General features: G+C 41.3%; 5 protein-coding genes, 2 long non-coding RNA genes and 1 pseudogene across 9 annotated transcripts; 4 read left to right on the forward strand and 4 right to left on the reverse strand.

Moving 5' to 3' along the window:
- The first annotated feature begins 19,356 nt into the window (after nucleotides 1–19,356).
- On the forward strand, nucleotides 19,357–33,276 carry glipr2 (GLI pathogenesis-related 2). The gene is made up of 21 exons (XM_085293063.1): nucleotides 19,357–19,419; nucleotides 19,606–19,632; nucleotides 20,057–20,266; nucleotides 20,519–20,596; nucleotides 20,733–20,888; nucleotides 21,108–21,143; nucleotides 21,330–21,356; nucleotides 26,400–26,609; nucleotides 26,862–26,939; nucleotides 27,076–27,231; nucleotides 27,451–27,486; nucleotides 27,673–27,699; nucleotides 29,158–29,367; nucleotides 29,620–29,697; nucleotides 29,834–29,989; nucleotides 30,209–30,244; nucleotides 30,431–30,457; nucleotides 31,916–32,125; nucleotides 32,378–32,455; nucleotides 32,592–32,747; nucleotides 33,005–33,276. The coding sequence occupies exons 2-21, from the start codon at nucleotides 19,626–19,628 to the stop codon at nucleotides 33,007–33,009; spliced, it is 1,977 nt and encodes a 658-aa protein (XP_085149189.1). The 5' UTR covers nucleotides 19,357–19,419; nucleotides 19,606–19,625; the 3' UTR covers nucleotides 33,010–33,276.
- On the reverse strand, nucleotides 23,028–24,936 carry LOC146561878 (uncharacterized; annotated as a pseudogene).
- A 3,839-nt stretch (nucleotides 33,277–37,115) lies between the features above and the next one.
- On the forward strand, nucleotides 37,116–38,956 carry LOC146561879 (uncharacterized). The gene is made up of 4 exons (XR_014894519.1): nucleotides 37,116–37,252; nucleotides 37,589–37,833; nucleotides 37,962–38,070; nucleotides 38,190–38,956. It is a non-coding gene; the product is annotated as an uncharacterized LOC146561879 (long non-coding RNA).
- Nucleotides 38,957–58,501: 19,545 nt separating this feature from the next.
- On the forward strand, nucleotides 58,502–61,182 carry LOC146561880 (tubulin beta-1 chain). Its single transcript, XM_085293292.1, has 4 exons — nucleotides 58,502–58,660; nucleotides 59,615–59,723; nucleotides 59,815–59,925; nucleotides 60,008–61,182. The coding sequence occupies exons 1-4, from the start codon at nucleotides 58,604–58,606 to the stop codon at nucleotides 61,066–61,068; spliced, it is 1,338 nt and encodes a 445-aa protein (XP_085149418.1). The 5' UTR covers nucleotides 58,502–58,603; the 3' UTR covers nucleotides 61,069–61,182.
- Nucleotides 61,183–63,679: 2,497 nt separating this feature from the next.
- bcl2l16 (BCL2 like 16) lies at nucleotides 63,680–64,385 on the reverse strand. Its single transcript, XM_085294757.1, is given in 2 exon segments — nucleotides 63,680–64,014; nucleotides 64,017–64,385. Coding segments are annotated over 2 exon segments (429 nt in total). The 5' UTR covers nucleotides 64,111–64,385.
- Nucleotides 64,386–101,029: 36,644 nt separating this feature from the next.
- lmo4lb (LIM domain only 4-like b) lies at nucleotides 101,030–104,770 on the reverse strand. 2 transcript variants are annotated; one of them, XM_085293294.1, is made up of 5 exons: nucleotides 104,423–104,770; nucleotides 103,540–103,829; nucleotides 103,343–103,439; nucleotides 102,915–103,073; nucleotides 101,030–102,221 (listed from the first exon to the last, which is right to left on the reverse strand). In XM_085293294.1, exons 2-5 carry the CDS (start codon nucleotides 103,752–103,754, stop codon nucleotides 102,213–102,215), a joined length of 480 nt encoding a protein of 159 aa, XP_085149420.1. In that variant the 5' UTR covers nucleotides 103,755–103,829; nucleotides 104,423–104,770; the 3' UTR covers nucleotides 101,030–102,212. The 2 variants fall into 2 exon arrangements, with proteins under 2 accessions (XP_085149420.1, XP_085149419.1); XM_085293293.1 differs by having other exon boundaries at nucleotides 103,540–103,777; nucleotides 104,423–104,769.
- Nucleotides 104,771–115,805: 11,035 nt separating this feature from the next.
- Nucleotides 115,806–119,550, reverse strand: ccn1l2 (cellular communication network factor 1, like 2). 2 transcript variants are annotated; one of them, XM_085293295.1, is made up of 5 exons: nucleotides 119,253–119,550; nucleotides 118,903–119,112; nucleotides 117,352–117,699; nucleotides 116,979–117,181; nucleotides 115,806–116,885 (listed from the first exon to the last, which is right to left on the reverse strand). In XM_085293295.1, exons 1-5 carry the CDS (start codon nucleotides 119,548–119,550, stop codon nucleotides 116,595–116,597), a joined length of 1,350 nt encoding a protein of 449 aa, XP_085149421.1. In that variant the 3' UTR covers nucleotides 115,806–116,594. The 2 variants fall into 2 exon arrangements, with proteins under 2 accessions (XP_085149421.1, XP_085149422.1); XM_085293296.1 differs by having other exon boundaries at nucleotides 118,903–119,116; nucleotides 119,253–119,470.
- A 2,721-nt stretch (nucleotides 119,551–122,271) lies between these two features.
- LOC146561884 (uncharacterized) lies at nucleotides 122,272–123,775 on the forward strand. Its single transcript, XR_014894738.1, has 3 exons — nucleotides 122,272–122,449; nucleotides 122,731–122,781; nucleotides 123,645–123,775. It is a non-coding gene; the product is annotated as an uncharacterized LOC146561884 (long non-coding RNA).
- The last annotated feature ends 8,970 nt before the right edge of the window (nucleotides 123,776–132,745 follow it).

Here is a 132,745-nt window from a genome sequence, read left to right on the forward strand (position 1 = left end):
TTTTTCCTCTTGTACTTTTCCCATTGTTGTGTAATTTTTTCGGTGTTACTCTCCTAACGCTGCCGATCTCCGACTGTATTCCCTTGTGTTGTCGTGTTGTTGTGTGTGTAAGTCGGGGGGGGGGGGGGGGGGGGGGGGGGGGTCCTATTCCTCTGTGGGGCAACCTGCATATGGCCAATAAAGCATTCATTCATTCATTCATTCATTCATTCATGCATGTTGTCTTACTCCAAGCTGTATAGGCTCGAAAGCCTACTACCAATTAAGCATATTAGGTGATGTGCATCTCTGTAATGAGAAGGGGTGTGGTCTAATGACATCAACACCCTATATCAGGTGTGCATAATTATTAGGCAACGTCCTTTCCTTTGGCAAAATGGGTCAAAAGAAGGACTTGACAGGCTCAGAAAAGTCAAAAATAGTGAGATATCTTGCAGAGGGATGCAGCAGTCTCAAAATTGCAAAGCTTCTGAAGCGTGATCATCGAACAATCAAGCGTTTCATTCAAAATAGTCAACAGGGTCGCAAGAAGCGTGTGGAAAAACCAAGGCGCAAAATAACTGCCCATGAACTGAGAAAAGTCAAGCGTGCAGCTGCCAAGATGCCACTTGCCACCAGTTTGGCCATATTTCAGAGCTGCAACATCACTGGAGTGCCCAAAAGCACAAGGTGTGCAATACTCAGAGACATGGCCAAGGTAAGAAAGGCTGAAAGACGACCACCACTGAAGAAGACACACAAGCTGAAACGTCAAGACTGGGCCAAGAAATATCTCAAGACTGGTTTTTCTAAGGTTTTATGGACTGATGAAATGAGAGTGAGTCTTGATGGGCCAGATGGATGGGCCCGTGGCTGGATTGGTAAAGGGCAGAGAGCTCCAGTCCGACTCAGACGCCAGCAAGGTGGAGGTGGAGTACTGGTTTGGGCTGGTATCATCAAAGATGAGCTTGTGGGGCCTTTTCGGGTTGAGGATGGAGTCAAGCTCAACTCCCAGTCCTACTGCCAGTTTCTGGAAGACACCTTCTTCAAGCAGTGGTACAGGAAGAAGTCTGCATCCTTCAAGAAAAACATGATTTTCATGCAGGACAATGCTCCATCACACGCGTCCAAGTACTCCACAGCGTGGCTGGCAAGAAAGGGTATAAAAGAAGAAAAACTAATGACATGGCCACCTTGTTCACCTGATCTGAACCCCATTGAGAACCTGTGGTCCATCATCAAATGTGAGATTTACAAGGAGGGAAAACAGTACACCTCTCTGAACAGTGTCTGGGAGGCTGTGGTTGCTGCTGCACGCAATGTTGATGGTGAACAGATCAAAACACTGACAGAATCATGGATGGCAGGCTTTTGAGTGTCCTTGCAAAGAAAGGTGGCTATATTGGTCGCTGATTTGTTTTTTTTTTGTTTTTGAATGTCAGAAATGTATATTTGTGAATGTGGAGATGTTATATTGGTGTCACTGGTAAAAATAAATAATTGAAATGGGTATATATTTGTTTTTTGTTAAGTTGCCTAATAATTATGCACAGTAATAGTCACCTGCACACAGATATCCCCCTAAAATAGCTCAAACTAAAAACTAATTCCAAAAACATTCAGCTTTGATATTAATGAGTTTTTTGGGTTCACTGAGAACATGGTTGTTGTTCAATAATGAAATTATTCCTCAAAAATACAACTTGCCTAATAATTCTGCACTCCCTGTAGAATCGATTCTCATTTTAAAATATCGATATTTTAGTAATTTTGGGTACATTTGTAGTTTATCATTAACAGGAACACAGTGGAAAGAAACTATATATTTTGGATTGTCTACATTACTATTTCCTCTTCCGCCTTTCCTAGTCATATAATAATGGATTGGATTTATATAGCACTTTTCAAGGCACCCAAAGCGCTTTACAATGCTACTATTCATTCACTCTCACATTCACACACTGGTGGAGGCAGCTACAGTTGTAGCCACAGCTGCCCTGGGGCAGACTGACAGAAGCGAGGCTGCCATATTGTGCCAGAGGGTAAAGTGTCTTTACCCTCTGGCACAACGACCAGGACAGAGAGCCCGGGGATCGAACCGGCGACTTTCCAGTTACAGATGCGCTTCGCCACGCTTGGTTATGCGAAACACGGCTGTATAAATGTGTCGCAGCCCCTTGGCGTGTACACTCACAGCATAAATGGAGTCATGTGTGGACGTATTTTACCTCCACAAACAGCCAAGATGCAGTTTGCGATACATGTGGCAAGAAAGTGAGGTGTTGTGGCAACATTACTAACCTTGTCAAACACCTCAGAGTAAATCATATCGCAGAATATGACGAGCGTATGTTGAGGCGAACTGAAGAGGAGGACAGGGACAGGTGCTGCTAGGGCGAGACAGACGTCTCTCACGGAGTCTTTTAGTGCTGCAGGCAGGCAAGATGCTCAAATAGTGCACAACTTCAGTGTTTTTATTTCTATATGATAATTCTGCATTATTAAGTGATAAGAACAAGTAGTCTGATGTCCTGTAATCATTATGAAGCTATAATTTGAGATACAGTAAAAGATACAATAAATAAAATACGTTTTTGCACAAAGTATCGGATCAGTATCCTCGATACCATCCTGAATTTTACTTGGTATCAGATCGGAAAAGAAATCAGTGGTATCGCACATCACTAGGCGCTAGAGCCAGAGTAGGGGAGAGGCGAGCTGGAACAAACCATTTGGGGAGGGGGGTATTTAAACATTTGTCGTTAAACTATTGCATCTCAACCAAGTACTGTATGGTTTATATATTATTAGTAGTGTGTCACAAAAACAGCAAATATTGTCAAAAAATTAGGAAATCTTTGGGGGTTCTTTGATTAATTTTGGGGGGTGCTTCTAAAAACACCCCTGGTACAAAGCATTGTTATGATGCTCAGTATTAAAATTGAACTCCAGAAAGTGTTGCAATATTATCAAAATGACACTGGGAGGGACAGGGCAGAAGCTTCCTGTAGTTAATTATGCATCCACATTGTCAACAATTTTTTAACCTTAAGGCCGTGGCAGTGGAATGGAGTGGTTATCATTTGTGCTTACATTTTTGTATGCAAGTCACTGCATGTCATTGCTGTAGGGCAAATGTGGTAAGTGGGCTCTCTTTAGAAAATGAAATGCAACATAGGTTCGGCCCAGTAACAGGGCATCAGTCACACAAGCTGAAGTAGTGACTAAGTAGCTAAAGCGAAGCACAAGTGGTACACAAGTGTCAACATTTATCTTGAGACACCCCATTGTAAAAATTTAGACAAAACTTAGACAATAATTAGTTGAGTAGATTGTTAGTTTTAGCACAAACCTTCCTAGGGAAGCAAGGGTTAGCATAAGCAAAAACCAGGAGCTGTCAATGAGCCTATTGTCTGCTCCATTTTTCTGGCACACTTATTACTCTAGTAAAGAAGAATGCAAAACTCCCACACCAGTTCTTTAACCAGCTCAATTTCAATTCAGTTTCAGCTTTATTTGCCATATGCAAGTTAGCACAGGGTCAGCATTGCAATGAAATGTGTTTGACGAGCAGAACACAAGTCTCTCACCAGTATAAAAACAGTATAACAGACTATGTATAGCTTTTAAAAAATTAACTAATGAATCGCACAATTTTCTGTCATTAATCGCGATTAATCGCAATTACTTGATCAATAGCCTGGCTGCAATTACACTTTTTCAACTTTAAATTTAAGCTTGTAACAGACATTTATGCAATATAATGAAGTAAATGCATAAATTCAAAGAGAATTTAAATAGTTTTCTATCTTTCTATCTTTTAGCACAGGTTCTCTCCTGTGAAATACAACTTTAAAAAAAAAAAAAACCTATATACTAATGGGTAATAGGTATATACGGAAGAGGATTAGGGCCACTAGGAAAAAACAAAAGTGGGCACGTCTTTTTTTTTCTTCTTTTCCTGAATTCTGGGATTAAAGTCCGAATTCTGACTTTTTTCTCAGAATTCTGAGAAAATAATTTTGATGAAAAAGTCAGAATCCTTGACACCTTATGACTACAGAGAAAGACATCCTCATGTCCCTTGACAATGACTTGGTCATAGACAGAGTTGCAGAAAAAAGCGACCTGTGGAAGAAAATACTTATCCCCCAACATTGAGTAAGGTGAGTATTCAAGTTAACCTGCATACTAAAACCTCTTTACTTTGTGATTTATAATAACTCATACAGTACCATGTGTTGTGTGTTTCAGATAACTGTTTTGTATTGGTTCAGCCAGAAGGACAGAAGGGCACTTGGTGTAGCCCTCTGGCGGAGGGGAAGCAGGCCCAGCAGGTGTGGAAACCTCTGGTAGAGACAAGGCAAAAAGTGTTTGCGCCCTTCCTGATTTCCTATTTTTTTTGTATGTTTTTGTATGTTTCATATCATTAAACAAGTTTAAATATTGCACAAGTAAACACAACATGCAGTTTCTAAATGAAGGTGTTTATTAGTAAAAGGGGGGGGGGGGGGGGTCATCTACCTTGTAGTGGGGTTGTTTACACACAAAAGTACATGTATGAGGGAACCAGTTGGACCAGTTTATGGTCTGAGCGACCCAGTGGGGGGAGGGATGATGATGTGTATGCATCCTTAGTATTTGCATACAGTAGGTCCACTGTTTGTTTTGATTGGTAGAGAGCCTGCTCTGCAAATCTGTGTCACATCCACCCCAATGCCCTGAAAAAAAACTGTACATTTCTTTATATTAATTTCAGTTTTTGCTTTCTTTTTTTAACAATTTATCTCTTAAATCAATGAAATTTTAGAGTTTAGTCCCCTTTGTGTCACTTTTTTGTGTTTTTCCAATCTCCAGGGAGCCATCTCTTTTATTTTCTGTTCTATTCTATCTTGGAATGATCTCAATGCAGCTCAAGCTGCCACTTGACACGCAAACGTTATCATTATCGTTTTGGACTTCTTCAACAAATAACAGTCAGCTTCTTTCCAACAAAAAGGACACATTCAAATTGCAAGAAGTTTCGGTTCTTGTTGTTTGTCTTTGTGTGTCTGTTTTTCTCTCTTGTTTTCTATTGGTTAGGCAAGTGCAGGTATGTCTCCTGTCTGCTTTCATTTCTGGGGGTAGCACTTCTGTGGAAGGCACACAAAGGACTCAATGACTTTTCTAAAGAATCAGATGATTCTGAATGTTTAGTGAACATAGTTTTGTGTGACTGTAACCTGACACAAAACATTCCACGAGTCTAAAGTGCCAAACACACCAACTGACGACAGATATCGCTTACACTGAATTAAAGCATCATTTACAGATTTTCAAGCAGATAAGAAATTCTTTAAGTCACTTTTATTCAAAGTGGATTGAACAACAGAAAAACAGAAAAATGTAAAGTTTAATTCTACATTGAATAACATGTTATGGTGTAACATGTAACAGTGAGATTCTTGTGAAGTTTGCACACAAGAATCTCACTCACATGTGCTGCACCAGTGTAGCGTGAGAATAAAAGTGATGTGATTTGTGTGATGTGTGAGTGATCACACTTAAAGAGTATATAAATAAATAAATAAATATAGGTGGAAACAGTAGGCAAAGTTTTGCATTTTAATATCTGCTGGACTCTGAAATGAAAGCATCGTACAAATAAACAGTTGGAGTTTAAAAAAAAAAGAAAGAAAGAAAAAGAAATAATGGAGTCAATTTATAGACCAAAAGAAAAAGTAGCACCTGTGGCAGACACAACAGCTGAGCACACCTGTGGCATTCTTTCTACAACAGAAATCAAATATTCTCCCATATCTGTAGCAGAAGTTCCCATAAATGTGGACCTTGTAGCTGCTTTGCTTTCACTCTTCTGTCCAGTTCATCCCAAACCAGCTCGATGGGGTTTAGGTCTGTAGACTGTGCTGCACACTCCAGGTTTCCAAGCTCACCATCTTGTTCTTCTTTCCTGAGGTAGTTCTGACAGAGCTTGGACTTATGTTTGAGTCATTATCTTGCTGTAGGACAGCGGTCCCCAACCCCCGGGCCTCGGACCGGTACCGGTCCGTGAGTCGTTTGGTACCGGGCCGCGAGAGTTGAGGCTCAGGTGTGAAATGTATAGTTTTCAGGGTTTTTATCGGTTTTCAGCGTTATTTTGTTATCGTTTTTATCGTTTACTCGGTTTTCCTGGGTCTTTTCACGTGTGTTATGAATAAATCTTCTTTTTTTCGGTACCGGTACTAGTTTTATTTTGTTGTATTTATCGGCAACACCTTAAAGGCCGGTCCGTGAAAATATTGTCGGGCATAAACCGTCCGTGGCGCAAAAAAGGTTGGAGACCGCTGCTGTAGGATGAACCCCTGACCAACTGCATGCTGGAGGGTCCTGCATGGAGTGCTGTGGTAGCTGTTTTGGTTCAGGGAGCCTCTCACTCTGTACAAGTCACCGACCCTGGATCCAGCAAACAGCCCCAGACCATCACACTTCCTGCTCCATGTTTGGCAGTTGACGCTGACTTCCTGTCAGAGTTTGCACCAGTTTCTGAGCCTTTTGATGGTGAAGAAAACTGTACTCACAGATACCTTGACTTTCTTTGCAGGTTCTCTTTGCCAGGGATTTGATGAAGAGACGAAGCTGTAATGCCAAAAGACAGGCTGTGTGGTATGTAAACTACTTGATCAAAGATTTTTTTAAATAAAGCTTCTGGGACAGTTACTGAATTATTACTAAGTTGTTGTTCTTGTTTGACTAATAAAGGCTAATATAATTTTTTTTATTTTGATAGTTACATTTTATGCATATGTGTGGCCCTTGATCTTATTTTCATTTACCACTGTGGCCCTCATTAACTGACTTTGACACCTCTGGTCCATACTATTCAACTTCTTGTGACCGCATATCACACATTTGAACAGACCAATGCTTTAAAGGATAGCTGTAGCTTGGAGTGGAAAACTAGATGAGTTCAAATTCTCCAAATCCTAAAGAAAGTTTCTCTAAGAACTTGAACTCTGTAAGAGACGCTTTCAGTGGTCCATTTTCAGAACATTCTAGTTTTACTACAAAATATTTTCATAATTTCAAATTAGCCTACTCTTAGCCCAATCAGTCTCCAGGCAGTCCCACACATCCCATCATGAAAAACAATAAGAATAAGACATGTTCTATTGGGAATAAATAATAATTATTTTAATAAATAGACATAATCTGACACTACAATAATCCTACCAGGATTATGTCTCCAAGATGAGAATGTATTCTTTCATGGTATCATACAGACGATGAAGGTGAGCTGATCAATGTGCAAACATTCATAGTTCCTAGATTCTCTTACTTTTCTTCTTATTTCTTATCACCAGTATACAGAGAATACCACAAGTGTTGCCTTCATATATGAGAACTGACTTTTATTTAGTCAGTTTAATTTTAGAATTGACTTGACTGATAAAAATCAAATAAAGAAAAATAAAAAAACAGACCAATGAAGCTGTGTAAACACGCACACCATATTAATCTAAAACATGGCAATGTGTCGCCGTAGTATTGGGTGTTGCAGTGCTGCTGAGAGGAATACAAGTTTGAGAATTATTACTGTGAATACCTCCAGTTCTGTCACTGTGAACTTCATCAGGTGTTAATGTGTAAAAGGATTTTGTGTGTGAAACCAGGTTTCTTTATAGCAATATCTGTAATCCTCTTTCATTTTATTTGATTATTTTTGTTTTATTATCCACCCGCAAATGCAGAACTTAAATTGTTTGGTGCATTCAAATCCCCACACTCACAATTTATTTGTTGTCTTTACTCACAGTTTTCATACCTGGCCCAGCTACAAAGACTGTCTTACAGATGCATGATTGCAGTACTGAAACAGATATGATCATGCAGGCTGTTGGCTTTGTGATGTTATGTGTTTGCCAACCCAGTCATCTGCAGTTCCACTGAATTTTCAGTTTGTTTCTTACTAAACCTGATTGTTTAGAAACAGAATGTGGCTTCAACCAAAAGGATATTGCTTCACATACATCTACCAGTGTCCATTTGTGCAGATAGTTATATTTTAAACTAGGCACATTTAAACATGACTACAGAGGTGCATTTTGTGTATTTTGAGATTGTATATATAACTATCAGATGCTGCCAGCCTAATGTTCACCATCTAAGTTTTATCTGACACGTGTGCAAAATCAGCACGAAACAGAAGAAGGGCTGATGCAAATATTCTGATTATTAGATTACAAAAAGGAATTGTGCATTACAACTTCTTTATCACATGTCAACGACAGTATGCACTTTTTAATGTGACCTTTGCATCACTTTAATTTAGGCCGATCCAGTTTTTCTGAAGTCTCCTTAGCAGCTTAGCAGCTAACACATTATATTTAATACAGAACACATCAAAAAGGAAAGTTAATGTTAACTGCAAACAATTTCATGTGAGGTGGGACTGAGCAGCGTGTACAAAGAACACAAAGAGTGGCGTGTATATCTATCTGCCAGTAGACAAGTTCTGTTGTCAAAGAGCAATAGTAGTAAAGCATGTGGTGTTTGAATGTATACAGACTTACAGACTGTAGCCACAACACAGTTTGTTTCTTCCTGGCAAATCCCAAAGTGATGAAGCTGCACTGCAAAAACTTAAAATCTTACTTACCAAGTATATTTGTCTTATTTCTAGTCAAAAATATCTATTACACTTAAAATAAGACACATTCAGCTAAAGAGTATCATTTCAGTAAGATTTCTGAACTTGTTTTAGGACACTGAATCTTGAAACTAGACTATTTTCACTTGTTCCAAGCAAAAATATCTTATATTACATGAAACAAATCTGCCAATAGAGCAAGCAAAAATCTTCTAGTTTGAACTTTAGTTCAGTTTTAGGTAAGGAGCTATCTTAAGCTTGTGGAAAAAGTGGTTACAGTTAAGGCTTGATGACATGAATAAATTATACATTGTAAGTAAAGGAGAAAGAGAAAGCTGTGACAAACCAAAAGTGTTTGTTTTTTCAAATTATAGGCTGCAAGAGCTGGATTGTGCAGTGCTAGTCACTGCTATTATCACTGTGTGGAATGTGAAAATGATCTACAGCTAAAGCCTGCGTCATAGACATGACATTTAAAGTAACCATTTTACTAGATGAAGTAATATGTATATAATATATGCAAAACAGATCTTCAAACATTCAAATAAGTAAATCGGATGCCGCAGACCATTCAGATTCATGAGTACATATTCTGATCCTTATTGCATTTTGCATATTCCAAAAGCTGACAGTCACAGCAGTGATCATTTACCTCAGCAGTGGAATAAAGCGTAAAAGAGCATAACATAAATCCCAGTTCATTCCAAATACATTCTTGTCCCAGTGCATCAAATAATTCTATCAGACCGTGACAGGGACAGAGCTATATACAAGATGTCATTTTGTGTGTGTGACTTACACACTTGCACACACCAACGTTACTGGAAATAATGGCCCTCGAAGCTAAACAGGTTTTGTGCTTGGGGAGTGTGATCGTGTGTACAGCGTCTCTTTATGTCTGTCTCCACGTTGGTTGAGTGTGGAGTGAGTGCATATGAGAGCATGAGGGTGGGAATGGATGTTTGTGTCTGTGTGTGCCTGTATGTCTGTGTCTATATGTCAGGTTGGGTATCAGACGCCACCTCTCTGGGGACACCTCAGGCCCTCCAAGGTTTGGAGGCCTATCTCCGCCCACCACCACTTCCCCTGCCAGTGGCGGACTCCCTCAGACATCGGTGCGTTGGTGGTTCTTTGTGTCTGGGGGTGGGCGTCCAGGTACACACCGGCTCACTCCTTGGCGGCCGCTTATCGGGGCCTGGAGCCTGGGGCTCGCTCGGGCCACTTCGGAGGTGGGGTGCCCCCGGCCTCTCAGCCTGGGGCTCGGTCACTCAGGCACAGCTGGCTGCCGGCGGAGGTCACGGGCGCGTCACTGCAACTCCCCCTGGCTTCTGCTCCGCGGCTGCTGAGTGAGCCCTCATCTGGGACTCTCCTCAGCTCTTTCTGGGACAGTGGCACAGCTGCCCCTCTGTTGGTCTTCCATGGTCTCTTGTGTTCTGGGGACCTCTGGATGTCTGGAGTTTTGATCTCCTCCATACCTGCTTCACACCCTGGAGGACGGGGCTGTGGCCCCCCCACACTCCCTAGCAGATCGTTACATGGAGAAACCTTTGGAATACAAGCGCGCTGATCCACACAGGTATGCACACGGGTGTTCACTGCTCGTAGACCCAAATTACACCTTTCTTGGCTGCTACTTTGAAGCACATCTGTCCTGCGTGCTGCACAACAACATTGAATATTTAGTATTTACTGCTGTTTACACTTAGCTAGATTAATGCGATGGTGTTGTGTTTAGTATGTTGCTTTGTTGTTGTTTGTTTGTCTTTTTTGCTTGTTTTCTATTCTTCTCTCAACAGGTGATCCAGGAGATTTTTTATTTTTTTTCTCCCCCCCTTTCTCACTGTCCCTCTCCCCTTCTGTTTTTCCTTTCCTTCCTCTTTCTTTCTCCCTTTCCTATCCCTCACTCATGTCTGTCCCGTCTGTAACATCTGGAAATAAAATATAATAAATAATAAAAAGATCGACCAAATGGACCAATACGGCAATGCCACGATGATCCATTTGGCAAAGTAAATCCATTGGGTATCCTTGTTGGTCTTCAGACAACAATTCTGACGGCTAAAGAACCAAATGGGACAGGCAAAAAAGAAGAAAATAAATAAATAAATAAATAAACAGGTTTTGTGCACGTCCCTGTGCAGAACATCAGGGTTTGACTCTCTAGAAACGAGAACAGGCATTTCATAAGTCAAATAGCACTGTTAGGTAGTGTCAGCATATTTTGTATTTATGATTCCTTTTCCTGTTTTGTTTGTTTTTTTTTGCTGTTTAAGTTCAAGTTTTACAGTTAGTGTGGAATTTAGTCGTGTTTATGCTTCTAAGTTTAGTTATGGTTCGGTTCCATGTTTTCTTGCCGCTGTTCACTTCCTTGTTTCCTGTGTGAGTCTGTCATGTCCTCTGTGGATGTTCCTTAGCCATGTCCGTGTCTCCCTCAGGGTCTCCTCTCCTGTTCCCATGTCCCTCTCATGTTTCATCCCATGTCTCCCCTGTCTTTCCCGTGCTTCCACGTGCGTTCTTCCCAACCCATCATGTCTCTCGCCCTCTGTGTCTCCCTCTCGCTCCCTGTGTCCCTCACTCCGCGTCCCAGTCGTGTTGTTATTTCATCTCCTGTTTCTGTTTCTTCCCCAGTCCCAGTGTCGAGCCATGAGTCTGGTCATAGTTTGTTCCTGTTGTTTTTGACAGCCCCGCGTCCTGTGTTCAGCATGTTCAGTTTTGCTTCGTTCTGTGTAATTATGTCGATCCATCCTAGCTGTGTTCATCGTGTGTTTCCACTTCCCTCATCACCCTGCTGTGTATAAGGTTGATTTTCCTTTTGTTCATTGTCAGGTCATCTGTTCACTATGCATCATGTCTCTGGTATTCATGCTTCAGGTTTTTCCCCTTGTCCAGGGCCCTGTTTCAGGAAGCCGGTTTGGAAAACTCAGAGTGAAAAACGATACTCAGGGTTGAGTAACCCTGAACTGTCCAACTCGGAATATTCCGTTTCAGAAAGGCTGATAACAATTAGTTCAGTCAACGCGGAGTTGCTTTAACCCCAAGTGAAGCGCGCGGACGAGGATACATAAAGCCCTGATAAGCGGAGCACAGATTAAGCGAGTCACCATGGAGACGGAGGGAAAGAAGGCGCGGTCAATGTATCTTACAGCGCTTGAGGCCGAAATTCTGATGGCAGCATATGCCGATAACATGCAAATTTTGCGGAAAAAAGTAACACAGCCTCAGCTGCAAAAGCATGCATGGCAAAACATAGCCGACAGAGTCAATGCGTGAGTGTTAATTTAAACATTGATCTAGGGATTTCCACCCATTTAACACGTTATTTTATCATATGTTATTTTATTTGTTATTTTATACATTTTATTTTGTGATGTGATGTGAGCGCAGGTGCAACCCAACAGGCCCCAAACGTGCCTGGCAGCAAGTAAAAATGAAATATAAAAATATAGTCCAAACAGGTAAGGTGTAATTGTATTATGAGCCATAGTGCTTGGTCTGTTTGTCCCATGTAAATCAATTGCAGTTAGAGGCTACATTAATTTTCTTTCTGTAAGCACTTATTGAAATTATCTGAGCACATTACAAGTACATATTTGCTTACTCTGTATGCTCAAATGTGACCCGTTATAGCCAACAGAAAAAAAGCGGAGGCCCGAAAAACAGGTGGGGGTCCTCCACCACTCACAGAGGCTGAGCAGTTGGCCCTCAGCCAAAACAGTGGGCGCCCTGTGGCCGAAGGCATCTCTGCGGGGACATCCTCTGAGTCAATAACCCCGCAAGACACAAGTGCCTACATAGGGGGTAAATTCAAAATAATACATGATGTGCATACATCCTTTCTTCACAGTCACCTTTGCAGTGCGACACATTCATTTGATAAACTCTTCACCATAATGAATTATTTTGTAGTGAAGTTATTTTCCGACTGATTTTGCCTTCCCTCAGTCTTGGTTGTCTTTGAGAGCATAATGACAATGAAGTGTAAGGTGATTGGTATGTTTGTTAATTGCCATTTGGTCCCTTGTAAGTTATAAGTGACCTGTATAAACCTCATATTCTATCAGTTGATGGTGATGGTGTACTGCATCTGGTGCAGCCTCCTGTTGAGCCAGACCAACATGCAGTTGTGAGTAATACTCCACAGATTATATGAGTGTACAGTAGAACAGCAATGTTGTTTATTTCTTTACTACAGGAAAATAATGAAGAAACATTGACAGCTGTTACAGAGGAGGAAGCAACAGAGACACTTTATGAGGTGTACATCTTTTAATACTTTGTGTACAGGAAACACAGGTGACCAATAAAGCCAGTTGAACAAAAAATCTGTTTATTCTTCTTTCAACATGTTGAGGTGATGGGTCAAAAGAAATGATTGTGACATATGGTGTCTCTGACTGCGCTTCCATCTTGTATGTCCGTGGGAGGGTCAGGATGTTCATGGTTTGGATCACTGCTGATGTTTGGTTCAGAAGGACAGTGTTCTCCTCTAATTGTGGCAATGTTGTGAAGAATCACACATGCCACAATAATGTCACATGCCCTTTCTGGGGTGACCCTGAGTCTTTGCAGGCACTGGAACCGGGCCTTAAGCATTCCGATAGTCATTTCAATTCTGGCTCTTGTCCTGCAATTAGCCAGATTATATCGCTGCTGTGGGCCCGGTTCAGGGTCAGGGTAAGGGGTAAGCAAATAGGGTAAACATGGATACCCCCTATCACCAAGCAAGTAGCCAGTGAACTCTCCTAAGACAGAAGGGTACACTTCAGTTCAAATGTCCCTGAAGCAATTGGTCTTTATATATTTTAAAGTATTCTCAACTCACCATGTCCAAATTTTGTGCTCAGTGTACATTCACGGAATATTTGTGAGTCATGGACAGAGCCTGGCCACTTGGCTTCCACATTTGTGATAATGTTGGCAGCATCACATATGATCTTCACAGTGCAGAGAACACAAATTAGCATCCATTACTATAATGAAATAATTTGTTAGTTTGAAATGCTACAGGGAACTATGTACCTGTACATTAATGCTGTGGAAAGACTTCCTGTTCACATAGTCTCCTTCATTTACTGAAGGAGCAATGATTGGAATGTGAGTGCCATCTATACAGCCAATCACGCCTGGGAACCCTGAAAATAAATGTAAAATTTAAGTAGTAGTCCAAGTATCACCACATCATAAATTAAGTTTCGTTCATCCTGATACCTGCAATTTTGTGGCATCCCTCTTTGATAAATCTTGTGGGTCTATGACCGGGGAACACCACAGACGAGTACAGGAGACGTTTCAGTGCAACTGTAACATTCCTGACTGCCCGACAGACGGTAGCCTTGGAAACGTGCTCAGCGTCACCAATATTATACAGAAAGCTCCCGTTTGCAAGAAACCGAAGTGCGATACAAATAATATGTAATGAACTGAGAGGATGTCCGCGATGTGTCACATGAGCAATATTAGGCCTGAGGATGTTATTCAAATAAATTATAGATTGTGCTGAAAAACGGTAACGTTCGCACAGAAAATCATCAGGAAATGATAAAATGTCCAAACGCGCTCTGATCACTCTCTCCCGGCGGAGAGCTCTGCGGAGAATTTGGGCTTCACGATCTACTGGCTCTTCAAGGAAGTGGCACGCCATGTCCGACACTTCCTACTGTCAGGTTTCCGACAAAGGGGCGGAGACAGTCAGGGTTACTTGTAGTAAACCTGCTAGGGGGCAGGTTAGCTTCACGGAGTGTGTCGTCATAGTGACTCACTGAGGCTTCATCTGAACTCGCTTTGTGAAACCGAAAACCCAGAGTTTTCGTTAACTCAGGGTATACTTACTCAGTTTTTCCACTAAACCGGCTTCCTGAAACAGGGCCCAGGTCTCATGCTCTGTGTTTGGTGTTTAGTTTAATTTCCCCAGTTTATATTGCTTAGCTCTCTTCTGCCTTTCGTTTACTATGTTCATTTCATCTTCAATAAAACAGCTCGCTTTTTGATTAATTCGCGCTTCATTTTGTCTGCGTTTCTCAATTCAATTCAAATCAATTTTATTTACACAACGCCAAATCACAACAACAGTCGCCTCAAGGCGCTTTATATTGTAAGGTAGACCCTACAACAATACATACAGAGAAAAACCCCACAATCATATGACCCCCTATAAAAGAAGGAAAAACTCCTTTTTAACAGGAAGAAACCTTTGTTGGGGTGAGAGAAGGATGACAGGATGAAGACATGCTGTGGAAGAGAGACAGAGATTAATAGCAAGTATGATTCAGTGCAGAGAGGTCTATTAATACATAGAGAGTGAGAAAGGTGACTGGAAAGGAAAAACTCAATGCATCATGGGAATCCCCCGGCAGCCTACGTCTATTGCAGCATAACTAAGGGAGGATTCAGGGTCACCTGGTCCAGCCCTAACTATATGCTTTAGCAAAAAGGAAAGTTTGAAGCCTAATCTTGAAAGTAGAGATAGTGTCTGCACTCCATACTGTATATAAATGCCACTTGTTTTGCACATATTCAACTCTGTATATTTTATATATTTTATTATTATTATTATTATTATTTTATTTTTATTTTTTTACTATTTAATTTGTAAAAATGTGTATACACACACACACACACACACACACGTAGGAAAATATTTAGTATACACATCCAGAAATGCATACACTATTATATATTGTACATATATTTATTAGTTTCAGGTTGGCCATTCTTGTATTTTGCTCGTTTGTGTTGTTGTGTTTGCACATCTCTGTTGCTTGTGGGGCTCGCACACAAGAATTTCACTCGCATGTGCTGTGCCAGTGTGCCTGCACATGTGATGTGACAATAAAAGTGATTTGATTTGATTTGATTTGATTTGATTTGATTGTCTGTCTCCTGAATCCAAACTGGAAGCTGGTTCCACAGAAGAGGGGCCTGAAAACTGAAGGCTCTGCCTCCCATTCTACTTTTAAATACTCTAGGAACAACAAGTAGGCCTGCAGAGCGAGAGCGAAGTGCTCTAATAGGGTGATATGGTACTACAAGGTCATTAAGATAAGATGGGGCCTGATTATTTAAGACCTTGTATGTGAGGAGCAGGATTTTGAATTCTGGATTTAACAGGAAGCCAAAACAGGAGAAATCTGCTCTCTCTTTCTAGTCCCTGTCAGGACTCTTGCTGCAGCATTTTGGATCAGCTGAAGGCTTTTCAGGGAGTTTTTAGGACATCCTGATAATAATGAATTACAGTCGTCCAGCCTGGAAGTAATAAATGCTTGAACTAGTTTTTCAGTGTCACTCTGAGACAGGATATTTCTAACTTTAGAGATGTTGCACAAATGGAAGAAAGCAGTCTTACATATTTGTTTAATATGTGCATTGAAGGACATGTCCTGGTCAAAAATGACTCCAAGGTTCCTCACAGTGTTACTGGAGGCTAAGATTTTCATGGCTGAGTATAAGTATTATCTGAATTTAGGAATTTAAGGGAAGCATGCATACAGAATTGGTCCTAGCACTGAACCCTGTGGAACTCCATAATTAACCTCAGTGTGTGAAGAGGACTCTCCATTTACATGAACAAGTTGGAGTCCATTGGACGATACGATACAAACAACTGCAGCAGTACCTGTAACACCTACAGCGTGCTCTAATTGCTCTAATAGGATATTATGGTCGACAGTATCGAACACTGCACAGAGATGCGTTTGAGTCTGCAGTCACAAACTCTCACAGATAGTGTATGCAATGCTCATTTTTTTCCTTCAAGAAATCGCGTGGCTTCATTTTGTGCCGTTTGCACAAATACATACTGAATGCCACATGAACATGTTAATAAGGGTGCACAATGGTATGGATGATGTAAGCAACAGTGACTCTTAAATGCTCTGAGGCTTTTTAAAAACCTTGATTATAATTATGAAGTCCTGATTATGTTTCCAAGTGAATAACTGTGACACAAAGTCGTTCAAGAGGCAAGCTTTAAAAGCTCAGACTTGGCACATACTGGTTTCTGGTACAGTTCACCCCTTGTGTGATTCGTGTGACTGATATCTCTGTTTGAGGTGGTGCAAAGTAACTAGAACATTTTTTGTTTACACTTTGTCTACATTTACATTGACAGCTTTTTGTAAGTTTGCAGGCCGTGACTGCCCTACCTCTCAAGCCCAAGGTCCTCACTAAAGAATGGTTTCCCTCTTTCTGATGTGTTGCCAGATTGTTATTGCAGCTGTCTTCAGACAGGTTTAAGGAACCTTCGGTCCTTGGGCGAGACACTTCATCCGTTGCCTACTGGTGGTGGTCAAAGGGCCCAGTGGCCCCAGTGTCCAGCAGCCTCGCCTCTGTCAGTGCGCCCCAGGGCAGCTGTGGCTACAGTGTAGCTGCCATCACCAGTGTGTGAATGGGTGTGTGAATGACTGAATGTAGTGTAAAGCGCTTTGGGGTCCTTAGGGACTGAGTACAGCGCTATACAAATACAGGCCATTTACCATTTCCTGTTCTTTTTTAAATCTAACAGCTGACAAATACCACATATACTGTAATAATGAAAAAAAGCAGAACAAAACCTAAACATACCTAACAATAAAAACTAAACTGAAACAAACAAATCTAATCTATATTTTGTCTGACAGACATTCATGACTTTTTCTGTTGCCTTTTTTCCATTCATTATCTCTAACTCCTGTTAAAGAAAAACCATGAAAGAAAAATTAAGCTTTAGTGCCTAAAAAGCTTTTATTAAGCTCTTTATTTATTGAAGGACAAAGTATACCTGTGAACCAAAGCCATAAGAACATAGTGGGCCTTTCTCAATATGCGTACTTGTGCGTACTTGCGTTCTTGTGTACTCGTGATACGTCACCAGTCGGAGACCAAGTACTGTTCCAATTCGAAGTACGCATCAAGCCGAGAACGCGAAAAAGTCCCGGATGTGTTCTCGCTCCGCCCGTTTTATCGAGCATGCATCGGTGGTGACTTGTGTGGACTTGGTACAGCTAAATATCCCAGAATGCATTTCGTCCAAAACTCAAACGCGGCAATGGCGGACGAGCGGGGCTAAAACTTTTACATATTCCTCTTTCTGGGTCACAAAATAAACTTTTAAGTTATTTTCAAGCGAGAATGTAGCTGTGTGAACTTCAAATATCTGCTCGATTTATCAAGATATCATATATTTCCAAACGCGCTCCGATGTTTTCGGAGACGTCTGTGACCCGCCAGCTCCATAGCAGACCGCGAGGTCGAGGATCATTAGAGCCGGCGAGAACAGCGGACTCCCGGCACATCGTTTCCAACCCCCCCCCCCCCCCGCGGTCTTTTCGCTACTCAGGTTAAACAAACCCCAGTAGCTGTCTATTTTATTGAGTGTCCACTAAAATAAAAATAAAAGCGTTCTAACATCTCACCTGCTTGTTTTTATTAAGGTATGTACACGTATGTACATGTACACTATTTTTATTAATAGAGATTTCACTACTGAGGTTAAACATGATGTATAAGTCACTTAGATCACTTCTAAATATTAATGTTTGGTTTATTTCAGTGTTTTATTTGTTCCTGAGTAAACCGGTTTGGCTGTGATTAAAGTTAAGCTTCATAACATATTACTCACAGTTAAATTAAGAGGGGACGGCAGTAAAAACTCCCATCCGTACTCCCGTGCGTTCTCGCCGAGAACGCGAGTCCGTACTCCCCGAGAACGCGAGTCCGTACTCCCGTGCATTCTCGGCGAGTACTTGCCGAGAACGCACGGGAGTACGGACTCGTGTACTTGAGAAAGGGCCAATATCTTTATTTTGTAATCTGAAAAAACAAAGTCAGGCCATGGAGCAACCACCGTGTCCCTATAATTTGCTGGATTTGCAGTAAACATGGGCATCCAGTAAGTGCAGGAGTAAAATGTTTTACAGTGAACTAATGAGACCTTTGTGCTTTTGAAGTGTTCTCTTAGTCTGTGAGTAAATCGCCAATAACACCTGTGGCTACCAAACACGAGGAAAGACAAAAAAGACCTGTTTGACAACATCTGGGCATGCCCTCGCTCATCTGCACTCTGTTTCTGAGTGCTGTCTTTCATCTGGCAGCAATGTCATCTACCAATCAGAAGGTTGGTGGTTCAATTCCTGGGTCCTCCAACTCCTCAGGCAACATACTGAACCTGAGGTTCCCCTGATACATCAATGCATGTATGAATGTTAGATGAACATGGCTTTGGCATATAAAAAGTGCTGTATGCTTGAGTCCATGACATTTGTAGCAGGAAAACACTTGAAAGTTGGAATTGAGTACACAAGCACTATATCTGTTCCAGTCTGTTGGCACTTGTTAAAGCATAAACAAAGAAATAATAAAGAGAAGGGAAAACATCGACAGATTCTCAACTTGGTGATTAACCTCCACAACTTTGCTACACTTGTTCTTGTATAATGTATTTAAGCAGTTAGGGACTTGTTATAATGTTATAAATGTTATATGTTATATAAATGTTATAAAACAAGGTGGCACCTCAGGCAGAAGAGGTGGTGGGACACGCCCACACAGGCACCTTGAGGAGGAGGCCCTGCTAGGGCCGTAACAATTATACACAAAATGTAAACACAGAGTGTGGGATATCTTTAACGCCACTCTGCCACACCACTATGAGTCATGTAGAAAAAAAACAACCATCATAACCGGCAGACAAAAATACAGAAGCGAGTCTGGTGTTTGTCTCCTCCTCCAAACAGAAAAGAGGAAGGACGACATTGCACATAAAAACCAGCTACACATTAGTAAATTGAGCTGTGTGTTCACAGAACTTTCCTCCACACATCAGGAAGACTCTGAAGCAGGTGAGTGCTGAAGATGACTGTAGTTACAGGACAAGATTTGAGTTTACTCTCGTTATTTAGCCTTTTATTAAATTATTCTTTCATCATCACATAATATCTGAGCACGTGGATGATTCTTTTTCATGTTGTTTGCAATCATTTCATGGATTTTTGCTTATTATTTTCACTCTCCCTATTTTATTTCAGTTTGCAAAGCACCAAATACAATGGCAGGTAAGTGCATTTAAATATTTGTCAGAACAACTGATCACTTTTATAGTTTTTTGCAGAAAAAACAATCACTTTTAAAGACGTTTGCATAATTAGAGGGCATTCTTCTTCCTGTCTACACCTACAACCAATAAACATGCCCACCTCATGTTCTCTATCATATCCAGACTATCTCTCCACTCTGTTATATAATGCATATGTACAGGGTATGAACCCCCTTGGACGTGGCGTGTGGATACTTCTTTAAGACACTCTGGCTCCACAGCTTACGTATAAAACACCTGCGCAGACATGAAACCGGTGATTGTTTGATTGGAACTTGTCTCCAAGCGGCATGAAGGTGGAGAGATAGTCTCTCACTCAGAGGACCAGGGTTACAGTGTAACCGTACGTTTCCTCTAAGACTTAAAGCTTGTTTGGTTTGCAGATGAGAGCTTCAAAAAGGAGTTTCTTGATACCCACAATGCCTATAGGGCACAGCATGGTGCACCACCACTGACCTTTAATACTGAGCTGGATGACGCAGCTCAAAAATGGGCCAATCAAATGCTGGCAAAAAAGAAACTTGGCCACAGTGACACCGATGATGGAGAGAACGTCTTCTATGCATGGAGCTCTGAAACCAAGACGCTAACAGGTAAATGATTCTTTGCAGATAACTCCTTTGTCCACCTCTTCACCTGTCAGAAACAGGTCGCTTTGTTATCACAATGAATTAAAGTCTCACTAATATTTAAAAGAAACAGATTCCACTGTATCTCTTCTCATTTCAAGTAAACAATTAGAAATGTTCATCCTTATTTCATTTTAAAGTTTCTGAGCTATAAAACCCGTACTCCAACCACCAAATTAACTCTTTATGTTATTTTTCTCTGTCTCCATGTTTCAGGAAAAGAAGCTGTGGATTCATGGTACAGTGAGATCAAGGATTATGACTTCAAAAAGTCTGGACATCAACCCAAGACGGGTAAAACACAGCCCTCCTGAAAAGTTCTGCATATACCTGTACTGTATATACCTGCGTTGCTAAAGTATTTGTCATTACAAGATCAGGTCATCATCAGTAAGTAGTATGTTTTTACACATTTTCCTTTTTCCACTAGGTCATTTTACTCAGGTGGTGTGGAAAAGCAGCACTGAGCTGGGTGTGGGCATAGCCACTGATGGCAATACGGTCTTTGTGGTTGGGCAGTACCGCCCAGCTGGTAACATTACCAATGCAGGATACTATCAGAAAAATGTCCTCCCAAAAGGAACAGGTAACACTCACACACATTTTGATGTTCTACTTAAAGTGTTGTGTTTGTATCAGATTATTATTACAGATTAAGAAAGACGAATATATAAAGTACTAAATTTATACTTTGTCAAAAAAAAATCAAAAGTATGTGTTGATTTGTTAGTTGTTGAAGCCTACCTTGAAACATTAAAGTGAGTGATCACTTTTCACATTAGTAAATTGAACTGTGTGTTCACAGAACTTTCCTCCACAAATGAGGAAGACTCTGAAGCAGGTGAGTGCTGAAGATGACTGTAGTTACAGGACAAGATTTGAGTTTACTCTTGTTATTTAGCCCTTTATTACATTACTCTTTCATCATCACATAATATCTGAGCACGTGGATGATTCTTTTTCATGTTGTTTGCAATCATTTCGTGGATTGCTGCTTATTATTTTCACTCTCCCTATTTTATTTCAGGTTGCAAAGCAGCAAACCAGGTGACAGGTAAGTGCACTGACAGTGTTGGGAATGTTACTTTTAAAATGTATTCCACTGCAAAGAGAATACATGCACTAAATGTAGTTTGTAAAGTATTCTGTTAAGTTACTCAATGTGAGTAATGTATTCTGAATACTTTTGATTACTTGTGATGCTTTTTACAACTACATGGAGCTGTTTTGCAAAGAAGAATGGGCAAGGATTTCAGTCTGTAGATGTGCAAAGCTGGTAGAGACAGACCCTAAAAGTCTGGCAGCTGGAACTGCAGCAAAAGGTGGTTTTACAAAGTATTGACTCAGGGGGCTGAATAATTACGCACACCCCACTTTGCAGTCATTTATTTGTAAAAAATGTTTGGAATCATGAATGATTTTCGTTCCACTTCTCACGTGTGCACCACTTTGTGTTGGTCTTTCACGTGCAATTCCAATAACATTGATTCATGTTTGTGGCTGTAATGTGACAAAATTTGGGAAAGTTCAAGGGGGCCGAATACGTTTGCAAGCCACTGTATTACTATTACTGAAGGCTACTTGCCACCGAGCTAGCATTGCTAGCTGGCATTAGCTGAGGTTAGATTATAGACTGATTTCAGAACTGCACAGCTGGCAGGTTGTTAATACTAGCCATCAAGTCTAACAGTCTGCAGTCTATGAACTAACCTCAGGTAGCACCAGCTAAAAATGTTAGCTCAGTGGAGAGTAGCCTTCAGTAATAGTAATACATCACACAGCAGAAGTACATCGAAGATACTGAAGTGGCACATAACCGAGCTAACTACTCAACTAAAACAAGGTACTTGCAGTAGACTAACGATAGTTTTTAAAAAAGAACTTACTTCCAGATGTTTCTTTAGGTTGGAGTCTTTTGACGCTGACAGCAGCTTGGCTGCTAGCAAACAGAGTTTGCATTGCACGGTCAGATTTCATCCCTTTCTTCTTTAAATGTAAAACGGTGTCGGAATTTCCAAGTAAGAAATGCATTCCTGCTCGTGCACTGCTGGCTCTGTTGTGCAGGCTCCGGGTCCATTGTGTAACTGATGCCACCAACATTAACAGGACGCTTACATTAGAGCCTCTTATATCATATTTCGTCTGGGTTCCCAGCAATGCAAATTACCAAATTTTCACAGGGAATAGAGAGGGGATAGCCTAACATATGAAACAGGAACTGACCCCCATGTAATCCATTTATTCAACAAAGTAACTGCATTCTAATTATTGCCTATTTAGATGGTAACTGTAACGGAATACAGTTGATCATATTGTCACGGTCTCGCTGGCAGACCGTGGGGATGTGGGGAAAGGAGGACCCAAAATGCAGGACTCTACAGTGCAACAGTGTTTATTTACAGTGGTGACAATCCGAACAACAATAAATCCCCCCGTGCGATCCCAACTCCCGTTCCGTGTCTTCTCCTTTATCCCGTGCTCCGTGCTCTGTCTCCGTTCCCTGTGTACTCTCCGTGTGCTGCCTCCTGGTCGCCACAATTCCTCCTGAGGAAACACGCATACCAAAGGCAGCCGTGAGTACAAAACCTAACAGTAGACTTGCACTAACCTTGCACAATACACTTAAGACTGACGGGAAGTCACTCAACGATCCAGCGTCGAGGAGCTCTCAGGCACACTGTTTTGAAGCTCCTCTGACGAGGCTTGATCGGCGCCAGGTGTGTGTGGATTCCTGGGTGGGACCGGTCAGCTGGCAGGGCCACACCCACCAGGCCTAAAAGTGCCTGCCACGACCGCACCCTCACATACACAAGCACACACCCCTAAACACCTGACAGTACACCAACACGGAAAAACAGGACAGCAGACACAACCATAATAACAACAACCACAATAATGATAATAATAATAATAATAATAATAATAATAATAATAATAATAATAATAATAATAATAACTACAATAGTAGTCCACACTGCTCACGGACCCCGAATCCCTGGAACTGGGTCCGTGACAGTACCCCCCCTCTAAGGGTCGGCACCCGACGACCCAAAAACAAAAACAAAACAAAAACCACAGTACAACCAACCCCGGGCGGGCGGCGGGGGGTCCCGGACGGAGGGCCCCAAAACCCCAGTTCAAATGTCCAACCACTGCCATGGTGGGAACAACAGTTCTTGCGGCCGACCCAGTGGACCGCAAGCAGGCAAAACTCGCTACGGGTCAGGCAGTGGTGGGAAAACAGTTCGGGCGGCCTACCTCCAACCCCATGATGGAAGCGGAACGCTTCAGGCGGCCTGCCACGGATCCGGTGGCGGCGGCGCTGCTCCTCCGGCGGCCTGCCACGGGTCCGGTGGCGGCGGAACAGTTCTGGTGGCCTGCCACGGGTCCGGTGGCGGCGGCGCTGCTCTCCGGCGGCCTGCCACGGGTCCGGTGGCGGCGGAACGGTTCTGGTGGCCTGCCACGGGTCCGATGGCAACGTCGCTGCTCCGGTGAGCAACAGCGAGGCGTGGCACATGGTCTATGACGCGTCGGTCGCTGACGTGGACGCACTGGACGTGGAGGGCCCTCCGGTTCGCTGACCTCCGGCTGAGCGGGTCCCTCCTCGGCTGGCAGCGAGAGCCCCTCCGCGGCTGGCAGCGCCGGTTGTTCCTTCCGCTCGCCGAGCTCCTCTGCTGGTGGCTCGCCGAGCTCCTCTGCTGGTGGCTCGCCGAGCTCCTCTGCTGGTGGCTCGCCGAGCTCCTCCGGCTCGCTGAGCTCCTCCGGCTCGGGCATGCTGAGCTCCACAGCTGGCGACGCGGGCTCCTCCCGCTCGCTGAGCTCCCGCTCGGGCATGCTGAGCTCCTCCGGCTCGCTGAGCTGCTCCTGCTCGCTGAGCTGCTCCTGCTCGGGCATGCTGAGCTCCTCCGGCTCGCTGAGCTCCACAGCTGGCGACGCGGGCTCCTCCCGCTCGCTGAGCTCCTGCTCGGGCATGCTGAGCTCCTCCGGCTCGCTGAGCTGCTCCTGCTCGCTGAGCTCCTCCGGCTCGCTGAGCTCCACAGCTGGCGACGCGGGCTCCTCCCGCTCGCTGAGCCGCTCCTCCGGCTGCGACGCGGGTATAGATGGTCGTTGATCCGGAGGTGAAGATGGCGATGCGGAAGCTGCAGGTGGCGAAGATGACGGTCGAGCGGGTGATGTGGATGGTGAAGTCGAGAGTTCTGCGGTCGCTGCAGTCTGATGGGACGCTGGTGGAGAAGTAGCTGCAAAGGGCGGAGGTGATAATGGTGCGGCAGCTACTCGTGGTAGACTGGACAGCGATGTAGAAACAACAGGCGGGTGACATAATGGCAGGGTAGTTCCAGCAGGCATATCAGCCTCCAACTGAGGATGAAGACGAGAGGCTGACTGGACTGGCTGTGCTACGGCTACAGGCTGGGCAGCTGGCTGTGCTACGGCTACAGGCTGGGCAGCTGGCTGTGCTACGGCTACAGGCTGGGCAGCTGGCTGTGCTACGGCTACAGGCTGGGCAGCTGGCTGTGCTACGAGGTTAGCTTTCACACAGTCCCGTGAATAAACAGATGAGGTGAATGAAGATGAATTGTCCATATGACTCACCACAGCCGGCTGTTGGAAAGTTTTAGAGTCTGACTGCGGTGAGGCACGCCGGCGGCGCAAGCGTCGCTTCTTTAACGATGCCGGGGCCAGCGTATCAGGCTGAGGTTCCACCAGCTGGCCGGACAGGAGAGCAGCTGTGTGATTTTGAGCTGCCGGTCCTTGGTCTGCTGACTCAGCAGGTGCCGCAGAGGTGAGTGGAGATGTGGTGAGGTGCAGAGGGCGTGTGAAACGTTTCCCCCGCAATGGAGGGTCCAACAAGCGAGCTGCAAGCGACGGCGGGGAGGCTATCAGCCTATGAAAAAAGAAATAGGCAGCAAGGGCTCCCAGGGAGGTTGCCATATCCTCCACGCCCGGACAGCCCAAACCAAACAGCTCAAAACAGGAACTTTCCCTCAGCGTGGTTATAATCGAAATTAGTCTCTTAATGTCCAAAAAGCTCACAGATGAGGTGATTGATGATAAGAAGGAATCAAAAAATACGACCTGCATGTGTCTCTGATGTGGATCCGCCGCCTGGATAATGCTCCGACAGTATTTCCAGAGCTGGGCGAGCAATTCCTCCTGTGAGACGGTCCTTGAGTCCGCTGGGCCCATAATGGCTGGATCGTTCTGTCACGGTCTCGCTGGCAGACCGTGGGGATGTGGGGAAAGGAGGACCCAAAATGCAGGACTCTACAGTGCAACAGTGTTTATTTACAGTGGTGACAATCCGAACAACAATAAATCCCCCCGTGCGATCCCATCCCCCCGTGCGATCACAACTCCCGTTCCGTGTCTTCTCCTTTATCCCGTGCTCCGTGCTGTGTCTCCGTTCCCTGTGTACTGTCCGTGTGCTGCCTCCTGGTCGCCACAATTCCTCCTGAGGAAACACGCATACCAAAGGCAGCCGTGAGTACAAAACCTAACAGTAGACTTGCACTAACCTTGCACAATACACTTAAGACTGACGGGAAGTCACTCAACGATCCAGCATCGAGGAGCTCTCAGCCACACTGTTTTGAAGCTCCTCTGACGAGGCTTGATCGGCGCCAGGTGTGTGTGGATTCCTGGGTGGGACCGGTCAGCTGGCAGGGCCACACCCACCAGGCCTAAAAGTGCCTGCCACGACCGCACCCTCACATACACAAGCACACACCCCTAAACACCTGACAGTACACCAACACGGAAAAACAGGACAGCAGACACAACCATAATAACAACAACCACAATAATGATAATAATAATAATAATAATAATAATAACTACAATAGTAGTCCACACTGCTCACGGACCCCGAATCCCTGGAACTGGGTCCGTGACACATATTGTGTATTTTAAATACGTAATGTCGGTAAATGTATTCCGTGACTCATCAACACTGTGCATTGAATTATTTGTCAGAATAACCGATCACTTTTAAAGATGTTGCTTAACTAGAGAGCATTCTTCATCCTGTCTACACCTACAACCAATAAACATGCCACCTCATGTTTCCTCTAAGACTTAAAGCTTGTTTGGTTTGCAGATGAGAGCTTCAAAAAGGAGTTTCTTGATACCCACAATGCCTATAGGGCACAGCATGGTGCACCACCACTGACCTTTAATACTGAGCTGGATGACGCAGCTCAAAAATGGGCCAATCAAATGCTGGCAAAAAAGAAACTTGGTCACAGTGACACCGATGATGGAGAGAACGTCTTCTATGCATGGAGCTCTGAAACCAAGACACTAACAGGTAAATGATTCTTTGCAGATAACTCCTTTGTCCACCTCTTCACCTGTCAGAAACAGGTCGCTTTGTTATCACAATGAATTAAAGTCTCACTAATCTTTAAAAGAAACAGATTCCACTGTATCTCTTCTCATTTCAAGTAAACAATTAGAAATGTTCATCCTTATTTCATTTTAAAGTTTCTGAGCTATAAAACCCGTACTCCAACCACCAAATTAACTCTTTATGTTATTTTTCTCTGTCTCCATGTTTCAGGAAAAGAAGCTGTGGATTCATGGTACAGTGAGATCAAGGATTATGACTTCAAAAAGTCTGGACATCAACCCAAGACGGGTAAAACACAGCCCTCCTGAAAAGTTCTGCATATACCTGTACTGTATATACCTGCGTTGCTAAAGTATTTGTCATTACAAGATCAGGTCATCATCAGTAAGTAGTATGTTTTTACACATTTTCCTTTTTCCACTAGGTCATTTTACTCAGGTGGTGTGGAAAAGCAGCACTGAGCTGGGTGTGGGCATAGCCACTGATGGCAATACGGTCTTTGTGGTTGGGCAGTACCGCCCAGCTGGTAACATTACCAATGCAGGATACTATCAGAAAAATGTCCTCCCAAAAGGAACAGGTAACACTCACACACATTTTGATGTTCTACTTAAAGTGTTGTGTTTGTATCAGATTATTATTACAGATTAAGAAAGACGAATATATAAAGTACTAAATTTATACTTTGTCAAAAAAAAATCAAAAGTATGTGTTGATTTGTTAGTTGTTGAAGCCTACCTTGAAACATTAAAGTGAGTGATCACTTTTCACATTAGTAAATTGAACTGTGTGTTCACAGAACTTTCCTCCACAAATGAGGAAGACTCTGAAGCAGGTGAGTGCTGAAGATGACTGTAGTTACAGGACAAGATTTGAGTTTACTCTTGTTATTTAGCCCTTTATTACATTACTCTTTCATCATCACATAATATCTGAGCACGTGGATGATTCTTTTTCATGTTGTTTGCAATCATTTCGTGGATTGCTGCTTATTATTTTCACTCTCCCTATTTTATCTCAGGTTGCAAAGCAGCAAACCAGGTGACAGGTAAGTGCACTGACAGTGTTGGGAGTGTTACTTTTAAAATGTATTCCACTGCAAAGAGAATACATGCACTAAATGTAGTTTGTAAAGTATTTTGTTAAGTTACTCAATGTGAGTAATGTATTCTGAATACTTTTGATTACTTGTGATGCTTTTTACAACTACATGGAGCTGTTTTGCAAAGAAGAATGGGCAAGGATTTCAGTCTGTAGATGTGCAAAGCTGGTAGAGACAGACCCTAAAAGTCTGGCAGCTGGAACTGCAGCAAAAGGTGGTTCTACAAAGTATTGACTCAGGGGGCTGAATAATTACGCACACCCCACTTTGCAGTCATTTATTTGTAAAAAATGTTTGGAATCATGAATGATTTTCGTTCCACTTCTCACGTGTGCACCACTTTGTGTTGGTCTTTCACGTGCAATTCCAATAACATTGATTCATGTTTGTGGCTGTAATGTGGCAAAATGTGGGAAAGTTCAAGGGGGCCGAATACGTTTGCAAGCCACTGTATTACTATTACTGAAGGCTACTTGCCACCGAGCTAACATTGCTAGCTGGTATTAGCTGAGGTTAGATTATAGACTGATTTCAGAACTGCACAGCTGGCAGGTTGTTAATACTAGCCATCAAGTCTAGCAGTCTGCAGTCTATGAACTAACCTCAGGTAGCACCAGCTAAAAATGTTAGCTCAGTGGAGAGTAGCCTTCAGTAATAGTAATACATCACACAGCAGAAGTACATCGAAGATACTGAAGTGGCACATAACCGAGCTAACTACTCAACTAAAACAAGGTACTTGCAGTAGACTAACGATAGTTTTTAAAAAAGAACTTACTTCCAGATGTTTCTTTAGGTTGGAGTCTTTTGACGCTGACAGCAGCTTGGCTGCTAGCAAACAGAGTTTGCATTGCACGGTCAGATTTCATCCCTTTCTTCTTTAAATGTAAAACGGTGTCGGAATTTCCAAGTAAGAAATGCATTCCTGCTCGTGCACTGCTGGCTCTGTTGTGCAGGCTCCGGGTCCATTGTGTAACTGATGCCACCAACATTAACAGGACGCTTACATTAGAGCCTCTTATATCATATTTCGTCTGGGTTCCCAGCAATGCAAATTACCAAATTTTCACAGGGAATAGAGAGGGGATAGCCTAACATATGAAACAGGAACTGACCCCCATGTAATCCATTTATTCAACAAAGTAACTGCATTCTAATTATTGCCTATTTAGATGGTAACTGTAACGGAATACAGTTGATCATATTGTGTATTTTAAATACGTAATGTCGGTAAATGTATTCCGTGACTCATCAACACTGTGCATTGAATTATTTGTCAGAATAACCGATCACTTTTAAAGATGTTGCTTAACTAGAGAGCATTCTTCATCCTGTCTACACCTACAACCAATAAACATGCCACCTCATGTTTCCTCTAAGACTTAAAGCTTGTTTGGTTTGCAGATGAGAGCTTCAAAAAGGAGTTTCTTGATACCCACAATGCCTATAGGGCACAGCATGGTGCACCACCACTGACCTTTAATACTGAGCTGGATGACGCAGCTCAAAAATGGGCCAATCAAATGCTGGCAAAAAAGAAACTTGGTCACAGTGACACCGATGATGGAGAGAATGTCTTCTATGCATGGAGCTCTGAAACCAAGACACTAACAGGTAAATGATTCTTTGCAGATAACTCCTTTGTCCACCTCTTCACCTGTCAGAAACAGGTCGCTTTGTTATCACAATGAATTAAAGTCTCACTAATATTTAAAAGAAACAGATTCCACTGTATCTCTTCTCATTTCAAGTAAACAATTAGAAATGTTCATCCTTATTTCATTTTAAAGTTTCTGAGCTATAAAACCCGTACTCCAACCACCAAATTAACTCTTTATGTTATTTTTCTCTGTCTCCATGTTTCAGGAAAAGAAGCTGTGGATTCATGGTACAGTGAGATCAAGGATTATGACTTCAAAAAGTCTGGACATCAACCCAAGACGGGTAAAACACAGCCCTCCTGAAAAGTTCTGCATATACCTGTACTGTATATACCTGCGTTGCTAAAGTATTTGTCATTACAAGATCAGGTCATCATCAGTAAGTAGTATGTTTTTACACATTTTCCTTTTTCCACTAGGTCATTTTACTCAGGTGGTGTGGAAAAGCAGCACTGAGCTGGGTGTGGGCATAGCCACTGATGGCAATACGGTCTTTGTGGTTGGGCAGTACCGCCCAGCTGGTAACATTACCAATGCAGGATACTATCAGAAAAATGTCCTCCCAAAAGGAACAGGTAACACTCACACACATTTTGATGTTCTACTTAAAGTGTTGTGTTTGTATCAGATTATTATTACAGATTAAGAAAGACGAATATATAAAGTACTAAATTTATACTTTGTCAAAAAAAAATCAAAAGTATGTGTTGATTTGTTAGTTGTTGAAGCCTACCTTGAAACATTAAAGTGAGTGATCACTTTTCACATTAGTAAATTGAACTGTGTGTTCACAGAACTTTCCTCCACAAATGAGGAAGACTCTGAAGCAGGTGAGTGCTGAAGATGACTGTAGTTACAGGACAAGATTTGAGTTTACTCTTGTTATTTAGCCCTTTATTACATTACTCTTTCATCATCACATAATATCTGAGCACGTGGATGATTCTTTTTCATGTTGTTTGCAATCATTTCGTGGATTGCTGCTTATTATTTTCACTCTCCCTATTTTATTTCAGGTTGCAAAGCAGCAAACCAGGTGACAGGTAAGTGCACTGACAGTGTTGGGAATGTTACTTTTAAAATGTATTCCACTGCAAAGAGAATACATGCACTAAATGTAGTTTGTAAAGTATTCTGTTAAGTTACTCAATGTGAGTAATGTATTCTGAATACTTTTGATTACTTGTGATGCTTTTTACAACTACATGGAGCTGTTTTGCAAAGAAGAATGGGCAAGGATTTCAGTCTGTAGATGTGCAAAGCTGGTAGAGACAGACCCTAAAAGTCTGGCAGCTGGAACTGCAGCAAAAGGTGGTTCTACAAAGTATTGACTCAGGGGGCTGAATAATTACGCACACCCCACTTTGCAGTCATTTATTTGTAAAAAATGTTTGGAATCATGAATGATTTTCGTTCCACTTCTCACGTGTGCACCACTTTGTGTTGGTCTTTCACGTGCAATTCCAATAACATTGATTCATGTTTGTGGCTGTAATGTGGCAAAATGTGGGAAAGTTCAAGGGGGCCGAATACGTTTGCAAGCCACTGTATTACTATTACTGAAGGCTACTTGCCACCGAGCTAGCATTGCTAGCTGGCATTAGCTGAGGTTAGATTATAGACTGATTTCAGAACTGCACAGCTGGCAGGTTGTTAATACTAGCCATCAAGTCTAACAATCTGCAGTCTATGAACTAACCTCAGGTAGCACCAGCTAAAAATGTTAGCTCAGTGGAGAGTAGCCTTCAGTAATAGTAATACATCACACAGCAGAAGTACATCGAAGATACTGAAGTGGCACATAACCGAGCTAACTACTCAACTAAAACAAGGTACTTGCAGTAGACTAACGATAGTTTTTAAAAAAGAACTTACTTCCAGATGTTTCTTTAGGTTGGAGTCTTTTGACGCTGACAGCAGCTTGTCTGCTAGCAAACAGAGTTTGCATTGCACGGTCAGATTTCATCCCTTTCTTCTTTAAATGTAAAACGGTGTCGGAATTTCCAAGTAAGAAATGCATTCCTGCTCGTGCACTGCTGGCTCTGTTGTGCAGGCTCCGGGTCCATTGTGTAACTGATGCCACCAACATTAGCAGGACGCTTACATTAGAGCCTCTTATATCATATTTCGTCTGGGTTCCCAGCAATGCAAATTACCAAATTTTCACAGGGAATAGAGAGGGGATAGCCTAACATATGAAACAGGAACTGACCCCCATGTAATCCATTTATTCAACAAAGTAACTGCATTCTAATTATTGCCTATTTAGATGGTAACTGTAACGGAATACAGTTGATCATATTGTGTATTTTAAATACGTAATGTCGGTAAATGTATTCCGTGACTCATCAACACTGTGCATTGAATTATTTGTCAGAATAACCGATCACTTTTAAAGATGTTGCTTAACTAGAGAGCATTCTTCATCCTGTCTACACCTACAACCAATAAACATGCCACCTCATGTTTCCTCTAAGACTTAAAGCTTGTTTGGTTTGCAGATGAGAGCTTCAAAAAGGAGTTTCTTGATACCCACAATGCCTATAGGGCACAGCATGGTGCACCACCACTGACCTTTAATATTGAGCTGGATGACGCAGCTCAAAAATGGGCCAATCAAATGCTGGCAAAAAAGAAACTTGGTCACAGTGACACCGATGATGGAGAGAACGTCTTCTATGCATGGAGCTCTGAAACCAAGACGCTAACAGGTAAATGATTCTTTGCAGATAACTCCTTTGTCCACCTCTTCACCTGTCAGAAACAGGTCGCTTTGTTATCACAATGAATTAAAGTCTCACTAATCTTTAAAAGAAACAGATTCCACTGTATCTCTTCTCATTTCAAGTAAACAATTAGAAATGTTCATCCTTATTTCATTTTAAAGTTTCTGAGCTATAAAACCCGTACTCCAACCACCAAATTAACTCTTTATGTTATTTTTCTCTGTCTCCATGTTTCAGGAAAAGAAGCTGTGGATTCATGGTACAGTGAGATCAAGGATTATGACTTCAAAAAGTCTGGACATCAACCCAAGACGGGTAAAACACAGCCCTCCTGAAAAGTTCTGCATATACCTGTACTGTATATACCTGCGTTGCTAAAGTATTTGTCATTACAAGATCAGGTCATCATCAGTAAGTAGTATGTTTTTACACATTTTCCTTTTTCCACTAGGTCATTTTACTCAGGTGGTGTGGAAAAGCAGCACTGAGCTGGGTGTGGGCATAGCCACTGATGGCAATACGGTCTTTGTGGTTGGGCAGTACCGCCCAGCTGGTAACATTACCAATGCAGGATACTATCAGAAAAATGTCCTCCCAAAAGGAACAGGTAACACTCACACACATTTTGATGTTCTACTGCTTCTACTTATAGTACAAAGGTGAAAATTAGTAAAGTCAGTTCACATGGAAATGTCTATATGTTAGACCTAAAGTTTCTCTACACCTACCTTTTTATGTCCCAGGCTGCTTTCAATCAAAACAAAGCATACTCATTTTTTTCCACCTTTTTTTTTTTTTTACAGCTGACTCTGGACATCAGAATAACATTTGCACAGCTCACTAATATTTCCTGTTATTTCCTAGAGTAAAACCTTCCCAGTTTCAAAGAGGGAGCTGCAGCAGACAACAGACCTCAGTGCACAGAGAAAATGACCTGGACCGCATTTCCTTCAATGTTCCGAGATTGAACACCAAAAAATATGCCTGTCGCATCAAACACGATTTTACACAACTGTCTAGTCAAATACTTTCTAAGTAGAATTGGTGTTTTGATCATCATCAGTGAATAATTTTTGAGTAATGTTTCAATGATTTGAGTGCAGTACAAATAAAAACAAAAGTCTTTGTGCTTGTTGTCCCCACACGATAATAACTAAAGAATTTTTTTGAACTGAAGTTCATTTCACAAAGTAGCTCCTCCTTTTCACTCAGGGAACAACTGTACATTACACAAATGAACAGAAACTTAGCAGTTAGCTGCTTTTAATATGGGTTAAGTCAGAAAGAAAGATTGTTGCACTACAATAACAAAATTAATTTGAACTGAGCCAATTAAAAAAAATGACTGATGATCAACAAGACATATTTAACTCTACTCAAGTTCAGTCATTTATTTACAGATTACATATTTGGTTTTTCAACTCACCTTAAGTTTAAAATTAAGTTTAATTGATTAAAACATTACATTTTCACACCACTTATATTTTACTAATTAGTTTTACATAATTCTATTTTGTCAACAGGTTCCACACAATTGAATATAGGACACCCGACATATTTTTTTAAATTTCATTTATTGCCAACACGTTTAAAACAATACAGCAGTGCCATAACTGAAACACACACTGCTGGCCCATCATGTTTACAACAGTCTGTCAACAGATTCAGCATAAAAATAATTGATGCACAATATTAACATACATCCATATCTGCCAAAGTCTTAAAAATTAAATATCTGTATATAACAAAAACAAACCCCCCCGAAATTAAACAAAGTACACTTCACAACATTACATATGCACATGTGCTGCAAGTGTTTACATACATTCACTCCATTCCAAATCACACTTTACTATGGAAGCCCGTTTCCGCCATTAAAAAAAAAAAAAAAAAAAAAAACAAGTATCCATATCCATACCTATAATTTCGAGTTACTTCTCTCAAAATCTCGAGTTAATAACTCGAGATTTTGAGTTAGCTCTTCCAATCAGTAATCGATGTGAATGAGGTCACTTTCTTGTTACCCAGAAGCATATGGCACAAAGTAACACACACTCAAAACAGGATTGCAACAAAATGGCGCTTTTGCGAGTACGTTTGCTGATAGTAACGCCGTGTGATTCAGCTAATAACACAAGGATTCCATCATTGTTAAAGCCACGCTGAAAATACTCAGTAATCTGTTTATTCATGACTGGATGTAATACGGGTAGCTTAGCTGTAGCATTTGTACCTGAGGGCTTCAGCTTCAGGGCAACAAGGAAATTACGTCATTCAGATTACTGACTGGCAGTGCTAACTCGAAATTTTGAGTTACTTTTCTCAAAATTTTGAGTTAATAAGTTGAAATTTCGAGAAAATAAGTTGAAATTTCGAGAAAATATCTCAAAATTTCAAGATATGGATCCTTTTTTTTTTGTGGCAGAAACGGGCTTCCATACTTTTTCTTTACTCTTAGTCTGTATTGTATTTGGCCATACAATTTACATAATGTTGCATGGAATATGAATACAATAGGAAGATACTACTACCTCATTTCAATATCATTTTCACCAAATTATGACATGCACACCACCCTTCAACAAACGTTACAAATATTTTCTCAAGTGTTGTTTTTCCCTCCCCTGCTATTTTCAGACAATCAATCATTTTATTCACTTTCAGCCTAAAATGAAATTCTGCCCATTTGACAGAACATTCAGCCTCCAAATCAATTGTTGGCCCGTTCACGCAGTTTATTCCTGAGCAGCTGTACCTTGGCATCCAGATGAAGGAAGAAATTCTGAAATTGACTATGTGCACGAGACAATGCTAACTTCCTGGTTTGAGACCGGATGTGGGGTTGTGCATTTCCGGTAGCTTTACTTTGCGGTCAATCGCTACTGCGAAGATATCCTCCAAAATCATGTCCAAAACTCGAAAACGGAAAGATGGCGTTAAGTTACAAAGAGCAGAAGCTGGGAACACTCACCGCTGTTGTGTCATAAAAAATCTAATGATCAATTTTGACGTTTAAAGAGTTTAGATCGATCAGTTGTTTACATCACTCAACACAAGCTGAACTGCATCACTGCAGCAGAAGACACATCGTCCACATTCAGAAGCACATCTCTGTATAGTGACTGGTCTCATGATTTAAACAGGCAAATGTTCAGCATTCAAACTACAGGTGAAGAATAGTCAAACCAGATGTTTCCCCCATTACGTCGAGATCAGCTAGTCAAGTACACACCTACACAGCATGTTAACAAACCGTGAAAAAAGCCACACAAAAAATGAATGATTACTGGTAACGGTTTCTATACATTAGTATTTACGAAGGGTATGTTGTGACTTACCTTAAAAATTACAGCGGTCCCTAGCTATAACGCGGTTCACCTTTCACCTCGCTGTTTCGTGGATTTTTTAGTGCAAGTTTGCATGCTTTATTTTACGTCACATTGTGTCCTGCGTCCTGATCGCTGCAGACGATCTCCTCCGTGACGTCTCTCCTGTACAGTACAGAATCGCTGCATCGATGCTAGCAGTGTGACTGAAGTGCAGTGCTGGATGTCCACGATGTCCACGAAACGTTTTGCACCGTCAAAAAATAAAATTGGCTACTTGATTTCACCTATCGCTGGTTATTTGAGAAGGGTCTGGCTGCAGCCACTGTGGAGCTCCACAGTAACCGGATACACGTGACCTCCACACTAACCGGAAACACGTGACCTCCACACTAACCGGAAACACGTGACCTCCATACTAACCGGAAACACGTGACCTCCACACTAGCCGGAAACACGTGACCTCCACACTAACCGGAAACACGTGACCTCCACACTAGCCGGATACACGTGACCTCCACACTAACCGGAAACACGTGACCTCCACACTAGCCGGAAACACGTGACCTCCACACTAACCGGAAACACGTGACCTCCACACTAGCCGGATACACGTGACCTCCACACTAACCGGAAACACGTGACCTCCACACTAGCCGTAAACACGCATGGATACCGTGGAAGTCTTGCAAGTTGATCACAAAGGTTGGTTAAGTCTTTCTTAAATAAATTTGCCGTTAGTGATTTCATAATTCTAGGAATCGTCTAGTTTTCTTACAATGATCACGTTGGCACTTATTTAGCGTTACAACAACATTCCTCCTTATTTTAATGTTTTTTCATCGTGCTCCATGGCAGAGAAACACACAGATATGCTTTTTCCTGGGCCTGGTTTCAGTAAGAGAGCTGGATTAACGGCTTCTGTGGGCGAGAAGAAGCAAAAACCACATTTTGCATTAGAGTATGATTTATTGTTGGCGTCAGAGATGCAAAATAACGAATACTTCAATACTGTACTTAAGTAGAATTTTCTGGTATCTTTACTGCTGTACTTTTTTGTGCCTACTGTATACTTCTTTATACTTCTACTTCTCACATTTTAGCACGCGTATCTGTACTTTGTAATCCGTACATTTGTAAATCAGCCCCCCGCACGCTGCTTTGGACGCAAGATTACTTCAAAATTTTGTACAGAAATTATATTTTAGACCCTGTACTTCTTACTTCGACTTGACTAAAAAGTCGAGTCAGTGCTTTCTAAACAGAGGTATCTAAACTGTAGTAAGGAACGTGTGCACTTGTGACACCTTTGGTTAGCGTCAACACTGTAAATTTCGTCACAAACAGATTTATATATTTATCAATACTTCTATTCATTATTCTTTTCTGTACAGCTTTTTTATTGCCCAGATTTTAGTTAGCCCCTGTTCAATTGACTGTTATATGTCAATAGAAACATGTCTCACAAATTAAAGTGTCTTGTAAAATATTTGTGGGGGTTTTTTTTCAAGAATTTTCTTCCCAAATCTATTACATGCCAACTGTAAATTGTTATTTCTGCTAAATCCTTAACTTAAATGTATATATGGTGTTTATCTGTTTCTCTCTCTGTTTTAGATGCACACATCAATCTGGAACTCGGGCTTAAAGCCAGAATTGCAGGAATGCAACACGTGTTGCAGAGGACTCTTTCACTGCCCTCTGTGCCCCACTTTCAGCCCTACTGTCAGGGCAAAGATTGAGGAGCATCTAAGTGTGCATATAAAAAATGCTTTGCCTTTCAAAGGTATGTTTGTATTAAATATACTTTATAGTTATAAATATGCACTTTTTTAAGCACTTCTGCAGTATCTTTGTTGACTTAAAAGTTGCTGTTGATATTGTACAGTTCAGTGCATTCATCTGCAACAAAAATAGTGTTTTTATAAAATATATTTTTATTTACTTTTCACCACTTTTCTTGACATAAGTTTTGTGATCCATACCATTTTGCTTTCATTATTGAGGTTGGCTTGGATGTTTTTGTTAACATGTACAATCTGATTGTTAGACAAATTGATTGCATTCTATACAACTACATTTAAATTACATCTGTTTGTTTGTTTGTTTTTTTCTCTTACAGATAAAATGATATGCCGGTGCAGGCTGCCTTGTAGGACAACAGGACACTTTCACCGCCCTGTCTGTAAGATTACAATCATACGGCGTGGGGATATGGCAAGGCATTTATTGTCTTGTCAGCATTCTTCAATGCCAAGTCAGCCACCATTATCAGGACTGCTCCCCGCTGAACTCTCCGAGGAGACCCGTATTCCTCCGGCAGTACTCTTCGAGGAGCCCCGTTTCCCCCCCAAGGTTTTGTCTTCGGTATCTGAACCATTTTCTGAGTCTTTGTTAGAACATTCATTGGCTCTACCCTCTGTGTTCAATAAAACTGCAGCTGATGGAAAGTCCATGAAAATGACATGCCCTCACTGTGGCCTTACTCTTCATAGCTCTGGCAAGCTATTTGCACACTGGAGAGAGGAAGCCAAAGCTGTGCTTGAAGGACAACACGTGCCCATTTTCAGACTGAAAAAGCGCAAGTTCCAGGAAGTCGGTCAGGTCAGTATTCACTTTAAACAGTAGTGTAATTACATGGTTAGTGAAATTTGAATAACTGTTAAAAAACTGTTCTGCAACAGAGAAATAACTATGTTTTCATCCCCATTTGCCTGACACAGGAGCCAGCAGTTGTTGAAGATCTGCGTCCTGCTGTGCAGTGGGTTGTCCAAAATAAGGCACTTTTCTGTGGACATGTAACAATGCCCAAATATCTGTCCTTAAATCAAGGGGACCAGCAGAGGGTCTTAATAGACATGTCAGAGGAAGAAGACACTGGAGCAAGGGACTTGTTCCTCTTTGTTTTTCAGTTTGCAGAGGACATGGAGCTCTTTTTGAAAGCATGTGCTGATGAGCAGGGGCTAAGGGTCAGTGCTATGTTTGACATGTAATGGACAAATGAAGGCACTGGCTGTGTTTGTTTGTTTGTTTAATATGTTGTTGTTTTTTTGTTTTGTTTTTTTGCGTAGTACAAAATTCCAATTAAACTTATTTCAAAATGTTGTTCACTTTATTCTGTGTCCATACTTATAATAAAGGATTACAGTGTAACAGCATTAAATGTAAATGTAACAGCATTTTTTTTAAACTTGTAATTTAAAAATAAAAAGCTTATTGTTGATATTAACAGTAAAGAATTGCAATCAATAATATTTTTATACATTTTAAACATTAACACTCTGGGCTCTATCCTGGCCATTTGTGGACACTTCACTTATTCTTTTTTTTGACTACTGCACTGCAGTGGACCAAAAGAATGACACGGGTTTGATCTTAAGGATCTAATAGTTGTGTGTGTTGTGCATGACATTGCCACACAAATATGTATTTGCAAGATAGAGTAGAATAAATTATGACGCATGAAATATTACATAGGCTGCAGTGAATTTCTGTTGATACAGACTATTGAGCTTTGAGTTTCCCAGTCAAACTTAGCTTTGAAGCACATGCTAACAACACTTTTACTCTTGTACATTTCATAACAAGACACCATAGCCAAAATATTAACAAAATATATATTATTAAAAAATTCAAAGCTGCAGCACATACAGCAACAAACACCGTTAGTAAATGTGTCCTGGAGTTTATGCAGGTGCAGAAAGTGCTGCTGCTGTAAGTCAGCCTAACAGCTTCCAGATCACTTATTTTTCTGGAAAGATGGTAGGAAGGGCATCACTGCTCATTTCTACAGTCTCCCAGATCTTGGAATACAATCCCTTTGTACCATGAAACCACTTCGCCGTACTAGGAGTCCACTAAAACCTATAAAGAGAGTGATCCCGGAAGAAATGGGGCACACACTAGTGACCTCAACATTTGCAAGACAGCCTTTTCCCCGATGCTCAGATACAATTTTGATTTTGATGAAAAGTACTGGTGCTATTTTAAAGAGTCACGTCGGCAAAAGTAGATAAATGTTTTAAGAAATATACATTTTATAGCATTTTGTGAACATACACAAAAAGTGGCCATTTTTGGCAACAAACAAGCTGAGAGAGAGTTTTATATTTTTTGCTCTCCTTGAACAAAAATAATAGTGCATAATAATCAATGTTGATGTTAATCAATTAGATGTCCCAGACACTACTATTAATAATACAGCAGCCCCTCGTTTATCGCTGGTGTTACGTTCAAAAAATAACCCGCGGTAGGTGAAATCCATGAAGTAGCCAACTTTATTTTTTACAATTATTACAGATGTTAAGACTGTAAAACCCCTCACTACTTGCTTTATACACTTTTCTCAGACAGGCATGAACATTTTCACACTTTTGTCTTTTGTTTAAACACTCTTAGAGTTCAAACCTTCGTAGAAACATAAGTCCGGATTATGGAATGAAACCTAAAGGTGCATTTGAGGGTGCAAAACGTTTCGTCGGCATTGTTGTGTTTGTTTGGGAGAAAACTTCCAAACATACAGTACAGCACTTCAGAGTTACACTGCTAGCGATCGAAGATTTATGTAAATTCAACAAGCTAAACGCATTCTGTACTGTACAGCAGGAGTCCCCAACCTTTTTGCACCACAGACCACTTTAATGTCAGACAATATTTTCAGGGAACGACCTTTAAGGTGACGCGGATAAATACAACAAAAGAATAAAAAAAAGACACTGTGGTATTTTGTAAATATAATAATAAACGTGACTTGAGCTGTGCGCCAGCAACAATGACAGTGACATCCTCCTCTCTGCTTCTTAACGTGCTCTGGTCGCTATGGTAACGCGTAAATAGTTCTTTCAAAATAAGACACACAACTACAACCATACATTTCACACCGGAGGATCAACTCTCGCGGAACGGTACCAAAAGACTCCTATTAGGGACCGCTCCTGTACAGGAGACACTGGACTAGATTGATTGACAATGGTCTACAGCAATCAGAACGCACAACACGATGTACTGTAAAAAAAAAAAAAAAATCAGCGAAACAGCAAGTGTCACTTTTGGCCACGAACAATTTAGGGCATGGTGAATTTTTTTGAACAAACCCAGAGTGTTAAAAAAAAAAAAAAACCCACTTAAAACCATTTTTATTTCTCAGCAGCATCAATAGTAACAAAAACGCAATTTAGTTTTCGCTGTCATAGTCGATTTAACTGAAGTTACGTGTTTCCGGTTACTGTGGAGCTCCACAGTGGCTGCAGCCAGGTGCTCTTGGGGGGTTATTTTTAGAACATAACACCCGCGATAAACGAGGGACAGCTGAGAAATATAGCATTTGAATCCCTTTTCTCTTTTGCTCTGAGGCGCGGGGAAAAAATATCGACAAGTCGATGAACATCATTTACAGATATATTGGGTAAATACCCAAGACATCTATAGAAATGTAAATCGCCACTTGATTCATTCATTTGCTTTTGGACCGTAAACCAGGCGCGAATAGGACACCGGAAACAAAGCTCCCCACAGGAGTTTCCGCACCGGAAGTAGCATATGCTAACGTGCACATAGTCAATTCTTCAAAGCAAGCATTCTAACAAGAGTGGTTCCTGTATCAGTGGAAAAACTGCAGCTCATGGTTGATACAGTACACCGACTGGGGAAGAAAGACAATGCAGTGAGCAACAAGGTGCCAAGACCAATCATCATACAGTTCAGCATGAGGACGGCAAGGGATGAAGTATGGAGGAAATCCAAAGAGGCCAGGGTCTGCAAAGAACTGAACATAAAATTTAAAGAAGACTTCTCCAAAGAAGACCGTGAAGCTCGGATCAAGCTGTGGCCCAAGGTGCAGGAAGCTCGAAACAACGGCAAAAGAGCATTCCTAAAGGAGGGTTATGCAATAATAGACGGTAAAAGGATCGATCTGTGAGATGCACTTGAAGAAGTCACTACAAGTTAACCATAAAATGTGGGTATGTGTGTGTGTATATATATGTTTATATATACATATCTGTTAAAAATACACAAATAAAAAATAGGAGAGGGTCAAAAAGCAAAGTCGTAGTTAAACGTGGGCTATCCAGAGCTAAAATTGCCGCATATATAAAGAGGTAGTACTGTGATAGGGTCGGAGTACTGTTATGATTACATAGGTAGGACACTAGGCTTATTCCTGCTTCAAGCACTTTTTTTTTCTTCTAGTAAGTGCCAAGGAAGCCGTTACTGTTCTTGTTTTGTATTTTGTTCTTGCGTTTTTTGTTTTTGTTTTTTCTTTATCTTATAGATGGCTGTTCTATTAAGTTCCTTAAATGTTCGAGGCTTAAAAAACAATGTCAAACGTAAGGCCATGTTCTTATTCTGCAAGGAAATTAAGGCAAACATTTTGTTTTTACAAGAAACACATTCTGGTAAGGAAGAGGAAACATTTTGGAAACATCAATGGGGAGATAGTATTCTTTATTCACATGGTACTACTCACTCAGCAGGAGTTATGATCTTATTCAACAAATTTGCAGGGAGAGTTATTGATCATAAAAGCGACGGAATGGGGCATTGGATCATGGTGTTGGTAGAAGTCTGTGAACAGAAAATTATTCTTATTAACGTGTATGGATACAATAACAGGTCGCTAAATAGAAATATGATGTCTAACTTAAGTAAATTCATTGCAAAGTGGAGTACTACATATGGTTCTACCCAGGTGATAACTGGAGGCGATTTTAACCTGGCTCCTAACTCATGGCTTGACAGACAACCACAAAGAGGAAATCAACCAGAACACGATAGCATTACTTGTGACTTTTGTACGACAACCAATATGATCGATTATTGGAGGATGACAAACCCAAATACGAAGAAATATACTTGGTTTAGTCCATCAAATAAAAACGTATGTTCAAGATTAGATTATTGGCTTGTCTCCCAAACAGTATCATCATATGTTACGAAATGTGAGACCCAGTCAACCCCACTTACTGATCATTGTCTGACAAGTCTCTTATTATCTCTACGTAAACAACAAAGATCTGACAACATATGGAAATTTAACAATAGTTTATTACAAAACGAAGACTTCTGTAAACAAGTTAAAGAACTTAAATCAGAAATTAACAATATGAGCATGACTAATGTCAGTAAATGGGAATGGTTTAAATATAATGTGAAACAATTAGCTATAGAAACGGGAAAGAAAGTGTCTGCCCTACGCGTATGTGAACAGAAAAATCTAATTGAACAAATTCATTTATTATGTGGTAAACCCTGTATGACTGCGGAAGAGTCAGAACGCTTACAATCTTTACAAAATAAGCTAGATGAGGTGTACTTGATTAAAGCTAAAGGAGCATATGTAAGGTCTAGAGCCAAGTGGATTGAACATGGAGAAAAAAATTCATCTTATTTCTATAGTCTAGAGAAGCGTAGACAAACAAAGAAAAAAATAACTAAATTGAGTAAGGATGGTACTATAATTGAGGAACCAAACAAAATAAGTGAGGAAATTAACATGTTCTATAGTAATCTGTATAAATCAAGAACTGAAAAAGAAAATGCAGATATCTTTTTTGATATGATTAAAGATCAGGTTAAAAAATTGGAAGAGGATGATAAAACATGGTTAGAAGAAGATTTGAAAATATCCGAATTAGATACAGCTCTAAAACAAATGAAAAATGGAAAATCGCCTGGAATTGATGGTTTAACGATTGAATTTTATAAAACCTTTTGGCAAGACATTAAAGATTTGTTATTTAATGGCTTTTTGGATTGTTTAAAAAATGAAGAACTATCCCCAACAATGAAAACAGGATTAATAACCTTATTACCCAAACCAAACAAAGATTTACAAATGCTAGACAATTGGAGACCCATAACACTTTTATGTAACGACTACAAATTATTAGCCTTAGTATATGCAAATAGGCTTAAAAGCGTCTTAACCAAATTGATTGATGAGTGCCAATCAGCGTTTATTAAATTCAATAGACCATAATTTTTTATTTAGATCTTTAGAACTTTTTGGATTTGGAAACAAATTTTGCAAAGTGATCAAACTGTTCTACAAGCAAATTTATAGTTATGTTTCGCTCAATCCAGGCATAACATCTAGGATAGACATATTCTGTGGAATTCGACAGGGTTGCCCAATTTCTCCAAAATTATTTATTCTTTGCACTCAATTAATGGCTTACCTCATTGTGAACCATTCAGACATCGAAGGAATAAACATTTTTGATATTGAACTGAAAATAAGTCAGTTTGCAGATGACACAGTAATATTTTTAAAGGATAAATCAATACTCGAGAAAGCATTGAATGTCATTTCAATTTTTTCTAAAGCTTCAGGCTTGTGTCTGAACCTAAAGAAGTGTGAACTTTTGCCACTTTATGATTGTTTGGAAAATAGCATGAGGACGATTCCAGTGAAAAATGAAGTTAAGTATCTAGGCATCTATTTAGACAAAGACATCAACACTAGAGAATCAAAAAACCTAAAAGACAAAATTGATGGCATGTCCAAAACACTAAATCATTGGTTGACGAGAGATATTACAATTTTTGGACGCAATCTATTATCCAAATCAGAGGGCGTCTCAAAGATGGTTTATCCAGCATACTCACTATACATTACCCCGAAAAGCATTAAAAAGATTAACTCTATAATCTATCAATTCATTTGGCGCAATAAAACACATTACATTAAAAAATCACAACTTGTCAAAGATTACGCTAAAGGTGGTATAAAGTCAATTGATTTTCAATCAATGGTTGGAGTTTTTAAAATAAACTGGATAAAAGCCTTCCTCTTGAAACCTGACTCCATATGGTTCCATATCCCAAAAAATATTTTCAAAAAGGTGGGAGGGTTGGATTTTCTCCTGAAATGTGGTTTTGATATATTGAAGTTGCCTGTGAAACTGTCAGAATATCATAAGCAGGTCTTGTCTTATTGGAAGATGGTGTTTGCCCATAACTTCTCACCACATTGCTCCACCTTGTGGAATAACAGGACAATTACAATTAATAAGAAGTCATTGTTTATTAAAGAGTGGTTTGAAAAAAACATAATCTTTATAACAGACTTACTTGATGAAAGGGGTCAGTTTCTCTCAGTGGGTGTTTTTAATGCTAAGTTTAACATTCAGTGTTCCCTTAGAGAATATGACAAGGTTTGTAAGGCAATCCCCTTACCTCTGTTGAGTTTGATTCAAGGTTATTTGTATTACTCTAAGGCACAAATTAGTCTACCTTCTTTAAATCTAAACCAGATTCCTTTGACGGATAAAAACTGTAATAATAAAACCATGAACAAGATATTTAAAAACAAATTATTTCACGACTTTAACAGTAACACAAAACTAAAAGGGAGTAATATTAAAATAACGAACAAATATACGCACTTTTTAAAATGGCCTATCCCCCCCAAAGTCAAAGAAATGCAATTTAAAATAATTAATGGATATTACCCAGCAGCTGAAATGCTTAAAAAAAGGTTTGGGTTTGAGGTAGAGCCATGTGGATTTTGTTCACAAAATGCGGAAAGTATTGATCATTTGTTTTTTTCCTGCTCAGTAACAACTGACTTTTGGCAAGATCTAGTAGACTGGTTGAGTATAAGAATAGATGGGATGACCCCACTGACTCTAACACAAGTTTTATATAATAATGGTGATCCATCTAAGGAACTGTCCATGCTACACAAGGTGGTGATAATTATGGGCAAATACCACATACACAAATGCAAATGGCAAAGTAAAAGACCTTCCCTAACTGTATTGAAAATTGAATTAAAATCTTTTTTGTCATCTTTAGAATTACTGAGGGATTCATGTAAAGAGGCTGCTTTGATATGCGACAATGGGACTCAATCTCTATCCTTTTAATGATTGTGTTTTTGGTGTACTAAGTAAGCCACATGTATGTTAAAGTGTTCGCAGAAAGGAAACTGTTATATGTCATAAAAATGGCCTTCATATATTTATGTATATGTATATATGTGTTTTTGTTTTGTTTTGTTTTTTTTGTTTTTTTTCGTTTGATTTCTTATTCAACCTTTTCAAGATGTTGTTGCACAAATGTTGTCTCCCAACGAGAGATTGTAATATGTGCATAAATTTAATTAAAGTATTAAAAAAAAAAAAAAAAAAAATTCTTCAAAGCAAGCTTTCGGTTCGTGAGGGTAAACGAGATTCAGCGTTCAGCGATTACTGCCACCTTCTGGATGTAAGAAGTATAGCCTTCTTATTCACTTAAATGCTATGTGATCAAGTAACAAATTAGTATTTGGTACAGATATTAACAGACACAATTATGTAGACTGTTAGAAAAATATATTTTTTTAGTTTAAGCATTCATTTTTTGAGTATACACTTTACACTGCAGAAAAAACAAGAAGCAGGAAGAAAAGCAGGCACAGATGAGAGGTTTGTATATGAAGTAAAGCCCATTTGAGCTTTTTTACTTGACTCCTCGTGTTCAAATTTTGTTTATAAGATTTTGTTTTCTTCCACTAAGAAAAAAAAACATTTAAAGCACCACAGTGGCAACCTGACATCACACAGAAATGTCACATATTAAACTGAAGCTCTGCAGAGAGGGCAATCATAAGGAAGCAGTTCATTTAATTTGTAGATTCGAGCTGCTCTTCACCTTTTTGCCCAGCAGGTGTCACCAGAGAGGACTGTGTTGAAAAGCTTCACGTAATGAACCTTTTTACAAGCTGCACAAAGCTTCATTTGGCCATCATAGCAGCTGTGGCCTCTCTCGTTCCCGTGTCTTGTTCTTTGTCTCTACAGTTATGAGTTTTGAGCGCCATGCCTTTTTCTTTTACAATCCGGTGCGGACCTCCTTCTTCTTCTCCTCCCCCTCCTTCGTTTTCTTCTTCTTCTGTTTTAATGGCGGATGTTAAACACTTTTTGGATGCATTACTGCCACCTTCTAGATCAGCGAATGGATTACAATCTACCGCACCACCACTATATTCTTTTTAAAATTCCCCTTTCTTTCCACAACATATCAACAAAAACTGTATCCCCTTAGGCTCTTTGAGGTAATACTCTCATCCTTATCTTATTCTTGTTCTTGTGAAGGTTTCTGACTAACACCTCTCTCATGGCAGTATTTCTTACCATCTAAGAAAATATATGCTCTGTTGAAATTCATCTGCAATAATCCCAATAACCTGAAGCATGTTTGCTAACTATTTTACATGTGCCATTTAATCCTGTATGGCCAACTTTCATCCGTGATATAACATCCTCTTGTTTTTATTTATTCTGTGACATATTATAAAATCACCTTCTTTCTTTTGAATATTGTAATAATATGTAGCCCTTACTTCCCTATCCCATTCTTCTTGGCATTTGTTTTTAATATGCAACTTAACTTCAGTTTTGCTCATTTTTACATTAAAATCTAACACGTTTTTATTTGCTGAACATTTGCAAATTTATCAGCCAACCTGTTTCTCTCTGTGCCAATATGTGCAGGAACCCACATTAACTTGACCACTGTACCATTTCTTTTTATCCTGAAACTTGAATGAGTTTTTTCTAATGCAATGTCTGGTCTTGGCTCTGACTGCATATATGAATACGTGTTAAAGTGCTACTTGAGTCTGAACATACTAAAACCTTCCTCACTCTCCTCTACCAAATCTAATGCCATCAGAATTAGCATTAGTTCTCCTGTATAAACTGCTAAATTGTCTGTTATTCCTTTATTTTCCACAATATTTTGATCTGGAATAACAAAGGATATACCTACTCTACTTTCGAGCATTTCAGAAGCATCTAATGATCTTGATATATTCCAAATATTCCCTTTCCATGTATTTACCCACCTCTTTACTGTCTGTCTCCCTTTTGAAGCAAATGTTAGTCAGTAACTTGTCCAAGGATCCGTGGTGGAATCTCTGCCCCTCCAGGATCTTAATATATTTAAAATCCTTTTACCCTTTTGTTATTTATCTGCATACATTTTCCATGTAAGTTTATATTTTTCTATAATGTCCTCATATAATTTAACATTAATATGAAGATTTGATTTCTTATTTGAAAGACCACAACTTTTTTTGGATGATGAAAATCTAAATCCCCATGCTAATGCCCAAGACTCTAAATTGTATAAAGCCTCTTGCAATGTTGCTTTAATGAATTCTTTATTTCTTCCCTTCTTCCAAATAATCCCATCATCTGCAAATAGCGAGATACCCATGGACTGTATTGCTAAAAAATATAATTGATCATGATAGTAAATAAAACTGGACTAATTATACTGACTTATGAATTATTTAAAAAAATTAAGACGGACTTTTGCGAGATCTCGCAAAACAAACTCGGGATCTCGCAAAACTTTTAGCCACATTCTTCGGACGCCGGCTCGAAGTCGACCGGGAGGTCGAGGCATGATGTGCCGGGAAAGCGGTGTTCCTCCCGGCTGTAGTGGGTCTCGACCTCCCGTTAGCTCGAAGCTAACGGAAGAATGCGGCTAACACTTTTGCGAGATCTCGCAAAAGTTTTGCGAGATCCCGAGTTTGTTTTGCGAGATCTCGCAAAAGTCCGTCTTAATTTTTTTTTCTCCCATGTCCCCTGCGGGGCTCAGTAAAATATGCAATAACTGATTTGATCTTTGCCAAGAGTTGTTTCCCCAGATTTCTTTGATGACGTGTTTAATTCTGACAAAGAAAACTTCATATTTATTATGTCCTCTCTACCCTCTTCACCTTAAAGTATTTCAATATTTCCCTGTGAGGTTGTTCCTATTATTATTATTATTATTATTATTATTATTATTATTATTAATAATAATAATAAATAATCCTTTGAATTACCAGGCTTTAAAAAAGGTACACCAAACCCTGTCTAATGATTCACAGTATTTTCTCCAATCATCCCTTTTAGCTTTCTTTATGATCCCTCTAACCTTTGCTAGTTTCCCTTGTTTTATTGCTCATGTACATTCTTGTGCCCATCATGGTACAAACCTTTTCTTTTTGTTCCCACGACTTTTAGAATAGCTCGGCTACATAAGTTGTACGAGTTCAATTCATTTATTGGTTTATTTAAATCCAGATTTTTCAAATAACCCTCACTCAGCACCTTAAGCTTGTTCCAATTTCCTTTTCAAATTTCCACTTTCCCTGTGCGTCTGTTCCTCTGATAACAAAAATCGGATGGTGATCACTACCTGCTGTGCTAGCTTTGAATACTCTCCAGCTTCAGATTGTGGAACCAACTTAAGACCAATTGTTGATTCCTCACAAAATCCATCCGTGTACCTGATCCAATATTTTAAATGACCAACTCCTTATTCTCAATTACTCCTTCTAATAATCCCCTATCACTCTCATCCCGAGTCTCCCATAAAGTGTAATGTGAATTAACTCTTTTTCAAATGGGATTGATTGTAGCTTCTCTTTTTCTAACTGCCTACACAAATAATTCCCTCATTTGCCCATCCTACAGCACTGACGTCTAACTCCTGTGTTGTATTGACTTGTATTGACTAATGTTGTGAGAAGCCCCTCAGACGAGCCTTCCCCATGTCTAAGATCAGCCTGCAGTCCTGTATTCCTGTAGTATCTCCTGTTATTAATTTCTTCAATTTATCGAGATCTTCTCCCACAGGAATGCCTGAAATCAGTCCTCTCGCTCCTGTTTTTATTCCCTACTGTAGCCCACACTACATTCATATCTTCACCGTTTGAAAGCCCACCACCACCACTTGCCATTCTGAACCACTCTCAGTCCAGATTATCCCAAAACCCACCATAAAAAAAACATTAGTGGTCAGCCCGGTCCGAATCTTCAAGGCTTCCTTCTTGGAGGTTGGCAGACAACAAAAATACAGTTGGTCCAGTCTTGGACCAAAAATACAAAAAAAAAAAAAATCTCTAATCTTCCATAAAAAGCAGTATATGTCCTGATAACATGCTTTCTTAACTGACGCCTCCCAATGTGCCTTTCACAACCTGTACCCCAACAATGGATTGGCTTTTCCAGCCTTTCATTGGGTTACTCAGATTTACCAATTAGCCAGTTGTAATTCAGAGAAACATGTAGTCCAGCAGAATATTCAATTTAATCTAAAACAGTTTAAATGTTTACACAATAAACAAAGCTCTAAAACAAAAAAATCACACCAAACTAATATTCTGCCTTGTGACAACAATGCGGCAGCTTTAAGTTTGCTTTAAGCAGGAAGAAAAGATTTCAAGTTCACTGATTCTGATCCTACTGCATAATTTTCATCTCAGCGACTGACAGGTGCGCATGCAGATGTTTGACGATTGGGCCTTTCCCTATCACATCTTCATTCATTGTTCTTCAGTGACATCCACACTTCCATACCAGAGACACCTGCACTTAGAAAAGCTAGTACCTGAAATGCTCAAGTGTTCTGCTGTATCAGCCAGCTTTATGTAAACGATGTGGCAGCCTGTGGAGGCCAGTACATCACTAAGTTGTATGTTTTTCTATCCGGGTATGGTTTTACTTCACTTGCATGTGTGTTTGAAAAACCAGATGCTTTCGAGATGGTAATGACAGTTTGATGAACATCCCCAAACAAGTAACTGAAGTGCACTGAAATTCTCTGTTTTAAAGAGGCTATAGAGACTGTGTTATCTCTCTACAGATCGTCTAATGTGGCATATTTCAGCCTTTTCCTCACCCAGTTTCCTTTTTGCCTCTTGACAGCCATGCTTCCGCTAAGACCATTTGTGATAAGGCCTGCCACTTTTTCTTTTGTCCACTGCCTTTCCAGTTTCTTCACATTGTTAAAGTACACACTGCAGAGCATGCAAAGAATGTGCGATTTTTTGGAACAGCCCTTTAGACAGCAAAAATCTTTGGGATTTTTCATAGATTCAGCTAAAAAAATGGGAACAAATTATGTGTTTTTGTGCTGCTAGAAACAAAGTACCTAAAGATACTATTTAAAATGGATCCTTTGTTAATTTGACTGTTATTACAAATTCACCCCTTGAGTTGTTGGCCATTTCATGCTTGAGTCGTTCATAGTTCAGTATTAAATCACTTAAAAAAAGATTCCTCTAAAAATGGTCAGCTAAAAGGAAGCTGAGGAGCTCCCTCGAAGTAAAATATAAAACAATTGGGTTTTATGTAAAAACGTTTCTAATAAAATGCTTAATCAGTTACACATTAGTTTTCCTTTAAAAATAATTCCAAAAAGCACCACAAGATGGCAACATAACACAAGTGACACGATTCACCTGCTCTGTAAGTTTCAGGGAGAGAAGACCACAACCCTATCAGTTTGAAGATTAACAATAAAAATTAAAAAAAAAAAAAAAATCAAGTATCACACTCTAATTTTACTGGAAAAGGGTTAAACACAATAGCATTTTTAAAAAAAATTCTTAAGATTTTTTTTTTGTTCAGCTTATCTTTGCTTCCCTGCACATCCAAGCATTTAGACTTAGAGAGACTTAGAGCTTTTTATTGTCATTGTGCAGTTTCTTGCACAGCGAAATTGGGTAGCTGGACCACAATGGTGTAAAAGTAAGAAGAAGAGAAACCAATATACAACGAGGGGGAAAATAAAATAAAATAAAAAGCAATGTATATGTATCCATATATGTGAGTGAAACTATGGTGTATGTGTAAGAAACAGTAAAACAGAAACATGTGGGTCTGTATACAAGGGCAGTTATATAATATAATAAATAAATAAGGGTGGAGGGGCTATGGTCATTTATGGTGGAGATGGTAGCTCTGCTGGGACCAAAATATTGCACATGAGCCACAAATATTGCACATACCAAGGATATTGCACAGAACACGGAAAGACTGAGATATTGCACATAGATGAACAACAGCAGTGTCGATGTGTTGGGGAAGTCTTTACACACTCTTAGTTTGCATTAAGAGTTCTGACAGCCCACAGGAAGAAGCTGTTCTTTAGTCTGTTGGTTTTGCACTTGCAGTTATTTCTGCCTTTAATCTCAAACAAAACCCTTTTTACAGAAGATCAGATGATAAATACACCTTATACCAGACTGTTACCTTAAAGAAGAAGATTTAGGTCAAATTTGATGTGAATGGAATTTGTAACATTTTAACACAGGTGTGGCATACTGATGGCAAACATCAAGCAACAAGCTGTCAGTTATGGGATGTTTGGCAGTACAAGTGTAAACTGTTGGTTTTGTTTTTAAAAAAGGATAATGAAAATGATAAATATATGTGTAAAGATTAGCCCAGAACATGCTTAAAAACACAGTGACCGAATCCATAATACATATAAACGCTGTATTCATGTTAAAAATCAGAGATTTTGCTCAGAGCCACAGTGTATATAAACGGTGAACTACTTCCATGTCTGAAATATTAGTCTGAATACGCACCAGTACTGTCATGGTGACAGTACTGGTGAGGAAAATTAGCAGATAAGAATGAATATGCTCTTTGTCTGCCTGATTTGCTTCCTGCCACTGTGAAGGTACAAGGTACAAGTGATATGCTGAAAAAACTTGTTGTCATCAAAGAACTGCAGGTTTGATCTCAGTGATGTATCCTCATGGAAGAGACTCATGATGTAATACAAGATCAAAACTAGAGTTGACCATTTTATTCCAAGTTATGAAGCAGTGACAATAAAATATTTGGTGATCAAACGGACAAAGGGAGCCCTCTTGTGGCCACAGATTCTCAGAAACGAGGCTTTGAAATAGAAGCGAGCTCCACCTCCAGACACAAAGAAAACCTGATTGTTTAAAGCTTCCTTTGTAACTTACTCTTTGATGACCCAGATATTTACTGCTGAATAAAACAACAAAGGAGGAAAGTTGTTTTGTTTTGTTTTTTTAATGTAGGCATCATCTGTTTGTGCTGTGGTTTTACCTTTTCTATCAACACCTGCTGTGGATTTCGGGCATGCATGTAACAGCATTATGATACTTCTTCAGTTATTTCACTGTGGTGAACCCTTTGATTTTATTTGCACAATAATCACTGTATGCTTTTTCTTTGTCATCTTTGAACCTCTAATCTTTTCCCTGAGTCATCTGGTTTATGCATTTTATGTAAACCGAGCTGCTAGCAGAACTAAAAAGTGGTAAATTTACTGAACATAATGCAATTAGGAGAGAGTCTGGGGAAGTCACACACTTTGTGCATACTGGTGATTTTTGTGTAAATCAATTTGTATTTTGTTTCCTAAATAATTTTATTAAAATACCATATGGAAATTTTTTGGGTCAAGAAAAACCTCAATACATCTAATCTAAACTTTGTCTAATTATCTAATCTATCCAAGTACAGCCGTGTAAGTGCTGCTAATGTAGATGACAGTGTTGCAGAGCTGAAGACCTGTGACTAAAGTGTAGATTTATTTCATGGTGCAGCAAAGGCAAGTTTTTCACTCATAGCAGTAGATACAGTATGCTATCACAGTATAGCATACCCCAGTACAACACAGTGCAGCCAGCTAGGCCCACAGCACCATTATCCCGCTGGTATATTTTTGTAACGTGATATCCTCCATGAGCAGGGTGGGTGGATGTGCTGCGGACTTTCCCTGGACCATACTGACCATCATTAGCTCTTAATGTGGTGAATGCCGGGATGTATTAGCATCAAATGGACTTCCTGACTCAACTCTCTGGAGACAGGCGAACAGATACAATGCTCATGAAGGCACATTACACATGAAGGGAAAAATCAAAGGTTGGATGCATTTGTCCCTGTCTTATTTAGATACAGGGAAAACATTTCCTCCTGTTTTAAATGTTTGAATTAGCCCACATTAGAAGCGTTTCGAGCATGAAGGGTCTTCTTAAAGTCAGGCCATCTCAATAAGATTCAAAACCTTCATTTAGTTTCTCTTTATTGTTCGTTTATTTATTTGTTTTGCTTTTTCAGCAATGGTTGTAATGGGACATAAACCGTTAAAAAAGTTCAACTTTCATGTCATCGATCCACATAACATTTTCATCAAAGTCTTGGGGATCATCAAGATGTTTTTTCTGGAAAATGTCAGATGAGCCTTTTTGTTCTTTTTTGGTCAGCAGTGGTTTTTCCTTTAGGACTCTCCCATGGATCCCAGTGTTGCTGCCCAGTCTCGTTATTATTGTTCAACACTGAGACAAGGAAGCCTGCAGTTGTAGTTGTTCTGGGTTCTGGTTAATGGCTTTCATTATGGGTTGCTTTAGTAGCAAAGACTTCTGTCCGTCCTTCTACACCAACGCCTCAGTCCTTTCCAGACTGACAGAAGTGTCAGTGACTTTGAGTCTCATCTGTTCTTTAAATCAGGGCGTGATGTCACAGGCTGGGTCTCTGACCCGGCGCTCTGAGTTCATTTTGTATTTGTCTCATTTTAGATTTGTGATTAGTTTGTGTCATTCCTATTTAGCTTTAGTTAAGGAAAGGCAGTTATTATTTATTGTTTCCTTGGTTTCTATGTTTGAGTTCTTGTATCGTTCATCACGTGTTAGGTCTGTTAAGCTTGTCATGTCTAGTTTCAGTGTTTCCTGTTTTATTTTGAAGGAGTCATGCGTTCTTCGTTCATTGTATTTAGTTTCACTTCCCCTGTCCTGTCATTAGGCTCATGTCAGTCAGCTGTTCCTCCATGTGTTCCCACTTCCCCTAATCACCTCCTGTGTATTTAAGTCCTGTGTTTTCAGTGGCATTGTCAGATCGTCTGCTTTGTTTGCAAGCCAAGAAGTTGTGGCAAGTTTCCTCATGTCAAGTCCATGTTCCCGTTGTAGGTTTTTAGATAATTTAGCTCACCCAGTTTAGTTTATTGTTAGCTTTGCCTCTTGTTTACAGTTATTTTGCCTGCCTCAATCAACGGCTCGTTTTCTGTTATTCAAGTCATGTTTCACATTTTGTTTTCGTCTGCATTTGGGTCCACCCTTCACTCTACACACAGTCAGCCCTGCTGTTTGTGACACGTGATTTGTTCTCTTTGGAGATTTTTTGGTCTTCACTTTAGCAGACAGGCTGTATTTAAGTAATTTCTTGATTCAACAGGTCTGTCACATATAGAAAGATAACATTCACAGTGACTTTAATGGCTAATTTTAGAATCTCCAATTAACCTAATCCCATGCATGTCTTGACTGCATGGGATTAGTTCTTTTCAGAGAACTTGAAAAGAACCCAAGCAGACACAAGGATAACATGCAAGCTCCACAATGCATCGCCTCAGACTGGATTTGAACCCAGTGTCGCTCTCTTATTAATGTTATGATATGATTCATATATTGTATTATTGCATGTTTATATCTTTTCACATTTCACTTCTAAATATGTTTGTATGTAGTGGATGTTTCCAGAAGTTTATTCATTTTATCTAAAAAAATTTTAATTTATAACTGGCCCTAATATTCCCAAAACCATCATTAGGAATGGTATTGGAAGAGTGGCTGTGAAGAAGTCATTCTTACGAAGCAGAAACAGTGAAAAAGGACTGAGATATACCAAAATACGCAAGATCTAAACTTAGAATCAGTAGTACCAGGCCTTATGGAGTGATACATCCAAATTAGATATTTGATCTCCAAAAAATTGCCAGTATATACAAAAGACATATTGGACAGTAGAGATGTAAAACAATGCGTTTGTGTAACCAACTGCCTCTGAGAAGGTTTGGAGTTTCATATCAGGCAGTGATATTGTGGATTTTGTCAGAACTGATGGAATCATTAACACTGTTGAAGAACAAAGGTGGTGTTTGTGTGTGTGTGTGTGTGCATGACTCAAGACTTATGCACAGTACTGCGCATCTCTGTAAAAGTCTATGCTGTCTTTTTTCCCCAGCTTAGTCAGAGTTGATTTCCCAGGGTTTTTTTACAAAGCCACTACAGGGCGTAACCCATAGTGTGTGTGTGCATGCGTGCGTGTGTGAATGTGAGGCCTGAATGGGCTGTGGTGAGACTGACTGGCTGAATGCTGCTGCAGTGGGAGGCAGTAACCTGATAGGAGAGTGAATCAGTGTATTTCTCAGCAGAGGCAGAACATTAGTCCAGCTGTTCCTGTCTAACACCATCTTCTCCGATAGCCTACTTCCTACTGTGTTTGTGAATTTCTGTATCTGTGTTAAAGCTGCACAAAACTGGTGGAAATAATGCTGTCAGTATCTTATATTGACAGCAATACAAGATATAATTCAATATAAGTCATGCATGGTTCATATACACTACATTTGTAAATCATTTCTGACCTGTTTTTATTGTACAACTTGTTTTACATTGAATACCAGCTTATTCTTTAGAATATTAGTTCCTAATGAACCAAACATGGACAAAAATGTAGACTAGAGATGAAACGAATTCACGTGGCAATAGAAACCAAGTGATTTTATTCAGACAGCAGAAACTGTGAAGACTAACACAGACAGAGTTGTTAAATCATCGTTTAACAGAGTTATGGTTTATAATATTTTTAGCCGCTCATTGCTGGTGCTGGATCTCTGGAAAAAGAAAGCTCAGTTTCATTTCAGTCATGTAAACCAGGAGGCCCTAAACTCGCATCCCCATCTTCAGACACTGAAAAAACGTTATGTCCCACAGCTTCTAGTGTCTGTTAACAACAAAAAAATAACTTCAACACTGAGCTTTATTTAAATAAAGATGCAAATGATTAGCACAATACATTTGTAAGCTTTAGTTCATTTTCTCTTAAAAAAGCTAAAAGTTCTTCATCTGGTTTTCCAAGAACCAGATTTAGAAACATCGTGTCACAGAATCCATGTATCCTGGGTTGGGCTGTGGAAATGACTTTTTCTAAGACCATATTACTGAAACGAGCTGATTCAAAATTCTGTTGCACTGGACTCTATACTGTGGAGACTGCAAATTAACATACACAGTTGCATACACAATATGTTCTGTTAGACAGTGACAGTTGTGTTTTATTTCTGTGTGCGTGCGTGTGTCTCCCAACTGCATCTGTCTCTTTAATTTAATATTGATCTGGCTACTGGAGGCTGAATGCTGCAGTGTGCTGAGACATGCTGAGTCATAGAAATAGAAAGCCACAAATCACTGAGTGCACACACATTTCATGCCCCACCAAAGAAAGAGATCAGTGAATAATTGATAAGTAATTGCACACAGGCAATAAGAACAATAATGACCCAGATCAAAAAGGATACAGAATTTGCTTTATTGTAATGATCTGGTATCTGGTTGATCTTATCAGAGCCTGGAATTACTGAGATACTGAGGCCATTAGTCCAAGTTGTTTTTTCTCCCAGCAGGGCCCTACCCAGCCAAACATAATCTCCCTCTAAAAACCTTCGATTATAATTATTATTATTTTCTTCTATGCATTTATTGTTTTTACTCCAAACAGAATCTACAGTCACACACATTATTCTTCAATGGTGCAATTCCAGATGTGGATTGGAGCTAACTGTTAAATTAATAATGTTAAACCTACTCTTCTTTCCCAGTGTGATTCATTTTAAGATTATTTAACAACAAGTAAAAAACTATAATTAAACAATAAGTAAAAGCAAAACCAATAAAATGATCCTAGGTGAGATCTGATCTTTGGCCTCCAAGTCAATAGTCAAGCGTGAAGGTTTTTCCAGCACGTCTACTCTGATCAAACATCAGCTAATGCAGGATTCAACCTTGTCAATTTGATTTCACAGAATTGAAGCCATAAATTTACTGATAAAAGTTCATGGTACAAGGCAGGGCCGAACTGGGTACATCTCCATGTTGGTAACTTCCTGCAAATACACCAGAAAACAACAGCCCTCTGCTCAGCTATGAGAAGCTAACTGCTCATTTGTTTGTATCCTGCCATACTTTCTCTGATGTAGCTCTGCCATTGCGCAAACAGAGAAGGCCTTTGTGTGTCAGATTACAACACATACAATGCATGAGAATAACCTATATTGTATGATTTAAGCACAGCAGAGTCTGCTTGTACTCTTGTCCATCCAGGCCCAGGGTGAATGAAAACAAAATTAGATTTAAATAATAAGTGATATAAAAACTACTCGACTATCATAAAGGCAGCACATCTGTAAAACATTTTGTGAAGAACTGAGGCCATCCCTGTGTCTGCGCCACAGTCACATTGGCCCCTTGACATCCAGATTATCTATTAATAAGCATGTGTGCTCTCATTTGCTTTTACTCATTTAAAGCACCCAGTTCCAGATTCAACATTTTGTGGTTTCACCACACCTTTTACACCCATTATTGTGAGAATCAACAAGAGGAAAGAGCTTCATAAGATGAACACCAGAAACTTGCCGTAAAGTGCATGTTGCTTGTTGTAAAGGTATAAGAGGCTGGCTCTTTGCCCTGAATCAGTACTCTACATCATTGTTTTATTAATAATGTGCTAAAAATGTAAAGGGACTGCAGGTTTCCCATTCCAGTTGTCATTATGTTGATAATCCTGTAGACTTATTGTTCTAATTGTTCCTAAATGTAACGATTATTTTCTTTACTTGCTGCTACTTCACACATTAATGCATTCTTTATAATAGTAGTACGGGTTTACAGCACGAAATCCACTCATAAACCAGTAGAAAAGGGAAAGAAAATGGTAAATGAGATCGCAGAATCCAGCTGGATCTGTCTACACCCAGGCCTCAGACAGGCATAACTGAAAATCACTGCCCAGCCCTCGAGTAAAAAGCAAGGCGTCTGAAAGCCATGGTTAGCTCTACTGCGACAGCTTCCGCTAGATTTCTGATAAAATGGTCAGCCACGTGGACTGTTGCTGCTACTAGCAGCCCACTCGGATGACTGTTTTATATCCTAATGAATCGAAATGCTCTAATTTACTCGATGAGATGAAACCTCTAGCTGTCTGCACTAGCAGCTAACACTAGGATGTCAAAAAATAATCCCTACAGTGTCGCATTTTCTTTCCACCATCACGAGGAAGTAGGTCAACGTCTACAGATTAGACATTAGTCATAGGTTTGAGATGAAAATGATAGGCAGACCGGTTAGACCAATCAGAGATTAGCACATGAACCTTTGATTGGTTTACATTTGTGTCTATAAAGGAAGTGTTCGCTTATAAGCCAATAGGCACTTGCGTTGACGCCTTGAGGGCGTTTCCTGGACGTATAAAGTAAAGCGTTGAGGCATTCGGTACGCACTTCAAGTGAACCAAAGTCTGTCGTTGTAAGTCGTACGCTAACTCCAGTAAATATGAGGGAAATTGTCCATCTTCAGGCCGGCCAGTGTGGAAACCAGATTGGTGCCAAGGTTAGTGACAATATGTGTCATTTCAGGACGTTATTAAGTTGCATTATTTACGATCAACGTGTTCTTTGCACCAGAAGCCTGTGCATTGTGCTCGTTACGTCCCAGAAGCCACACCCTGGGAATATCAACGTGTCCTACTTAAATGTTGGCTAAGAAATTAGTAAACTATAGACATAACTATATTTTGAGAACTTTGTAGGACCGTAATATATCGACGTCTAATTAAATAAAATGGAAAAATAAATGTAATGTTCAACAGTTTAAAGATTTCCCCGCAACCCTTTGTTTTTGTTACTTAGATCAAAGAAAATTGCTGATTAAACTGAATGGTAACTCTAATTAACGTTTTTACGTCGAATTGACGGAAACTGAACTTGGCCATTGTTCTCTTGGTGTATGCTGCACTGCGGAAAAAAGGGAAGTAAAGCTAAGGATTGTCGACTGAATACGCAAAGCCTTAAGTAAAACAGCCCTATAGACTAAAAGATTGCTGGGTTTGTGGGTTAAACTATAATTTTAAACATTTTGTCACATAAGTCGGATTATTTTTATTTATTTTATTTAATTGCAGTTACCGGCTTCGTGCGGCCTACTTCGTGCTTTTGCTGCAGCCCGGCTTTTTGCCTGTAGTGGGCGGTTAGTGACGTAGCAAGGAATGTTCGAATTCATAACCATAGCAGCCAATGGCGTATGAGACCGCGCGCGCCTATGGCAGAACGGCGGGAACTTGTCGACCATTTTAAACTGAACGTCAAGAATCAGGCGCGTGGCTTCATCCATGTTTATGATTTGTAAATGTAACCCTAAATCACATTACTGCAACATCAAAACCACAGAATGTTAAATATAGTGTAGTGTGCCTCTTAAAAGAACAATAGACCAGGATGAGATTGCTCTATTAAGTCACTTTTTTTTTTATTGCTCCCTCATTTTTGCCTTTTGTATTTATTTTAGTTTTGGGAGGTGATCAGTGATGAGCATGGCATTGACCCAACTGGCACTTACCATGGTGACAGTGACCTGCAGCTGGACAGGATCAATGTCTACTACAATGAAGCATCAGGTAAGTACATCATCCATACACCTGGGCCTAGGGCTGTATGTGGGTTTACTGATATTTAACTGGACTTTTATTTATTTATTTTAATAATTAGGTGGCAAATATGTGCCCCGTGCTGTCCTTGTGGATCTGGAGCCAGGCACCATGGACTCTGTGAGGTCTGGTCCTTTCGGCCAAGTCTTTAGACCAGACAACTTTGTTTTTGGTAAGTTGCATTATATTATGTCAAAATTTCTAAATTACGTTGCACTATGGTTACTAAGTTTAGTCTGGATTTGTTTATGCAGGCCAGAGCGGTGCTGGTAACAACTGGGCCAAGGGTCACTACACAGAAGGTGCAGAGCTGGTGGACTCTGTCCTGGATGTAGTGAGGAAGGAGGCAGAGAGCTGCGACTGCCTGCAGGGCTTTCAGCTCACACATTCCCTGGGTGGCGGTACGGGATCTGGTATGGGCACACTGCTCATCAGCAAGATCCGTGAAGAGTATCCTGACCGCATTATGAACACCTTCAGCGTGGTGCCTTCCCCAAAAGTATCAGACACAGTTGTTGAGCCCTACAATGCCACATTATCAGTTCATCAGCTTGTAGAAAACACAGATGAGACCTACTGCATCGACAACGAGGCCCTCTATGACATCTGCTTCCGCACCCTTAAACTCACAACCCCTTCGTATGGTGACCTCAACCATTTGGTCTCTGCAACTATGAGTGGCGTCACCACGTGCCTCAGGTTCCCTGGACAGCTCAATGCTGACCTTCGCAAGCTGGCTGTAAACATGGTGCCATTCCCTCGTCTGCACTTCTTCATGCCAGGCTTTGCTCCTCTCACAAGCAGGGGTAGCCAGCAGTACAGATCACTCACTGTACCAGAGCTCACCCAGCAGATGTTCGATGCCAAGAACATGATGGCTGCCTGTGACCCACGTCATGGTCGTTATCTGACGGTGGCTGCCATCTTCCGTGGGCGCATGTCCATGAAGGAGGTCGACGAGCAGATGCTGAACGTGCAGAACAAGAACAGCAGCTACTTCGTCGAATGGATCCCCAACAACGTCAAGACTGCAGTCTGCGACATTCCTCCCAGAGGTCTCAAGATGGCGGCCACCTTCATTGGTAATAGCACGGCAATCCAAGAGCTGTTCAAGCGCATCTCCGAGCAGTTCACTGCCATGTTCAGGCGTAAAGCTTTCCTTCACTGGTACACTGGTGAGGGTATGGATGAGATGGAGTTCACTGAGGCAGAAAGCAACATGAACGACCTGGTGTCAGAGTACCAGCAGTACCAGGATGCTACTGCCGAGGAGGAGGGCGAGTTTGAGGAGGAAGGTGAAGAGGACCTGGCTTAAGTTTACTGTTGCACAGCTGTTAAGTCTGTTTCCCAGTTGTCTGTTCAGTTCACTGAGGTGTTCTCCTGTCTTGTTGTGTCTTGTCATTGTTCTGAATAAAACTTAAAAGACATATTTCACGTTTCTTTTTCTTTTCCTAACTAACTTAATATTTGCAGATGCTCTACACTGTATATAAAGTGTAGTTTCTTGACAACACTGTAGTCAGTGCAACAGTACACAAATAATTTTAACTAGCTTAGTTTATACAGTATTTTTGATGAAAGCTGGCTCTTAAACTGAATATAATCTTCAAATGGGCTTAAAAAATGCAACTAACAGATCATGATGAGCAGTTTCACTATTAATTTGCATTTTCCAAGTCTCACCAGTTGCAGAAAGTGCTATCTCTGCCGAAATGGCTGTGCTGTCTACATTAATGTGAAAAATATCACTTGTGAGAAATTCACAAGAAGCACTAAATACTTTATTGATGTACTTGTGTAGGTTTTTTTTTTTTAAGTCAGTAGGGGGCAGTGTTGGCTAAGACATTCTCTTCCATAAAATGTAGGTGGAACCTTGTCCAGCTGGCAAACCAGGTCCTGCTTTTCCAAAAAGTGATACACAAACCCACACTATCAGGGAGGAAAAAGGAAGTGTTTAAGTTAAATACTGTAATATAATATGGGCTGCCAATATAAACTATTTTTAAAGGCACCTGTTTCAAATGCACAGCCTTCATCTGTGCACAAACCCCCAGCCTCAGAGGCAAATGAATCTGTTTCTGGCAACTTCACATGGAAATCAACCAAATGTAAGACAATCTCAACAGAATCCAAAAACGACGAAGGCAGTTAAGAATACAAGTCACCTGAAAACCTGAAATTAGCTTCATCTGAATCAGGCCCGAAAAACGTTATTTTACTTTACTTTGAAGTGTTTTTTTTGTTTTTTTTTTTTTTGATAAACTATGTTTGTAACCTTTTTCTTTTCATTTTTAGTGGGTGGATCTCCGTGTTCATATAGAGTCTAACGATTAGCCTTTACACAGAGGATAGCGTTAAACAGCTGTCCCAAGGACATAACATAGACTGAGTCCTCTAAATGTTTTACTGCTGTTTTGACTTTGCTTTCACCAAGGCTGTAGCAGAAACAACCTGAATTCACTGGGACAATCTGGACATAAGCACATGTGTGGTATGTGGGAACATGAGATAAGACTCTTCTAATGGGTTGTTCCCCATGGCCTCAAGATTAGTCATCACAGAGCAGAATAAAACCCAAATTCTAATAAAAAAGGAAAAACTCCCTTTGAACAGGAAGAAACCTCCAGCACAGGGGCAGTGAGGGAAGTGAGACACGACCAAAGCACACTGTATGAGAGAGCCAGAGATCAATAACAAGTAATGATTAAATGCAAATTGGTGCATACATCTTTAAATCTTTGATTAAAGGGCCAAACATATGTTTTAGGCATCATTTTACACAACATTTTTGGTGCAGCTGGTCGCTGTATCCAGTTACTGCCATATCTAGAGTTACTATAAAGAATGTGAAATCACAGTCAGAGATGGATAAAGATGTAAGAAAGAGAAAATAGGAGAGGAAGAAGAGATGTTATCATTTAAAGGTAAGGACAGCTCAGGAACATTTTACAAACTAGAAATTTAAAAACTTACATAAATTGTCTAATTTTTTAAATGAGATGCTAGATCTGTAGAAGATAGAAATTTGTGATTTTTTCATGTTGTGAAAACATACTGAGGTATAATAACAAATGTTCAATGAAATAACAGGAAGCTTATTCAAAGGATAAACAGGTTAGCTTTCAGTACTGTTTTGCATTTACAGTAATGCACTATTGGAGCGGTGCACAGTGGCTGCAGTGTTAGGTTACATAAAGGGCAGTTTAAGTTATTAAACACTTTATATTATAACCCAATAGTCAGACAACCCCTATGACGAAGCACTTGTTCACAGTAGGAAGGAAAAACTCCCTTTGAACAGAAAGAAAGCTAACCATCTGCCACGACCAATTGGGGGTGAGGGGGAAGGAGCCAGAACAAATGACACACTGTGGAAGAGAGCCAGAGATTATTAAAAAGTAATGAATAAATGCAAAGTGGTGTATAAACACAGAGATTCTGTAAACAGGCAAGTGAAGGAGAAATGCTCTAGACATGAGGCTCAAGTTTTGCACTATTGTACGACAGCTAAACTACAGTGGCTTGCAAAAGTATTGGGCCCCCTTGAACTTTCCCACATTTTGTCACATTACAGCCACAAACATGAATCAATCTTATTGGAATTCCAGGTGAAAGACCAACACAAAGTGGTGCACACGTGAGAAGTGGAACAAAAATCATACATGATTCCAAACATTTGTTACAAATAAATAACTGCAAAGTGGGGTGTGCATAATTATTCAGCCACCTTTGGTCTGAGTGCAGTCAGTTGCACATAGACGTTGCCTGATGAGTGCTAATGACTAAATAGAGTGCACCTGTGTGTGATCTAATGTCAGTACAAATACAGCTGCTCTGTGACGGCCTCAGAGGTTGTCTAAGAGAATATTGGGAGCAACAACACCATGAAGGGATAAAGTTACTGAGAAATTTACAGCAGGCTTAGGCTACAAAAAGATTTCCCAAGCCTTGAACATCCCACGGGCTGTGCCATCACCATCGCCACTGTCATGACAGTGTATGGCCATCTGGCCAGCTAGCACATGTACAGACAGTACAGTGCTCAGTACGGTGCTCCAGGCCAGGTCCCGGCGCTTTGTTCCAGGTGTAGGGGGAAGGAAGTGCTCGTCCAGGATACATATGAGGATCAGGCAGGCTGTGTTCTCTGTCACATCCTGGAAGATGGGGAAGGGAGTAAGGAGCTCGTTGCCAGCATGGTGCATGGCTGCAGTGCAGGCTGTGGGGACTGGACCCATGGTTCCATCTGCACCGCCACTGGTTAGTCTATGTAATCATAAGTCATTAGAAAAGCTTCTCTAACCAGACGGTCAGGACTGTTGACGCTCAGTCTGACCTCTGGCACCTCTGACTGACACATAGCTTCAATATACAACAAGCAGTACTACATTCCTCAATCCCATCAGTCCGGCTTGGGAGAGCAGGGATGCTGTCAATGTCAAACGAGCACAGAAAAGAAAGGAAAAAAAGAACATTCTTATTGATTAATTAATTTTTTTTAGTATCTATAACTTACCTTCTACTCAAAAAAAAAAATATCAGCAGGTGAAGCAGTGCTAAGGTCCTCAAGACAATATGTGCTGCAGTCACATAGTGTCACACAGTCCCCTTACCAGCGAAATATAGAGCTCTAGTTGGAAACTGACACCGACCTTAGCATCATGTGCACAATTACAGCTTGATGAAACACATCGCCATTCCAACACAACTAAATATGCTCAATAAAGCACACAGAGAAGAGCACACACACTTTACAGCAAACAATCAGAAGCCATGCCATGATGCAGAGAGCTTTTTGTCTGTATAAGCAGAATGCTTTGCAGGAATATGAAAGTTCCTTTTTTCTTTTTAGCATTGAAAGTTTCTTGTTTTGACACTAAGTTCATTGTGAAGGTACTTGAACTTCTACTTGCTGTGCATGAACATACCATGTAACAGCAGCCACATCTCAGAGTAATCTGTGCTACATTGTGACACATGTTTTGCAGTCCTTATACCACACATCTGGCCCACGCTGTTCACGGGGGGCATAACGAGTCTGTCACAGAGCGAACACAGAGACACAGACATTCACACTCACGTTTACACCTGTGGACACTTTAGAATCAACAATTGAGGAAGCCCCCAAAAACAAAACAAAAACAAAACCTAACTAAAATTAGTTTTTCAACACAACCAGCATGAAGAAGAGTTGCATGGCTGTATGGATGTACTGTAACATTCATTTTCATCCATATTTTAAGAAATTATGTAAGAAAGTGTTCTTAAATAGAAATGGTTACTGATGAAGGTCGTACAGACCGAAATGTTGCAAATGAATTAAAATAACAGTGAGCGGGACAGTGTGTGGAAGTTATACCACATTTCCACAAATAGTTTTCCTTCTGTGTACATGCCATTGATTTAGGTGTGCAGAGTTTTTGATTTGAATTTGAACAATTCATGTTTTCTTCAGTGAAAATAAAACTAATAACTGTGTGGACTATCCCTTTAACGAGTGCAGCCATGCTTGTTTTTCACCACACGGGAGCACTCGTGTATCACTAGTCAAACTACCCCTCATTTACCATTGTGTGTGTGTGTGTGTGTGTGTGTGTGTGTGTGTGTGTGTGTTTCAGAGAGAGATCCGCCAGATGGCCATAGAGCACAGTACCTTTAATAGTACCACTTGATCATGTCTTTGCTCCACTATAAATCAGTATATTAACAACCAACATAACTGGCATACACGGCGTTTAATTGAGCCCTGTGTGGTGCTTAAAGCCATTTCATGAAAGGAGAGCAAATTTAGGACAATGTAGCTTTAGCTTGAATCTCAGCTCATGGGAGAGCTCTCACGGGGAATCGCCCACAATTTAAACACATTTCCTTCAGTGAAATTTAAATGTTTGCATTCAAATACGTATTAAATACATCAGGTCAGAGAATGGGTGAAGAGAGTTAGAGAGTTAATTGGCTTGCATGTGTGACTTGATCCCCCCTCCCTCACACACACACTACTTCTGATATGCTATCTAGAGTGAGTGGGTAAATGGTTACATAGTTGTTGCCCATTGCTGAGCCACGAAGAAAGGAAGTCACATGGCTGATAGAGGCTCCTATCAGGCCTCTCATATGCTCATGTGGCAACATCTGCAAGCTGGGGCACTTCCCCTCTCCTGCAGAAAGGTTTTAGGTTTGCCGACATAGTTGAACTTGAAAGGAAGCTGCAAAGTTAACAGGAAACACGCTGTGACTTTGTTGCCATTTGACTCCGCTGAGCATTTTTCTTTTTCCTGTTTTGTTTTTTGTTTTTTTTGCAAAATGCAGCTGACATACAACACTAGCACCCTGCTGTGAACCAGGTGAAATGTTTGCCACTGTTGCCACATTAGCAGTGTTAGCATTCTGCGAGTACATTTTGCTAGTGAGCCAAAATGCCAGGTAATTTTATGTCAAGTATAATCAAAAACTAAACTATTTAAAATGTCAACGATAAAGGATTTATCATCTGGTCCATGTCAGTGTCAGGTCCTCGAGTTAAAATCCGACTCTGACAGCTCAGCATGTACCACAGAATCACTGCATGTATCAAGACACCAAAAGTGTAAGAAAAACACTAAAAACAAAGACCTCCTAGAAGCACGCAACGCAGGAGGTGGGTTGGGAGGGTTTTCTAAATACTATTTCTCCACCTTATAAAAAGTCTCTAAATTAATTCAGGGCTGAAACAGTGCTGTTAAATGTGTTTTTCGTAAGATGTGTGTATTAAAGATGGGTTTTATGTTTAATGTGGTCATGGCAGGGCATAAAGGTAATGTGTTAATGTTAAGATTTTGTATCTGTTAGACACTTCAGTTTAAATCCTTCACTCTTTCTATAAATCCTTTTTCTAAACAAAGATTCTCCCAAATATTAATTTACAGTTGTCTTCTTTTCTAGCTTTGAACAGGTTCTGCTTTAGTTTCTGTACAAACTTCTTTGGATGTCTGTGATATTTGGGCTGGGGTTTTATGGGCACTGTACTAATAAACTACAGAGAGGCCTCGCTGCTCATCCAGACCTGGCTGAACAACATCTTGTTTGTATTTCTTGTAATCCTTATAATGACTGAATTTCTCTGATATTTGTCCCTCCTGAGTCATTTTTGTCAGTAAAACAAACAACAACAACAATAATTTCAGTAATAATAAATTATTACTATTATTACCATTATATAACATAAATAAAACAAAGACAAATTATCTGCTATTATTCCAAAACATTATGTACATTGTGTATAGCTGCTGAGGAGACCTTAAGTGAAGGTAACTGATTACTCAAGATAACTAATCAGTAAGATGAGGTGTACATTTGAGCAGATACAGCAAAGTTGTGTCCTGCTGAATGGAACAATGCAGTTTTTGTGTGTGTGTGTGTGTGTGTGTGTGTGTGTGTGTGTGTGTGTGTGTGTATTTGCCTGTTATCTTTTAAGGGCACAAGAGTATTTCTCACTCTCAGGAAGTGGCTTATCAACATCTACACGGAAGTAGAAGTGCACTTTTAAGTTTCTAACCAGTGGGGAAAAAAGGCTCCAAGGTGACAGAGAAAGGTTGAACAAGGCAGACGGACGAAAAACGACCTCCTCCCGCTCCTCCCCACCAACCTGCAGTCAAACAATCCCGATCTTCACGCCTCTTTGTTCAGGACTCCCATCAGCCTCGCAGTGGGAGGTGTGGTCAGAAAGAAGAGGAAATTGCTGTGAATTTGTGGGTAATTGAAAACACCTATATCCCCCTGAGCCTCCATATCTACCTGCTTTAAAAACCTCCACACCCCTTCTTTCTCACCATCACCCACCTTCTATACCAATGCACTCCTAATGGCACCCCCTTCCCATCCTGTCCTTAATCTCCCACTGGACTGAATTGATGCAAACGATTGCACGCCCATTTGCTGTCTGGTGGAGAGGTGACCCACTTGTGTGGTTCGCCCGCTGTCTCCTGCCCTGCCTTTTCCCAATTGCAGGTATTGATGCCCCGCCATTGTTTCCTCCTGCCCAGGGGGTGGAGTGGTTTGAGCAAAAATTGGGGGACCCCTCAGGTGTTTGATGGCTTTTATCGATTCACACCAGACTCTCCAGTTCCTATTTACCCTCTGCTATGCTGTGCAAGCTTTTTAGACAGCAGCTGTATCTGCAGAGGTGGCTATTGTTAAGTAGTATTATTCTGTTCCACTGATGCATAAGCACCCCTTTTTGTCTTCTCTTTTCTTCTGTGTGGTTGATCAATGCAGACAGAAGGACCTGTGCCGGTGTTTCTGCATGTCAAATGAAAGATGTCCTGCTTTCAAATGTCTCTGTTATTTGCAATGTCTTTTATGAGAAATACACCCTTTATAAACAAACGTCCAGAATTCATAAGGATATTTTAGGAACTCCAAAGTTTTGACCCTTGACTTCCTTAGCTTTTAGTGTGCATACATAGTTTAAAATGCTTTTTTTTTGGAGTGTACACTTTGCCTTGCTTGCTCTGAGTAATGGGTAAATCTAGAAGTCTAATAACTAGCTTTTTCCTTCTATTTTTTAATATTGACTATCATTTCCTTCGTCACCGAAGAATTTAAGGTTCCCTAAAGGCTCTATGAAATGTGACATAACAGCACCCCCCCCCCCCCCCCCCTCTTGTTTTTTCTTTTTGAAACATAGGGTTTCTATTAAGCCTGATCATCAGTAATGACCCGCTGTACGAAATTGTCACCAGAGCTTACAAATAGCTGCCCTTTTAAAAGCGTGCACCAGCAGCACCTTATTGCTCCAGTGCCAAGCTGATGAAGCTCTTAAGGTTTTTTTTTCAGAGTGAAATGGTATTATGCTAGCATGCAAGCATTATTTTCATTAGCACAGATGTTGTGTCTCATACATTTACTACTTTTTACATGTTTCTGTGATTTCTGTGACTGCAATTGTTCACCATCAAAGTTATGAAAAAGGTCAACCAACCCCTTGTTTTGGACTTAACAGCAGGGTAGCAAAATAAGTGATCGTGCTGACAATCCAAGAAGATTAGCACCGTGCTGTCTGAGCCACATTAAATTCAGGAGTGGACACATTTTGGGTCAAATATGGTACATTTACTTGAAGTGTTAATATATTATCGGACAAGTCTGATAAAATGGAAAATGGACAAATACTTACATAGCATCTTTTTACTCGGTTGAGGACTTTGTTACTACAAGCAGGGGCGATTCTAGGATCAGAGCTTTGAGGGTGCTGAGCACCCAGAGAGCTGCCCAGCCAGGCAAGATAAACCTGTCTCTGTCCGTCCCTGCATCCTTAAACGTTGTCCCGAGTTGTCTCTGACTGTCTCCTTGGTGCATTTAAACCCCTGTTCCTCCCTGTCCTCATTGTCTGTTGTCTTCGTCTCCGTTATCAGTCATCATAATTTTACCATCTCTGTGCAAGTCTGCAAATTTCTTTATTAAATCATAAGATTCTTAAATTCATCAAGTCTCTCTGTGCCTGGGTCCTCGTCTCAAAACATGACATCACTGTTTTGTACATTTTAACACAATTTAATCCCACATTTGTGAAAGAAAAGCAAAACACTTTTTTGAAAAGTGTAACAAAACCATCAAATCTGATAAAGTTTATTTAAATGCTGCTAAAGAAGAATGGATTGGAATAGAAAAAATCCTAACCTTAATTACTGGGGGCGAATAATGAACGATGCTCATAGTGAGTAAAAAGTAAACTGAGTGCATTTTTTGGACAGAGATTCACTTTTAATGTGTGTGTATAATATAACACAGATACATAAAAACACTCCCAAAACAGAATAAATTATTACAAATAAATTATAACAAAATATTAATAAAAAATATTAAACTGGAGGCAACTTTGCCTGTGGTAGAATGTCTACAATGTATGAAAAAATCTTTACTGCAGATACTAATTTTACTAATTTAATAATATTAATTTTGTGTTGTAAGATTTATGAGTTTCATGCTTTCATAGTGGTCCTTAGGACAGCTTGACATTTTATCAGGTGGTCCACACTGTAAAAAGTGTGAGAAACACTGATAAGTGTCTGTGTGCTTTTGGAAAACATTTAAAGCTGCTGTACAGAATCTTTGAAACAAGCTTAAAACATTTTTAGAAACAGAGCATCTGCTTCTCTTTACAGCTCCTCACTCCACCAGGGCTGTTTGGCTCTTTCTGATAGTGAGCACATGTGATGCACGTACTGCAGCAGTCATACAGACAACTGGACGGTCCAAAAGTTGGCCTACCTATTACTGGCTGAGGTTTTGAGTTGTGGCTGAACCACATAAAAATATATCATTAATTTTAATCTCCCCAATCAATGATAATGTTATGTTGGAATGTTGTTAAAGAGGGTCAAAATGTTTCAACCCAGTTTGTTTAGCAGATTCTGTTTAGCAGCTTTAATATCGGGAGAACACAACTTCCAGATTGTGAGTAAAATCAGGTTTTTTCCTCTTTGTCAGTTTAACAGTTTCTGCCTGTCACTGCTCCCTGTCTGTTTGCTTACCTGGTTCTTCCTGACCTTGTACTTTCTCCTCACGTTCCCTCTTTCGACTGACAATCATACACAAATAGATTGTATTCAATTAGATGAAAAATTACATTAATATGAAAAAAACTCTATTAAGATCACTAACAAAAAGTCCCCTCTCGTGTATTTTCAACCAAAAGGCAAATAACCAAACCACACGAACATGTAATAAAAGATATAAACATTGAAACACTGATCCAACATTAGTCTTGATTTTACACTTTTACCTGAATGTGGCTCCTTTTTTTGAAAAAACTTCCTCATATCCATTATGAACCTGGCTGTCTATCTGTACACACACACACACACACACACACACACACACACACACACACACACCAGGTGTTCTAAGGTTAATGGGCATTCAGTCAGTTAGTATCCATTTCAAGCAGGACAGTGGTAACAACAGCAGGCTGTGGACAATTTTAAGTTTTAGATTTTAAATAGACTGTATACATTTCAATGGGAGCAACAGGACAGTCAAATGTAGCTGATTTTACTACAGAGCAGGACAGATTGTAGGGTAGCAAACATCGTCGGAAAACATGTTTTCAACACTGCAGGTTACCTGGTGTAATGTTTTTCAGCTAAAAAGAAACATGGTCTGACTCCTACCAACTATATGAAGAGTAACTGAAGGTTAAATGCAGCTAATATGTCTCAGCCACCATCGCTCTGGCAGCAAGAGCGCTAGAGCCAGAGCAGGGGAGAGGCGAGCTGGAACAAACCATTTTGGGAGGGGGGGTTATCTATAATTTTGTTGCTAAAGTGTTACGTCTCAACCAAGTACTGTATACTTTTTATATTTTCAGTAGTGTGTCACACAAACAGCAAATATTATCAAAAAATTAAGAAATCTTTGGGGGCGATTTTAGCCCATTTAATGGGCTAAAATCGCGCCTGACTACAAGTCTCATTCACCTATTACACACTGCTTATGGACGTCATATAGTACTTTCATCCTAAGGATTTCTTAGTGTTCACACACCCTTGAACTCAGGAATCAGAACATTGTCCAAGAATACTTCAGTATGCTGACTGCGGGAGTCAGGAATTGATCCACTGACGATTCTACTGGTAGATGACCTGTTCTACTACTTACAGTGTTCAAGAGTAACGGAATACATGTACCACTGTCAGGGCTGGACTGGGACAAAAAATCGGCCCGGGCATTTTGACTAGAGACCGGCCCACCAGGTATGATAGGAAAAACCATAAAGCCTTTGAATGAAAACAAACTCTGTTGTCACAGTGATGCACACTGTCTTGTTGGTATATATGTATCAATCTAATAAACTTAAACCTACACCATCCTCCCTATTCTGGTATTTTAATCAGTACCCGAAAGTGGACTGCTTGGTCGAGTTAATCTCCTGAACTATCTAGAACACATGGTGAAAACCTGAAATTAAGACAGAGAAGACTAGAGGTTACGTCTTGCTAACGGTAACTAGCTTGATGTACAAAAAAGACGCAAGAAAACGGTAAACTATTGCTAACAGAGAAAAGGGAGAGAAAAACATGGTTAAATTGTACAAAAACGAATAGTTCTAGCTACAGTCAACAGGGGAACAAGGTTTGTAATGTGCATGATTTAATTTGAGCAATCTGAAACCCATAATATGTATTGTATAGTTTAATAGAAAACGGTTAGATGAATGAGTGAATGAGCGGTTAAAATGGTGTCACATGAATAACATGGTAATTGTTTTATTTGTTTGTCTAGCTCTTACGTTGGTTCGTTGTCTGATACACGGCAAGGAATAATAATAAGGATTGCATTTATATAGCGCTTTTTCGGGGCCCTCAAAGCGCTTTACATTTCCACTATTCATTCACTCTCACATTCACACACTGGTGGAGGCAGCTACAGCTGTAGCCACAGCTGCCCTGGGGCAGACTGACAGAAGCGAGGCTGCCATATCGCACCATCGGCCCCTCTGGCCAACACCAGCAGGCAGCAGGTGAAGTGTCTTGCCCAAGGACACAACGAGCGAGACTGTCCGAGCCGGGGCTCGAACCGGCAACCTTGCGGTTACAAGACAAACTGCCAACTCTTTGAGCCACGATCGCCCGGTAATAATAATAATAAAGGTTATTCAAAAACCATCAGTTCTGGCCTTCTCAGTTCGACTGGACGCTACATACTCTCATTGAGTAACGTAACGGAATACGTTACAAAATACATTTTGAGGCATGTATTCTGTAGTGGATTACATTTTAAAAGTAACCTTCCCAACACTGACTACTTAAGTCACAGCAGCCTCAGATAACATGCATTTGTCTACGCTTTCATATTACTTCAATGCTAAGTCACAGGTCCAATTGCTCTCACTTTAAATTTGATGTTTGATGTCAAAGCCACTGGTGGCTCTGAGAATTCACACGGTGGTGAGCTGGCACAAAAAGGACTTGTTGGGTTAAGGAAAAAATGGGTTAATTGCATCAAAATGTGAAATGAAAACTAAATTGAGATATTCTCATCCTGGGCCCATTATTCTGATCATTTGCTGTACAGTTTCATATGGAAAGCTCTTGTTTTACAATGACAATCATTCCCATTATAACTAAACATGATCCATTTACTTTTCAAAGAATTTTGCCTTCATGGGTGAAATAACCTGTCTCAGTCATTATCATATGAACCAAAATGTTGGTTAAAAGCTAAAACAGCATAATCTGCAAACCTTTCTCTCTCATTAATTTATTTTTATTTCAGTATCTGTATAATTAGAATTAGTTTGCAGTGTCTGTAATGAGGGGATATTTCCCATCCTGACTACTGGGAATTCTAACTGGCTGCTCCTTTAAACAAAGCTAGACTTTTCAACTTTTTGCCACATCTGACATACAAATTATCACAAGTCACAATAGTCACACAAAAGCTATGACTTCAAAACGCGGAGCAGAAAGAAGCTGCAGTAGGATACTTGCTGACTGATCTCCGAGAAGTGCCGAGAAAAACTGCAGTAATGAGCGCTTAGCACCAAACAGACAAAGTAAAGCAGGAAAAGAAAACAAAACAGGGAACGTGCAGATTGCACTTTAACAGCCTATTGAAATGTAAAAAACAATCAGTGGTGTGTGATCCAACTGCAGCGTACAGAAATAGAGCTTTAGAGCTTGTTGTGCTGCGAAGGAGAGACGAGGTGAGACTCTGGTGCAGAGAGCGGGCTCTCCATGCACATAACTATCTCTTCATCGGCGGCTTTCTTATGCTAGGGTTCACCCACTGAAATGTATATCACTTCCAAATATTTAATTTTCAACTTGACGTGTACCTCTTGTTTATATAACCAAAGCGTCCTTTCAATGGGAGCACCCAGGAGTAGAGGACGGGAGTGATCTGTGCCCCCTCCTGCTTCCCAAACACTAATGTATGAACACGTTCTCTCTGCAGCTCTCTTCCTCACACACTCCCTCTCCACCTGCACAGCTGCTGAGATAATGAGATTAAAAATCTATTTTTGCGTGTTACCTGCAAGTGGTGCATTAGTGGAAACATTCGGCACCACCAAGGCTATCACCAGAATGAATGGGAATGAAACTGCTGTTGCCTTTTCCTCACTTTAACACCTGTCACACTTACAGAGTTGCGTACAATGACATTTTGTAAGGGCAAGTGCTCAAGCCAAAAACAGGGCACCTAAGTATTTACTTAAAAATTGCACTCAGTAGGACACTTTGTACTTGCTTACAGACTTTATTTCTGTTTCTATGCATCTATTTATTTCAGCACCTATACAAACATGCACATTTCTGTCAGATGACAAAGCAACAGTTTAATAATCAACAACTTCCCTTAGTTCCCTTTCTGTCTGTTTTCTTAATCTATCCTTTTTCATGGCATTGTGCTGCGGCTGGCAATTATAAAATCAATATTGCACATGATAGTTAAAGGTTAATCTGTATTAACATGTGCAGGGTAAAACAATGATATAGATAACTAAGTGACTTGACACTTCAGCCTTGCCCTCAAGTGTGCACTTGCACAATCTCGGTGGATTCATTATTTTAATTCGGTAGTTTTATCCAGATTAGTGTCTGTCTCTGTTGGTTTTTCCTCAACAGCAGGTCACATTCACACATACAGCACATGCTACTAGTCATATGTTGCAAACTCATGCACTGACTTTTCATTGTTTCTTCTTGCTTGTACCTCTGAACAGTGAAAGAAACCTGCCTACAGTGCCAGGAACCTGATTCACTTGCACACGCACAACTAGGGCCGGGTCATATCATACCGTTCACGGTAACACCGGTATAATTTTGGGCAACGATAGAAAAAAGAAATATTGCGATAGAATATGGGTAAAACGCGCATGCGCAGTGCCTTTGGTTTCATACGCACACGTCGGAAAAAGCATGGTGGCGAAAGCGGATCGTTGAATGAAACGATGAAGCAGAACTGGTTTGTAAAAATGCTGCAGCTTCACTGGTGTGGAACTGGTTTAGCTTTCGTCCGTCAGATACACAACAAAGCACTATTTTTGGTAGAGCATGCTAGCGGGCCGTCGTTATTACCGTGTTTGTGGAAAATACGACACACTTAAAATCAATCCTTTGATTTTTCTGAAAGTCGACAGAGCCCCTTATAATCCCGTGTGCCTTATGTATGAACTCTGGTTGTGTTTACTGACCTCGAAACGATTTTATGTGCACGGTGTTGTGTTGGGCTCTTTTAATAAAACTCCTCGTTTAGGCGATAACGTGGAACACCACCATCTTTATTTCCAGCTTACTCTTCCTATCCAAACATAGCCTCACTTCCTGTCTAGAAGGGTAAGTACTGCCGCCTAGTGGCGCATGATATTCACCAATATAGATGACACCACATCCCCCTTACTGAAGTTAGACTGGTACATTCTTTTGTTCTTCAAACAAAACATAACTGCATATAGTTTTTTCATTACAGGCATACCCCAACATTTCAGGAAACATAAAGTCAGTATTGTCATAAACACTTTTTCTTTTCCTCCTGTAACAGAATAAACACTTTCTCTCTTCTTTTCCACCCGCAAGAGAATAAACACTTTTTCTTCTTTTCAACCTGTAACAGAATAAACATTTTTTTCCTTCAACATGCTACCCTCAAAACCACAACTCAGCATTTGAAACACACGTTTCTGTTTTCAAACAATCAGCTTCACAGATCAAGTCTTTTCGGTTTAATCACCTCCCTACCCGACCGGGTTCTAATCACACCTGGTGTATGGGGTGCGCTTGGCTCAGAAACTGTCTCGGTAGGAGTAGCTTGAATCTGTGTGGCTTCGGTTTGAGCCTCTGTTTGTGGGATCGGCACAAGATGACTGCGGTTCCTTCTAATTGTCCCTTGGGGCCCACTGATGACGTACGATCGTGGAGTCGGGTGGACTGCTGTCACTGTGCCCTGTGCTCTTGCATCCGTGATCCAGACTGGTTGTCCTGGCAACAGTTTATCCAGTTCTCTTGTTCTATGTCTCTTGTTAAAACTTTCGGTTTGTCTCAGCCGTTTCTCTCTCTCCGAACAACTAACCTGCTGAAAATCAGGCAGACAGGGCTGTAAGGTTTCAGGAAGCATTGGCAAGGTAGTACGAAGCCTGCGCCCCATGAGAAGTTGAGCCGGGCTGTAGCCATTTGCCAGTGCTGTTGTTCTGTATGCCAGCAACGCCTTGTATGGATCGCTAGCTTTTTTGAGGAGATTCTTGACGGTCTGGACGCCTCTCTCCGCTTCGCCGTTGCTCTGCGGGTACCTGGGACTACTGGTAACATGCTCAAAGCAGTAGTCCTTTGCAAAGTCTCTCATTTCTTGACATGCAAATTGTGGCCCATTATCAGTGATCAATACTTCCGGTATGCCATGGCGTGCAAATATTGACTTTAAATGCACAATCACATTGGCTGAACGAGTTGGACTGAGTTGAGCAATCTCGACATATCTCGAGAAGTAATCCACTACTAACAGATAGTTTTTGTCTTTTAGTGTGAACAGATCAGCTCCTAAGTTCTGCCATGGCCTCTCAGGTAAACGTGTGGGCATAAGAGGTTCCCTCACATTAACTCTCTCCTGAATGCACAGCCTGCACTTAAGGACAAGTTCACCGATCTGGTTACTCAGGCCTGGCCACCACACTGCTTGTCGCGCACGTTCTCTACACTTGACTACTCCTTGGTGTCCCTCGTGTATTTTGTCCAGAACTGCGTTTCGCATGTTTGCAGGTATGACCAATCTTGTACCTCTCAGTAGTAGTCCATTGTGTACACTCAAAACTGCTCTTTCCGACCAGTAGTGCTTTACCACTCCCTGCAGCTGGTTCCTGTCCGGCCAGCCCTCTGCACAGTACTTCATGACTTGCGAACAGACGCTGTCAGACTGCAGCTGCTCACGGAGATCTGAAAGGTATTTGCTGCTAGTAGGAAGGCCCTCCAGCACTGTGTCAACGTAGATATCAGTGTCCTCCATAAGGTCATTGTCTCTGGGAATCACGTTGCCTGCCAACGGCAACCGTGACAGCGTGTCGGCTGTGGTGAGGCTTTTGCCTGGAATGTGCATTATAGTGTAAGAATACCTCATCAGGCGCATGCGGAATCTCTGTATCCGCGGTGGAAGCAAATCCAGGGCTTGTCCTCCGAGTAGGCTCACTAGTGGCTTATGGTCGGTCTCAAGCTCAAAGTGTAGCCCTAGAATAAAGTCACTGAATCTTTCACAGGCCCAGGTGAGCGCTAGCGCTTCTTTTTCCAGCTGAGCGTAGCGCTGCTCTGTGGCTGTCAATGATCGCGAGGCATACGCGACAGGTGACCACACATCATTGTCTTTCTGTAGTAAGACTGCCCCCAACCCGTATGAAGAGGCATCTGCTGAGATCTTCTGGGGTTTGTTTGGGTTGTAGAGCTGTAGCACTGGTGCAGATGACAGTTCTTGTTTTAAACTGTTAAAGGCATTTTGTTGCTCATGCCCCCAGTACCACATGTTTTTAGTTGAAAGCAAGTCTCTCAGTGGTTTGTCTTTCTCAGAAAGGTTTGGGATGAATTTCCCCAGCTGGTTCACCATTCCTAAGAAGCTCCTAAGCTCACTCACAGTGCTTGGCTCTTTCATCTTCTGCACCGCGCTAGTTTTGTCAGGGTCAGGGCTCATGCCTTCAGATGACACAATTAATCCTAAGAATTTCACTGCTCTTCTGCCAAACTCACATTTTGACATGTTCAGGGTGACGCCTGCCTTCTCTGCACGGTCGAGGACAGCGTGGAGTCTCATGTCGTGCTCCTCTCTCGTAGATCCCCAGACCAGGATGTCGTCCATGTGGCATACGACTCCCGCGAGGCCGGCTGTCACTTCTGTCACCATCATGTTTTCGAAATGCTCTGGTGCACTGGAAATACCAAATGGCAAACGGTTGAAATGGTACCTCCCAAATGGCGTAATAAACGTGGTGAGGAGAGCAGATTCTTTGGATAGCGGTATTTGCCAAAAGCCCATGTTAGCATCGAGCTTGGAGAAATACTGCGCCCCTGTGAGCATGCCTAGTGTTTGGTCGACAGAGGGAAGGATATATCTTTCACGGCACACCGACCCATTTAAAGGTGTCATGTCCACGCAAATGCGGACTGTCTCTTTGTCCTTTTTAGGGGCTACGACCATGCCGCAACACCAGTCTGTGGGCTCCTCCACACGACTGATCACCCCCAACTGTTCCATCCTCTGTAGCTCTGCTTTGACTTTGCCCAGTAGTGGGAGCGGAACACGCCTGGGCACTTTCAGTGAATAAGGTTTAGCGTCGGGCTTCAGCTTAATCGTGTACGGTTTTTGAACAAGCCCGAGCCCATCCCATAGCTTCGGGTACACTTTCCTCACCGTCTCAAGGTCAATATTGTCCATTCGGGCAATTAATTTCAGTCTCACAGAAGCTGTCCTGCTTAAGAGAGCTACACGCAGGTTTCTGACTACGTAGATCGTCTCTGCAGTGCTCCTGTCACTGTAGGAAATGTCCTCCTTTGTGGACCCGAGCACGGTCAGTGCTGCACCTCCTGGTCCATACAGTGGCTTTTCAGCTTTTTGCAGATGCTCATTTGGCTGCTTAATGTCTTTGAATGTCTCTTCTGAGATAGCTGTGACATCTGCCCCCGAGTCTAATTTGAAGGTCATGCTTTTGCCTCTCACGCAGATGTTAGCGAGCCACGGGTCTTCTCCTGAATCCAGTTCACCCAGGAAGAGTCCATCTGCGCAGTCTGCCACCTCATGCACAGCTGTAGACCTACAAACTCTCCCGTAGTGTCCACGTTTCCCGCAGTTGCGGCATTCTGCATTTTTAGCTGGGCACTGTGCTGCTGGGTGCATCTGTGTTTTTCCACATTTAAAACATGTTTTAGTCTCTTGTTTTGTTATTTGTGGTTTTCGTGGCTTGAACTGCTTTTGCTCTCTGCTTCTGAATTTATTTGGCTGTGACTTTCTGACATGCACGGCATCCATGGCTGTTTTGCTTGTGCTGCTTTCGCCTCTGAGGTCAGTTTGCTGTCTTTTTATTTCCTCAGATTGTCTCGCCATTGTGATAGCTTTGGTTAGCGTCAAATCTTTGTTGAGCTGCATTCTCTCCGACAGTGATGAATCTTTAAGACCCACAACGAGCCTATCCCTCAAAAGTTCATCGTGGAGTTCACCATATTCACAGTTTTCAGCGAGAGCATATAGAGCTGTTATGAAGGAGTCAACTGTTTCCGCTGGCTGTTGTACTCGCTTATTAAACTTCGCTCTTTCATAAATCACATTCTTTCTGGGGACAAAATGTCTGTCAAATGCATTTCTGACCGCATCGTACTGCTGGCGCTGCCCGTCTGTTAGGTCTAGTCCCCTTAGCACGTCGTCAGCCTCGTCTCCCATGCAGTATACTAATGTGTTCACTTGGTTAGCATCAGTTGAACCATTCAGATTACTTGCCATTCTGAAACGCTCGAAACGTCTGATCCACTTCTCCCATTCTTGGGGCTTTGTGAAGTCGAACGGTTCCGGTGGCTTGATGGTGAAAGTAGCCGCTGGTGGAGCTGCCGTAACCGGGCCAGGAGTCGCCGGTAGAGCTGCTGCTTGCTCCGTCATTTTCGTCGCTAGCCGTTCGCCAAGCTGACGTTTATTTTGTCCACTGTCTCTCTTCACTGCCTAGAGCGAGTGCACTTCTGACACCATGTTGTGTTGGGCTCTTTTAATAAAACTCCTCGTTTAGGCGATAACGTGGAACACCACCATCTTTATTTCCAGCTTACTCTTCCTATCCAAACATAGCCTCACTTCCTGTCTAGAAGGGTAAGTACTGCCGCCTAGTGGCGCATGATATTCACCAATATAGATTACACCACACACGGCGCTCGAAAATCTGTCAGATGTTTCAGTACGACTTTGCTAAGCTACGAAGCCGCACCGCTTGATGGATTGTGGGAGCATTACGGCTATCGTAGGCAGGAGCCTCGCGGAGTGATACGTACTGTGCTTCAACATAATATTACCGTATTGTGTGTGTATAACCTCTTTTTAAGTTTTGTGGATATTATACATGGTTACGCTGAGGATATGTCGGCCAGTTTCCACTGGAAACGCCTTTTGGTTAAACTGTCAGCGAGGAATTTGCACTGTTACATTTTTATATAACTTTAATGCAAAAAACAGCTGCTTGTTTAAGTGAAAATACATTGATGGGTTTTTTCTTTTGCACTAATAAAGTTGTGGAATTTTCAAATGTATATCGTGATAAATATTTTTGGTCATATTGCCCTGCTCTACGCACAACTACTCGAGACGTGTTCCACAGTCCAAAGGCATGCAGTGAGTGGGGTTAACTGGTCATTCTAAATGGCTGAATGGTTGCCTGTCTAGCCCTGCGACAGACCTGACCTGTCCAGATTGTACCCTGCTACCAGTTCCAAGGGAGAGCCTCATGAATATCAGTATTATTTCATTTTTATTCTACAACTTTAAAAAACTGTCAAAATTTCAAATAAAATAAAACTACAAAAATGGCTTATGGATTTGGTTGTGTGTCCAAGATGTGCGTCAAGGCTTTACTAAAGAAGACCTGTCATATTACATGAAACAAGCTGTTTTAGCTTTCTTCCCCTTTCCTCGGAGACAGCTTTCCTCTGATTGGCTTTCCCTTGTAAAAGCACACTCGCAGCAGTCATGTGTGGGGTTTCTATGCTCACAGTCGGCGGTAGGAGTCAGGAAGAAACATGTTGTGCTCTCACTGAGCTCATACAGAGACAAGAGCAGAACAAACTGAGTTAGAGAAGAACACACAAATGGATGACAAAGTGAAAGAATTGGGGGGGAAAAGCCTCAAAAGACAGACCAACCCAAATGTATGTCCTGATTTTCACAAGTGGTTTACGCTAACAGGTGCTGGAAGATTCGTTTCAGTTCTTCTTGGCATTAATTTTCCTTGTGCCTGGAACTCTGCTGGATAGATGGAACGCCGTTCTTCCAAAGCATATTTTCTCCCAGTGTGTGTGATGATGGTGGTGATAGTGAGTGCTGTCTAACACATGTTCAAAATGTCCCATAGGTGTTTAATTGGGATGAGATCTGCTGAGTGAACGCCACAGCGCATGATTCACTCTATTTTCGTCCTCTTACAACCGTTTAGGGCCCTCATGGGGGCAAATTCTGCTGGACATATTATGTATCAGAATTCTTCACTTATTGCTTCTTTGGTGTACTGACTGATCTCACTGTGTTTATTTGTTATTTGCAGCAACCAGAATTCAAGGGAAGACGGCAGCACTAGCAGGCAGATAACACCACTGCTTAAAGCAGCTACAGTACAGGCAGGATTTCCACCAATTCCCTCAACCAACTAGAATAACAACAAAAAGTTACATTCCCAAAGTCACAAACTCATTAACCTTTGCTTAGTTTAAAGTCAAATAATGGTAAATTTGACTGGTTCCACTCTGTGGGGTCCAGGCCTGTTGGCACGACTTTCCCACCTTTAGCCTCAGATCAATTCCAGCGCATCCTGCCTACTCTGTTTGCACAGCTTGCTGCCCAACACTCATACTAATACAATACATTACCTCAAAGCAGAGCAAACTATTACCTGTCATAATGGGAAGTGACTGCAGTTGGCTCATCAAACAGGGCGACCTAACGACTCTGTGAAACTCAGAGGTTTTAGCAACTTTTAAGTTTGGGTCAGTATGAGCTCTGTGGTAAAACATGGTGGGTAATTCTCCTCACTTCTAGTGTCTCAGTGTTTCTGATATCATTACTTGCTTATTTCATATCACTGATATATTTGAAATGTGTTGAACATGACTAGTTTGAGTTGTGGGACCTCTGGGGTAAAATGTAAGTGCTTAACCCCCTGCTCCTTCCAGACTCCAGTAGTATGTACAGTTTGGGGTACAACACTGTATGAAATGTGACAGTGTGACTGAGTATCATCATTGCACCACAGACATAGAAGTCATGGCTACCTCTGACTCGCATCACTGTGGAGCAAAGACACTATAAGCTCTGCACTTGCTGCTGGACCACAACATGAAGGGTTGTAATAAACTATTGTGCCATAAAACTACTTCACGTCTGAAATACTGCAGCTATAACCTAGAAAATGCATGCATAATATTAGAGTGGATTATTAAATACTAGATAAAGCTTTATGCTTTATAAATGCATGCACCATTTAAAAGTATTTTTGCAGATGTAGCTCAGTTCATACGACCTTCTGAGTGATGAGTAGGAACTTTCCCCCCGTTTGTCAGTGTGATTTCAATCGTCTTTGTTTTGGTTTTGTGTGAACAACAACATGGCGGTGAATAGATCTGTTGCCATGACATAAGTTTTGTTATGAACTGCCACTATCTATTATGAAGCTGAAATGAAGTGAACAAGAACTTATTTAGAAAAAAACACTATAACAGTACTTTTTTACTCAAATAATATGAGTTTTAACTACAAGTTATATAACCTGATTATATGTTGTGGTAATACGCTCCAGTGCAGAGCTGTGATCGCAGTCAGCAGGGAAAAAGGAAGACAAAGTGTGATATTAGGACATATTCTCAAAACATCTGATTGCCAACAGTGAAACAATCGATCACTAGGATGATGTTTGTTTGTTTTTTCAGTCTCAGTGTCACAGCTGAGATCTATGTGGGACTTTTTTTTATTCTAGTAAAAAATGTTTTTTTAAGCACTATGTTAATAAAACCAAAATAGGAAGTTTAGATTTTCCATTTTTCATGTTCGCTAGTGTTGTTTTAGCCCACCAGACATATCATTTTACTGTAGATAGGAATAACAACCTTATTTTGACTACTGTGGAACTGACCCACAGTTCTCAGCTACAAGATAATTGTAAGCACCTGATGGGACAGTCGGAGTTACTGATTCACAACCCTGCCACATTCCATCATGCGACACTGTTGAAAAGTGAAGCCTTGCAGACTACACCTCCACTTGCTACAGTATTCTTGTGTTCAGCATTCCATTGTCCCAGTCACTCTCCCCCAGTTTTATCCCCTTCTCACTGGAGCTCTGAGCTACAGGCTGATTTATGGTGCAGGAAAGGCTTAGGAATAAGTTGTAACTGCAGTTTTTTATGTGGTGCTGGTGAGGTGTAGTTCAGGTTTCACATTATGAGATCTGCTTTGGTGGTCTTTGTTGTTAGCTGGGGCTGAGTGTGGAACTTAGCTGGGAGGGAGCTGCTATCCCGCTACCTCACCCAAGAGTAAAGCAACCCAGATGGGCTTCTTTCTGGCCAGTTAGCTGTGTGCTGTGATTGGAGCGGCCACTGAGTCATCTAGTGCTGTTAATATTATGGCTCAAGAAAAAAGTCTGGGTTTTTAAGGGTGCCTAAATCAGGATGCATGAGGAAATTGAAGGCCAAATTCTGAGAAGGAGAACAGAGACTGAGCGTGCTCAGAGAGAGCGTGTGGAACTGAAACACAGATTGAAACGATACACACTGCAAGCAGATGTGTTTTTGCAGTTTTAAACGCGGAGAAGGAAAACACAGAGTGAAGGCAGAGGAGATGCTTTTGACTGGATATGTGAAACATGCAGAGACAAGAGTGTCCTGTTACTGAAAATGGGGATCAGGTCCTATGCTGGAATGTTGCTCTTGCTCCCCTACCCCCATTTCACTCCCCCTCTCACTCTCTTCTAATCGGTCCCTCCATCACTTACTTGGCCTTTGTTTGACTCCCTCTGTGATGGTCCACTTCACTTAGCTCATAAACAATGCCTCCAGTTCCCTCCACACCTTCATATTTCTGCCTGAATATGAGCTTCAGCCTCTCTCTCCATACCTCCCTCCAAGTCATGTCAGACCTTTTTAACAGTAATGAATTGAGGAACTAAAGGACAGTGAGATATTTCCTGGATCCCTCCCCATCTCTGCGAGAAAGAAAAGGGTAAGGTATGGCTGTGGCGGCTGGAGCATGCTGAGATAATGACGGGCTCGTCGTACACATCAAAACAAAGCCAATACTTGGTGGGTAAAAGGCCCTTTTTGTTGCCTTCTCTGTGTGCAAACAGCATCACAGGAGAAAAGAACAAGGCAGTAAGACCAGCTGCTGCACACATCTATTGTCAGAGTGAGTCTACTTCTCAGATCAATGCAATTAAAACTATGAAAAGTGTAGCTCTTTAGGATGGTTGCTGCTACACCCAAACAGTGGACTTCACGTCGAAGCAGGTGTGTCCTCTTACCAAGAAGGGTGTCGTGTGGCGGCACAATGGTATGTCCCCAGGGGGGAGCATAAGCTGCCAGTGACAACTTAGCGTCATTTAAAAGCCTCTCAACGAAAACTCCTAACTCTAATTGTCCCTGCAATGCTTATCAAGGCTGCCAATCCCAACTAGAGCGTAAAGACAGAGCAATTTCCCCATTATAGCAGGAGCAGAAAAAGGAGGAGAGACGAGGGAGCCTTGTGTCTCCAGAGAGCAGTGCAGATGGCTTCATCTCCTAGTTCAAAAACACAGACAGGAGGGGTGGGGGCGAGGGACACACAACATGAACACTCACAGGCACTTGCAATGTCCTAGTGCACTTATGTGCACGCAGACAGAGGCACAATTCATGCACTGTGACAACATGCAATCAATTAGCTTTTAACCTCCTTTCTGCAGCCAGTTTTTTCAAAGAGCAGCCATAGAGGATTCATTTCAGTGATCACTGAGATCATGAATGTCCTGCCACAGCGGTTAGATAAGCTCGCTTCAACACTGTGTGTCCTGTGCTTTGATCTCAGACGTCCCAACATGGACATTTACATTAAACCTGATGGGAGAGCTGCATTTCCCCATCCCCGAAGCACAAGAATGCAGTACTAGGATGACAACAAATGTTGTCCTGATAGCATCACACAGACCGGGATTCAGCCGAAGCTTTACTATCCCATTGATGAGATTAATCTGTGTACAACTCAGTTGACGTATACAGGAACCCAGGCTGAAAAACGATACAGTGTGCCTGTGTGTGTGGAGGAGAGGTTGCCTATACTAAAGTCTCCTTTTATTATCAATGCAGACATCTTTAAGTGTCTGCCGTCTGGCTCCATGAGGCTTATCAGTTCCTGATTGGCTTACACAATTATAGAAAACACACACAGAAGTGTGTTAGCACACATACACTTGAAGCCATGCTTGTGTGCGCACACACACACACACACACACACACACACACACACACACACACACACACACACACACACACATACAGGCAAAGAGGCATTAAGCAGCCCACTTATATCAAAAATAGATCAACTTATCCTCCTTGAGGCAGCTGAGCGGTTGCACAGCCCATTAGAGAGCAAGTCTTACAGGCCTAACAGACAGCGACAAATATGGTTGTTTTATTACAAAAATCCATCATAGCATTCACCTAGCAGCACAGAAAGTGGGACTGTGTCAGTTCCCTTCAGTTTCTGAGGTCATGACCAGCAGAGTAAGCAAACAGAGTTAAAATGAGGCCACAGATTGGTGGACGGGGCTGTTGGCCTGATCTCTTTTTGAGCAGCAAACTTCCACTGCAGCAGATACAGCTGGAGACACCGAGATAACCAACTGTCAGGCATATCTTTTATTTTTATTTTTCTTGGGAAGCCTTCAATTCCCCGAGTTTCAACAGACCAATATAGGGATACTTTTTCTTCGTGCCACCCTTAACTGTCACCACACAGACACGCATCCTATTGTAGTGGCTGTGCAGGTGTACACGTGCTGATAAGAAGCATTGGTGCCCAGTGGGTCATCGAGGTTAGGCCACATAAGGGTGAGCTCTGCCCTCAGCCCTACACTGGCATTTCCATCCAGGGAAAGTACTGCCGAGGAGGGCAGAGGCAGCAGGGCTTATCAGGCTGGAGAATGAGAGCCAGGCACCCAGCAGAGCCATGGGGACTTGAACTTCTCGCCCAGCATCGTCTGTTTCAAACAGGAAAACCACAATCCACCACTGTCAGGCTGGGACTGAACATCAACCCCACCCTAACTGACTCTGTGCACCTCTCACCGTGCTTTGCAGTGATATCTCCCTCTGAAATGCCAAACTTGAACACACATATATACGCATACAAACCAGACAGTGACATTTCAGCTTTACTCTTTCTGATCAGCCTTTGTGCTGGCTCTTCAGAATCACTGAGATCTCTGAGCAGTTGGAGGCTGTAGTGTTAAGTTATCCTTGCATCACATGTGTAATCAAAAGACTGCAGTTTCACTCACCAAAGGAGGGCATTTTAAGGGATATTTATTTTATAAAGGGCAAAATGCCTGTGGTACTGAAACCTGTATCAGTATGGATAAGTGGCGCACTTCTGACTTTTAAAAGGTCTGTGCTGAGTGTAGATAGAGTGAGATAAAATAAACAAAGTACTGCTCATGTAACATGAAGAAAAACTAAGATATTTTTACTTATGAGAGAATATTAGGGCTAAAAGATTAAAATTGTAAATTTACAGAAAAAATTACAAAGTTATCAGAAATAATATAAGAGAAAGCTTTTTCATATTTCTCATACTAAAATGTTTCAGATTCTCAAATGAATTTTAATATTTGACAAAGACAACACAGGTAAGTACAAAATGCACCTTTCATGCAGGACCTAGGGCTCTAATATCTAATATCAAACAAAACAACAGAGACATTAGGAAGCAATCACCTTTTATTGATGTAGACTTCCATTCTCCTTCTGTTAACATAATCTTTATGGATACAAGGAAGGTTATATTTGAAATGTAACTGGCTACAAATTACTAGAAAGAAAGATAAAGTGTAACAAGCAATGCCAATATTAATATTACTCTGTGCAAGCAGTAAAACCTTTTTAATAATGTTGCACTTAAACATGCCTGCCTTTGCCTGGCCAGCTGGTTAAAATCATTGCAGACTCAGGTTGGTTTGATTGATCAGCAAATTGGGGAAGAAAGTGCAAATTCAGACAAGAGTCCCAGTGAGAACAATGGTAAATAAATGGAGATCATGTAAACACAGAAGCAGCTTTGTGTTCCTACTGTTGGTGGTGTTGCACTGTCGAAGCCATTCGTCCCAACGTTCACCACATTATATTGAAACATGCCAAATGTCGGCATTCCTCCATGATAGAAAAGATCAAATACATAACCAAATGATTGTGCTCTATTTATCCATCCATCCATCCATCTTCATCCGCTTTGTCCAGGGCCGGGTCGCGGGGGCAGCAGCCTAAGCAAAGAGGCCCAGACCTCCCTCTCCCCAGCCACCTCCTCCAGCTTATCCGGGGGAATACCAAGGCGTTCCCAGGCCAGCCGAGAGATATAATCTCTCCAGCGTGTCCTGGGTCTGCCCCGGGGCCTCCTCCCGGTGGGACATGCCTGGAACACCTCACCCAGGAGGCATCCTTGTCAGATGCCCGAACCACCTCAGCTGGCTCCTTTCGATGTGGAGCAGCAGCTGCTCTACTCTGAGCCCCTCCCGGATGGCCGAACTTCTCACCCTATCTCTAAGGGAGAGGCCAGCCACCCTTCGGAGGAAGCTCATTTCTGCCGCTTGTATCCGCGATCTCGTTCTTTCGGTCACTACCCACAGCTCGTGGCCATAGGTGAGGGTAGGGACGTAGATCGACCGGTAAATTGAGAGCTTCGCTTTTACACTCAGCTCCCTCTTCACCACGACGGACCGGTGCAGCGTCCGCATTACTGCAGCTGCAGCCCCAATCCGTCTGTCGATCTCCGGCTCCCTTCTCCCATCACTCGCGAACAAGACCCCGAGATACTTGAACTCCTCCACTTGGGGCAGGAACTCATCCCCGACCCGGAGTGGGCACTCCACCCTTTTCCGGCTGAGAACCATGGCCTCAGATTTGGAGGTGCTGATCCTCATTCCCGCTGCTTCACACTCGGCTGCGAACCGTTCCAGTGCGAGCTGGAGGCCCTCACCCGATGAAGCCAACAGAACCACATCATCTGCAAAAATCAGAGATGAGATTCTGAGGCCACCAAAGCGAAAGCCCTCCGCCACTTGGCTGCGCCTAGAAATCCTGTCCATAAAAATTATGAACAGAACCGGAGACAAAGGGCAGCCCTGGCGGAGCCCATCACCCACCGGGAACGAGTCCGACTTATTGCCGGCAATGCGAACCAAGCTCTTGCAACGGTTGTATAGGGATCGAATGGCCCGTAGCAATGGGCAGACACCCCATATTCCCGCAACACCTCCCACAGGACACCCCGAGAGACACGGTCGAATGCCTTCTCCAAGTCCACAAAACACATGTAGACTGGTTGGGCAAACTCCCATGCACCCTCAAGTATCCTGGAGAGGATAAAGAGCTGGTCCAGTGTTCCGCGACCAGGACGAAAACCGCATTGTTCCTCCTGTATCCGAGGTTCGACTAGCGGACGAACTCTCCTTTCCAGCACCCTGGCATAGACTTTCCCAGGGAGGCTGAGGAGTGTGATCCCCCTGTAGTTGGAACACACCCTCCGGTCCCCCTTCTTAAAGATGGGGACCACCACCCCGGTCTGCTCTATTTATATTCACCATATATAATTTATTTACTAATTAAGTGATTATAATTACATTTATTCAGCAGTGGAAATGGACTTCCCACGAAGGGTGACTGGGCCCTTCTTTAGCCGTAGGGTGAGGAGTTTGACCATCCAGGAGGGCCTCAGAGTAGAGCCGGTGCTCCTCCACGTCGAAAGGAGCCAGCTGAAGCTGACAAAGATGCCTCCCGGGTACCTCCTGGGCGAAGTGTTCCAGGCATGTCCCACTGGGACACACTGTCCCACATTGGAGGGATTATATCTCTCGGCTGGCCTGGGAACACCTTGGAGTTCCCCTGGACAAGCTAGAGGTGGCCGGGGAGAGGGAGGTCTGGGCTTCTCTGCTTAGGCTGCTGCAACCGTGACCCAGTCCTGGATAAGCGGAAAAAGATGGATGGACCGTTGGATTATTCGTGCAATGGCCTAAGTCACAAAACCTAATCTTACTACTGTCTGCTTATTCCCCCAATCAGAGCTTAATTTTCTGCCCCACAATATCATCCTTATTTGTTATTAAAGGAAACACATTTTTAAATGTGATACTTGGCAATTGTCAAACAGCAGTGAGTGTCAGCTTACTAACTGGTCCCCAAGTGATGATATGGTGTTAAGTTATGAAATTCACAGTGAACTTGAAAGGTGGTGGGCTTACACCTTCTTTCATGTCCTTGTTGTCTGAAAATTCATGGCCTGATATTTGAATGACTGTGTAAAGAAAAGAAGAAAAGATGCTTTTTAAAACTTGCTATCATGTTTTAGTTTGAGGAGGAAGCATAAAACATTCAGTGTTACGCAATCATTTAAATAGATTTCCTTCAGTGGTGTTATTGATTGTGCTTCGGTCAACATATTAGTTGACCTTCTTAACTGTCTTGGTTCAGGGGTCTTTGCAACACCACACTGAGCATACATCCAATGTGGCAGTGTGATAAATGTGTCACAGTTTTATTTGTTTAATTCATTAATAATTCTGTTAGCTAGGTAATATTTAAAGACATAATGTTACTTGGGTTTACAAATGTTGTTACCTGAAAAGAAAAGAAAAACAAAAAGAAAAGAAAAACGTGATTATTTTTCGTCATTGCAACAAATTAATGGAATGAGAGTAACAATACCAGAAATAAGGACTGCTCCCGAAATATTATTTAGCTCTTCAGAAGTTCCAAAAATATATTTTTTCTTTTTTTCGATAGCCACATTGCATGTCCATCCATCCATTCGTTTTCTTCCATGATGGTCTCGATAAATGGTAAATGGACTGGTTCTTTAATAGAGCTTTTCTACTCTACTTGAGCACTCAAAGTAGAGTATTCAAGTAGAGTACCTCACTGACCCATTTACACAAGCAAGGAGGATAATTAGGCATGCAGACCGGAGACTGGAGCAGCCTGGGACAGAGCCACAGACCTTCCAATTAGTCGATGACCACCTCCTCCACCTCCTGAGCTACAGCTAACCTTAATAATTATAATTATTAAAAAAATTTAACATAAAAATATATTTTAAAGAACAGTAATTGCATTGTTAGTTGTGTCCCCAAAAACACGTGCAACCATGTTACCAAACTTATTTAGCCTGGAAAAGGAAGAGAAAAAACAATGAGATGACAAAGAAGAAGTGGCATGATTGGGTCAGGCACTGACTGAATGTTTCACTGTAACCAAAGCAACCCTGTTACCCATATTGCTAAAAGAAGACACATTCATTTCAAGCCTCCTACCTTTATTTGTCTAACCACATGTATCCTTGACCTTTACAGTAGATTACATTCCACTGCTATCATCTTCTTCTGAGAAAACACCAGTACTAGCTCTGATTTGCAACCCTGTTACCATACATATACAAATATATCTTAAAATGCTATATAATATTAGAATTATAAAAAATGTTTGTGGTCCTGAGTATTTATTAGTAACATGTATGTCATAATCTAAAGTAACAGTAATATATCCATTCAGCCATGTTAACGTGTGCAACCACATCAGTCCAATTTTACCCGGTTACCATATCACTTTAATGAAAAAAGCATAAACCTTTTTCTTAGCTCATAAAGGTTTAATATATTGCCTTTGTATTTGTCATGGTCCGTGGTCCTGTGTCTGTGGAATGCGTGATGCTCGGGTAGCCACACCCCCGGGCTGGGCCATCACCAGCACACCTGCTCTCCATCCCGGTGATTACACGGAGATCCACTTAATCCGGCGCTGACGGATGCTCCACGCCAGTCCGTAGTCATCCCCACAGTGGTAACCAGACTTCCACGAAAAGTGTGCATTCTCTCCTGCTTGGAACTTTGTTTAACCTGCCTACTTCTGTCCAGGTTTCTACTCGGCGTCTGCTACCTGCCTGTCCTCCGGCTCGACTGGATCTCGCGGTGCTCACCTGGCCCACTCGCCATTCCACGGACTTCCTGCCCCCACGGACTGCCACACTTCCCTCCCGAGCTCCCACGGTTCCGTTCTATCGTAAGGCCCTACTCTAACTCAGTCCTGATATGTTCTCCCCGCTTCCTGGCTCCCTAGTAATCATCTCCCCTTTCTATTGCAGCCCCCCGCCGTCCCGATCCCGGCTTCCTCGTGTCATTGTTTCCCCGGATTTTTAGTTTCTGTTTTGCTCTCTACTTTCCCCGGGTCGCCTTTCGTTGTTTTATTAAAGTGTCTTTTTGTTAGCTCGGAGTCTGCGCCTGGATCCTTTCGTGTCCGCGCACCACGGCGCATGACAGTATTGGCTTGAATTATTATATGAGTAGATTTAAAAATAAATACTGGAATACAAAAACATATGACTACTGAAAAGCAGAACAGGTTCATTTTAAAGTTGCTGAAGTGAATGTAATGAAATGATGTAATCTTTCCATGGGTACTATGTGTACAATTTTAAGGTGAAAACTGAATGCAATCCACGTTAGAATAAGGTTGTAACCAGCGAAGTGCCGTGAGTACTGTCAGACACACTGTACATTTCCTCCAGTAAAACACTCACTTTCACTTTTGTTGTCAATCATGAGAAGTTCAGCCACTCACACCAGTGAAAGCTCAACTCAGATCCACAGACAGGGCATTTTTCTGTCTCCTACAGCTCCACCATATTAACTTCCTTCATGATAAAAATAGTCCGACATAAAGGCAATGATATATGATCTCAGTCATTCACCTAAATTGGACAAATGAGGCCCACAGGTCTGAGCTGTTAAAAGCCCCCACCCATCTCTTCCATGATAGGACCAATGTGTGTGTGGAGGATGGAGGTGTGTTTTTATGTATAAGGATCTATTTGTGTTATGGCACTATGTGTGTGTGGATGAATATAAACACACGATGACTCTGTTCCATGACCCTCCATAGCATTTGTTGGAGCGTCTTTTTAAAAACAGATGTGTGTTTGTTCACCTCATGCTCTGCATGAAAGAGCGAGACAGTGAGAAGGAGCGTTGTTGCATCTGCTTCTCATTAAAGGGCGCTAATGAACGTGTGTTCCTCCTGGTGGAGTGGGGGAGTTGATGAGAGCCAGCCCTTTCTCAGCTCTCCCGTTTGTCTCAAGACAAACAGGGGAGCTCGATCCCCAGACATTCATCTGACAGCATCTTGCCGGTTCCTTCTTTAATGATGAGGGTGATGCCCAGTGGCAGGCACAACTGTGACTGTACCTGGAAATAAAAATAAGTCATGTTACACAGAGTACCTGAGATAGTACAGTGTTTATATTTATATGTAAGAGCTTTTGAATAACACAAATTCACCAGTTTCCTAAAGTCATTTGGTGCCTTTTTAAATATTATTGTTATTTTTCTTTTAGTTCATGTACTTGTGTACACGTAAATGTGCGAGGATCAACTGCAAAAAATCAAGTTTTGCAGGTGTTGCTTTAGAAAAGTAATGTATTTTGCATTTTAAAAAATTAACAAGTACTGCATTATGGTAAATATTTTCTCTGTGAAGAAAGTAATAAATTACATGCTTTGTTGCATTACACCAGCGAAAATATGGCGTGAGACATGCCATTACATAACTAACAGTTGACAATACACTACAAACCCTGGGCTCCTCATTTTTTCACTAGTGTTGCATTTGGATAGGGTCAGTGATGATACCTGGACCCTACAGAGGTTGCACAGGTAGTCCTTCCAAAGACCTTACAGAGAAACTCAATCATATGACCCCCTAAGAGGAAGCACTTTGGCGACAGTGGGAAGGAAAAACTCCCTTTTATCAGGAAGAAACCTCCAGCAGAACCAGGCTCAGGGAGGGGCGGGGCCATCTGCTGTGATTGGTTGGGGGTGAGGGGAGGGAGACAAGACAAATCCAATACAGCATCATCTTTGCTTTGGGCCGTCAGCTACTAAGAGAAAGATCTTAGAGATGAGTGTCCTCGTTAGGGATTTGTGTTGGTGTGTGGGGCTGTAGCCTCAGGTTTATGTTGTTAGATGGTGATTATGAGACCATGTATTTTAGCTATTTTACAGAGTAACATGAAAGGAATGTAACAAGTAGTATAGCAAATTACTTTTTCCTGGGAATAATTAAGTAATGTACTGCATTGCTTTTAAGAAAACTGTAATGTGTAATAGTTAAAAACCTCAACAAACATACATAAATGTTTGACCCCAAGCATGCAATTAATTTGCATGAATGCAATTTCTTTATTGCTGCTTAGCAAAGGCAGTTATTCTCAAAACGGTGCAAAAGAGAATCCAATGACAATCGATAAGAGAGTCGATAAGCAATATTGATAATTGCTAAATTCTTATCAGTTCCCATCCCACATGAGGAGCCTGCTGTATCATTTTTTCACTTTGTTTTTGGGCTTTCTTTGAATTCAGCTCTCTGTAGGTTGATCATTTTCATTTCCATTAAACACTGCAGTATCCTTTCATTCCTAACACATTACGCAGTTTGTATCCAACATGATTTATCTCCCACTGAGATCTGATGGGTTTTTCGAGTGTGTTCCTTTCATTTTTTTGAGCATTAACACACCAGTCCAAACAGCACTTCACAGATAATGTGGTTGCTCTCTTGATTCTACTCTAACACAGGTATAGGTAAACATGGAGGCTAAGGAGCTACCAGCCTGACTACTCATCACCGCTTTTGTTACTTACTGAAAACTGGCCAATCAAAATCAATTAAATTGTATCAAAGTGAGCACAATCCTTCTTCTTTCATCTTTGTTCTCTCATAAAGTTTCATGTCTGTCTGAATCTAGCCTTTAAAATTGCCGACATCTTGTAGCAGCAATTGGCAGTTATCAGTGGAAGCAGGATTAACTTGGCTTCACTGTGTGTCTCATTAACAATGGCTCGAGCTTTTCACGTTCAGCCCACCAGCTTTTTCTGCGTGTTTTCACAGACGCATTGACGTGAACTTGATGTGAGACTAGCGTGAAAGACAATCTGCTGCTGGCTCTGATTTCACTGCTCTGAGATCAGATACAAGCTCTGCTTTGCATGCAATCACATCTGACTTTAACAAGGAGCTTCTCGGATTTTTCCTTCTCCACAACTCTTCACTATCAACTAACAGTAAATATTTTGATGATAACTAGACAAGTCACAATATTTTACAATTCTTCAGCCAATTGGTCCAAAATTGCAGAAAGATGTCCAGAAGGGTCCATGAGGGCGTCGGCTTATATCAGAATCAGAAAGACTTTATTTATCCCCAAGAATAAAAGACAGGCAGCCCAAAATGTTGTGTTTTAATCCAGTTTGTCTTGTTAAATAGTGGAGGATTTCTTTTTCTCTTTACTTACCTTCCTGTGAAGCCGCTGGTCTTGATATGTCTGATTTACTTGTGCCAGCATTAATGCATACATTACTTGCTACTTTAAAAAAAATAATGCTTTGTGTTACTTAATACTTCTGGGATAAGTAGTTTATTAGATTACTCAAGGCATTATTTATGTGTTACTCTATGACTTGGACTGAGATGCTGTTTAACATTTGGTTCAGGCCCCGGTGCCAAACACATCCCTTTTAGAAGACACACAGGAGCTTTCTTTTAAATGCATGGTAAATTTACAGCTCCTTATATCGTGTTTTTCTTCTCTCTCTGAGCACTCAAAGGGCCTCATTCCCAAATTCATACAAGCATTTTTCTACTACTAGGTGCTTTTTATTTCACATCTCCAATGATTGACAAACAACTTGGGGTTCGGAATCTTGAGACGGGTGCAGCCAAGGATCAAACCACCAACCTTCTGGTTGAGATGGGCAGCTCTACCTCCTGAGCTAAAGCCCGCCACTAATGTCTGTTTAAATATAAACACAAGACAGCAAAGTTAAAGAAGATATGAAGGTTAGAGTCTGCAGTCCAGACTGCTAATCACTTGTTCTGCTGAAGATCAGGCTCTGGCTTCTCTCCTCACGGTGTCATACACTCAGCTTCTACATCACTCTAGGTAACACTGTCATGCTACCAATGGTTGTATCTGTACTGGAGTGAGATTTTCCTTTAAAGATAACAATGAAAGAAAGATGAAAGCGTTTGAAAACTCATTTTATATGCAGAGAATTTGCTTTTTATTTCTCCTGAAGAGTAATGGGGAGTTAAAATAATTTCTTCTTTTTTTATATTTCAATTGTTCACAGATAATAATGGTGGTTCGTTCCACTGGAACCAAATACTGTATGATGGGAAATAGACTGCATTTATTTCTGTAGTCTTACATATGAGTGAGGGTGCCTTAAAATTCATTATACAGAATAAGAACAGACATTCAAACAGTGATATATAACACTGTACATGTGCTCTGCAGACCAGAAAAGTCCAATGGTTCTGCGTCATATCACACAGTGAAGAAATGACTTTGTTTATTAAGCACTTTTAGAGAAATGTTACAATGTGTCACACAAGTAGGAGCAATAAACCAAAATGAAAAAGTGATAAAACTGTAATGAACAGGTTGTAAATCACAGAGAACAGTAATAAAACGAACACATTATAAAGTGATACTCTGAGCGATTATAGCAATCAATCAAGCACAAAAACAAAGCAGAGGCACGTTTAAACCTGATTTTGCACTAAGATGTTTTGGCAACTTCTTGGAGGCCGCTTGTCTGTTTAAGTGAGTTCAGTCTGCTTGAGTTCATTATTTATTTGTTAACTTTACAGCAATCCTTAGAATATCAGGAAAACTGCTCAGTATTATTGCTGTAAAGTCAAACAGCAGATAAAGTAAATGTACCATTATTATATGTGCAGCCTGTGTACTGATGTTGTGTTTTTATCTATCAGCAGAACACTGGGGGAGAGGTGAAGTAAGCTGGTGCTTCAACCACTTTGCAAACACCCTTCTCCTCCTGCCCTGCAGCTGTCTGTGAGTCTCTGCGGTGAGAAGGCCTCCCTCAGGTTTCTCCCACAGCCTGCTAAGGTGGGTATTGATACAACACCCCTGTGAGCTCCCCTAGCACAGGCACTGCTGGCAAAATTCACATCATAATCACTCAGTGAAGTTGGCATCTTTTTAATATGTTGGTGTTGAGCTAATCCTGTCAAACTAGTCTGGTAAGCTAAACCTCTTAATCATCATGATCAGAGTTTTCTACAGTCATTGTTCTGGATTCACAACCACAGAGAGCCACAGTTCCTTCGGTTCTTTCAAGGCTTTGATTAGTACTTCAGTACTTAACGCAGACACAGAAATTCATTCGTCATGAGGAGGAGCAGCAAAAAACAGTGACTGACCATCATAGTGAGCGATGGCTATCCAGGATAAATGCACTGATCAGTGTGCTGCCCTGACATTAGCGTCAGCTCAGATGTTTGACATACTTTGAGTTTTTTCTCACTCAGTTTGTCTCTCTGTTGGCTTTAAAAGAGGCCCCACTCTGAATCACCACACTGCCACTCAGGGACACCAGCGCACTTTAAATTACTCTAAGCCAGACTTCTTTAATGTCTGCTTGGTTAGTTAGCTGCATTGATATGCTGTATGACACACTGTTAGTTAGTGCTAAGTAACAGACAAATAAAATGCTACATTTTCACTCACTAAAATTTGAACACAAATTTCTAGAAAGCCGATATTATTTGTTTATTAAAAATCCTCCAAAAAGGCAGAAACACCAGTCCAGTCACTTGGATTAACACAGGTGAAGGATTCCCAGAAGCATTCTTTAGGGCTGGAAAATGAAGTAGAAAAATAAGGAGGAGAGAACTGAGAAAGCCCAGGTACAAGCTTACAGGCAGATTGAAGTATCTGCAGCTTCTCCCTGTTGCAGGCATTCAATGCTTTTTTCCACTTTCAGTGTCTTTGTAGAACAATGTAGCTGGGACACCAGAGGCTGAAAGGCGGGTTACATTTGTTGACTCCATCACATTTATCTGTCTTTGTGAGTCTAGCTCTGAAAACACCATTCCTCAACCGTGTCCAACGGTGACAGCTATGGGTAATGACAGTCAAACGCTTGCTTGCTCTTCATTTACTCCGAGCTGGTAGTGTAACAGTTCGCTCAGAACTCTTAAGTGCTTGTTAATTTAATATGCAAATAAGGCTCTTGTCAATCTGAATGCATTTTAATGAAACGGCTTCTGCTTCCATGGGCGGCGGCTGCTACTGGTTGCAGTGGAGGATGTAAAATGGCCAGGGGCAGGTTGAGCAGAGAGTACAGGGGAGGTATAACTGAAGGATAGTAGAAAGACACCGAGCTAGCTGGTGTTTTAGGGGCAGAGCCCAGACGACACATTGATGGCCACATGACACTTGACATGCATTGACGGCTGGCTGCAACACTTGCAGACGATGCAGATGTCACCTCGGCACTGGACCTCTGCGATCTGTGTTATCCAGAGCTTCAAAACAGAATCCCGGGTTTTGAAAGGCGCAAACTCTTCATCAAGCAGCATCGGCACAATCACGATGAAATGCATGCCACCCTCTAAACACATCTGTCTGTTTAGGACAGAACTTAGCTCAACCTTTGTCTACATATGGTTGGTGCAGTGTGCTGAAATTGAGGTGAGCGTGTTATTGGGAAGGTGGTGGGGGTGGATTACAGGCGGTGTTAAGTCAAGCAGGAACCCTCAATGTTGCTAATTTATTTACAGATTTAATTAGATGGATAGAGCCCTCACAGATATAAGAAAGAGAGGAGAGATGTTGCCAGCGTTACAGCACTTTAATTATGGTAGCAGGCTCCTGATCCCTGCGCTCTGCTGTCTAGGGAGCCAGTTAATTAAAATCCTCATTATTTTACTTTTAATTAGTTCCCCCCTCTTTTGTTTCCTTTCACCATATGGCCGTGTTCCGTGGTCAAATTAAGGTAATTGAGCTAATTAAGCCAATCACTTTAATTATTCAAAGCGTTCCGATTGGCCAGGAGAACTTTTCTCCCTCTCCCCTTCCTGACATTCCTGAATGAGGCTCGGAGTTGTAAAGTCCCTCTCTGTCATTACGCCCCTCTACTCCCCTGCTGTAGGCAGTGAGTTATGACTGGAACATGCCTCGCTTCCTACATGTTTCAGCTCTGTCTCGTGTTTTGCTCTAGTACAATGGCAAGGTTTGCAGCACTGGAGCCCTTAGTGAGTTCAGAATCAGAATCAGAATACTTTATTCTGATTCTGATTCTGATTTATTCTTTATTCAGAAATCTCATTCAGCACACTATGGTTATGATAAATTAGGTGTGTGTTGGAAATTGTTGTAGCTGGCTCTAAACAGTCGTGTAGCTCTTCGGGATTTGGAAGCTACCATAAATAGCTTTGGCAGGCCGGCGAGCTTTCGGTAGGATTGCGAGCAAAGCTAAATGCCGTAGAGATCTTTAAGCACACCAACATTCAACGTTTTACATGCTTGGGTTCTGACAACAGTGAAACCAGATGGCGTTTTTACAGCAAACATACCTGTGTTGAGCTCAGTGCCTCAGGGTGGACAAGACCTGTCTATCAGCATTCACCAAGCACACTCCGCACACACTGAAGCTCACTTGAATCATTCATATTGAGGATCTGATTTCCAACTCGTCATGTACTTGGTCTGAATCCCTTGCTGTATTTTAAAATACGAGGCTCCCTGTTGCCATCATTTTTAACAAGCATAGGAGGCTGATGGAATTTATATTCTGAAATAGGCTGTTAATCATGACAGTGGAGGTCAGTTTTATTGCAAATGTATTAAATCCAGCCTTTAATAAGTGGTTAATGTTGTGAAAGGGTTTATTTTTTATCCAAACGAAGTGTAATTAAGTAGCTTAACACTAGCCGTCCCCAACCCCCATGCCACGGACCCATCCCGGTCCCGAGTCGTTTGGTACCAGGCCGCGAGAGTTGAGGCTCAGGTGTGAATTTACGTTTTTCAAGGTTTTTATCGTTATTTTTTTAATCGTTTTAATCGTTCACTCGGTTTTCCTGGGTCTTTTCCGTGTGTTATGAATAAATCTTCTTTTTTTGGTACCAGTACTGGTTTTATTTTGTTGACCTTAAAGGCCGGTCCGTGAAAATATTGTCGGAACAAATATTGTACTAAAGGACACCTGAAAACAAAAATGACAATCTCATTAAACCAGAATAAGTAAACTACTCAGCAGAAAAGTAAACCCGAGATTTCTGTTAGCAAGTAATAATCACGTGTAAAGGAACTGAAGGAACTGCGTTGCTGTTTGTTAACCTATCAGGCTCCTGTTCTGCACGACCAGCTCACAGTTTGCATTTTCACGGACCGGCCTTTAAGGTGTGACAGACACTTGCTTTTCAGATAAACATTAAAATGTTCCTTTGGGATGGGCTAACCTTGAACTATTCCTTAGTTATGCTGCTGTAGACGGGGGCTTGCTGGGGAATTTCCCATGATGCACTGAGCGCTTCTTCACTTGTTTTTACAATATAAATAAAATTGAATCAAAATAAATAGTAAATATTTCAGAACAAATGAAATATTTCCTGTTAACAGGAAGTGAACCAGGCTTTTTTTCTAGTGTTTGTTCATAGGTGATTGCTGGAGAGTTGTCTTGCTAATATTTCTAAGGATTTACCTTTCACTATGAAGCACCTTGTGATAACTGTTAACCCTACGGGGTGCTGCTGTAGCCTCTCATATTTTTACGGTAATGCAGAGGCATTCGCTGTGCATCCATAATCTTATGTTAGAGCGGTATAATACCACTTAATACACAGAAAAATCACATTTTCATACAAGTAAAATATGAAAAAAGTTAGTCACAAAATGACACAAACTGCTGATACTGCACTGTGATAAGAAAAGCAGCACTGTCCCTTATAGTACCAGTTTAAAATGTAAAAATTTCACTTTAATTTGATTTAAATCAGTTTTTTATTTTTCATACATCAATTCACAACAACAGTCGCCTGAATGAGCAAGTACTTGGCAACAGTGGGAAGAAAAACTCCCTTTTAACAGGAAGAAATCTCGATTAGAACCAGGCTGAAAATATTTTCTGACCTACTCGAGTAAAATCTAACAAGGAAGATGCAGTTGGTGTTCTTAGTTTTAGTCTTAGGTTAAGGGATACTGCAGGTTCGAAGCAACGTTGCTAGGAGTGGCTGGAGAATAATGAAATTGTGTCATGTTACCAAAGCATTTATTTGTCTTTAAACTGAAATGTCACAGATTCCAGTTTATAATGCATCACCTGTACATGATAGACTCTGGAAAAGAATTAGCAGCGTTGACACTTGCAGGAATGCATTGCTGCCAGTTCTGTAGTTTGGGGTGATAGTTGACACTGCAAATGTAACCGGGGATATTCAACTTAAAAGCACAAAAGTAACGAGCACTTAGATTTATTATTGAAATGTATACTCAAAGCTTTTTTTGGTTGCTTGTTTGGGGGTTGGCTCTGGTGCTCACACTCTAGGTCACATCTGGTGACACATTACAGAGTTGAAAAACAACTCCAGCATATTGTCTGGTTCCAAATACTTCACATACACAGGCACACTCGTGAGAAAGTGCTTCTGGCTGACAGACTGACAAATCAGCATCAAGGGGGGTGGCCATTTTTGATTTGTCACAGGAGTATCTGGGCAAGGAGGAGGCATCTCCTGTCCTTCTCATCATAAGCATGTAAAAATATCTTGGCATCTTCTTGTGTCTTCACACAGTGTGAGGTGGAGGAGCTCAGGCAATTACACTCATCTGCATGTGTTAATATGATTAATTAGCAGGAATAAACACTTTCCTATGACACAAGCTACACGGTGAGCCACACACCTGCAGAAGCTCTGATAAAAGACAACGCCTCATGGCAAAGTGCCTTTTCATGAGACCCGCTAATTGGCATCTGAAAACGTTCCGGCTAATTAGGAAAAGGCAGATGAGGCTTGATTAGTTTGAATGCAAAGTGTAACTTGTGGTGTGGTGGGACTCGGGAATGTGCCAAGGTTTTATTTCTTCACCATCACGATACAAAGATAATTGTGATCATTTGCATACGTTAATGAATTTGCGTGACGCTTCTTGATCAGACGTGGAATAAATAATTGATGCGGTATCAGCACCTAGCATGACAAGTGGGACGCTTTGAAATAACTAAGCGCATTAAGGTGCGAGTTTGATGGCTGCCGTGCTCCCAGGCACGGTGTGAAAGTAGAGCAGATGCTATCTTGTGCTTCCTGCACACGGCGCACTCTGTTGCCACTATCACACCAAGATTAGCTCCAAACTACGACAATGCGCTAAGACTTGAAACCTTTTTATATAGCATTAAAAAGGCATAGCGAGTTAGATGCAGCTCAAGGAAATGCATTTCAGAAGCATTGCAAAGTGGCAGAGAACAAAGAACAGCAACAGGAAACAAACCAGGCTGTGTGGGAGCTTTAATTGGAACATGGTAAACAGTAAATACATAAGATTTTTTCAAACGCCCTGGATGTAGAGGGAGCTACATCCCCTTTAATTAGCCTGCTTTCAGATTAAGCTTTATAAGAAGCAAGCAGCCACTGAGTCAGTCAACCTTGGGATATGCCCCGAGTTCAGCCTCCCAGGAGCTCCAGCAGCACAGATACAGGGATCATGTTTAATTGCTTCTGTAAATGGTCAGAGCTCAAGCCCCCCAATTCCATTCCTCAGGGTAATCAGGCATGTTTTCACCATACAGGGCGAAAGAGAGTGAGAGAGCCAGTAACATCCACCACGCTAGGTACCATGCCACATGTTGCCACTGTAATGCCACTAACGGGCTTAACCTCAGATCACTTTGTGACATGTTACAAGAATCGTTTTAATAGAATTTTTCTTTCAATGCCACATACCACCACCATCCCAACACAAACACCAAACACGCATCTGGTAAAGAAACAAAACTATACAGCAGAAAAATAAAGTTGCACGGGATTGTTTTACTTTGTCGATGTGCAGGGCACAAGAGAAATCAACACGTGACAAAGCAGCGACAGGCTTTAAAAGCTTTCTGCTGCGGGTTAAAGGATTTCCAATGACTGAATATTTTCACATTTTTGTCATCCATCAATTTTATCTCCTCAGTGTCAGATCTCCAGGTGAACATGTACGTAAGAGCGAGATCAGGAGTTTAGTAATAAAAAAAATACAATTAAAAAAATAAAAACAGTGATGCTCAGGGGAAAAAATGCCACAAGGCATCAAGCAAAAGTTCAGTCATTTTACAGCAGTCCATCAAATGTTCACTCAAGCAGCTTTTGCTCTCCTCCACTTGGCATCCAGCCTTTTGTCCTTTAAGAGCCTTTTGCTAGTGCAACTCCTGAGTCTTTGCATGATGCACAGACCACTTTAACATTGACCACAACATAGACGGGACTTTGCATGTAGTACAGAGGGTCTCTCTGATATGACGAGTTGTGGGATATCTTGAGTGAGAAACTGAGAAACTGTGTCCACTCTGGGAGGGGATGAGAAGCAGGTGGGTGGTGATGGGAATCCACAACAACGGCAACAGTAGCACAAGAGAAGAAAGGAGTGAAGCTTTGGAGAGGAAGGCAAGGGCAGCGCAGGGCACGTTTGCCACTCAGCATACCTGCAAATGAACAAACAAAAGCAGTGACCACAGAGTCCTGCATCACTTATCAAGTGCTCTCTTCATCTTCAAATTAATGCATAACAATGCACAATACCTGTTATTATTACAGTTCTAAACAGCAGTGTGACAGCAGCAGCTTTGAAAAGCAAGGAGATTATAGGACTGTTTACATGTTGCATTTCAGTTCTTTACAAAAATCAGTGCACATTTTTAATGTAATGTAGCGATACCGCACTACATTAAGGAAAAATGTCATTACAAGTAACAATTCAGTCATATTTGACTGAACAAGGGTTTCTAATGTTCTTTGCAGACTAGTGACGATGTCCAAGTAACCCAAATAATACATATCAAATATGTGATTTCTGACTTGTGAAACATTTTTGTTCAGTTATTTGAAAAATGAAAGTTTTTCTTCATAACACAGTGGCTGTAGTTCAGGAGCAGTTCATCTACCAATTTGAAGTTTGGTGGTTCGATCTGACTGCATTACAGCTATTAACTTTATTGGCTGCACTGTATGAATGTAAGACTTTCTGCATTTACGTTGTAGTCAGGTTACCACATATTTTTCTTCACTTTAATAATACCATCGGCCTGCTATTACCCTGTCAAAGAGGGAGTTAACAGAAGTTTCATTCCAGCACAGTGACGTTAGCTGACAGTGAATTTACACTCCGTCTTATTCACCTTCTGGTTTGTCAGCACAGAGCTGCTCTGGAGTGCTGGCAGGTGGCTGTTGAGCAAGGCAGCGCCCGGTCTGTCGTGCTCACAGAAAATTGTACCGTTGATGTAATGGAAGCGATCGCCAGGCATTAGTCTGTTCCTGCAAGTGGCACAGCTGAAACACTGCAGAGGATCGGGGAAGAAAAAAAATCTCATGTCAAAATTGAACGATTTTCAGTTGATGCTGGATGGAAGATATTAAAAATAAAACTCTACAATGCTGAAATTCTGTTGTAAAAGCACCTAAAACATCTTAAAAGAAGTCTCAAAGCGTGATTATATGTGGGTATAATTCCCTTTTCTCCTGACACATCTCCACTTCAAATCCTAGATGCTTCTGTCGAACAAGCTGCGGGAGATGAAGCACAGTAACGTGAGAGCTGGGGATTTACCTTGAGGTGGTAAACATTTCCCTGTGCCCTCATCACCATTTCGTTGGCTGGAATTGACTGGCTGCAGGCACTGCACGCCCCGCTGTGCCCAAACAGTCTGCAAACACAAAAACAAAGATTTGTTTTTGGTAAGATCTGCATGGCCTCGGAAATCTAAAAATCAGCAGCTTCCTTTCCCTCCTTCCTCTGGCTCTCACCTGATGTAGTCGCTCCGACAAAGAATCATGCCCCCTTTGCTGTAGCAGGTGGTACCGATGTCCCCCAGCTGGGCTTGGCAACAAGAGCACTTGAGGCAGCGCGTATGCCAGTAGCGCTCCATGGAGAAGAGCAGAAAGCGGTCGGCAATCTTCCCCCCACATCCTGCACAAGACCTGGGGTCTGACGGTACACCTGGCACTTGGCTGTTCACCATGATGCTGTGGCCCTCTGAGGCTCCTGAATACACAGGATGGGTGAGACGGGTGTAACCAATCAAGGTTCACTCACCCTTTAAAGATTTCAAAAACAACATTAATGCTATTAAATATCTGGAATAGATCTTAAGAGAACGGAGTTGGTTCCAATCTGAAGCACTTTTTCACATTTATGGTTACACATGCTAAACGTTTACAAGGCTTCAGCATGACTGCAACATGCTCTAACAGGCTGACCTCAACAGAACATACGCAACATGAGAGAATTACTGTGATGTTTTTTACCCAGAATTCTTTGTGCACAGCGAGTAAAGCAGAAAAGGTCAAATATACAGTGTAGATTTGCATTCGAGAGCTGTGTAGTTTCAAAAGAAAGCTTTTTATGACAAAAATACCGGGAAAGGATTTACTCGCGTTACCGGTAGATCAAAGGTGTGTGTGTGCGCGCGCGCGCTGGAGGGGTGGGGAAAGTCACCAAATGTTACTTTTGGTAGAGTTCCGGTAACTGGAAACATCAAAAACTATTTCTGTTCGCGTCCTTTAGGTTTATATTATTATATCGTAGCCTAGATGCTACTTAATGACACGAGCTGCTAGCTTTGAAAGCGGAGCTGTGCTCAGAAATGCGCGCGCGGACGTAAAACAACAGGAGAAAAAGACGCGTTACCTTGCGGAGACGAAGCTTTTCCTCCTGACGAGAGAACTTTTTGAACCTGGAGAAATATTCAGCCTGCGCACGCTCAAAGCTGTGGCCCCACACTTAAGCTCGACATGCTCCAGGATCCATATCGCTCCAGAAAAGAACAAAACAGGATTAGCCACGGAACATTAAGCCCGGGACGGTAATAGTTGAGCAAACTCTCCCCGACGTCCAACTCCGCGGATAAATAACTAGACGTACGCGTGAGGACGACACATGACGCAGCTCGTGCTCCTCCGCTCTCCGTCACAGCTGTCTGTCTGTCAGCTCTCCCCTCCGTCTGACGCTTTTGACAGCGACCCTATTCATCAAATTCCGTAAGGGGGCTATTTAAATTACCAAGAGGGGACGCAGCCGACGAGAGGCACGTAGCAGCCAGTAGAAGAGCAGGAGGCGTGTCCACAGTCAAAATGATTTATGAGTTTATGGGGCCTTATTAATATGCATATTTTCATTCCTTGAGCTCCTTACAGAGCTTCACTGAGAGTGTAAACTCTATAATTATGGAAGGATATTTTACAGTGCTTTGGAATATTCAACATTGTGTGGGCATTTCTTTAAAGGCAGTGAATAGCTGAGTTTAGATATATATCTCCTACGTCACAGAAAACTGTCGTTTAAACTGCAGATTCTACACAAGAAATTATGAAAAGTTAGTTAAAACTTCATATCTAGACGATCGTGTAAATGCGTTTGCACCTCTGAATCCATATCTATATAATTATCTATATACTGTGTATTGTTATGATTTAAGAGTACCATACTACTTAAGTAATAATACACTGAAGTATTTGATTGACTATATTTTACAAGCCAGACTTTATTATGTGTCAGTTTATTGGGTTCACCAGTTCAAAGGCTTGTTAATACAAATATCTGATCAATCACATGTTAACTACTCAGTGCATTTAGGAATTAGACTATCTGCTGAAGTTTGACCCTAAACCAAGAACAGAAAGAACTTATTTAGATGGCATGGCTGTGGGTGCCAGACAGGTTTGGTTGAATGTTTCAGAAAATGCTCGTCTACTGAGATTCCCCTGCAAAGCCAAGTGTGTGGCAGCTCCCTCGGTGAAAATACCTTGTTCATGCTAGAGGTCGCAGGAGAATGGCCGGACACATGGCACACTCTGGGCACCTTAGTACAACCTGTGCATGGCTTAAATGCCACAGCCGAACCTGAATATTGTTGCTGAGCATATCCAATCCTTTATGACCACAGTGTGCCATCCTATGGCTGCTTCCAGCAAGATAACGCTGCCTGTCAGACAGCAACTGCATGATGATATCATGTCACTAAGGACCAAAATCTCTCTCATCCTGTTGTTTGTTTACTTTTGGAACATAGTATGGCATGGTTCAATAGTTAAAGTGAGCCAGTTAAGCATACTTGCATACAGTGATGAAAGGAAGTGTATGGTAGATAATTAGTACACGCTACCCACCCTGTTTTATTTGTCGGTGATCAGCAGCACTTCAGCAGAGCAGTCTCAGTAGGTCAGAGATTTTCATTCATGAGTGTACTTCCAGCTGAGTTCCAGTAGAGGATCGTGTCCTATAATGTTCTGAACTTGGAGGTGAGCTTGGAGAAATAATGGAATCAGTTTATTTTTCAGATTTACATTTAAAGCTTTGTTTGGTTGTTTTTTACAATAATATGCCAATATAATACATATTTAATATGCTACACTGAACCAGTTTCACAGATGGTTGAGTGTAGTCACTGATAATGATACCAGCTGGTTCCTTTTTTGCTTTTCTGAATTTAGATTATTACATTTAATCTAAAGCTGCTTTCAGACATACACCATCCCTGTGCTGTGATACCAGCACTGAACAGGTTAGACCGCCCTGGTGACAGTCCCAAACTCCCAAACTCCCAAAACTCTGTCCAAGTTGTTTTGGTGGGGCAACACACTTTCTCATTGTATCCACTAGAGGGCAGTGAACACTCACTATTCAAATCCATCAGCCTCAACACTTTCAGACAGAGACAAGCAATGAGTTGCTTCTTTAAGTTGTTTTAGTATCTGTCCATTATTTTTAAATGCCATTATAAATAATCGTAATAAAAAAAACTGCTATAGTTTATGGGATGATGCAAATGTTTGTAACCAATGGGAGTCAGAGGAGCAATGTGAAGAATGTTTGCCAAATTGTAATAGTGAAGTTTTTTTGTTGTTTGTGTCTATTTTGTTATGTTTTTCGTAACATACTGCTCAAAATCTAAGCCATGATTTATTTTTATTGTGGGTGTAACCTTTGAAGAGTTAAAGCCTCTTAGTAATTCACGGAGCAGCACGCAGCGGCCATATGTAGCACCAGGGTCTCGTTTCACTCTGTACTGTACATGGTTGAAATGACAGTAAAAGCCACTTGACTTGTTCAAATGTTCAGGTCAGCTTTACTGTTGACCTGAGGAATAGTGCACACACATATACTTCCTCTGTGATCCATGGTACTACTCCTGCATTTCTGGTTGAAACTGCTGAGTTCTCTGTGGAAAACATTTACCTAATGCAATGCAACAATTCCTTTAGCACTGTCTAATCATATGTGTGCAATATGCATGGTTGTTTGTTTGTTTGTTTGTTTGTTTTTTCAAACTCAGTATTTAAACTTAGACTTGACTTAATGACAATGCAATAAAAAGTTGAAAAGTATAGAGGCCATATTACCATTTAATTTCTTTTCCATCTATCCAAAGTCTAAAAGGTCTGATGTGCCATTTGGAATGGAGTTTGTTTCAGTTTGTTTCCTGTTGTTTCCTCAGCTGAGAAGCCTCAAGGCTGGATAACGACAATTTCTGTCTGATTTTCTTTTTCTGTGAACGGGAACTTGAAACAACAAGCTCACATCTATAAAGGATAATGAATTCATGTTTTTACTTTTATATAGCGATACACTATACTGCCAAAAGTACTTTCTCATCTGCTTTCTCATCCATATGAACCTAAGTGACATCACATTCTTAACACATAGGGTTTAATATATCAGCCCACCCTTTGCAGTTATAACAGCTTCAGTTCTTCAGGGAAAGCTTTTTACAGGGCATCAGTTGGGACTGAATGATATTGATTTGCACTAAGTAGCAGGATTGCTTTCTAATTAATGGTATCTTTCAGCTGGTGTCATGGTAGGAGGATAATCGGGAGACTTTTTGAGTGGATTGTTCGGTTTTGGCTGTGGAATATGGATTTGGATCACAGACTTTGAAGGTTGGCATTCAGTTCAATTCAATTTTATATATACAGTGGATCGGGGAGAGGGAGAAGAGAGGATAGAAGTATGTTAGGAACTTAGAGCAGCAAAAGAAGTTTAGAGGGGAATAGTTCAGATAACGTAATGAAAAATGATTATCAGAGAAGACTTTAAAATAATACTGACGATGAAGGGGTGCAGTTAGGCCTGATAATTTAGTCAAGAGAGCTGAAAAAGAAGTTTGAAGATGTAACACTAAAGTACTCAGAGATGGAAGTCTGTTGATAGCCGTTAAAACAGAAGAGCAGACAAATAAAGTGTTAAATACTGAAAGTACCTGCAAAAGTGTGTGAGAGAGGAAAATATTGGGGGAGTTTTAAGTGGGAGTAATCACAGGTATTCCAGTAGAGGAAGTATATCTTACAGTGCAGTCAGCAGGATTAAAAGACTGGCGAGAACAGTCAATCAGGAAAGAGTTGATGTGTCTGTAATGCTGGAATTCCAAGAACTGGTTCTTCCAGGTAGAGTTAAGATCGGATGTATGAGTTTTCCAGTAAGGCCACATATACCTCTGCCTCTCAGGTCTTATAAATGCCAGAGGGCACGTCGCTGCAGTGTGCAAGGGGAAAGTGCAAAAGAAGGGAAGGGAGAGTTTCAGCAATTTTCAACAGCAGACCAACGACAGACTGAAGAAACCCATCCAGCAATCAGAGTGGAGAAGATGATTTTGTTCATTGCGTGTGCAATAAACCGTACAGACCAAGCAAAACACAAAACAGAGAAGATTAAAATAATTGTGAAAGGGGCAGAGACATTTTTGGCATAAAGGATTTTAATTTATTTATTTTAATTTAATTTATTTTAATGTCCTGGGAGCATGTTCATAAGAGACTGGGGGGAGATGAGACGTCAGGAGGACCAGGAGAGAAGACAGTCTGAGTTTTATACAGTGAATGGGTAAGAGAGGTTTCATTAAGGATCTTAGAAAGAAACTGGATATTATCTGTATTCAGGAAGCCTGACTTCGACCAAGTTTGGATTTTGTTATTAAAGAGTTTATAAAGAGTATGAGAGTGTGTGGAGAGATAGAAGGGAGGGTACAGGGGAGGGTGTGTTATATTTATGAAACAAGTAGTTCAGTATAGAGTCCTCGGAGAATAGAACGCAGAAATGGGGTTTTGGATCAGCTGAGTGTAAAAGCAAAGCTTTACCGATTGATCTACGTCCCTGCCCTCACTTATAGTCATGTTCTGTGGGTAGTGACCAAAAGAACGAGATCGCAGACACAAGCGAATACAAATGAGCTTCCTCTGAAGGATGGCCTCTCCCTTAAAAATAGGGTGAGAAGTTCGGCCATCCGGGAGGAGTTCAGAGTAGAGCCGCTGCTCCTCCACAGGAAGGTTTGGACATCTGACAAGGATGCCTCCTGGGTGATATGTTCTGGGCATCTCCTACCGGGAGGAGGCCCCGGGGCGGACACAGGGGAGAGGGAGGTCTAGGCTTCTCTAATTAGGCTGCTGCTCCTGTGTCCTGGCCCCGGATAAGCGGAAGAAGATGGATGGATGGTATAAATGATCAAATGTTCTAAAGGATTAAGTGTTTTTGTGGTAGGAAGATGAATAACATTAAGGTGTACGACCACTGTTCGTCGTACAAATGTTTACATTTATGCTACGAGGTTTAAATTCTTAGTTCATTAGACTAAAATGATGTTTTAGAAGTGGGGATGAAATCAAGGTCAAATGATATAAACAAGAGTTGGAAAGGATAAAACAATTTACGTTTCTGGGGTTGTGTTTGATGAAAGGGTGACATGGACTGTCCATATTTAAAAAATAATAGACAAAAGCTAGAAAGTGTTAAATATAATGAGGTGCTCAGTGGGAATTGACTGGGGAGCTGATAGGAAATCTTTGAAAGCCATATATATTGGGTAAATTAGATCAGTATTGTATATAATTCTGCTGCCAGAGCAAGTCTTCATAAGTTCGATAGTATCCAGTATCAGGTGCTAAGACTCTGCACAGGTGCATTTAAAACAACCCCAACAGCAGCAGTACAGGTAGAAATGGGAGAAATGCCCCTAGAAATCAGAGGAGAGCAGCTAACACTGAACTACTGTGCAAGTCTACAAAGACATGGTCAAGATCATCCAACAAGAACTATTTTCCAACCCTGCTGGGAAAAAGAGAAAAGAGAAATGAAGAGTGGGTGGACAGTCAATCGGAAAGCGGCTGAATGTAATCTGGACAAGATCAGCATTAGCCAAATAATACCACCATGGATATGTGGTGGTAAATCTACTACACCACTGTCCCCTGATGCTATAGTAGATTCAACACTATTGGACAAAAAGTTTAATTCCAAACTCACAGACAGTGCAGGCATATATTGATCAGTATTACGGTTATGTCAAAATCTATATAGATGCATCTACTAACACAGCCAACCACAGCGGGATAGTATCAAAGCAAGGAAAAGGCTCAGTGATGGATTATCAGTTTACAGTAGAGTAGAATACGGCAGACAATTGAAGAAAGGTGGCAAAAGCAACAGGAGGAAGAGAGGAAAGGGCGATGGTTTTACAAAATCCAAAGCAAAACAGGAGAAATGAGAAGCGCAGAAAGGAACAGGAGAGAGGAGACAGACATGTTATTTTTAACAGGAAAAAAAACATGAAAATATATGAAAATCTGGCTGCAATAGAGAAGATGAAACCATAGAAAATGTTTTAGTGCATTGTCAGAAATATGATGCTGAAAATGAATCGCTGATTCAAAAGCTCAGAGATATGAAAGTGAGACTGGACTTGGTTGATTTATTTCACAAGAACTCGAAAAGTGAAAGTTATCCAGCCATATTTTGTTTTTTAGGACAGATTCATTTGTTTGGGAGGATATTTTTTTGTATTTCAGTCCACACCAGTTGTTGGTGGTAATGCACCATTTCTCTGTTTGCCAATTCCCAATAAATAATAAAAAGGAAACACAAGAAGAAGATAGCGTTGTTTTTTTTAATTTATGGTTTGATTTCTTTGCATGTGTCGATTAGATTTGTCGTTACTGGCATCTGGCGAAAATTTCATGTCAATAGCACCTTTAGAAATATATTTACTTAGAAAATCGTTGATGTGCTCGACATTTGTTTTACCTGCTATATTAGAAAACTAGACCAGCACTACTAGTTCTTTAGGTTCCTTGTAATACATAAAGTTGCCTTATTATCAAAAGGATCAGCAGTCGCAGTACTACTGGAAACACTGTAGTAGCAATTTTAGAAGGATATCCTATAAATCAGTGTTTGACGTCACAGTGCTTCCTCGACTGTGACCTCTCGGTCTGATCAGAAGGCTTTGTGGAAAGGTTGACTTTAGCTCCATAAAAGATGTTGCTGTGACACTCTCCTGGTTCCACACGTTCTTTTTCAGCACAGCAAGAATAATAGTAATAATTTATATGGAGACATACAATGTCATTCCTCATTATCCCACTTCAGTACATCCTTCTTTAGAGTGCATGGTAGCGGTGGGAGCACGTTTCGTTTTTTTGCTATGGACAAGAGTGGCAACCTGAGCCAACTTCCATACTCCCCGAGGCCCCTGTTTATTTCCGACACAGTTCCTGTTCCTCTGTCAAGGCCATGCTGAAAGTCACAGCCTGCTGCAAGGCTGGGCAACACCTGTAGCTTCCAGTCTGAGTTTCCAGCCAATATAAACCACTGTAGAGCACCACTGGATGGCAGGCTGCCAAGCCGTCACATTTATGCAGCACGCTCTGTGAGACATCCTTCCATCTGAGGCTCTATTTTCTGTTTATCTTGAGGGTAAGTCAGGGTCATGTGAGTTTTGTAGTATTTGTTCAGAAATGATCCACTCTAAATAAACCTCGATGTTTCATGAGTACACATGTGCTGGAGTCACATCCTGTTCTGTGGGTTCGGATTAGGATTATTTAGCGGTAAAATTCTGTTTTCTTCGTTTTGTTCCTACTGTTCAGTTTTGTTCTTCCAAACACACAAACATGATTCTGTCCCAGATAATGTACCCTACACATTTATATTGTAGATATCATTTTGAAAGATTTTAACTTCGTTTCTGAGGATTAGTGTGTTTTATGCTATTTTGACATTCCAGACAGGCCTAATACATTTGAGATGGAACAGAAACTTTTCATAGTTGCTAATAATCAGTATGGTCTTCTAAGCTAATCCAGTTTCCTCCTTGTTTCTCTTGATTTGTCCCTGCTGCGTTCCCAACTGTCTCAACTTCTCTTAGTCACCCTCCTCTATATTTATTGTCTTCCACGTCTTCTGTTTGTTTCCAAGTACCTTAGTTTCTATTTCCTATCTTGTCTGAGTTTTTTTAAGATTATAATAAAGCCCTCTATTGCCATTGTGCGTCATGCTAACTGTGCCAGAATAAAATATAAATAGAGACAACAGGAATAAATAACAAGCAGGAGAAATATATTTATCCAGCTGGATATTGTATCTGATGTAAAATGTATAGAAATCATACATATACCAACAAGACTGTACATCACTGTCACCACAGCGTTTGTTTTCATTCAAAGGCTTCATGGCTTTAATACCTGGTGGGTCGGTCTCTAGGCCGATGTTGTGTCCCAGTCCAGCCCTGCGCACGACACGCAGTGAGTTAATCTGAGAAGGTGCTTTAAAAATAAATGGCCGGGCCAGCACTGCACATTGCAAATTAGCTCGCATACACACATTAGTTGTGCCGCTTCTTAATGACGGTATCTTAGCTAACAACCCCAACTACCAGATTCAACTTGTAATTTGCTAAAAAATAACTTCGCCTACCGGTGAGAGGGACGTTGCTAGCTGACAGTTTTTTCAAGTGATGTTGAAATTTCCACATTCAGACACTTCAAATGCTTCAGCAGCTGTTCGCTCAGCATCAGCACCACGGAAATACACGGATACATCCGTAGACTCAGGACAGAATTCACAGTGTGTTTTTGGGACTTTCAGGTGTTTGGACCAATGTTTTCTTTCTGATCAAACCAGAAGCTTTAATGAGCAGCTGGATTTGTCTCTCGTTAACTGGTTGGACACAGAGGACATCGAAATGCAGCTGATTGAACTGAAAGCTCGACTCTGTGGGGTCAAAGTTTGCAGAACTACGAGCACAGCTGGAATCCACAGCTGTGTGTGTTCATGGAGCTGCATGTTCACCTGCTGGACATCACTACCTGACAGGTTTAACTGTCTTCAGAACATTGCAGAGGCCTTATTGACAGTGTTTGGCTCTACATGTCTGTGTGAGCAGATTTTCTCTCACATGAGTCCTCAGGTATCCGTCTGAATGTTGGACACTCGGAGACCAGCAATCATATTAACATGTGTGTCTCTGTATTAACAAACATGCCATATTGGCCCAGTTTATTTTTCTTATCATTGTTGTGAGGAGACCATAGATAGCATTTGTATTTTCTGTTGTACAGTTCATTTGCTGTTATGGATAAAAAGTCTTTTTTTGTTTCAAAATAGCTGATAACTATTCGCTGACAGCTGCCAACATCTGAGAACAAATACAATTCTATAAAGTGGTTCTATATAGTGTGTAACTGTTCATATAGAGCGTTATTAAATTTATTGCTAATGCAATCATATGGCACATTGACTTCTGAGGGAATTTTAGATGCACTCATCATCAGAAAGGTTGCCGACCCCTGATTGACTGAGAGAGATGAGCTCAAAGTGTAGCCAACAAGCTCCTCTGTCACAGGTGAAACTCCAACACGACCACTAAAATATTTTGTGGTACTCTGTTGCACTTTATACATGTTCATAAATCACACCAACACTTGAGCCAGTTTCTGAAACAGAGAAGCTTCAGACTACATCAATGATGTCACTCACCCTTAAAGAAGCAATCTCAATGGTTGAGTTCATTTCAGTTTCATTTATATAGCACCAAATCAGAGGTAAAGTAAAGAGCCTACAATACAATGATTATGAAAAAGGATGTTGTATATTTCAAACTGCTCTTGTAAGTAATCCTCCTTTCCTCAGATCTTCCTTCCTGTTTGCCAGATGCTCTCAGGGCCTGAGGTAAAGACAGAGGCAGCATACTGAGCATTGTAACTAATGTAACAATATAATCGTATTAGAGACATTACATTACAGAGACATATCAGCCTAGTTTGGGAGTCACCGCACCTAGTGCTCCATATATATATATATATATATATATATATATATATATATATATATATATATGTGTGTGTGTGTGTGTGTATATGTATATATATACACACTTATATATATATATATATATATATATATATATATATATATATATATATATATATATACACACTTATATATATATATATATAAGTGTGTATATATATATATATATGTGTGTATATGTATATATACACACTAAAGCCACCAGCTTTAGTGTATAACAACTCGGATCATTTACCTGAGTTTACACCAGACAAACAGTGCAGGTAGACAATTGTCGTCATCTAGAGGCACTGAACAGCGAAGTGGATGGTAAGGAAGTCTCCATGGTGAGAAGGCATTTATGTACCGTATGTTTCTTTCTGCAGCTCAATTTTATTCTTATTTGTCATTGGTAATTTTACGTGGTTATATCTACACAACACAGATATGCCTACTTAAACAATAATTAATAATTTCAATAATAATTGTACTGCCCAATGCAAGCATGTATGTATGTAAACAGAACTGGTGCTAAAACAGAACCCTGTGGAACTCCATAATTAGCCTGACTGTGTGAACCTGACTCCCCATTTTTATGAATATCTATATTTATAGATTTAATCTATTAGATATGATTCAAACCAGCATGGTGCCTTTAATATGTACAGCAGTAGGACCAGTGGTATTCCCATTAGGACATATTTGCACTAGACCCACACCCAGTATTGATGTGCAGCACATGCAGCCCAATTAAACTAAGACAAAATAACCAAAACCCTTTTCTAGTTCAGTTGATCATGGTCAGGACTACAGAGTTGGCCAACATGTAACTCACCAGTAGTTCTAATGATAGCCAATAGATCACTGTGTTCCACTCTCCCCTCAGAATGAGGCACAGGCCGGGGTGAGGAATGTAGTAGTCCACCGTAAGGTTTGTGCTAAAGAGCCAACACTGCACGAGGACATGAGCAGAGGTGGGACGTAACAAGGTATATATGCTATAACTGTATGATACTTTCTACTTTAAGTAGAATCTTCAGGTGTTTGTATCTTACTTAAATATTTATTGAAGTGCTCTATTGTGCTCATAGTATGAGGTCTTTAAGAAAAGATGGGGCCTGGTCTTTGAAGACCTTGTAATGAGGAGAAAGACTTTAAAGTCTGTTATGGATTTAACACGGAGCCAGTGAAGAGAAGTCGATATGGGCGACATATGTTGTCTCTTTGTTGTTGTGTCGGTACTCATTGCTGCACTTTGGATCAACAGAAGAAGCTTTTAGAAGAAGGTGTAAATAACGTTACAGTAGTCCAGTATAGAAGCAAAAACAAACGAGTTTTACAGAGCCACTCTGAGACACAATGTTTGTAGAGTGAGTGAGTGACCAAGATCTCACCAGTAGTTCTGATGATAGCAGCCAATAAGCCACCATGTTCCTCTCTCCTCTCCTCTCAGAAAAAGGCACAGGCCAGGTGAGGAATGTGGTAGTCCACTGCAATGTTTGTGCCCAAGAGTCAACCAGAAGCTTGTGTTAGGACCTGAGGTGAGGTGGGAAGTAATGCACAGATACTTAAGTTGAGTTTTCAGGTATCTGGTGAATATTTATCTTTTGACAACTTTTTACATTTACTCCATTTTAAATAACTTTCTTTACTTTTTACTTCTTACATTTACAAAACTCGTTACTTTAGGTTTACTGCATTTTGAGGGAAATTATTATTTTACATCATTATGTACCAACCAAATGGTGGGAACAATAGTGCATAAAAGACAATCCTATTGGTGTACGAATCTTTAACCTCAGCTTGGAAATGTTTGCTTACTTGGACACACTGCATTTTCCACAACACTAATGGAATAATTAGAAACATTTTATTTCATATTGCTTCATTTTATGCTGTGGAACCTTCACCCAGCATAACATCACCTCAAACTTTTGTTTACCATAAAGACACATCACAGGTTAAGTTTTTATTTGACGTACAGGAGTTTACAACCAATAAACTTCTAATACACAAGTGACAGGTGTCAAATATGAAGCTTTAAGAACCAAACATGTATTTATTATATGTACACAGTGATAGACACACGTTAAAAAACACAAAGGTATCACACCTCGAAAAATGAGGTGATCCTCGAATATTCTCACTCCACAACTAAGAGTGAAGTCTGTATAGCCTGTAGGATTTTAATCAATATACCAAAGTAGCATAATAAGCACAGTCTGTAAACTCCTTTCTGAAAGCCTGTCGCTGTAAAACAGACACATCTCACACATTTCCCCGTCAGTACTTGTACGGGGAACAGGTGGACTGTATCAAGCACAATCCATGTGAACCAACAATCGATGCCACTGCTCCTCAGCATTTTAAAATGTGGTGAAGAACAAAGATGCATGTCTTTGATAACCATTACTTCCTGTTAATATGCCTGTTAAAAAGCCTTCTTTATGTTTGACAAGTTGTCGTGTCACCCTCTGTGGAAAAGAAAACAAAGTTGAAAATAAATTAAAGTTTCAGTTAAAGCTCTCGGCCTACACTGTGGCATAGCAGTCACACTGTTTTGTGTCGTCCTCGAGACTGCATAGGACGCTGGAGAGGCACTGCCTGTAGCGTGGACAAAGTGACATCATCATGACAGCAAGCTTAAAGTGCAAGCGAGCGGACTCCTTTCCCACCCAGCGGACAGACATTGAGGCAGTGAGTTTAGCGAGGGGGAGGTGCAGAGTCCGCTGATAAGTCAGCATCAGTCTCTGAAAGTGTGGATGTCATTGTAGAGGTTGACGGAGGTGCTGGAGTGATAGGTGTGTTTACCACAGCTCGTACCGCAGCTGCAGCGCTGGATCCACATTACATTGTAGAGGATGTCTCCACTGGGGCAGTGGAAGCGGAGCTGCACGGTGCGAGAGAGAGACGGGGCGCAGCAGCGGCCGTCAGTGCAAGTCCCACAGGTCCGAGGCCGATATCGCTGAGCTGTAGAGCATCCACCAAAGGTGATGCTGACTGGCTCGTGTGGGCGGAAGGTTCGCTGACATTTCTTCCAGGATGACAGAGACAGCCACAGTTAAATAACAAATCTCAGATGTTCCTATCGGCATTCTACATCCATCTCCATTTGAGTATACACTACCTTCTTAGTTATGGGAAGCTGCAGGTCACAGTGCTGGATCTGGCACAGTCTGGTTTCTCTGACTAGCTGACAGTCTGGGTTGTGATTGGTCACACGACTTGAAATGCCCATCCCACATGTGGCAGAGCACTGGGTCCACTCAGTGGTCTGTGGGAAACACTGGGGCTCATGTAAGACCTCAGAGAGGGGGAACGATGCGATCTCTGCGTGAGAGCACAATACAGCAATGAAGTCATGGATGCCAGCAGACAATTAGTTACCTTGTGAGTCACTTCTTGGAGTTCTTGAGGGTTTTGTGAATATTTCACATCAATAAAGTCATCAACTTATTTGAGAGTGCTGCTCTGATGATTTACAGTATTTTCAACTTTACCTCTGAATGTATCTGCTCCGCTGGCAGCTGGGAGGGGATTCTGTCGCTGGACTGGCAGCAAAGGACTGATGTGGTTTGGGTGCAGCTGGCTCTCTGTTGGCTCACTCAGCTCCTCGCTGATGCTGTTGTCATCATCACACACCCATTCTTCACAACAGCCACCCTCGGGCTGCGCCAGCCGGGGCTTTGAGCATCGCCACCGAGGCAGGGGCACTTGGTAGGGACAGAGGGGCATGCAGCCCACCACACCATTCATGCAGGTGCACTGGTGCTGGCAAACGGGCTGGAAGTCCTCACCATGCTGGTACACTCGCCCATTGAATGCACAGGGTACGCCATGAGCTTCAGCTGACATAGAAAACAGGAAACTGAGCTGTTAGCAGACACTTTTGAACTTCATGGAAGGATACGGCAAAAACTTAATGAGTCTGTTTGCTGCGTTTTTGTGTTTTTACCTCTCACTTTGTATGTTGTATAGCTTTTTACGTCTCGCTCACAGGAAACACTGCTGATGAACTACCATTTTGGCTTTTCCATGCTTTCCCTCTGTTGTTTATCTATGTAACATGTGTTGAGGCCATCCTCTAAACACAGATGCTGTCAGCTGCCTCATAGTTCACCATTTTCCATTTTCGTTTCCATGCTAAAGCCACTTTTCTAGCTGAAGACTCAGAGTGTTGCTTTGAGTGTATTATAGTGGCAGCAGCTTCACAACAGGAAAACTGTTAGCGTTATCACGTCTGCAGCTTTGATGCTAACATCAACCAATAATCAAGCATCGTCTGTGTGTTAATGGGCTGCTGTGTCACTTTTTCTGCTTTAGTGCAAATCAAACTGACTTTTTATTTCCCTGAAGGTACATGTGTGAAGGTCAAGATCCATGGAATCAAAAAAAACACATACTCATAAAATCTGTAAAATCTGCTCAACCTACTTTTCTTCACACCAGGCCAGCTGAGCAGTCAAAGAAAAGGTTTCTTATGGAGGACGAGCTAAAACAAAACATTTCTGACTGGAGGTCAAAAGAGATGCTGAAGCAATGTATTGCAAAAAAAGAATAATAAATAAGCATGTAAACATTATCTAGTAAACCTGTAAGTGAGCCTAATATTGGCCCTTCAGCTAAGACGTCATACTCTAGAGAAATACACCAAGAAATCAAATGGATTTCCTATCAGGGAGATTTCATGCTTTTTGAACAGTTTAATGCTCCCTTGTGATCTGTAATGATCCCACAGATTCATAGCACCTTTTATTTCAAATAAATGTTTGCATTCCTGCTTTTTCATTTATTTATTTTCCAGCTAGACCTTAAGCAGCTCCTCCAGAGCCATTAGAGTCATTACATAAAAGTGTCCAGAGTTCCTTTGAAATGCATCTGCAGGGTGTTTGTGGACAGTTGCTCTGTAATTTCAACAGTGTGCATCTACCCTTGCTGTCTGATTCTCGGTACAGGAGCTGTGTTTTTGTTTGTAGCTTTTGTTCCAACATCAGAATAATTATTCCTTTAATGATTTGAAGCTGTGAGCTTTCAATAAACTCCTTGCTCACCTTGACACAGTCCTCTCTCTGGGTTTCCTCCAGCCCCCAGATGGCAGTGCAGCCCCTTGATGTGATCACAAGGTTCTGTCGTGCTGCAGTCCTCATTAAACTGCCGAGCACAAACTTTGCAGCAGCCACAGTCGTCAGTTACATGACTGACGCCAGGCAGGCACAGTGGAGGCGAGGGGGGGCAGGAACATTCAGCTGGGCATGCACTGTCTACCTAAATACCAGGGTCAGAGGTCAGCTCAGACTGATTTTTATTTATTTATTTTTTAAAATGGTAATCAAAATGTTATCTAAAATAACTATATGGAAGATCACAGAAATAAAAAGCATTTAAAGCCACAGAAACTCACCATTACTGCAGCTCTGCCCAGCATAAACAGGGTGAAGGAGATCCGCTGCAAAGCAACAGGACAAAGCATCCTGATCCCAGCAAATAAAGCAAGCAAACAAAAAGTAGGCTTTCACATCCAGATTCCCAAGAGGAAAGAAGTTATTTTTGCAGCTCCAGGATGAAAAGTATCCAGAGGTGAGTTTGGCACCCAGAGGTAAATTTGCCTGTGCCTCTCCAGCAGCGTGGCTCAGCTCTACTTCAGTCAGAGGTTTCTCTCTGCACTTATAGACACACATGCCCCTGCCCTGTGACATCATTACCGCGCCTCTCAGCAGAGCGTCCAGAGAGAGGAGGAGGTGTGAAACACTTACAGATGTGTTAACGTCACAGTGTAATTATGGATGAGTCAAGGTGTCATTAAAGGTGTCACCAGGAAAACCCTGGTTTACAAGAGCTGCTAAATCCTGGTTAAACTGCTTGTAGTTTTCAGACTGTGTGTGAAAATCGTTAGTTTTCTATGCATGAACACGCTAGAAAGGAAACAGCAGAGGACATACTTAGCACATGAAAAAAAGAAGCCAGTGGTTGGACAGGTGTAATGGAAAACTTAAGGAGGGAATCCCGCTCAGTGAGGCTCAGAGTGATTAACTGTGAGAATGGAGAAACTCCCTGTAAACAGCTCTCTTCTACACTGAAGGACAATGTGCTCAGAACATCCTGTGTTCCCTCCGTCTCTTTCCTAATGGGCAGCATTCCAGGAAACACAGGCTTATCCTCGTGTTCCCATGATTGGCAGGAAAAACTCTGCATTCCCATTGTCACCGTGGTGGCACGTAAAGAGTGTTTTGCTGGAGAGCAGGACAGTCCTTGCATTAAGTTGGCCTAGGCTGTCAAGAAACATGGGAAACTTAATTTGGCTTTCGATAAGGCTGCTGAAGTTTCTCTGGCCTGTTCCTTAAAAGCAGCACTGTGCAAAAGTCCACGATCGTCCCCTTAACGCTTTACATTTTGCACCTCACAGTTTAGTTTGTGAAGCCACTTAACACTGAGCTATGAATGTTTCAAGCCTTACAAAGACACTTAACTCAAGGGATGAACCGGTGTTGTGTCTACACGTAACAGACTATTTTAAATTGTATATACTTTGGATTAACCAATTAACCTATGCCACTAGGTGTGAATGTGCGAGTGAATGTGAGTGCGAATGGTTGTCTGTCTCTGTGTGTTGGCCGTGTGACAGACTGGCGACCTGTGTACCCCGCCTCTCGCCCTATGACAGCTGGGATAGGCTCCAGCGCCCCCCGCGACCCTGAAAAGGATAAGCGGAAGCGAACGGACAGACGGACAGATCTATACTTTGTTACTTGCAGCCTGTGACAAAAGCACGTCTACAAATAACATGACAAGGATAACACAATTCTGAAATAGCATATACATATCTTGGCATGGTGTGCAGTGTGTCCTTACAAAACTTGAGGAAACTGGACACGCGGAGGACAAAAGAAGAAGCAGGTAAAAAGATAAGCTATAACAAAAACTTGAAATCCTTGGCAGAGCCTCGACTATTGTGATTAGCCTGTTCCATTGATTCCTGTCGTGCATTTACAGCTACACTTTTTTTGAGAGTGAGAGAAAATCACTCATCCCCTGAACATAAAGAATAATGACGAAGAAGAAAAATGTCTCAGCATTTAATTTTTTTCTATTTCTAGGCACCACATTGTAATTCACATGTAATTCACCACACAATAGCATAAATGTGAGCAACGTCAGCCACTTATGTAGGTTGTGTTCTAGGCTCTACAAGAGTTCCCCACAGAACTCTGATTCAGTCCTGAGACATAGAACATGGATGAATGGGTGAATGAGACATATCACATCTATCACATCTATCACTCCCAGCATGTAAAGCGCCTTGAGCATCATTAGACCCGGTTTACTTGCAATATTTAACATGGAGAAGAAAGGCTGCTGAAACATCCACAAAGACTCCTTTCATTCCTGCAGTGGACTATTTTCACTCCTGCGCTCAGGAAGGAGGTCCAGGTGTCTCAGGACCAGCTTTGACCCTGGTGCCAGACACCTGAACTGTGACCCAGCCTGATCACATCCACATGAAACAGCCATGAACTGTCACTCAGTGCAGCTGCTTGCTGGCAGTTATCACTTTTCCATCTGCTAATACTCCACATGCCTATGAAGTTTATGTCATCTTTGGAGGATGCTTTCATTCTTAAACTAGCACAGTCCACTGCAGCTCCTATATTATAGTTATACATGCAAATATATTTTACTGCTTCACTTATCTTGTAATTCTGTTTACCGAAATGACCAAGACATTTCAAGGTGTCAAAGATTTCACATTCAGACGTGATTTGAAGACTCACCCAAGCCTCCCACAGCCCACCCTGAGAGCTTCATCAAATCTGAGCATGCTGCAGTGAGCCAGCCTGTGGCCTTCAGCTCTCTTCCTAACAGCAGGCATTGCAGCTTCAGACTGAAGCAGTCATGTTACTGTGTGCAACATCAAATCAAACACAGTGTCCCGACTTATGCAAGCAGCCACCCAGACAGCCCGGCCAGCTGGCTTGTAAAACAACTGGGACGCTGAGCAGCAATGGGAAAGAGGGGGGGGGGGGGGGGGGGAAGCACCTTGCTGGGCAGCAGCAGGGAGGTGAGCAGTAGTCTGGATTCTTGGCATTCCTGGCCCACAAAGCCAGGATGTGTGCACTGGCCACGATGTGCATCGGACACTGATGCAGGAGCAGGAGGAGTTGAGGGTGGAGAGGTTGCCAGTTTGGCAGCCTGCTGCCCTGACTGTGTGCCAACCATTGTTTGTCAGCCAGGCAAACTTTTCCAGACCACATGGAGGTCAGGAGGCATCAGGGATTTGTTTGTTTTCTCAGTTCAATATCTGACACCAACCACCAGCCTAACTTCCTATCAACTCCTCCAACAAGTCAGTTTTCCTGCATGAATCAAGCAAGGCAGCACGAATGAATCCATGTCCAGCTGTCATTTTCTATCCTGATATTTTTAGATTCTTTCAATGTGAGACTTCCTGGAAATCTGGCAAACCAAATGGCACAGAAAGAGTGGGGATCACAGTTTCGAAGCAAACAGGAAGTATGTGCAGGATACGTGTGGAGGTGCTGTTGCTTCTGACCACAGCGAAACAAGAAAGACACAACAGGGACCCAGACAGGACCCACAGCAGTGAGTGGATTAGACAGAATTTATATATGTGAAAACTCTGCCCCTCTCACCTGGTGAGGGGCGATATGTATATGGTCTCAGTTTTCTGAGAATTTAATTTTAATTGAGCATTACAGAATATTAACCAAAAATATTAAACACCCCCCCCCCCCCCCCCCCCCCCACATAAAAGCCTCAGGATGCAGGATGCAAGTTTTCACATAACTCCACCATTAAATAGAATATTTGCAATGATTTCTGCAGATGGGTTGTCACTGTTGTTCCCACTTCTTCTTTTTCAGATGTCTGGGTTCAACGTAACCGTTCACATTTTGTGCTACAACATGAAAATGGTAAGAAAAGAGCACACATGAATTTTACATTTTACATTTTCCCTCAACATGTGGTAGCTGGTAAGTGGCTGAAGGACACTAGAGACATTGTTTGAGACATTGATGGTCATTAAGTGAAACACAGAAGTTTAGTGGAGGTGACCAATGTGAAATGTCTTTATAACCTAAAGCTAGCATTTTATGTCTGGTGCCTGTCTTATCAATATAATCTTCCAGTTCAAAACATATGAAACGTTTTTTTTCATTAATCCAAAAGCCTAAGTGAAGTGGTTCCATAGTGTTGTGGTCTACACAACAACATTTGCCCAACATGTAAAAGGTTCCTGTTTCAAAACTGAGACGAGACACAAATCCCCTGGGGGTTGCATCAGAAAGAGCAGTCAGTGTAAAAGGGAAAGAAGATCATCTGATGTGGTGAACCATGAGGGAGCAGCTGAAAGAACTTCAGTCCTAAAGCCTGCAGAAAAACCCACTGGCTGTTTTGTTGAGGGGCTAACTTGTGGAATTGGGATCTTCATCCCGATCTCACATTTGTAGCAGTTTATTCTGCCCCTAACTACCTTTCATGAACTGGTGTACGCTTTTATAGTGCCAAAGTACTATATAAGTTATATAATATAGTGCCAAAAAAACCCCACATTATTATTTTGGGCAATTTATATATAATTTCTTAGTTTTTACCTCCTTAATTTCTTTTTACATTCATTCATTACAGGCTACAGGATTTAGAAGCTGCTGGATCATGATTTAATAGAAGTTAAACTCTTCATCTAACAGCGTTTGATAAAACAGGAAATGACCATTAAAGTAACTGAATAAAAGTTAGTGAAAATATGGGCTACTCCTCCATGTGGTGTCTGCAGGTGTGGCTGTCCTGCAGCTGTATACAAAAGACAGTCATGGTTCAGCTGGCAGCTGCCCAGGAACCAGGACAGAGGGAAGCTGTGGTCTGCACATTCCTCCTCAGCATCTAATAGCAGTGATGACAGCGGGGAGCACAGAGCACTAGCAATAACCTGGCCATTGTGCGTCTGACATGAGCAGGTGTGCTGCAGCTCCTGATGGTCCCACCCCTTCCTCATGGTGCATAGAGAATGCAGCGAGTGGATTTAATCAATTAGTTTTCCTGGGTGCTGTGACTCAACAGCTTCTCTGTGGGCTGTATGTGTAGTCTCCGATGTCTTTAAATTGAGTATCTTACCCTTTTATTAGGTTATGGGCAAAAATGAGTGCTTCTCATCGTATCAATGCATAAATAATAAAGAGCATCACCAGGAGCAAATAAGCCCAGAGGGAACTGCTTTTTTTTGTACTGCATTCATGCTATTGACTCATTTAAACCTAGTGATCAGGTTCAAAACCTGAACTTCACAATATAAAAACAAATTAATCAATAAAAATAAAATAACAGAACAATGGTTCCTTAACTTTTGTCATATATACAGTACTGTGCAACCACCTAATACTGAACAGAATTTGAAAAAAAGCAAGGCATCAACCAGTGTTTAATCTATGCATAACAAGCAGCTTGGCAAGAAAAAGAAACCATCCATCTTCTTCCGCTTTATCCGAGGCCGGGTCGCGGGGGCAGCAGCCTAAGCAGAGAAGCCCAGACCTCCCTCTCCCCAGCCACCTCCTCCGGCTTATCCGGGGGAACACCAAGGCGTTCCCAGGCCACCCGAGAGATATAATCTCTCCAGTGTGTCCTGGGTCTGCCCCGGGGCCTCCTCCCGGTGGGACATGCCCAGAACACCTCACCCAGGAGGTGTCCTTGTCAGATGCCCGAAAAATAAAAGGGGTTTCTTTTTCTTTAGGAGTCAGCTGAGGTGGTTCAAGGTTCAAGGTTCTTTATTTGTCACATGCATATACTTGTATAACTATGCATGTGACAAATAAAGAACCTTGAACCTTGAACCACCTCAGCTGACTCCTAAAGAAAAAGAAACCCCTTTTATTTTTAGATAATTTGTTATTAGCAGCCTGTCACAAAACAACATTTTAGTTTTTTTTAAATTGTGTTGTCTCAGTTTTAATTGTCTCAAATTGCGTGAGCAAACAGCAAAGGTAGGGGAGTGGCCAGTTGCATTAAGATATTTAATTGGGCAATACAGAGTCAGTAATGACAATGAACAAATGGGCTGCTGTCAGTCCTTGTACGGCCGGTGTACAGCAGCCATTCAGGCCGCCATCGGCCCAAAAGTGTTGGTCCACCGGCAAAGTGCCCAGGAAATGCCCTGTGTCCCAGATTAACAGTCCAATCACTATCTGCAGAGGGTCAAGCAAGTCCTTATAGTCAGCTGAACAGTGAGAACAAGATCGGGGCTATCAACACCTACGCCCTGCCGTGCCTGTCAGATACCCTGCTGGGATAATAAGCTGGCCACTAACATCAAAACCAGGAAGCTCCTGACCATGCATGGAGTCAGTACCACAGTCCAGGATGAGACAACAAACATCCACGAGTACATCAGGAAGATGTAGAAGATTAGAGGCACTAATCATGGCAGCAAAGGAAAAAGCTCTAAGTACAAGTGCCATAGAGGCTGGGGTTTGGGGGCAGGATGCAAGACGCTACCAGGCAGGGCATACATGGAACGCCATAATCAATAGTATACCGAAACATCTGTGCTGAGTATGGCCTGGAAGTCCTGAGGTCAAAATGGTAGACGTGGTCGACAACGACCGAGCTAAGATCCTGTGGGACTTCCAGACAAGTAGAGGAAGACGACCACTGTGTGTAGACATAGCGATACTGAATAACAGCGACATCAGGAAGAAGGAACATGAAGAGCTGGAGAAGTACCAAGGACTCAGAGAGGAGCTCGAGAATATGTGGAGGGTGAAGGTAACAGTGGTCCTGGTGATAATAGGAGCACTTGGTGCAGTGACCTCACAAGCTAGGTGAGTGGCTCCAGCAGATCCCAGGAGCAACATCAGAGATTTCTGTCCAGAAGAGCGCAGTCCTAGGAATAGTAAAATATTCCCAGTGAAAGACCCTCGAGCTCCCACGGCTCTGGCAGAGGACCTGAGCTTGAAGGATAAAGACCATCCGAAGGGGTGAGAGGGGACTTTATTCATACATGTATATAACCGGAGAGGGAAAGGAAAAAGTTAAATAGACTGGTAGCTCTGTCCTGACCAGTATCCTAGACCACATAGAGTAGGTGGGCTAGAGGAAGATGTTAGCCAAGATAATGTCCATTAGGGACGACACCTCTCACACCCTGCATGACTGTCAAGGCCCTGAGCAGCTCCTTCACCAGTGACTGTTACAGCAGCACAATACCCACAAAGGATAAACACTGTTAAAAATCCATGAGTGTTATTATCGCTCCCACTGCACGTTATGTACACATAACCAAAAAAATTTTCCTACATCGTCATTATTCCATCCACTGTGCAATGCACCAGTACCACTGGCAGCAAAACAGCCCCACAGCATTATGCTGTCACCACCATCCTTGACTGTTGGTGTTCTCACCTTTATTCCTGCAAACATACCTCTTGTTATTGTGGCCAAACAGCTCAATCTTTGTCTTGTCTGATCCTTTGGCTTGTCCATGTGGGCAGATGAAAATTTTAGACAATTTCGAAGGTGCTGATTTTGGAGTAGGGACTACTTTTTTGGTCGGCACCCTCTCAGTCCATGTGAGTCTTGGTGGTTCCTGGGTTGTTCACCTTAACCAGTTTCCTCTTATCTGACAGTCTGGGTCTTCTTCCAGACCTTGGGAAAATGTTGAAACTGATTTTTTAATAAGTGTGGGAGTGTGTTATTTGAGCTTGTATGTATACTTTTAACTATGTGCAAGAAAATCCAAAATACATTTCAAATTTCAAATTATACGCCTTTGACGTGGTATATCAAAGGTGTACGCCATAATTCAACCCTGGAAAAGGAACAATTCAAAGAAATAATCAAAAGCCCAAAATTACATGACATTCATGCCCAAGATGAAAACGTATGTAAACTTTGGATCACAACTGCATGTGAAGCTGAGCACTAACTAAAGAAGGAAAAAAGAACTTTTATCAACTGGCGAGGCAGAGAAATAAAGCTGGAAAGGATGTGCAGCAGGTTAGGGTGTTTACAGATGTACTAACAAACATTTCTTGTTGAGACTGAGAAGAGAGGCCCCGATCAATGAGCAGCAGAATGACTTCTTGAGAATCAGTAAGAGCTCTTACAGATACAACGTTTGCTTTGTGCGTGTCAACAGATAAGTACAGAGAGGAGGTGCATAATGTCTGTGAATCTAATGACAGGATATGATCAGGTGAATCAGTAGAAGCAAGACAGAATGCATGTGTGTGAATGAGACAGAGACAAGAGTGAAGCTACAAACAGTAGAGTGAAATGTGGACACGTTTAAATACTCAGAGTCAACTATCCAAAGCAATGGACAGTGCACAGAGAGGTGAAGAAGAGATCGTAGGTAGGTTGGAGTAAATGGAGGCGATTATTAGAAAAACTTTCCTTTACGTTTGGTGTGAACAAACTCCGTAACACACTTCCACTTTTGTTTGTCAGCACTTGGGGAGCTCCAACCGCTTGGGTCTGGAATCCCAGAAAGCACTGTGCCATCCCTGCAACAGGTTTCAGGAGATACAGACAAAAAGGACTCTGGAGGAGTCACGATTCATAATGTCACAGGAGGATAGAAAAAGCCAAGCCAACCAAGTAGCAGCGTGAAAACAGAACTGAAGACACTTGCAGGATTTAGCTAAAAATGACTGAGGCCAGAACATCAAAAAATGCTGCCTCTCCCTACAGCAAACCTGAGGTTATTTGACCTGCACACTGCATATTTAGTACGCTAGAATAAACAAACTGGTATTTCAAAGGAACTTTAGTGTGGGAGCTGGCAAAGTAGCCGACTGACAGACAGTGTCCTGTTAGTGGGCAGGGGAAAGGTGGCACCACCACACAGCACTGCCTGTGATTCAGAGGGGAAAATGTTATCGCAGTAAAGCTGTAAACACAAAATGTTCCAGAGCTCCCCTACGGGAACTGGGGCACTAACACATAAAGCTCATTGTGCCCGAGGAAGCTGGAAAACCATGTACACTAAAAGAAATCAAGTCATTTTTAATGAAATGACAGCACATAAGGTATTGTACATGTGAAAAAAACAGGCCTGGCTGTATTTTGTTTCCTTTGGTGAACTAGCAGCATTACTTGTTTACTTAGTAGCTAGCAGCACGCACTAATACCCAGTGACAAATACTCAGTGTTACTGGGAACTAAAATTAGGCATAGGTGTTTGTGCTGATATTCAACTGAACTGAGGTCATTTATTCAAAGGGCTCTTTGAAAGTCTTCAAGGTTTAGGGTGTGAACATTTGGGACCAACCTGAATGGACAGCATGCGTTTGAAATCTGGGTTTGTGTAGCTTTAAAATACAATTTATACAATCAAACCAAGCCAAGGAAACTCACTTGTAAACAAAACAATGTTAGTATTAAAGCTATTCTTGCTTCTGCTGTTGTTGGTCCTTAAACCAGCCGTGGAGAAGAGCAAAGCTATGACACACACTGAGGAGAAACTGAGCTTTAAAAACAATCAAAGTTTTCACTGCAGCCGCTTCCTGTGTTTTTACCTTTTTTTTCACATTTCTCCCACTTCCAGCGTCTCCCAAACACCACCATCACTCCCTTCCCCGTATGCTGTGGCTCTGTACAGGGGCCCATGTGCCACAAACAACCACTCTGGGACACTCTGGTTCTTTTTTGTTGTTGTCAGCCTGAGCCACAGAGAAGGCCTAAGTCATGATATGAAATGGATTTCTTCTTAATGAAATGAAAGCTAATGTTTAAAAACAGTACAAGTGTCCACTAACTGTTTTTCTGACTTGAGCAAGTTTGACTTTGAGTTGAGGCCTCCTTGCCTCCTGCTCTGTCCCACATTTGTCATCTGCATTTATGAAGTGAGAAACAAAGGAAATTGTTACCTTAGCTCAGGTGGTAGAGCGGGTGACCTACTTACTGGAAGGTTGGTGGTTCGATCCCATTCTGCTCTAGTCTGCGTGCCAAATATCCTTGGGCAAGGGTCCATGTTGCCCACCGATGCATCCATCAGAGTGTGAATGTTAGATAGAAGCATGAAAAACCTTAGATAAAGTGCTTGTATGATTGGGTGAATGCACGAGTTGTATAAAGTGCTTTGACTGCTCAGTGAGAGTAGAAAAGCGCTATATACGGTAAGAATCAGTCCATTTACCATGATGAAGCAATGTGATGACAAAGTTCAGTGAAACCTCATGTTGACACCGGGCATAAACCTAAATCTTGTTGCAGTCCACATGGACCATTTCGGACAAAGACCTACTCTGCAGAAGAATGTTTTATGCTGGTTTTTTGCAGAGTTTTATTTTATGATTAAAAGGTCTTAGAGGATGTAATCTTTAAAAAACATTCAAGTCGTAGTTTAACTGTACAAACCTCTCAGATTTCAACTTGAGTGCTTCCAGGACTTTTGGGTCAGTGCTGCACCATAGTGACTCGTACTATATTAGATAGTTTATATTAGGTTGGTTTTCCTGTTGTACCTGATGTGGCTGGATGACAGGAAATGACTTGACAATAACAAGTATGTCCTTTTACAAGTATCCTTGGCATACATGAGAAGCTTATGAGGAGTTGAGACAGAATTCATTTCCAGCCTTCCTGCATGGAGGCCAGGGGAATCAGGAAAATACGTGATCAACAAGCACTCTCTACACACGACACTGAAGACTAAACCCAGCAGTTGTGTTTGTATTAGCACTTTGATCTTATTCCCACTCTCACTGTGCAGTTCCTGCGAGTTGTCCAACTGAATCCCACGTAAAAGACAGTCCTAGGGAGGGTCAGAGACCTCTTTGTGTCTGTGTCAGCCTCTGATTTCTGGGTCAATATAGACTTCAAATGAGGCACTCTTAAGTTGGTTTTTTTTGATAAATATGGTTTTATGCTTTTGATAACATAACAGGATATTAGTGGTGTAGTGCTGTTTTGTTATCTAAGTTTACTGTGGCTTCCCAACTTGTGCAGATTTGGGTTCTTTCACATATTGTCAAATTCCCAGGTGCAGTGTTTTGGTTGGCTTTATGTTTTTTTCACAACCTCACCAGTTGCAGTCCGGAGATGGGTCATTTCTTTCCCTCTACAAGTTTGGCTTACAGTTTTCCATGTACATGTTGCCTGGAAGGAGGCGCTGCTCTAAAGACAGTGTCAGTGCAGCATAAAAAAGATTGCCCAAAAAGACTGTAAAATGAGTGAATGTAACCCTGATCTTTAAGATATGCAATGATTCATCACTACAAGTCCAAAAGTAACACTGTGAGAAATCATGAAGTTGTTTTTGACCAGAACATATCATTCAAAGTGCAAATTAAACAAATATGTTTAATATTTGTGCATATATGCATTTGTGCAACATCTCTAAAATTAGAAATATCCTGTCTCAGAGTGACGCTGAAAAACTAGTTCATGCGTTTCTTACTTCTAGGCTGGACGACTGTAATTCACTATTATTGAGATGTCCTAACAACTCTCTAAAAATCCTTCAGTTGATCCAAACTGCTGCAGCAAGAGTCCTGACAGGGACTAGAAAGAGACGGAAGATTTCTTCCATATTGTCTTGTCTTCATTGGCTACCTGTTAAATCCAGAATCGAATATGAAATCCTGCTCCTCTTGAATAATCAGGCCCCATCTTCTCTTAAAGACCACATAGGATCGTATTCCTCCAATAGAGCCGTTCAGGCTCATCTTCTGTGCAACCAGCTCCCAGTTTGGATTCGCGAGACAGACACCTCCTCCACCAAGTTAGCGCTCCACCTGAACTGTGGACAACCTTATTCCAAAGTGGGTTGAATTCATTTTTCTCCATGAACACCCAGAACACCCCATAATGACAAAGTGAAAGAAATTAGCTTCAAATTCATCAAAATTTATCAAAAAAATAAAAAAAATAAAAAAAATACATGTACATAAGTATTCACAGCCTTTACACAATAATATGTTGAAGCATCTTTGGCAGCAGTTACAGTCTTACGTCTTTTTGAGGATGACACTACAAGCACAGCTTGGTGTATTTTTACTCCCATTCCTCTTTACAGAACTTGAAGCTCCGTCAGATTGGATGGGAGCATCACAACCACGTGCTTCGCCCCAATCCAAGGTCCTGAGGAGGTTATCATCAAAGAGGTCTTAGGTCATTGCTGCATTCATCATTCCTGTACTTCAAATATAATCCACTTTCAATGTATGAGAATAAAATAAAGCAGGATACTTTCTCCTTGCTTCCTGCAGTAAAGCCACTTGGCTAATGGCAGTGCTAGTAGCAGCTTCTAAGAAATATTCTCCATTCCAGTGAGAGAAAATCCCAATGAGCCACTCATCATCAGCCCACCCTGACACATTAACCACAGTGATGGATGGAAACACATCATCTGGTAACACATATATGCTAAAATTAGCCATCAGCCTGCATGAAACACATTATTTCAAAGTACTGCGGCGGGTTGAGAGATGTCCCCACCTTCATAACCTGTTGCTGTGGCCCTGCTGGAGGAAAAGATTTCACCAGTCCAGCCAAAACGAATACATAACAAGTGCATGTAAACATAAAAGAGGTTGTTGGCAATTTCAATTTTTAGACAACACAAGCAATATACAACCGAAAGTGAGCATATTTTCTGCCAAGGTGTGACATGGTGAGGCGACTTCCCTGGATTCATCCGCCAGTGTTTTAACACATTATGGTCTCAACACGTGCATTAATTTCAGTTCTGAGTCACAGTTTGGTAACGATTAGGAACCAAAAGATACTCGTTTAGGTTTCAGATCACGTTTTGGGTTTAAATGCCACTTTCTCAAAAGACCCCATCTGGCAGAAAGCCATGAAGGCTAACTTCTCTCCCATATGCAGTTATTTGTTTTTTATGACAACTCTTATAAAGAATAGTAAAAAAAAAAAAGTTCCCTTTAACTATAAATGTTGCAGTGATGCTTTTTTCCTTCCTTTTTGCAGACAAATGCCGAGGATCAGTAGGAGCTTGGCCTGTTTTAAAGACAGTTACCTGGTGAGTGGCTACGTAAGAAAAATCCAACAAAAAGTGGAAAAAGTTCGCTGATCCTCGCAGGTCTGAGACGATCAGGTGATTTTTGTACCATCATACTACGAAAATTTAGTTACAGGCCCTCTGAGGGCATCAGGGTGGATAAATGTTGCTTTTATTCACTTTATTATCACAATCATCTTTGAGACCCAGATTCATTTTCCAGGGCCAAAAAATGCATCTAAGATCTGTTAAAAACTGCAGCCTTGTCAAGTGTCATATTCTAAAGCTAAAAATAAATAAATCACATACTGGCACCTATTTGAGTATGAAGGTAAAATTATTACTTCATTAATTACCAAATATGGTGTACTTAAAAACACTGTATGTATGTAAATAAAGGTATTTTCGGCATTAATTGATACAAAGTAACTATGAGTTGGTGAATAAAAACTGACCTGGAGTAAATTGCCTGATGCTTAACATTTCATGGGAAAGCAAGGCTGAGAAATGCTTTTTCTGAGGACTTGCAACATAAAAGCTAGGTTCAGTTTATTAGTCCCACATGTTTTTATGCTGGGACAAATCAGAATGTTAGCCTTGAAAAAAATACCAAGTCACTAACTGTACTTAAAACCATGAGCCAATGAAAATTTGACAGCTATATCCCATTGGAAAGGACTACTCAGAAGTCATTTATATACGTTTATGTTTGTGTGTGTATATATATATATTTTTTTCTTTCCATATTTTTATAGAATTTAAAGGTACTAGATTTAAATGTAAGTTGCTGGGCCACTGAAAACACTGCACAGGGTAACATTAACCCCCCTAACAGACTAAATGTATTAAAGGCTCACTTCATGCCAACTAAAACTAGGAAAAAGGAAAAGTAGGAAATTTTGGCTTTTCTCACATTTGAA

This window comes from Mchenga conophoros, linkage group LG12 (genome assembly GCF_057382185.1).
Source record: "Mchenga conophoros isolate Kocher_MC1m ecotype Shallow Benthic linkage group LG12, M_conophoros_male_GT1.1, whole genome shotgun sequence".
Classification (NCBI taxonomy): Eukaryota; Metazoa; Chordata; class Actinopteri; order Cichliformes; family Cichlidae; genus Mchenga; species Mchenga conophoros.

What these genes read in the sequence shown, in the direction of transcription:
- lmo4lb (XM_085293294.1), bottom strand. Translation starts at nt 103,754, where the DNA reads ATGGTGAACAGCCAAGTGCCAGGTGTACCGTCAGACCCCAGGTCTTGT. An exon ending in TGTCGGAGCGACTACATCAG is followed by an intron (nt 103,440 to 103,539) that starts GTGAGAGCCAGA and finishes TTGTGTTTGCAG; the next exon opens with ACTGTTTGGGCACAGCGGGG. An exon ending in GAAATGTTTACCACCTCAAG is followed by an intron (nt 103,074 to 103,342) that starts GTAAATCCCCAG and finishes GATCCTCTGCAG; the next exon opens with TGTTTCAGCTGTGCCACTTG.
- LOC146561880 (XM_085293292.1), top strand. Translation starts at nt 58,604, where the DNA reads ATGAGGGAAATTGTCCATCTTCAGGCCGGCCAGTGTGGAAACCAGATT. An exon ending in GAAACCAGATTGGTGCCAAG is followed by an intron (nt 58,661 to 59,614) that starts GTTAGTGACAAT and finishes TATTTATTTTAG; the next exon opens with TTTTGGGAGGTGATCAGTGA. An exon ending in ACCAGACAACTTTGTTTTTG is followed by an intron (nt 59,926 to 60,007) that starts GTAAGTTGCATT and finishes TTGTTTATGCAG; the next exon opens with GCCAGAGCGGTGCTGGTAAC.
- ccn1l2 (XM_085293295.1), bottom strand. Translation starts at nt 119,550, where the DNA reads ATGATGTCACAGGGCAGGGGCATGTGTGTCTATAAGTGCAGAGAGAAA. An exon ending in AGAGAGAGGACTGTGTCAAG is followed by an intron (nt 117,700 to 118,902) that starts GTGAGCAAGGAG and finishes TTTCTATGTCAG; the next exon opens with CTGAAGCTCATGGCGTACCC. An exon ending in CGGAGCAGATACATTCAGAG is followed by an intron (nt 117,182 to 117,351) that starts GTAAAGTTGAAA and finishes GCTCTCACGCAG; the next exon opens with AGATCGCATCGTTCCCCCTC.
- glipr2 (XM_085293063.1), top strand. An exon ending in TGAAACCAAGACACTAACAG is followed by an intron (nt 26,610 to 26,861) that starts GTAAATGATTCT and finishes TCCATGTTTCAG; the next exon opens with GAAAAGAAGCTGTGGATTCA. An exon ending in TGTCCTCCCAAAAGGAACAG is followed by an intron (nt 29,990 to 30,208) that starts GTAACACTCACA and finishes GTGTGTTCACAG; the next exon opens with AACTTTCCTCCACAAATGAG.